Here is a 121,896-nt window from a genome sequence, read left to right as displayed (position 1 = left end):
CCCAAGCCTTGGTGGCTTCCAGGTGGTATTAGGCCTGTGGGTGTGCAGAGAGCAAGAGTTGAGGGTTAAGGGCCTCTGCCTAGATTTCAGAAGATATATGGAAATTCCTGGATGTCTGGGCAGAAGTCTGCTGCAGAGGTGGAACCCTTGTGGAGAATCTCTACTAGGGCAGGGCAGAGGGGAAACGTGGTGTTGGAGTTCCCAAACAGAGGCCCCACTGGGGCACTGCCTAGTGGAGCTGTGAGAAGAAAGCCACTGTCCTCCAGACCCCAGAGTGGAAGATCAACTGATGGCTTACACCATGTGCATGGAAAAGCAAAAGACACTCAATACCAGCTCATGAAGGCAGCTGGAGAAGGGGGTATATCCTGCAGAGCCACAGGGATGGAGCTGCCCAAGGCTGTGGGAGCCTTTCCCTTGCATCTTCGTGCCCTGGATGTTAGACATGGAGTCAAAGGAAATTATTTTAGAGTTTTAAGACATAACTACTGCCCTGCTGGGTTTCAGACTTGCATGGGACCTGTAGCCCCTTTATTGTGGCCAATTTCTCCCATTTGGAATAGAAGCATTTACCCAATGTCTGTACCCCCATTGTATTTAGGAAGTAACTAACTTGCTTTTGATTTTACAGTCTCATAGGTGGAAGTACTTGCCATGTCTCCAATGAGACTTTGGACTTGGACTTTTGAGTAAATGCTGGAGTGAATTAAGACTTTGTGGGACTGTTGGGAAGTCATGATTATGTTTTGAAATGTAAGAAGGACATGAGTTTTGGTAGGGGCTGGGGTGGTATGAATAGTTTGGCTCTATGTTCCTATTCAAAATCTTATGTTGAATTATTCCCAGTGTTAGGGGAGGGACCTTGTGGGAGATGATTGCATCATGGTGGTGGCTTCTAATGGTTTAACACCATCTCTCTAATGCTGTCTCATGATGGAGTTCTCATAAGATGTGGTTGTTTAAAAGTGTGTAGCATTTTCCCCTTTGTCCTTTTTCTGGCTGTCTTGTGAAGATATGCCTCTATCCCATTTGCCTTCCACCACGATTGTAAGTTTCCCAAGACCTTGGCCTCCTCAGCCATGCTTCCTGTAAAATCTGTGTTAGCTGTGAGTTGATTAAACTTCTTTATAAATTACTCACTATCCTGTATTTCTTTATAGCATTGTGAGAATGCTATAAAGAACTCGAATGCTATAAGGAACCCTAATACAACAGGGTTAAGAGAACTTCTGGAGAGCTGAACACATAGGGATTTCTAAAGGGTGGTGCACCTAGGGAGGTTATGGAAGCTCTACATCCCTTCTACCATACCTTGCCCTATGTGTCTCTTCATCTGTATCCTTTGTAATGTCCTTTGTAATTAATTGTTAAACATAAGTATTTCCTAAGTTCTGTGAGCTGCTCCAGCAAATTAATCGAACCCAAAGGGGAGGTCATGGGAACCCAGACTTGAATCTGGTTGATTGGAGGTTCCAGAGGCCCAGACTTGTGACTGGTGTCTGGTGGGGGAGAATGAGTCAGTGTTGTGGACTGAGCCCACAACCCACAGGTTCTGACACTATTCTCAGGTAGAAAGTGTCAGAATGAAATTGGAGAACAGGCATCTCGTTTCCACTGCTTGATGTGTGGAGAAAACTCCCCACACATTTGGTCACAGAAGTCTTCTTCTGTGTTGATTGCTGTGGTGGTATAACAGCTCAGGGAAAATTTAGTTTGAGTGAGTTTTTTCCAACATAGTGCTTCTTTTCATAAAGGCAGAAGGAAGCCATTGAAAACTTGAATCAGAGGGGAAAAACCAATTAGATTTGTACTTAAAAAAAAAAAAAAACTCCAGTTGCCATGTGTAGAATTTATAGTTATCAATTTGTGTGATTTTTAAATTAATACCATTGAAATGGTGTTCTATATTTATTGACATAGAAAATCATCCACTATTCAATGTTAAGTAAGAGAAGGGTTACAGAAGAGCATGTATGAGTTCATTTATGTGAAACTATTAAAACATGTATGCATATATAATACACAGAGATATTTGTAAAGAAGTGTTTGAATGTGTTGCTTAAATGTATACATGTTTTAAAATAATTAAATATGAGTCTTTTAAATTGCCCTCTAACACCCTGGCTTCTGAAGTAAGCAAAAAGAAACAAGCTCAAGCAATCACAGGCAAGGATTGCTCATTCTCAAACTTTGCCAATCAGAGACTGCCACTTTCTAACTAGAGATTTTAAGGCTGCTGTTCCACTTTAACCAATCAAGTATTTTGTTTATCTTGCTTCCATAAACACCTTAGAAAAGTTTTCTCCTTGCTGCCCTTCAGTGGAGCCCAGCTGCTTGCAGTTTGGCACTGCCCAATTTATGAATTGCTATCTACTCAATAAACTTTTTGATATTTTAAATATACCTAAGTATATCTTTAAACACATGTATATAGATATATGTGTTCTTAAAAGAGAAACTCTAGACAAACTGAATTTAACAGAGAGTAGCTGAGTTAAGAACAATTCACAAATTGGGCAGCCCCTTAACTTAGAATAGACTCAGAAAGACTGCCGCTGCAGTGTCGTCAGTGAGAATTTGTGGACAGAAAAAAAAAAGTGACAAGAAGAAGACAGAAGTGAGGTACAGAAACAGTTGGACTGGTTACAGCTCAGTGAGTGCCTTGTTTGAAAAGCTGGCCACCTTTGATTGGCTGAGGTTTTAGTCCATTCACACATCTATTTAGGTTGCAGTTCACTATCTATAGAGAAACTTTTAGGTCAAACTTACAAGGAGGCAGTTTTAGGCTAAACTGAATTTAACCATGTGTATTTGTATTTGTGTGTATGTATATTATGTATTATTTATGCACACACACACAGACACACACACCCCAAAACGTTAATAGTGGCTATTACTGGATGGTAGGACTTTGAATGAAATTTGCGTTCTTCTTTGCACATTTCTGAATGATTTTATTCTGTGTACAAATCATGTTACAGGAGTAAAAAATATATTTTCTATAAATGTTTACCTCTATTTAAATACTTTTTAAATGGCAGGAATATGTCGTTTTGTGACTTTCTAATGCCCTTTGACCTCTTACATAGTATTTAGGCTTACCTAAGCAGGCCAACTTTTCGGGTAAGAAAGTAGAATCAATTTGATAAAAACAAAAGTGCTTCTGAAGCTGTTTGTGATAAGACGGTAGTCTAATAGTTTAGGTCATGCTTAGCTTTACATCCTCTAAACTAAGGGTTGGGAAGAGGAACATTCTTTCTTGCCAGATCACTCATAAGTAAACCTGTGTACCCATCAAATCACTGAGGTATAAAGAAACAAGATGCCATCCCTCTATTACCCTGCTGGATATTATCATCTAATACAGAGGTCAGCAAGATTTTTCTGCAAAGGACCAGATAGTAAATATGTGTACTATTATGTGCCATACAGTCTCTGTCTTAAGTATTCAACTCTGTCTTTGTAGGACAAAAATAGCCATAAATTATATATTACACATTATGCAAGGTTGTGTTCTTAGAAAATTTTATTTACAAAAACAGTTTTGCTGACTGGATTTTGTCAGCAGGCCATAGTTTATCACACTTGAATTATAATCCATCAAAATGACTTTTTTAGAGTGTGGAATTTTAAGGTTCAGTCTCTGCATAAAAATCAACAACCAAGGGAGAGATTTGTGTACAACAGTATGAGGATCTCATGGACCCACTCCCTAGGGAAATGGGTTTAAATTAATTTTTGAAAGACTCAACTGTATATAGTTTCTGAAAATGGCTTTAAAGACATGTAGCAAATAAGAAACATTTACTCCAGAAAATCTGTAAAAATCTGGCAGAGCAAAGCCAAACACCAACATTGGCATTTGCAGCAAGAGAAAGTAAGGCATTTATTTCAGGACTCCAAGAAAGGAGAATCAGGTAGGATGCTTAAGACCAGAACTCCTCAATGGCTTACATGTAGGGGTTTTAAAGGCAAGGAGGCAGAGTTACAGGCAAAGCCATAACTCAATACATAGAGGCTATACATTGATTTGGTCTAAAGAGGTGGGGCATCTTGCAGCAAGGGGTCACACATTATTGGGAGATTTAAAGATTCTCTGATTTATGATGGGTTAAAGAAACAAAGGTTTGTCTAAAAACTTGGGATCAGCAGAAAGGAATGTTGTACTCCGGCTTGTGGGCATGACTCTCCAGGCTCCGCAAGAAGAAATTTAGAACAAAAAACAGTGCTCTGGGTTCAGTCTTCAGTTCTCCCTTATCTGAAGTCTATGTGCCAACAGATGGCATTTTCCATTTTGTGGGGGTCTAGGTTTCTGAAAACAATTCAGGAACATATGTTAAGATGCTATCTTTAGTTTCTATAGGAAAGCAAACATTTTGTGGCTCTAATTTCCTTCACTATTGTTTTAAGCTACGTTCTTGTTTATCAAGTTGCTCATTTACCACTCAAGGCTAGCTAGGTCCTTGGAATTTTCCTTGAAGGAACTCAAGATTTTCCTTTATTACCATGCTTGTGGGGGCTTGGAAGGCCCCTAAAAAGGGTCCTTGCTCCACTTCAGGTTCATTGATGATTTAAGTTGTAAACCAAAAATAAAATTTTAAGTCTCCCAACTAACTTTATGGACCTCCCTTTCAGCTAAGGGGATTCCAAAGAACAGGAAAAACTATTAATAGTTTAGGCCAAGATGGGAAGAGAGGGGAGTCAAACATGCTTCATTATGCCCTTTCCTTTTGGAGTTTAGACAGAATTGAACAGTGTTAGCATTAAAAATAGAGATCCTAAGACTGACAGAGCCGACTCTTGGTAGCAATGTGTTACCAACTCAAACCTGATTGTGGTATAACATCATATGACAGATAAGAGGCCCTAAAAGAATTAAAAGTATTTTACTCCAAAACGTATTTTTTGTTTGTTTGTTTGTTTGTTTTTTTCTTGCTCTGTCACCCAGGCTGGAGTGCAGTGGCACGATCTTGGCTCACTCTAACCTCTGCCTCCCAGGTTTAAGCAATTCTCATGCCTCAGTTTCCCAAGTAGCTGGAATTACAGGTGCATCCCACCACACGTGGCTAACATTTGTATTTTTAGTAGAGATGGGGTTTCACCATGTTGGCTGGGCTGGTCTCAAACTCCTGACCTCAAGTGATCTGCCCACCTCAGCCTCCCAAAGTGTTGGGATTACAGGCATGAGCCACCACACCTAGCCCCAAAATACGTTTCTTTGACATATTTTGGTATAGTCCTGCAAGTCTGCCTCATGTAGGGAAAACATACATTCTATAGAAAATCCCCTTCCCTTTCCAGGTATTTTCCTGATCTACAAGAGATTTAACTAGGAGTCTGAAAACCTTTAAGTCCCAATTAGAGACATTTACCACCTATTCTCTCTGAAGTCCAGTACCTGGAAGCATTATCTACATAACAAGAACCTTGGCTTCTATAACCTCCTTTATCTTAACCAAAAGCATTTCTTTCTGCTGACTTCAACTCTATAGCAAAGCTTAACTCTCTCAGCCAACTGTCAATAAAGAAACCTTCAAATCCACCCATCACCTCAAAGCCACCCCCATCCCTTGGAGATGTCCTGCCTTTATGGGCTGAACCAATGTATTCCTTACATATATTAATTTATGTTTTTGCCTATAACTTCTGCCTCCCTAAAATGTATAAAATCAAACTGTAACTCAGTCACCTTGGGCACATGTTCTTAGGACCTGAGGCAGTGTTATGACTCAGAATAAGCCTCATCAAATATTTTACAGAGTTTGACCTTCTCTGTCAACAAAGCAAAAGAAAACTGGAAGGTGATTAGTAGTTTCACTGGAGATATAAGGTAAACTGTAGGTCTGCTAGTTTGTTGGAGAGAACCGGAGGAAGAGGCAGCTATGGAGAGATCACCAGGGGTCAGAATAAATCTCAATAATTGACGACAGGAACTATTCCTTCAAGGGAGCCTCGTTAGATTGATTTGGTCTGTGGAACTATTTATGCCCTCAAGGCATTACTGAAAATAACAGAACACTAACTAGAAGTTACTAGAGCTTGATAGTTAAGTTGTGGTCAGGGAAAGACATAATCAAAAGTGACCTAACCACAAAAATTGTCATCTAAAAGTGACTCTGAGAGTACCACAAAGGCTTGATGAGCATCAGAGGCTTCACACTGGGGCTTGGGGGTTGTGGGGATGGATATAAATTCTGTTAAAACAATTCTGCTGGTCACTAAGCAAATAGCAATAACAAATATGGGCAGGGGGTGAGAACAGTACTACAGTTTATTATCTAAAATGTTGAGTTTTCAACAAAAAAATTATGAGACATGCAAAGACACAGAAAAGCATGACCCTTATAGCAGGAGAAAAAAAATTAGGCAACAGAAACTGCCCGTGAAAGTAACTAGATGTGAGATTTCAATAGTACCTATTATAAATATGTTCAAACAACTAAGGGAAATCATTGTTTAAAAAGTAACATGAGATGACCATGTCACATCAAACAGAGGTTACAAATAAAGAAATAGAAACAGGTCAAGTGCAGTGGCCCATGACTGTAATCTCCCAGCACTTGGGGAGGCTAAGGCAGGAGGATTGCCTGACCCCAGTAGTTTAAAACCAGCCTGGGCAACAAAGTGAGACCCCATCTCTACAAAAATTTTAAAAATTAGAGAGAAATGGTGGCATGCATCTGTAGTCCCAGCTACTCAGGAGGCTGAGGCAGGAGGATCACTTGAGCCAGTGAGGTCAAGGCTGCAGTGAGCTATGATCCCACCACTACATTCTAGCCTGGGTGACAGAGCAAGACTTTGTCTCAAGAGAAAAAAAAAATAGAAATAATAAAAAAGAACTCAATAAAAATAATGGAATTTTCAATAAAGTATAATGTACATGAAAAATTCATATAGGGGCTCAACAGTAGATTTCAAGTGGTAGAAGAAAGAATTTACAAACTCGAGCATAGATCAATAGATTCTACAATCCAAAAAATAGAAAGAAAAATAAACCAAGGAGAACGAACAGAGTCTCAGAGAAATGTGAAAAACATAGGGCAATGACATATGTATAATGGAGGTACTAGAAGGAGAAGAGAGAGAAAAAGGAGCAAAAAATATTCAAAGAAGCAGGGGCTGAAGCTGGGCGTGGTGGCTCACACCTGTAATCCCAGAACGTTGGGAGGGCGAGGTGAGCAGATCACTTGAGGCCAGGAGTTCAAGACCAGCCTGGTCAACCTGGTGAAACCCAATCTCTACTAAAAATACAAAAACTAACTGTGCATGGTGGCATGCATCTGTAATTCCAGATACTTGGGAGGCTGAGGCACAAGAGTCGCTTGAACCCAGGAGGCTGAGATTGCAGTGAGCCAAGATCACACCTATTATACTCCAGCCTGGGGAACAGAGTGAAAATGATTCAAAAAAAAGGAAAGGAAAGGAAGGGGAGGGGAAGGGAGGGGAGGGAGGAAGGGAAGGGAAGGGAAGGGAAGGGAAGGGAAGGGAAGGGAAGGGAAGGGAAGGGAAGGGAAGGGAAGGGAAGGGAAGGGAAAGAGAGAGAGAGAGAGAGACAGAGAGAGAGAGAGAGAAGGAGAAGAAAAGAAGAGAAAGAAAAGAAAAGGCCGAACACTGAACAAATTTTTTTATTGAAAAGCAATGTGGACAACCAGGAAGCTCAATAACTCTAAGCAGGAATAATGCAAAGAAATCCACAAAAAGACATATTGTGATAAAAATAGTGAAATCAAAGATCAAGAGACAATCTTCAAAATATCAAGAGAAAAATGACTTGTCACTTACAAGGGAAGCTTAGTGATATTAAGAGCTTACTTGTCAGCAGAAATAGTGAAAAACATAAGATAGCGGTATAACATATTCAAAGTACTCAAAAAACAAGGTCAACCACAAATCCTACACCCAGCAAAGCTGTCTTTCAAAAATGAAGGCAAAACAAAGACAGACCTTCCCCAAGAAACAAAACTGAAAATATTTCCTGTTGTCAGACTTGCTATATAAGAAAAAATAAAGGGAGTTCTTGAGGCTGGAATTAAGTTACCCAGAAAGTAATTGTCAGAAAATATTTGTAAAACATACCTCTCATAAGGTACTTGTATCTAGAATATATAAAGAACTATTATAACTCAATTAGTAAAATATTAATAACCTAATTTAAAGTGGGCAAAAGATCTGAATAGACACTTTTCCGAAGAAGATACGTAAATGACCAATGAGCACATGCAAAGATATTCAACATAATTATTCACCAGGGAAATTCACATCAAGACCAATGAGATACCACTTAATATGGACAAGATTGGCTTATGAGAATGGCCATTAATCAAAAAGTGACATAATAAAAGTTAACAAGGATGTGGAGAAATTAGAACCTTCATATACTGCTGGTGGGGATGCAGAATGATGTAGCCACTTTGAAAAACAGTCTGGCAGTACCTCAAAAATTAAACATAGAGTTGCCATATGGCATGCAATTCAACTGGTATGTATATATCCAACAAAAGTGAAAATGTGTCTTCACAAAAATGTGTATGGGTATGTTTCTAGCAGCATTATTCATAATAACCAAAGGTGAAAGCAACTCAAATGCCCATCAGTTGATGACTAGATGAACAAAACATGGTATGTCCTAACAATGGAATCTAATTCAGCCACAAAAAGAAATTCAATACCAGTATGTGCTACAAAATAGATGAACTTTGAAAACATTATACTAAATGAAAAAAGCCTGCCACAAATGGCCATCTATTATATGATTCCATTTATAAGAAATGCAGCACAAATATAGACCATTTCCTTTACTGCAGAAAGTTGTATTGGACAGTGCTGTTTTGCCTGTTAGTAAAGGAAAAGATGGTTATCTTTTAGGCTTAAATAGTTTCTAAAATTAAATCTTGTAAGAGCTGGCATCAAACCAGTAGATGTTAGATTCTTAGGCAAGAATGTAGGATGTAGATTTTTTGGTACAGATTAGAGACAGATCTGCATAATTCAAAAGTCAACTGAGGAAATGGATATGTTAGTGTTCTGTTGCTTCAGCGACATACTACTATACCTTTAATAGCTTAAAACAACACAGATTTGTTATCTTATTAGTTCTATAGGTTAGAAGTCCAGCCTAGGGCTCATTGGGCTACAATTTAAATATTGGGCTTCTTTGAGAAAATATCAAATGATAGATGTTCCTAGTGCTGCCAGAGGGCCCCCCTGCACCTGGGTGTCCTGGAAAGAGAAGCCTTGGCTTCCACGGAGGTTTCTGTGGCAGCATTTGGTCCAAGTTCAGAGCTTGTGAAGGAACTAAAGACAAGAGATGGCTTCCTATCACCAAGCTGTGCCACATGGATCAAGTCCGCAAAGGAAATCTTTCTGTTTTCCCTACCCATTCAGTACTCTGAGATCATGTACTTTTTCCTGGGAATATTCCTCAAAGTCAAGGTTTTAAAGATTAAACCCTTGCAAAAGCAGATTCATGCTGTCCAGCTGACCAGGAACAATGCATTTTTCGCCATCTTGGACTATAAGCAACATGTCATCTGGGTGTGAAGTGCTCCGAGGAAGTAGCCATTGCCATCAATAAGGCCGTCATCCTGGCCAAGCTCTCTGTAAGTCCCCATGCAGTGAAGCTACTGGAGGAACAAGATTGGCAAACCCCACATTGTCCCTTGAAAGGTAATAGGCAGCTGTAGCTCTCTGCTGGTACTCCTCACCCCGCCACCAATGAAGCTGCTAATAATGGCTGGCATCCTCAACTACTATGTTTTAGCCATGGGATTGCACTACCACGCTGGGCAACTTCACCAAAGCCACCTTTGTTGCCCTCTACAAGACCTATAGCTATCTCACTCCAATCTCGGGAAAGGCACTGTCTGCTTATCAAGAATTCATTGACCCACACCAGAGTGTCCATGCAGAGGATTCAGGCTCTGGCTGTGACCACCATGCTAATGTCTTTATACAAGAAGAATAAGGTGATTTAATCAAGCCATTAAAAATTGCTGGTAGTGCTTTATTTTTCTGGAGTATATAGGTTAAACAACAGTCCCTAAGATATCCAGATCCTAATCCTTGAGACCTTTGAATGTTACTTTGTATGATGAAAGGAACTTTGCAAATGTTACTAAGTTAAGGATCTTGAGATGGGAATATTATCCATAATAATCAGAGACAGGAGACAGTGTAGACTGTACTTCTGTAGTGTTTGGATTTTGGGACTTACATAGGGAATAGAAAGGAGCCAGAGAAAAATTCAGGGACAAGAGATTGGAGAGATTTGAAGATTTTTAAGGTGTACTCACTCATTTAGTATAATTGTTAATGAATTAACTCATTAATATTTAATAATTTGACAAATATTTAAGTGTTCACTATAGGCAAGTCAGTGGTATGTGCAAGAGATGCAGCCATACATGAGGTATTCACTCTGCCCTCAAGGAGTTTACTATCTGAGGAGAATGCGCCAGAGGAAACTGACTAGGGATAAGTAAGAGAACTGTCAGACAGCATGAATGATCTAGTTCAATTTATAGCGGCAGCAATCTGTGTGTAAGTGAGGCTGTTGTGCTGCAGAGTTCACCACCTGAATGGCAGGGCAAAGAAACATTGATTGAAGATTTGTTGGATTTTATGGGTTAAAAGGATAGGGAACTGAAAGTGCTGAAAAGATAAGAAACTGAGGGTTTTGGCTTAAGTGATCAATCATGTGACTCAAGCTACAAAAAAAGGGAAGAGAGGCCAGAAGGGAGTTAAAAAGATTGGGAGAAAATGTTGCCAAAAGGTTTTCTAGATGAAAGATCTCTTATGGTATGAGATCATGAGACAAGATGCAGTCAGAGATTGGGCTTTAGAGTTTAAGATTTCTGAGATCCCAAGTCTTTGCTATTGTGAATAGTGCTGCAATAAACATACGTGTGCATGTGTCTTTATAGCAGCATAATTTATAATCCTTTGGGTATATACCCAGTAATGGGATGGCTGGGTCATATGGTACATCTAGTTCTAGATCCTTGAGGAATCGCCATACTGTTTTCCATAATGGTTGAACTAGTTTACAATCCCACCAACAGTGTAAAAGTGTTCCTATTTCTCCACATCCTCTCTAGCACCTGTTGTTTTCTGACTTTTTAATGATGGCCATTCTAACTGGTGTGAGATGGTATCTCATTGTGGTTTTGATTTGCATTTCTCTGATGGCCAGTGATGATGAGCATTTTTTCATGTGTCTGTTGGCTGTATGAATGTCTTCTTTTGAGAAATGTCTGTTCATATCCTTTGCCCACTTTTTGATGGGGTTGTTTGTTTTTTTCTTGTAAATTTGTTTGAGTTCTTTGTAGGTTCTGGATATTAGCCCTTTGTCAGATGAGTAGATTACAAAAATGTTCTCCCATTCTGTAGGTTGCCTGTTCACTCTGATGGTAGTTTCTTTTGCTGTGCAGAAGCTCTTTAGTCCATCAGTGACAGATTGGATTAAGAAAATGTGGCACATATACACCATGGAATACTATGTGGCCACAAAAAAGGATGAGTTTGTGTCCTTTGTAGGGACATGGATGCAGCTGGAAACCATCATTCTTAGCAAACTATCACAAGAACAGAAAACCAAACACCGCATGTTCTCACTCATAGGTGGGAACTGAACAATGAGATCACTTGGACACAGGAAGGGGAACATCACACACCGGGGCCTATCATGGGGAGGGGGGAGGGGGGAGGGATGGCATTGGGAGTTATACCTGATGTAAATGACGAGTTGATGGGTGCAGCACACCAACATGGCACAAGTATACATATGTAACAAACCTGCACGTTATGCACATGTACCCTACAACTTAAAGTATAATAATAATAAATAAATTAAAAAAAAAAAAAAGATTTCTGAGATCCACAGCGTGGCTTGCTGGTTACAAGGACATTGGACTCTCTTAGGATTATGGCAGGATTTAGGGTGAAGATAAATAATTTAACCCCAAATTCACTGGCTTTACTGGATATGAGCAAGGGATCCAGAAGTATAGTCAGGGAGCTTGACCTCATAGCAGATGAAGCATGGATTAATAGGTGTTTGCTGGACCAAATTTCCGTCTAATTTTGAAAATATGAAGGTATCTTTTAATGTTGAACAGAAGTTCCAGGCAATAGAGTGAAAGGTGGGAGGAGGGTGGTTGTTGGAAAGAATCTTGGGAGAGGGAGTTCAGGATAGTAAGGAGACGATGGCGTGAAAGCAGATTGGAGATTGTAAAGTTTCCATTGTATGAAGACTGTAGGGCTAAGAAATATGCTTAGAATTGACAGGCTTCAAAGGATTTAACCTGGGCATAAGTTGTGTTTTGTTGTTGTTGTTGTTGAGACAAGGTCTCACTCTGTGTGTAGGTTAAGATGCAGTGGTAACATCTTAGCTCACTGCAGCCTCAAACTTCTGGGATCAAGCAATCCTACCACTTTACCTTCCCAAGTAGCTGGGACTACAGGCATGTGCCACCACACTGGCTAATTTTTTAATTTTCTGTTTTGACAAATTCTTGCTATGTTGCCCAGGCTGGTCTAGAACTCTAGGGCTCAAGCAATTGTCTCACCTCGTCTGGCCAAAATGCTGGGGTTACAGGCATGAGCCACCATGCCCATTCATAAATTGTTTTAAGCCAGAGACAATTATATTATTAAGGCCAATAAAGTAAAAGGAGGAAATTTTCTACCTTGAATACAAGAAAGTGTATTTAATTCATGCAGTTCTCTGGTTTTGTATTATATGACCTGCTTATTTTTATCAATTAATTGAAGATACAAACTAAACTTTATAAATGTTGTGCATGGTCAAACTACATTAATGCTGTCTTTAAATCTCCAAAGTTAATATAATCAACATTGTACAATGGAATGGAGAGAACTTTGACCTCAATAGATTAAGAATTTAGAAGGTAGGTGATGGATTTTTCTTGTTAATAGGCACAAAGCAGTGATCTTGGGCTTTAACTTTGTGCTAAATTAATGACCATTTCTTACTGATTTTACCTCTTAATAATATTTATTTTATCATGTCCCTCTTCCCCTCATATGCTGATACTATCCTTGTTTAGGCCATCATCCTCTCTCTCCTGGATTACTTTAAAAGTCTCCCCACTAGTCTCCCTCTCTCTAGATTTAAACCTACACGTTCATCTTCCTTACCACCAGTGTATCTTTCAGAAATCTAACCTTGTCATTATCCTACTGAAAACCATTCCAGTCTCTCCACTGTCTACAACTGAGACTACAAACTCTTTATCATGGCATCACATCGGCTCTATAATGTGTCCCCTCTCAACTTTTTCAGTTTAATTTTTTTTCCTTGCTGCCAGTAGATTCCCTTCTAATCAAATGCAGTATATCCTAGTTTTTTAAACAATTAAAAACTGGGATATACTGCATTTGATTAGATGGGAACTCATACTATGGGTGTACATATGGGTGACTTTTAATTTTTTTAATTAAAATTTAAAAAATTACTAGATATCCATTTAAATATATGTATGTTCTGTGCTTGACAAATTAGTTTCAGAGTAATTAATCTTAAATGAGTTGGCATTTAGACATGGCTATTCCACTATTGACAACTGGATTATTTTAGGAATTACATACAGTTATATTGGAGCTACAACCTTTGAATTTGTGCATAGAAATTGCTATGGATTAAGCTTCAGATGCTCAGTATAGGACACATTTTTTAACAGTTTTATTGAGATATTCACATACCATATAACTCATTCATTTAATGTATACATTTCAATGGTTTTTAGGATATTCACATATATCGCAACAATCACCACAATTTTATTTTTTTATTATTTTTAAATCTTCACACCCTCATGAGGCATCCGACATCACCACAATTTCAGAATATCTTAACCCTCCCCCCCAAAAAAACCCTATGTCCATTAGCTATCATCTTCATATACCCCATCTACCTTAACTCTGAGCAAGCATTAATCTACTGTCTGTCTCTATGGAATTTACATATCATGTGCATCTAATATAAATGGAATCATATGACATGGTCTCTTGTGTATGGCTTTTTCACATACCATAATGTATTTAATATTTAGATTCTAGCATGTATCAGTACTTCATTTGTATAACAGAAAAATATTATTTTATTCTATGGTTGTACCACATTTTGCTTCTCAATTCACTGACACTGAGGTTGTTTCCAGCTTTTGGCTATTATGAATAATACTGCTATGGACATTTGTGTAAAAATGTTTGTGTGGATATACATTTGAATATCTCTTCCGTATATAACTAGGAATGGAATTGCTGCATGTCAAGTGGAATTGCTGCATGTCAAGTGGTATCTCATTGTGGTTTCGATTTGCATTTCCCTAATGCCTGATGATGTTAAACATCGTTCCATGTGCAAATTGGCTATTTTAATTTTTTTCTGTGGAGAACTACTTATTCAAATCCTTTGCATATTTTTAATTGGATTATTAATATTTCTAGTATTTCATTGTAAGAATTCCTTGCATATTCTGGATACTAGTCTCTTGTCATATATATGTTTTGCAAATATTTTCTCACATTCTGCAAGTTGTCTTTTTACTTTTTTGATAGTGTCCTTTGAAGTACTGAAGTTCTTAATTTTTAGTGAGTTTAATATATCCATGTTTTCTTTTGTTGCTACTTTTTTTTTCCTTGGTGTCATATCTAGGAAACCACTTGTGCTATTATTTCTTCAAATATTCCTTTGACTTAGCTGCCACTTTGATTTCAGATTTCTTACTGCCAGAGCTGTGAGCAAATAAATTTCTGTTGTTTTTAAGAAACACGGTTTGTGTTTTTTTTTTTTTTCTTACAGCAGCCACAAGAAACTAACTCTGTTGGCCTCATCACATTCTCTTTCTCATTTTCCCCAAGGAAGAAATAGGTCATCTGACTGAGTGTGGCTCTAGGGAGTATCTTTTCATTCCCCTCCTCTAGCTGCCAGGGGCTGTCATCAATCCGTGGTATTCCTTGGTGCATCACTCTAATCGTTGCCTCCATCTTATATCTGTGTCTTCTCTTCTGTCTTCTCTAAAGATATTTGCCATTGGATTTAGGACTTACCTAGATAATCCAGGATGATCTTATTTCAAGATAATTAAATTAGTTCCATCTGCAAAGACCCTTTTCCTCTAAAAGGCCACATCCACAGGTTCTGGGGTTTAGGACATGGACATATCTTTTTGGAGGCCACCATTCAACCACTACAATTACTCTCATGGTGGTCTCTCCATGTGGAAACATGGGGGAAGGGAGAAAAGTTCTACTTTAACTTATGGTCATTGTAGCATTTATGAAACATAAAAGAAAATTAAAAAAATTGAAAGTCACCCATATGTGCACCCGTAGTATGAGTTTATTATTCATAATTAATATTCTCTCAAATTTTGGATTCATAAACCCAGATTAAAACTGACGCTTGGCCAGCACCATTGCTCACACCTGTAATCCCAACACTTTGGGAGGCTAAGGTATGTGGATCTCTTGAGCTCAGGAGTCCAAGACCAGCCTGGGCAACATGTCAAAACCCCATCTCTACAAAAAAATACAAAAATTAGCTGGGCATTGTGGCATGCACCTGTAGTCCCAACAACTCAGGAGTTGAGGTAGGGGGATCACTCGAACCTGGGAGGCGGAGCCAAGATCACACCAGTGCACTCCATCTTGGATGACAGAGTGAGACCCTGTCTCAACAAAAACAAAAATGAAAAGCAAAACTAAAGTGCTACTCTATGCAGTGTTATATTTATTTTTATTTAATAAGAAATTATGATCATCTTAATCTGTCAGTAGATATGGAGATAAAACATCATTTTTAATGCCTACAGTATATCCTGCTGCATAAATATATCAAAACTTACTGAATCAATCTCCTATGACAGATATCTGTGTTATTTCCAAATGTTCACAATTATGAACAAAATTGTGCTGAACCTCCTTGTTTTATTGAGTTTTACACCTTTCTCCAGTTGTTGTCTTAGGATAAATTACTGGATCAGTTATTTTTAAAGGCTTTAATACATAATGCCAGGTCATCCTTCAGTAGTTTGTATAAAAGTATATTCCTAACAACAGTGTATGAGAGTGAGTGTTTATGATTTTGGGTATTACCCATCTTTTAAATTGAGTATATTCTAATTAGAATTTTTGCAAATATATTCATGATATTTGTTTGTTGTGTCTCCTTTTGTACCATTTTTGTAACAAAGCTTGGTGTTTACCATAGAGGCCTAAAAATTAGAATCACACTCATAGCTAGAGAGAAAGACTTTATTAGGAGTCTGGCAAATTTGAGAGAGTCTAAACTTCAGGACTCCATGCTCCTTGGTAGTTTCAGTTTAACCACACAAGACTGGCTCAGCCTGATAGAGCCAGAAGAAATGTAGCAGAGTCTGAAGAGATTGAGCAAAGATAGCAAGGAAGAAGTTATGGGGGTAAGGGTGATTTTGTTTTGTTTCAGTATTTTACAGTTTATGTACACTTTGAACTAAATAAAATGCATTACCAAATATGAAGTTTCTATATTGGACCACGGCATTAACTAGGGAAAGAGAACATAAAGGAAAACAAGAAAAAGACTTCGAAGTATTGGAAACACACTCCACTAAAAAGTTTTTATCTTTTATTTTTATTTATTTATTTTTTGGGACAGAGTCTCTCCCTGTCACCCAGACAGGAGTGCAGTGGCACAATCTCGGTTCACTGAAACTGCCACCTCCTGGATTCAAGCAATTCTCCTACCTCAGCTTACTGAGCAGCTGTCACTACAGTCATGTGCCACCATCCCCAGCTAATTTTATTTTGTATTTTAGTAGAGAAGGGGTTTCACCATGTTATCCAGGCTGGTTCCGAAACCCTGACCTGCCTAGGCCTCCCAAAATGCTGGGATTACAGGCATGAGCCATTATACCTGGCCTAAAATGTCTTTAATAGCCTCATTTATGGAGAGGGAACAGATAAAGCTGTGGTTGTAATGAAAAAACTTTTTGAATATTTGACTCTAAGTTAGTTTATTTTAAAAAGGAACTCTTGATTCAAATGGCGATCCAAGATCACTTCGAAATTAAGAGCAAGATCTCTGAGACCCAAATTTCATGGCTAGAAAATGGATGACCTGATTACATAGACCCTAAGATATCTTTTATAAAAACCTGAGAACAGTGGACCTGAGAATAAAACACTTCTGCAGAGATAATCTGTAGGTCCAGTCAAAATATTTCAGCTGTGCCTTTGTCTATTGCCCAAATGTCCAGGAAATTCTTTTTTTTTTTTTTTTTTTTTTTTTTGAGACGGAATCTCACTCTGTCGCTCAGGCTGGAGCGCGCAGGATCTCAGCTGATTGCAAGCTCCACCTCCTGGGTTCACGCCATTCTCCTACCTCAGCCTCCTGAGTAGCTGGGACTACAGGCGCCCGCCACCACGCCCACCTAATTTTTTGTATTTTTAGTAGGGACGAGGTTTCACCGGGTTAGCCAGGATGGTCTCGATCTTCTGACCTCGCAATCCGCGCGCCTCGGCCTCCCAAAGTGCTGGGATTACAGGTGTGAGCCACCGCGACCGGCCAAGATAATTATTTTAAGTAGTTTAAGAATGGTAAATTACACATTTTCTAGGAGACTGAAAATTCCTGATCAAAGGTTAATTATTTTTTGAAAATTATTTTTTGAAAAGTTTAGTAAAAACTTCCGAAGCCTTCATTTAGTTCTACATCTTGTAGAAGATCCAGAAGGCATCAGGTGTAACCTTCTGCTCTTTTCTCTATCCATTACTAGCTCCCTACTTTCATTTTGAATTTCTCCCTATTTTTTCCCCCTTCGTGTATAGATATGCTAATTCTCCACTCTACCTTCCAGCACCTGCCCCTCCTCAACTACCACCTTCTCCACGCCTTATTGAGATAGCCTTCTCTCAACTTCTTGTTTATACTTAGATTCTTTTTCTCCTCACCTACAATTCCCTAACTATTGAATAATTGTCTTCTCCCACAGACCACATCATATCTCCTTGCCATCTAGCTTGTTGACAAGAGTGCATATGTGCCAGGCACTGTATGAGGACCAAGGACACAAAACACGTGATTCCTGTCCTCTATATTTAGGGTGAATCGACAGAAGAAGAAACTGGTATTACAAAGATCAGTTAGAAAGTCATTGTGGTCAATCACTTATAAATCACAATACACTTTTTTTCCCTATTTTTAGTATTTTTCTATTATATAAAAAACTACCTTCCATAAGAAATGGTAGGATGGAGATTTTTTCAAGATACAGTGTGTTAAACTGAAAAATGAATACACAGAGTTAACGATTTGTTTGACCAGAGGCAAGAAAGTAGTCACGGAAATGCAAAGTGAAGTTAGACTTGCTCACTGAATGCTTTGAAACTCCCAGTTGAGAGGATGAACTTATGCACAATTAGCGCCTTAAGGGAAGGGCTTGAGATGAAAGACAGTGAAAATAGTTTTGTGGCTGCAGAATTCAGTACCACTGGACGCAAGATGTCTAAAGAACTTTAAATGTGAACTCCAAGGGAGGTCAGAGATAAATTCGACTGTTAAATATCAGATTTAGAAAAGCAATATTCACCCACGTAGACTGGCAACTCCAGTAGTGTTTGGAGCTCCCCATCCAGATGTACTACAAACTCTTGGAGACTTGGATGTGTTACACAGGGGACCGGTGGGGTTTCCGTTTCGGACCAGGAGATTATAATCACTTTAAGAACCTCCTTACTACAAGGCCAAAAGTGACAAGCCCTCTCTCCAGACCCTCGCGTCCGCCCTCCAGACTGTGGTTCCCGCGCCGGATAGGGAAGCGGGAATGCGGACGACAATCCGCATCCTGCCAGCCAGACGTCACCAAGCTGTCTTCCAGGAGGCAGGAGGAGAGAGCCGACTTTCCATTGGGTCAGTCGAGGGGCACGGCTGGCTCCCTATTGGCTTACAGGAGGGGGCGAGAGAGAGGCGTGCCTCAACGTCACACCCGCCCCTAGTCTCCTTGCTGCTCAGGATTATGGGAGGGAAGGAAAGTCCAGGAAAAATGACCCGGAACGACCTTTGCCGGCCTGGGCCAGCCCTCTTCCGGAGCTGATGTCTCCTCCCACCAACCAGGAGAGTTCCGCCCTACGCCCCGCCAGTGCTGGAGGATCAGGTGATTGCGGGCAACACGGTCACGTGGCTGGGGCGCGCCCGCCGATTGTGGCCATGGCGGCCGCATTCTGTAGTGTGGTGAGACGAGTGGAAGAGCTCGGGGACCTGGCTCAGGCCCACATACAGCAACTTAGCGAAGCTGCCGGTGAAGATGGTGAGGGAGCGGAGGAGAGGGAGGCGGGCGGGGCAGACGGCGCTAAGGTACTGGCGCTCGATGGCTATGAGGGCTAGAGGCTGAGGCCTGTGTTCCCTTGGGTCCTAGGCCGCAAGTAGCCAACAGAGGTCTGTTGTTTCTGATCCTCGCTGCTCCATCGATTGCCCACTCCCCAGAACTCACATTGCCAAGACGTTGTCTTCGGAAACCGCATTTTTCAGAACTCATGGAAAATCTGTCCAGATCCGTGCTGATGTAAACTGTCTCGGTAGCAATTGGGAAAAGGGCAGAATCTAAATAAAATACAGAAGTTTAAATAAATGGCTAAGGTGAATGATAACACTCAAATTGGTAATGGTCGTTTGCATCCTGTAAAGATAAAAAGGCAGGTATAACAGTTCCACTTTTTCATTGCTGCGTTGTAAATTTGCATCTTACGTTTTGGAGTCTAAACATTCTGTAGAAGAGCTTTACATTGGTGTGTAGACTATTCTGCCTATACATCATGCCAGTTCTCACAAGGGCTCTGTTAAGTATTGGCATAATTGTTTTGGAAAGGTGTAAGCTGTTAGGAAAAACTGGGCTAGGGTATTACCTCAACCTTCTGAATTTAAGTCCAATTCTCTTCATTAGGTCTCACCTGCCTTTAGGTTCTACATTATTCCTTTTCGAGTTTGAGCTATTACTACAGATAGTTTTTAAAATTCTTATGGACTCACTCATATCATTGGACTCATAGGAAAACAGTGGTGGAACATTTTCTTAAGCGATTGAATAGTTGGTGAATTTCTTATTAAATAGGGTCTATGATGAAATGCCTTAGTTTCAGTGAATATTTTTTGCCGGATTATCTTTTCTCAGGAGTGTTTTGTTTTGTTTTGGTTTTAGAGACAGAGTCTCATTCTGTCGCCCAGGCTGGAGCCCCTCTAGTAGTGGGATAACAGGCGCACACCATCACGCCTGGCTAACTTTGGTGTATTTTGTAGAAACGGGGTTCATCATGTTGCCCAGGTTGGTCTTGAACTCCTGGGCTCAAGCATTCCACCCGCCTTGGCTTCCCAAAGTGCTGGGATTACGGGTGTGAGCCACTGTGCCCGTCCAGGAGTGTGTTCTTTAAAGACCTACTACAGACCATCCTGAAGCGGACTTATATTTTGGTCTGTGGATTCACATGAATAATTCTTGGGTAGTAGGAGCTATTAAGTTGAAAGTGTATCTAAGTTACCTGTAATTCCCAGATTCACTTGAACCAGTCCAAAGAGACCAAAGAGTGTTTTTTATTCACTTATCACTGAACCAAAAGCCATTCTCATTTCCCTTGGAAGAGTTCTTTAATCTGGAATGAATGAGAGCTGGAAATAAAAGTCATGTGCTATATATGGAATTCTTGTTTAGAAGCTTTATACTTCTGAAAATTTGCTAAAATAAAATGACAATGTTAGTGGTTCATATTATGAGCCATGGTCAGCATGGAAATCAGTTCAGCATGGAAATCAGTTCAATCTTAAAAATATTACAAGATTTATGAACTGTAATTAAAACAAAATTTCATGTACTTGAATTGAATTTGACATTTTTCCATGCAACAAGAATAATATACATTCAAAATTTGTTCTTTAATGTAACGACTATGTATTTATACTAGGGTATAGGGGTTTGATAATTTCCATTGTCTTCGTCAAATTAGATGAGATACAGCCAGATATTATTTCATCTAATAATGCATTTTTTAATTTCTAGCCAATTTTTGTTAATTTATTTCTCATTGTACAAGCACAATCTGTTTACTCTATGGAAGTATGTCATGAGGGAGTTTTTCCAGAGATTATATAAGAATCAGTTTCATCTTTTGCTTTGCCAGTCATTACTTTGACTAAATAGTTCTAGTAAAACTACATTTTATGGGCTTTTCCAAAATGTGAGCTATGCCACCACCACACCCCTGCCACAGTAATTATGTCATCAGTTTATGTGACATACTCTTTCAGCAATGGTTTAATGAGTTCGATGCAAATCTTTACATTGAAAATAATGCTGCAAGTTAAAAAACATATCAACACATTCTCTAAAGAAGCACCTAAGGAGTGTCATGTTCCATATAATTTCAGTTTATAGTAGGCTCTTTTTCTATGTTGTGTGGATATCACTTCTGGGCTAATGAGAGGTGGGAAGACAGTGCTAAGAAGCAGATTTCAACTCAAGTGAAAGTGGATCTTACAGCAATCAAAATCCAATCTCAGGCTTTACCTGAGAAGACTTAAGGCAGCAGTCACATGATTGCCAACAGACATAACCTGATGGTGCTTTTGCTGCAACAATGAACAGCTTATCTGTCCGTGTAACTCCTGAGGCTAGATCAGGTAGGCCTACACCAAGTGCTACACTATCTGTTCATTGGCCTGTGAAGAAGAAACAGATATATTTTAGAATATCAGAGTATATTTCAGAAGGGAAGCACAGAGAGGCAAACTCAGGGAGTTTAGTGTCTTGATAGTGGGTGTATCTAAATGTGACTACATGAAGTGCTGCAGAAGGGTGGATAGTACCTTGGAGTGGACACATAAGAAAAGGTGAAATCATAGAAGCAACAAAGGGATTATGACATTAGAGAAAGGGAAAAAAAATCAGGAGATGGTGAAGGTGGAGGGAGGGTGAGTTGTGATTAGAAGACTTATTAGAAGTGTTTAGTTCCTTTTCTTCCAAGTTTTGAGGAAATGAGGTAATTTGTTTCTAAGTTTTTAAGGAATTAAATACATAGATGTATTATATAATTTTAATCATAGTAGATATAAACAATTATAAAATTATAATTGCTCATAATGCTGGCATTTTATAAGGAATGCGATTTTGTCAATCATGGTTTTTTGCATGACATTTGCAACTACATTTATGAAATTGTAAGTTTTCAGTGGAAGCCCTTTCTGTAGATTTATGTATATTATTTGTATATTCCAGTAAGTTTTAAATTTAACTATTTTGAGTGCATTATTATCATAAAAGAAGCATAATGAGAATACAGACTGCATTTGAGAAATGGCAAGATTGACTCTAGAAAGTTTTCAGTATTTTGCTTTCTAGAATAAATTTTCATGATAAATTTACTTAATTAGGATTAGGCATTATGAGATATTTCATATTTTAGATATTATGAGCCATGGTCAGCATAGATATTATTACTATAATGCTGTTTCTCCATATGCCATAATATTATTTCATCTTGTCATTTCATCATTTCATCTTCATACATAATTTGTTTTTTGTTTAAATAACACTCTGAAACTATGTGATGTAATTCTCATGTTTTTATTTCTTATAGATCACTTTTTAATTCGGGCCTCTGCAGCATTAGAAAAATTGAAACTCCTATGTGGAGAAGAGAAAGAATGTTCAAATCCATCAAATCTTCTAGAACTTTACACACAGGTACTGAAAGAGATGTGGACTCTGGCATTTTATGAGGGCAGGTTGTTTATTTAGATGATTGACTCCAATTTTAGGTAAAATGAAATCAGTTTATTCCATATTTCAAGTGTTTAATTTTGTTCAAAAAACTATGAATAAAACACAAAAACTTGAAACTTTGAGGCAGTATGAAAAGAAGTAAAATTTATTAGATGTGTTAATTAGAAAAGTCAGGAAAAAAATCTTACAGATAATAGAATTGTTTTCCTTTAGAGATAATTGAACAGGACACTAGTTTGTGCACTGTCCAATCTCTTGAAAGTTTCAGAGGGAGCAGGGGGGGATATAAGGGCCCTGACTTTTTTTTTCCCCCTGAAATTTACCTTCCCTAGGATTCTCAATATTACTCTCCCTGCTAGTGTCATGCATATCTATGCGATTTTTCTGTTCACCCACTTGTTTTTTAACTTTCCTTTCCAAATCAGGCTGCTATGTGGACAATGCCTTTTTTTCTTGGTTTTCTGAAATGCTGCTGAGGCATGCTAACATCAAGAAATGTAATTTTATTACAGTAACTAACATTTATATAGCACTTTGTAGTTGATAGAGTGTTTTCATATGCCCTTTTTGGATTGCTAAGGGATAATAAAACTGAAGTGGTTACAGAAAGTACAGTAAACTTAGGCTTCCCAAGTGCCCATTTATAGCATTTAAATGCCTCGTGCTGTTCTTCCTGTTAGGAAGTTTCTAAAGATAGCTTCTGCCTTCAAACACCATGGCTGAGTAAGCCTAACAGCTACTCACAAACCACAGAGAACTGTTTAAGTTTGGCAGGTATTTTGCTTGGCTTTCTTTCCTTTCAGAAAACTCTGTGCTTGTCTGCATATGTTGTATGTCATCTCATTTTTTTCAAATGAGAGTGTTCCAAACATTTAACTTAGTTACTAGAATAAGGCAAAAGACCTAGACATACAGATTTCAATTTTCCAAATCCTCTTAAAACCTATTTATGGTTCTGAATCAACAGATCACCTTTCATATGATGATGAAATCATATATGATGATCTCTCCTTACTGGCTTAGGCCTTTCACACAATAACACTTACTGCTCCTGTTCACAGAAAGTAAAAGCACTAACTGGGTGCTAGGTAACATTTCTAGTACTTTACATATGTTAATTAATTTTATACTCCAACAAGGAACTTTGAAAAGTATTTTAGTCTGATTTATCATTTAGTCAATTAAGAAGCTGAAGCTCAAAAAAGATAAAACTGACTTGTCTTTGGTTAGTTAAGTGATTAGTGGTAGAACTGACACTAGAACCCAGTTTCCTTAGTCTTAGTTCAATAGATTGAAAAAGGAAAAAGGATTGAGGAGTTTTATATGCTTTAACAGCATCTCTAATATTTAGGAATACTGGGGGCTTAGTGTTTGAGTTGCATATGTTGATGGTATGTTTACTCTATTGGGTAGCAGGATACATATGCCCCTAATACTGGCTCTGTATTTGGGAAAACAAATAAATCCTTTGAAGGTTCAAAACTGGAAGTAGTGACCTTAACTTGATACAACAGGCATTTAGGAAAATTTCAGGGATTATATAAATAGCAGAATATAATAATTACGTTTTTCATAATTCTATATAATTAAATTCTGTAAATTAAAGCTCTATTTTTTTTGAGGGAAAGAAGGATTATCATTAATTCAGTACTTTAGTAAAATACCTATGAAGTTTTCTTTAAAATCTTTCTCAAATTATATTTACATCTAGACATTTTGCCTACTTCTCAAATTTACATATTGAGCTAGAAGATTTAAATGTGTAATAAAGCACCTATATGTGCAAGGTGAAACTGTAAGAATTGTTGTTTTTCAATTTTAAATCATTGATAAATGCCTTTCTTTTTTTTTTTTTTTTAGGCTATTTTGGACATGACATATTTTGAGGAGAACAAGCTAGTAGATGAAGATTTTCCTGAAGACTCTTCTTCACAGAAAGTAAAAGAGCTGATCAGTTTTCTTTCAGAACCAGAAATTTTAGTCAAGGAAAATAATATGCATCCAAAAGTAAGTTTTATGTTCCTGTTAATTATGATGGAATATTGCTGGTACTGTCCTGCTCTTTGGAGTCTATATTTTTTTTCTTCTTGATTGTATCTTTGTTTCTTAAATTAAGATTGGAAGAGGGAGATAAAAGAGCTTAACGCTTCAAACCAATGTTGCAACAAAAGTATCATATTTTACTAAATGTATTTCAGAATATTTGCATAATAGAATTTGTAATAGCAGTGCCTACTCATTTTTTTTTAACATAGATATTCCCATATCCACTCCGTTTACTTTTGCAGATGCTGTTTTCTTGAAGGTCACTATTAATCTAATTACCACATCTGTTGTCCTTATAGTCCTTAGTCTCTCGAACATTTACTCCCCTTCTTAACATTGATCACCCCCTCCCTCTGAGACCCTACCTGCCCCTTTTCCACTTCTTCATGTCTGAAATGTCTTCTCTTGCTAGCAACTGTCCTGCCTTCCATTCTAGAAGCACAGGTACTAGCCAAGGATGTCTCCTTCATCACTGATAGTCTCTATTCTGTCTTTACTTGACAACCTGTTCACAGGCTTTGTACTGTTATCTCTATTTGAATAATCCTATTATTTTTTATCTCTAGTCCTGGATACTCTTTCATGCAAATAATTTCTCATCTTTAACTGCCTGCTGTCTATCTACCTAGATATTTTTTTTCTCTGTTTATATATCAGGGGAGGCTGTGGAAACATTATCCCCAAATTTAAATGACAAACCGCTTTAAAATTTTTGATTTATTAGAATTATTTTTGGGTGTAAATTTTCATTATTTTATTCGAGTGATAGTAGAAATAGATATGATCTCACTTCAAGTAATGTATTTGTGAAAAGTTACCTTTTTAATGAAATGATGACTACTTCTGTTGCAAACCTGTTAGGATAATTTGCTAGTAAAAATGTGTTTTAAATTATTTTGTAAAACTACTTATAAATTGAAGTCGTTATTTTAATTTTCATGCATTAATAGGCTTGCATATTTATAATTGATTGAAACTAAGGCTTCCCTGTGTAAGTAGCTAAACAAAGGGCACATTTTGTGATGTGAGAATGTTTTCAATTGCTGAGTTTTTGAAATTTAACTTCAACTTTTACAGACATCCAGTTTCCCTTTTTAGCTATGTCTTTTTGTGTGTGTTTCAGCACTGCAATTTGCTTGGGGATGAGCTACTGGAATGTCTGTCTTGGAGACGAGGAGCCCTGCTGTATATGTATTGTCATTCTCTTACCAAAAGAAGAGAATGGCTCTTAAGAAAATCCAGTTTGCTTAAAAAGGTAAGAAGACATTCCCTACACATTTTTCATTGTTGACATTTATAGGTTTCAAAAAGCTGTCTATGTTGTACTACTAAGAGTAGTGGATCAAAGGGTCTTTGGTTTGTATTCTATATCTTTTATTTACTAGCTGTGTAATCATAAATAAATTGGGCTTGTTGTGAAGACTAAATCAGATAACATGTGAAAGCACTTTGTAATCTGTGAAGTTCTTTTTTTTAAGGATTTGTATTATTTTAAATATAAGATAAACTATATTACTTTCTAAACTTTTAAACAAATTTTGTCCTGAAAGAAACACTTGTGAGCCTGTCAGCAGATCACTTCTAAGGAACTCACATGACCCTGCTTCTAGAAAATGGTGGCCCTCTGATTCACTTGACCATTATGACTGAATCATTAAATCCAAAATATGAGTCTTGGTATTGTATCACTAAGGATTCTAACTTGGGTTAAATGTACACATAATTTAGGTGGGCTTGGAAATGGGAGGCCACACTTGCAGATATAAAAGTTTGATCATAATATTTCTAAATTATAAGTACATATGTGCTTTTAATACATTGTTGTTGAGCACATCTTTATTATCTTTATTCTTTTCTTCCTCTGATAACATCTTTAACAAATATATTACTGAAATGTGTTTCTGGTTAATGCATTCTTTTTTTTTTTAGTACTCTTTCTTACTACTAGAGCATTTCAAGGGGTATATTTATATTAGCAGAGTCTTGGGATAGTGGGTCTTTATACCATTGAAATAGAATAGGTGTAAGCTATGTCTATATATTAACCAATTTTCTCTTGAATGAAGAATGGAAAATATTAATATTTGAAGTTTATATATCTCTGCAGATAATACTTTCAATTCTTTGGCTCTGACTTTTATTTAGTACCTTCTTGATGGAATCAGTTACTTGCTACAGATGCTAAATTATCGATGTCCTATCCAGTTAAATGAAGGAGTTTCTTTCCAAGACCTAGACACAGCTAAATTACTGAGTGCAGGTAATGTGATCTCTCATTAAATTTTCTAAGTGATTTAAAGCTTCTTAAGATTTTAGGAAGTTTATTAGATTTCACTTTGATTTAAATAAATGTCAAGGTAGATTATAGACAAAAAAGTAATCGGTCATAAAAGGGCTTATACAAAATTCAAAGATAAAATCTTTTGATGTGATACAGAAAAATATTTCTAATCCCTTGTGTTAAGTAATTTTGGAAGTTATGTATTGTGTTCCTTCTGCTCATTTTGCATCCTCACACAGTTGTGTAATTAGTTTGTTTTCACACTGTTATAAAGATACTACCTGAGACTGGGTAATTTAAAACAAAAGAGGTTTAATTGACTTTCAGTTCCACTTGGCTGGGAAGGTGTCAGGAAACTTACAATCATGGTGGAAGGGGAAGCAGGCACGTCTTAAATGGCGGCAGGTGAGACAGAGCATGTGTGAGTGCAAGAAAAACTATTATTTATAAAACCATCAGATCTCATGAGAATTCACTCACTATCATGAGAACAGCATGAGAGAAACCACGTGAATGATCCAGTCCCCTCCCACCAGCTTCCTCCCTCAACACCTGGGGATTATAATTCAAGATGAGATTTGGGTGGGGACACAAAGCCAAACCATGTCAATCCTCAGTCAGCATTTTATCAGAACTAGATTTGGCTACTTGTAACTAACTGGAAGTAACTTTTAAACAAGGTAGATATTTAGTGATCTTTCACACAGGAAAGGTCCAGAGCTGGTACAGTGGCTCCATCTCATCATGTTCTTACCTTTTTCCTCCATTCATCTTTAAAACAAGACTCTCTCTTTATGGGGAGGCACTTTATTTAGAATATAATACTTTCCAGACTGTGCAGCATGCATCTCTGTTTAGGACATTGCTTTTATTCTCAGTATCCCCAGATGTTCCTGGAGCTCCTTCAGTCTCACCTGTGTTTCAGGCTACAGGCATAGCAAAAGGGAATTTCAGCCAAGTCTGTTCTGTTAGACCGTCCTTCTCAGAAGTTTCTTACAACCTCCATTTCACTGGCCAGAATTTAATCATATGACTTTACTTAGCTGTAAGGAAACCTGGAAAGTATAGTCCTTAACCTGATACATTGCCATCCCAAATAAAATTAAGGTTGTTTACTAAGAAAGGGGTATTGGGGAGAATGAATACTGGTTGGCAACTATACATTTCTGCCACAAGCATCTGTGTACTTGAAAATTCAAGGAACTGAATATAGAGCATCATCTGGGTTTTAGACTTGTGTGTGGGAAGAGAAGAACCATTTACTTTTACCATCTCCTTATAAATGGAAGAACTGAGGTCCAGGTAAACCCAGATGAATTGGTCAAGGTCAAATAGCTGCAAGTAACATTAGATCACATGTGTAAAATTTTTTACTTCATCTGAAGTTTTGATGGGAAAAAAATGAAATATGAAGAATAATTAGAATACCTCTTTGGAAATATTCTAGTATTTTAAGTATGTTTTAATTCTTTCTGTTTCTTTGTTAGCCTCTCCAGGATTGTTCCATTTGAAAGCATTTTATAGAAAAAAAAATGGTGATTTAAGTGACATGATGTCCAAAAATTATTACTTTCTGCTCATTTAGACAAATATTTCATTCTAAAACAACTTATTGTGAATACAAAAAGCTCCCTCAGTGGGCATGACATTTTGACAAACATGGGGTATTTGATGTATTTATGGCAAGTATATACTAGTTATTAGTTATTTCAGATAACTAGGAACCAATTAGAGGCATTGAAAATGCCTTGTTAAAAATTTCTATTTTCACACATAGACTGATTAAATTGAATTCTTAATGTGGGACACTTTAAAAGAAAAAGGTGGGGGTAGGCACTAAAGCTCATTTAGAACCAAAGGGAGTGGTACAAATCACCTGCTTTCCTAATTCTCCCATTTCTAGTTATAAAGTAAGACACTCTCATAGCCTGGAATTTTTTCTTCAGGAAGCAGGTAATATTGGTGGCATCTCTTTGTCATACTTTGAATTTACTAGCTCCTAGTTTCAGTTGCTTCTTCAACAAGGGAATTAAAAGGGTCAGATAGGGTAGCATTTTCCAGACAAAAAGAAACAGTATAGGCACCACAGCAGTTTTGCTACATACTGTCCTAAGTCCTCTTATGGTGCTGGCTTTTTGTTCTCATCTAAACAAGTTTGCGCTTGAACCCGGGAGATGGAGGTTGCAGTGAACTGAGATCTCGCCACTGCATTCCAGCCTGGGGGATAGAGTGAGACTCCGTCTCAAAAAACAAAAACAAAAACAAAACAAAAAAATGTAAGTTTGCCTCCTTTAGGAGGCCAAGGCAGGATGATCACTAGAGAAAAGCCAGGAGTTCAATACATAGTGAGACATCATCCATCATCTCTACAAAAACTAAAAAAAAAAAAAAAAATTATCCAGGCTTGGTGGCGCGTGACTGTAGTTCCAGCTACATGGCAGGCTGAGGTGAGAGAATCAGTTGAGCCCAGGAGTTTGAGGCTGCAGTGAGCCCTGATCGCACAGCTGCACTCTAGCCTGGGTAACAGAGTGAGACCTGGTCTGAGAAAAAAGAAAAAAAGGTTGCTTTGCCCAAATGTATCTGTCTGAACATGATTAGATTAGAAGCCGGGAAACCTACTTTCATAGGCTGAATTACTCCTAAGTCCCTTTTGGAGAGGCTCAAATTATTTTTTGTTAGTCGATATAAAATACAATTCTGAATAATTCTTAATATTTAGGGAGAAAAGTTCTATATGAGACATCAAATTTTCTGTGGCTAGATCTTGGTGATAATTTACCTAATTTTAGATAAAACTCAAAACTGTGTATGGTTTTTGTTACTTTTTCTAAGGTAAGATAATCATATTATTGTTTAGACATTATCTGTATATCATTAAATTTTATGCAGTAAGCCCTTGTGTCTCACCTCTGAGCCTCATTGTTCTGTGAAGTGGGGCCAGAGAATTTTAATCTTTGGACATGGCCTTATCAGATGAACGTGTTATAAAAATTCCCTTGTCAGAATAAACCTGGAATCACATGGGGGTAAATAAAAAAACTGTCCAACTTTTATACCCTTTGTTTACACCCTTAATACAACTGAGGACCCTCCCTCCCCTACAGATCAGAGCTGGTATCACAAAAGGTTGTATGAGTGGGAGGGAGGTGATGAAGAGAGGTTGGGTTAATGGGTACAAACATACAGTTAGAAAGAAGGAATAAGTTCTGAAGGCAAAAGTTTGAGAACCACTATTTATTGTATAGCCATTTGTATTAGTCCATTTTCACGTCGCTGATAAAGACATACCCAAGACTGGGAAGAAAAAAATAGGTTTAATGGACTCATGGTTCCACGTTGCTGGGAGGCCTCATAATCATGGTCGAAAGCAAAAGGCACTTCTTACATGGCGGTGACAAGAGAGAAGGAGAGACAAATGAAAGCGGAAACCCCTTATAAAACTATTAGATCTCTTGAGACTTATTCACTACCACAAGAACAGTATGGGGGAAACCACCCCCGTGATTCAGTTATCTCCCTCTGGGTCCCTCCCACAACACATGGGAATTATGAGGGTACAATTCAAGATGAGATTTGGATGGGGACACAGAGCCAAACCATATCACCATTCATTCAGCTATTCTGCTGAGCCTGTTGTTTCTCTTGCTACTATTTATAAGCAGAAATTGAGGTGAAGTGAAGGTGAATACTGCAGGAACAAATTTTGATACTTTAAAAAACTTGCAATAGATTCAACACAGAAACTACCACCGTTCTGAAAGCTGAATTTTTCATATCCAGTGCCATCATAGTCACTTTTGTTGTATCATATTAGGTGAACAACAGACATGATGCTCATTTATTTGAAGAAATCTTTTCTAATCACAGAAGCACATTAGAATACGTCATTTATTTTTTTCTTTAATGGCTTTTAAGAAGTTACATTTTTATTTCATATGTTCTTTAGGAAAATTCCATGAATTAAGTAGGGGATGCAAACTCCTTATTTTTCAGATTTAAAACCTGAGATTCAAAGAGCTTTGGTGACTTGCCCAAAGACACAAAGCCAGTAATTTATACCCAGATCTTTTTCATTCTAGGTTTATTTGTCTTTCTGCCAAATTAATACACTTTATGCACCATAAATGTTTAATTATATAATTGCCTACTGGAAAAACTACCCATAAGAAGAAAGAGTTCAACTTTTGATGAAAATTCTGCAGCATATTCTCTTTTTTTCTGGTAATACAAAGCATCTTGGAAATAACACCTTTAATAATTGTATGGACTCTCAGGCATGATTATGCATGATAATTTCTTAGACTTTTAGAGAAATATAGGATGTCTAGGATGCCTGACTTTAGCTATATGAATCATCCTAGAGCATACCCCAAAATAAAGGGTGTGTCCATGGATGGAATTCAGGGAGTTTATAAGTACTCTGAAATTGACTGCAGAATTTGGGGTGTATATTCTGGGAGAAGTTCTGTTCCTTAAATTAGATTCTTGGAGAAGTTCTAGAGTGGACCCCAAAAAGGTCAAAATCACTTACCTAAATGATTCTCTAAAAAAATTCTCTGGTACTCTGTTTTTCTTTTTGTAATGGGCCTCCTTTATCAGCAAAATAGATATAAACATGCTTATTAAATGAAGATTGTATTAGTCATATTTTGCTTTTGTGTTACTGTTAAAGTGAGAATAGAAAATGCTTAATGACAAAAGGAACTTTAATTCAAGTTTAGTTAATAACTAGGGTTTCTTTTTAAGCTTTTAATTCTAATCTGTCAACCTAAATGACTTTCCCAGGAATATTTAGTGACATTCATCTGCTGGCTATGATGTACAGTGGAGAAATGTGTTACTGGGGATCGAAGTATTGTGCTGATCAGCAACCAGAAAATCATGAAGTGGATACTAGTGTTTCTGGAGCAGGCTGCACTACACACAAGGAACCCTTGGATTTCCGAGAAGTAGGAGAAAAGATCTTGAAAAAGTATGTATCTGTGTGTGAAGGACCCCTGAAAGAACAAGAATGGAATACAACGAATGCAAAACAAATTTTAAACTTCTTTCATCATCGCTGTAACTAGAAAGTTCATCTAGTCCTTTTCAAATAGAAAAACAACAAAACCCATGAAATGGAAAAGAGAGTTCCAAAAAAGAAGACATGTTGATACTGAATATGAGAACATTACACTGCATAAAGATATCCAACTTGGGTTTCCTTCTTTAAACACCATCACCATCTTTTTCATTATATATTCTTAAACCTATGAAGGGATGATGATTTAATTTCTAAAGTGTTTTTCAAACTCACTTTAAAATACAGATGTTATGTCACTAATAATGAGTAGTAACCCAATTTAGCTTTACAAAGATTTTTTCTGTTACTTTAGTTTTTTTTATTGTGGTATATGTAACACAAGTTTACCATTTTTATCATCTTTAGATTATTTTGTATAATCTCCCTACCTTCTGAAATTTGCCATGAATCAGAAATTAAAGTCAAGTTATCTCACTGCTTTGAATACATAGTATGGATATAAATGTAGGCAAAATGAAAGATTATGACTAATATTCAGATTCCATTTTCAGTAAGGTAAATAATGAAAGATCTCACAAAGGAATCATTGTGTTTAATTATTTTGCCATGTATTACTAATTGTATTTAAAATTTCTACTTTAGGCATTTTATAAAAATTTAAAAATTATTTTTCTATTTTGTTTAAAAGAAAATGCATGGCTTTTCAAGTGAGTAATGAAGATAAAAATCAAGTTAGGTTAGTCTACCATTAGTTCATATGCTTTTATAGCACATCTTTTCATACCGTATTGAAATTTTAATGTTTTCTACTTTTAATAATAGGGGTGAGTGTTAAAGGCCAGAGAGCCTAACTTGATATCTTGCTCATGGTCTTTCTGTCTACCTCAACTCCTGTTGTCATCTTTGGATGATCTTTCTGATACCTTGCTGATATCTTGGACTTCTGCCCAGTGACTTTATCACATTCCAGCAGCTTACTCCCGTGCCACACTTTGAATGTCACCATCTTGAATTTCTCTTTCTGGTAAAATTTCAGTAACTGATAACTGCCCTCTTTTCAGTTTTTTCACTTCCTTATTTTATTGACTTTTCTCTCCTTTATGTTCGTTCCACATTCTTCAGTTCCTTCTTACCCCCATTTCTTGACTGTTCCCCTTCCTCCTAAACTATCAGCCCCTTTCAGGCTTTCTTCCCTATCTACCCTCAGCTTTATGGGACACTATATGAACTGATCTCACCAGTTATTCTTCTTCCTCTGGTCTTTTAGTCTAATCCTTCAGCAAGCCCCCAACCTCAGATTAATCCTATTTATTATCTACCTTTTCTGGGATGCTGAGTTCTTTGTGAAGGGTAGTCCTTCAAAGTAAAATCACTACAAGTATCTCGCTTCAGCCTTAGAAAAGCCCTCAATGTAAACCTTATGTTTGTTACTAGGGTGGCCTCTCTCCCATTTCCCGCTGTGGCTGAGCCAAACTTCATTACTTTCCTTAGGCCCTCTGCCCCTCCCCTAGCATATGACTCTTCCTCCTATTGAACAGAAAATTGGGACTATGAAGAGTTCAACTTGTATTTTCCAACTTCACTCATATTCCCCTGTTTTAGAGGAAAAGAGGTTGCCTGCTTCCTATCAAAGGCTACTCTGTGCTACACGTTGGTTTCATCTCTGCTGTCTCCCTCATTTCCCCACAAAGTGTTGTCTCACTTTCTGCCTACCTTTTAGGTATTGATCTTCACTAGATTTTCTCTCTCTCTCTTTTTTTACTTTACATATTTTATACAATGTCATTCATAACTATGGCTTCTTTTACCACCTGTAATATCAGACTGAGTCTCAAACATGTAACTTGTATCCTGTCTTCTCTCTTGCTCTCTAAACCTTGTTTCTAATTACCTATCAAATGTCTTCATTAGACATCCCACAGTAATTTTAAACTCAGTGTGTCCAAACATTAAGTCCTCATCTTTTATATAAAATCCTTTCTGCTTTCTAAGTTTTCTCTTTTTGGGATTTTCCACAGATCAGGGCAACACAGAATGGCTACCTTCCCAGCCATGTCTCTGTAGTCATCCTGTGTAATCATGTTCTAGTCCAGTGTTGCTCAAACAGTTAAAATCCAGGGTGCTTTTGGTAAACATACAAATTCTGATATAGAGCCTTTGTGGCAAAGGGAATCTCAATTCCTGCCCCAGCCCCCTTGCTTATCCTTACACAGCTAAGATTTTTATTTAACTTAACATTTTAGCAAGTTTTATTATGAAAATACCTTTGTGCTTTCTAAGTATAAAGATTTAAATTATTTTTAATATGGTTTTTAGAACCACAGACTATCCCTCTTTTTAGAGCATCCTGATCAATTGCAAGTACTTCCAGTGCTTCCCCAAATGTGCTTTGTGTTTTCAACCTCAGTAGCCTTGCACACATCATTACTTCTACATCCTTCTTTGTGACCAAGTGAATACCTACCTACCTCTTAGGATTCAGCTTCAGTGATTCTGTTTTCATAGGCTTTTTAAAGCCCTTTTCAGTCAAATTAGATGCTCCTTTGTTCTTGTCCTTTACTCTTCCCCTCCAGTGTTATCACACTGATCACACTGCTTTGTTATTATTTTCTTTATTGTTGGTAAGCTCCATATTTTAAAAATTTACCTGTATACATAGTGCTTAATGCATGGTAGGCCCTTAGTAATGCTTTTGAATTAATGAGGCATGATTCTAAATGCCAAAGTTTGCACAAAAGGGTTGTTGCTATTGGATTCCAAACTGCCATGCCCTCTATACCAGTGGCTGACAAGGCATATAGGGATATATGTCATCCTGAGAGGAGTAAAGTATTTAGATTCTGAACCTGAGGAAAGAGAACTTTCTCTTAAGAAGTTGTAAACTTCCATTTTACCTTCATGTCCCTTGTAGACCATTTTGTCTATCTGGTTGGTACAATTATGAGGGTAGTACTGGGTGCTTTTTATACAACTTTCCATCCCCCACACAGTTGGAGAATAATTTGTAGACCATAGCAGTTAAAATGCTTTTTACTCTGGCATATTATAAAAATAATGAACACATTTTATATATATGTTAAAGCCTGGTAAATCATTCACTTAGAATGAAGTAACCGCAAGGTACCAAATACCCCACATAAAGAAAGTACTACACTAAATTCACTCAACTATTGTATGCCTACCATATGCCAGATTTTATCCTAGACACTGAGAATATAGCTTTTTAAAACCCCCTGCTGTTTCAGAGCTTGTATTTTAGTGGAGGAAGTTAGACAAAACATTTTAAGAAATAAATGTATAGAGAGTGTCAAGTGATGAGTACCATCAAGAAGAAAAATGAGGGTAAGGGGCTAGTGTGATAGGGAGAGGGGTGGGATGCTATCATATTTAGGGGTGGTTGGGAACTGTCTACTGCTTCAGCATTCGTATCTTCAAATTTCCCTCCTTTGGTTATATACCTTACATATTCAGCACATTCATATAGAAGTTCTGATACTGAATTAAGGAATGGGTCACTACTTAAGACTTTATCATTTCAGCTACACATAAAAGGTTTCTCGCCACTGTGGATTTTGCTAATGGTTGAGTGATATCTGAAGGCCTTGTTGCGTTTTTTTACGCTTGGGGTTTCTCTTCAGTTTGAATTCTCCCGTGGTTACCAAAACTCTGTTAAAGGACTTTTCACAGTCCTTAAATTTGTATGGCTGTTTCCAAATATGATTTTTTTTTATGTTAACTGGACTTTCAGACTTTAGTTAAAGACCTGTGTGCTCTGCTGCATTTATAGGGTTTTGGGCTGCTGAGAATAATTGATGCTCATTAAGGTGCAAATCATGACTAAAGACTTTTCTTTCTTCTTTTTCATATAGTAGAGTGAGGTGAGGGTCATGGCTAAAACCCCACAATAACATTACATTCCTAGCTTTACAGTCTTGCTGTGAATTCTCTGGTATTCATTAAAGTGTGAGCTGTGTTAAAAGGCATTCTTAGATTCATTTTAACGGCATTTTAAAAAACTCACAGTTGGGTTAACATGCTGGTTTTAGATTGCTTGTCTCTTCTCTTTCTATCTTACAGGGTTCCTTTTCTAGCTTAAATAAGGGTACTCCATCTGCCATAGAATCCAGGATTCTGTAGTTTTTTAGTTTCACTTCCCTATATTCTTTTTTTTTTTTTTTTAATTTTTTAACAATGAGATGATACCATGTTACAGCAGTATTACATTAAGATACATTTAATATAACCACAATTAAAGTATGCATTGTGTATTTATGCTGGTGTTCTTTCATGTTTTTTATTTCTTCTAGTGAAAATTTCCAAGTAAACAGTTTTTGAGCATATACATTTTTTAAAAAATAAAACCATACACCCCTACTTGTTGCTTGTTTTCTTTTATATTTGGCTGTTGCATCAGAATTAAAACTTTCATCATCTCAGTTTACTATTTTAACTTCTGAATGTTATTTCTTCTGGTCCTAATAACTTTTAAAGATGGGGTAATATAGTGGTTAGGATTCTGAGCTCTGGAGCCAGAAGGCCTGAGTTTAATTGTAGCCCTGCCATTTATAATACTAGCTGTGTGACTCTCTCTATAAGTTATTTAATCTTCCTGTGCCGCCTTATTTTTAACGCAGTAGTAGTACCTACCTCAAGGGTATCGAAGATAAATAAGTTAATGTTGAGAGTGCTTTAGTTCAGTGCCTAGTACATAAGAGCACAAGAGAATTAGCTGTTACTACACTGTTTCCCTTAATGTCTAGTTCTGTATATAGGCATACCTCATTTAGCATGCTGACTCATTAGCCAGACAATTGAATGACAAACTTGTTGGCCAGGAAAGCACTGCTTTTTCCTTGGTTCAAGTCATGCCGGCCTTTCTAGGTGGGAAGCAGATTTCAGAAAAGAAATCAGGACTTGGATAGGCATCTCAAATGTTTTTTGTGGATATGACTGGAAGAAAACATCCAATTAATTTTCAAAACATTTTCAGCCCTCCCTCAAAATATATATAAAATCCACTGTATTGAGATGTACTAGTCATCTAAATATGTTATACATACCCTATTTAAAACTGAATTTTTCAATCAGCCTGATTGCCTTGACTTCTGATACCTTTTGGTCTAATTCTTAACTCACAGGTCAGAGGCATTCAATGAAATACTGGTTATTTAAATTTAAATACCATACTTAAAAATAGATTATTCTAAATCCTAATATAGCCACATGATTGAGTAGTATGTAGCTGTAAAAATCCATGAGGTATATTTCTGTGTAACTCTGCAGAGTGGTCTTATTAAGTAAAAAACAAAATGGAGAAGGTATATATATGTGTGTGTGTATATATATACATACACATATATATATATAATCATATTTAAGAAAGGGGATATAAAACTGTGAGTGTGTGTGTGTGTGTGTGTGTGTGGTTAAAAAAAAGAAACAATGGAAGGATAACCAAAACTTTAAAAAGTGGTTACTTATGGTGCTTATGGTGGAGGCAGGAGGAGAGAAACCAGATGGAAAGAACCAGGATGGAAGCTAGATTTCTCTGAATATATCTTGAATTTTCAACATTTGACTTTGGTACATATGTTATTCTAAAAGGAGGTTTAAGTAAAGTTAAGGAAAGCCCTACAAGTCCAAAGCAAAATCAAACAGATGACCTGCGTTGCATATCAAGTTGATGGCTTGAATACACAGGTATGTTTCAATTATCTTTAAAGCATAGTAATTTGTGTGTCCATTCTTAATGGGGTATATCCAAGGGCAAAAAGAAATGTGAAAAAATCTTAAACTCTTCAGTAATTAAATTGTTAATCATAACTATGTTAATATAATTAGAAATGAGGATTTTTAGTGTATGAGAAAAGAGACACACATACAAAATCAAAGAGTAAAAAACATCTATAATCCTAAATTTGAATGGGAAATAACACGAAGTTATGTTTTCTCTATATAGAAGACAGTAGGCCTGGAAACCATGTTCAAATACCATTCCCATCAAAATAAGCCAGGGTTTTCTGGAAATATAGCTAACTCTGGCTTGAGCAGGACAATCACATGACTGATGAGGGAAAATTTTTCTTTAATTCAGCTAACAAAAGAAATTATAAAACTAGAATACTAACATTTTATAACTTGTAAGCAAATAATATTCATTGATAAATGCTGTATCTTTGAGGTGAAAAACTTGCAAGAAATTTGAATGGATCAGTCCAGTGAAACCATTGATCGCTCCGAACATTAGAAAATAAGAATGACTTACAGCTTTCAGTCTCAGTATATAATACCATTTACGAATGTGTTAAAGACACTGTTGACATGCCATCAAGAGTGTCCAGGCCGGGTACAATGGATCACACCTGTAATCCTAGCGCTCTGGAAGGCCACAGCAGGAGGATCACTTGAACCTCGGAGGTCAAGACCAGCCTGGAAAACATGGTGAAACTCCGTCTCTACCAAGAAAAAAAAAAAAGAAGAAGAATATAGAAAAAAGAAAGTCCAGAGTGGTCCAGAAAGACCAACCTGGTTTCTTTAACAAATTTCAAGGGAAAATAAAGGAGGGGGAGTTGTACAATGAAACTTAAGCTTTAAGAGTATGTGTAATGTGTGGACCTTGTTGGGCTATGATTCAAACAAATCAAATGTGAAAAATTATTTTCAAAGCAGATGGGGAAGTTAAACACTGACTCGATATTTGGTGATTTTAATGAATTAAAATTGCTTAGGTACAGTGGTCTGTTTCTTAAAATGTGTTTTTTTAGGGACAGATACTGAGATATTTACAGGTGATAGGTCTGGGATTTGTTTCAAAAGAATCCAGAATTGGGGGTGTAGTATTAGGTGAATATAGCAATAGAGCAAGATTAACCAGGGGTTGGTCATTGAATCTTGGATAATGGGCACACAGGAGCATATTATTCACTCTTCTTTTATAAATGTTCAAAATTTTCCATAATAAAAATAAAAGTTTTTCTCATTCATTTAACAGATATTTTAATACTTCATACTTAAACTGATTTTTTTTCTTGCTCTAGTTCTAGTTTTTTGCTCTCAAAGTAAATCATGTCCTAGAAAGTGATGAGAAATGCCATATGGTTAATTTGTGGTCCTTGTCCGGATTGCCTCCCAGAAATGAGGCTGCAATTTTATTGGTTATTGGCCCCTACCAACGGCATGCAAATAATATAATGAAACTTAAACTTGTATGTTACAGAGCCTCACAGAACCTTACTTATCAGGCTTTTTTGGATTCTGTTTAGATCCTCAGAGATTTACTTTTTGAATGTATACATACCCAGTTCTATATAACAGATTAACTTGTAATATGTTCTCTTAAAGCACTTTTAAAGTAAGCCCAAAGTAAGTAGAATGGGCATCTGTTTTGAGAATTAAAAAACTCACTAGCGGGATTTCAACACCACCACATCTGGGTTCTCTTCTGGCCTTTTTTTGCCGCCCTTTTATGAGCTACATAGGTTAAGCAAATTTTAAATGTGCTTATATGTTTGCATAGTGGGTCCAGACTTCTCATTTTGGCAAAAGGTTCTTAATAATTGGCCTGCTGACCGCCTCTCTAGTCTGTTTTTGCTGATACTCAAAAAAATAAATGGTAACTTGTTGACTGAGGAAACCACACACACACACACACAAAACACCCCACACGTAGCATGGCAGTGCTGAAAAGGAAGCAAGTGGTTATTAAGTCCAAGATAGTGGCAGAGGGCTATAGAACAAGCGGAGTCGCCTAGGACCAGGCCTAGTGGAAATGATCCCGGAGAGAACATCTTGAATGAAGTCAGGAAGTCAGCGGGTCGGAGGTTGTACAGGGGCTCTGCGGTTGGAGTGGCTGAGGTTGAGGCCACAAGTTACTGAGGAAGTAACTGTTGACAGGAGCTTCGTACTCGACTCACAACCACGCACACTGGGCTTCCTCCCAATAACCTCCCTTGCCCCTGGGCCTAACCCTGTCCTGGAGGCGGACTCGCGGCAGAGGCGGGAGGCTGAACGCCCGAGGGCGACCGCGGCTGGCGCGGAGCTGCGCGGAAGGCTGACGCGCTGGCGTGGCTCTGCGACGCGTCACCCGCGCTGCGGGCAAGCCATGGCAGGAAGCGAGCCGCGCAGCGGAACTAGCTCGCCGCCGCCGCCCTTCAGCGACTGGGGCCGCCTGGAGGCGGCCATACTCAGCGGCTGGAAGACCTTCTGGCAGTCAGTGAGCAAGGAGAGGGTGGCGCGTACGGCCTCGCGGGAGGAGGTGGATGAGGCGGCCAGCACCCTGACGCGGCTGCCGGTGAGCGTCGGCCGCAGGCCGCGGAGGACAGTGGGGCCGGCCCGGCCGGAGGGACCTCCCCTGGAGCCCTGCGGGGCCTGAGGAACTCCCGCGCCCGGGCCTGGGTCTGGCTTCCTCCATGCAGCCATTCCTGGCAGTGTAGTCACCGAGAAGCTACAGTTGACCAGAAGCGTCTTGGCATTGAACCTGGTGCTCCGCAGGGGGCCTGAACATCTCAGGGAAGCAACTTCACGGGGCCCCTGGTGACCCTCCCGATCGTCCTCAGGTTTTCCACCCCCCAAAACAGGCACATGTGACTAGGACACCCTGAATGTCCGGTTACGAAATGAGACCGTTCCCAAGTTGCTGATTAGCTTGGGAAAAGCATTCCAGCCTCCGTGTTCCCAGCGTCTTTAATTCCGGATCATAGTACCAAAACACCTGGAGGGCCAAGGTTTTTACCCTCTCAAGAGGACATTGTGCCTGTGGCTGTTATTGTATATTTGAAGAAACAAAGCTGCCCCTCAGTTGAAAATAAATGACTTAAGTTACAAGTGCCTCAAGTTACATCAAGGCCACGAAAAATGATACACATAATTTATTGTTAAACTTTAGGGTAGATAGGTAAATGAGAACAAAAATTATTGAAAATCATTACAATTTTTTGTCTCATTTGGACTATTGACACCTCCCACCGACGTGTATATCAACATGAAAACTGCAGGTTTAGAATGCTTCCAAGTTTCTCCTCGCAGAGGTTTTTCATAACATTTTAATGGATTCTGTGCAGGAACTAAAATGACAAATTTACGGCCGGGCGCGGTGGCTCACGCCTGTAATCCCAGCACTTTGGGAGACCGAGGTGGGCGGATCACGAGGTCAGGAGCTCAAGACCATCCTGGCTAACACGGTGAAACCCCGTCTCTACTAAAAATATATAAAATTAGCCGGACTTGGTGGCAGGCGCCTGTAGTCCCAGCTACTCCGCAGGCTGAGGCAGGAGAATGGCGTGAACCCGGGAGGCGGAGCTTGCAGTGAGCTGGGATCTGGCCACTGCACTCCAGCCTGGGTGACAGAACGAGACTCCGTCTCAAAAAAAAAAAAAAAAAAAAAAGTACACTTTTTGATTTGGTCTGATGATAAAATGAGATAAAGGTTGATACAGGTTTTATTTTGAAAAACAAATTATTTCCTTAACTAATTTATGTAACGAACTGGTATATCCAAACATCTCTGAGGAAAAATTAAAGGAACTGGTGATTTTACTGGAAAGATAGCAAGACGGTTGGTTTTTCAGGAATGTTTCAATGTTTCAAAAATTAGTTTAACAAATACAAAACTAAAATGTTCAGTTATGATCTTTTGCTGATGGCAGGAAAATAATAGATTTAATTATTAATGGTAGATTTAGTTATTAAAAATACTCACTAGTCAGTTGACCTTTTATTTATTTGTTGATTGTGTGATTTATCACCCAAAAACTATTTTCTTCATTCCTTTTTCTTACCTGCTGCTTTCTTCTGTTTCAGATTGATGTACAGCTATATATTTTGTCCTTTCTTTCACCTCATGATCTGTGTCAGTTGGGAAGTACAAATCATTATTGGAATGAAACTGTAAGAGATCCAATTCTGTGGAGATACTTTTTGTTAAGGGATCTTCCTTCTTGGTCTTCTGTTGACTGGAAGTCTCTTCCAGATCTAGAAATCTTAAAAAAGCCTGTATCTGAAGTCACTGATGGTGCATTTTTTGACTACATGGCAGTGTAAGTATCTAGTTTTATGAATTAAAAAGAAGATATTAAATTTTACTGTATTACTAGTCAATATCCAATTTAGTCGTTACCCTGCTACTGATTTGTTGTGTGGATTTGCGGTCTAATTGTTCTCTTGTCAAAACTGGGAGTTAAATGACTTCCTTCATAGTACCCTTTCAGCTTTAATATTTTATTATTTCCCTGCGGTGCCTAACCAGTATTTGAATAATTATAAGTAGTATAGATGACAAGTAGTAAAAGACTTCTTAAAATTTTCATGATCTTTAGAACAATTGTCATTTTGTTAAATAAGTAAATACTTTTCTATATCCAGAAAAAAGATGATCAGAGATCCCTGTTGTTTAGTAGGGAAGAAGAAAACCATTCTAAAGGCTGTGAGAAATAAGATTACATTAACACCCAAAAGCACTGACATTTTTTAATATCATGTAAGTGAGATAATTAATGTTACTGAGCAACTGCAGTGTACTGGATTCTACGAGGGATTCTTTATGTATATTTTACTCATTTAATCCTCATGCAACAAGAAGGTGTTATCTTTGTATCACAGATGTGGAGTTGAGGTTCATGGAGGTTACGTGATTTGCCTAAAGTCATATAGTTTGTAAGGGACTATTCAGACTGGAACCCCATTATGCTACCTCAAAGATGTATAATGTCATTGGATCTGGATATAGCCTGTTTTACTGAGAAACTCAAACTTAATGCATTATTTTAAAATTTTAAAAATATTTATTCTTTAAAAATTGTTTTGTTGTGCTTGACTCAGTAGCAAAATACAGGATTTTTTTTTTTCAAATTTTAAGTTATTCAGAGCGTTTCCCTATTCTAATACAGATGCCATTATGTAGAGTGTTGTGAAACTATTTGATTCAAAGGTGTGTCATCTGTTATACATAATCTCAGCAAGTGCCACTGTATCTCACTTGCTAGGCAATACCTGTACAATGCCCCATAGCTAACCATTGCGTCAAGTGTATGTGAGGCTGTGGGAATTAGATTTTGCCCAGAGAATAGTAATAATAGTAACTACCATTTATGGTCATATAAATTACTTCTAATTTTTACAACCCTGAGTTATTTCTGTTGCTCAAATAATACAGATGAAGAAACTGAAATTCAGACTGTAAATGGCTCATATAACTAAAAGTGGTGAGGCTTGGTCAGGTCTATCCAGCTTCAAAACTGTTTTTTGTTTGTTTTTTCCCCTTCATGAGTTACAAGGTTTCAAATAAAATGATTTTGTTAGGTTATTGATTTTGTTAACCAGCTTGACTTATTTGAAGGATTTTAGGTTTTATTTTGATTTGGGTAACTTTTAATTTTTGATAAAATGCATAATTGGTACTTTAGAGATTTATAGCTATTTCAAGAAACGGAATTTTTTTACATGATTCTTAGTTTGCTAAGTTTGCTGCAAGGATCATTTGAGCCTCCCTCATTTAACTCTTACTAAACTGTTATATTTGAGGCTATTAATAGAAGTACCCAAGACATTTGAAATTTGGTTATATTGGTAGTGTTAGCAGTTTTTTTGGTTTGTTTGTTTGTTTGTTTTTTACCTCTAGGGATATTATGCTAGCTATCTGTGTGTAGGTTATCTTTAGTGCTGAGTTTCTCAATCTTGGCACTATTGACGTTTTGAGTCAAATAATTCTTTGTTCTGGGGCCTGCCCTATGCATTATAGGATTAATGTTTAGCAGCATCCTTGGCTTCTGCTCAATCCTTCTCCCCTCCCCAGTTGTGACAATACACATGTTGTTCAGACATTGCCAAATGTTCCAGGGGACAGGGGCAAACCTCCTCAGGTTGAGAACCTTTATGTAGTAAAATTTCACCATTCAAATGTTCCATGAGAGAATCTAAATTAAAGATTAGAAAGTAACCACTTCATGGGGGAAGAGTTTCTTAGCTTCTGGGCCACTCCCACCCCCATGGCACCTTGTGCTTTTCCCTGTCAGAGTGCTCCACATACGTATTATAAAGGTGTCTGTCTACCATTGTCCTCCTGGAGGATTGGGACTGTATAATCATTGTACCCCTTGTGTCTAGCAAGTACTGAATACATTATATATTTTTGAATGAATAACTGGCTAAGTGTTTTCTATGTTAATGTTCTAACTGTGACAATTTTATACAGCTATAGAATGTGCTGTCCATATACAAGAAGAGCTTCAAAATCCAGCCGTCCTATGTATGGAGCTGTCACTTCTTTTTTACACTCCCTGATCATTCAGAATGAACCACGATTTGCTATGTTTGGACCAGGTTTGGAAGAATTGAATACCTCTTTGGTGTTGAGCTTAATGTCTTCAGAGGAACTTTGCCCAACAGCTGGTTTGCCTCAGAGGCAGATTGATGGTAATTTTCATGTTAATCTACAGTTAATTCAAACACTTTGAGCTTGACATTCTTGTTAAAAAGAAAGAAATTGCTTTTAAATTAATTATTTGCTATAATGAAATACAGTACTTTGGTTGTTGGGAGCCCCACCAGGTTCCACTGGACTGACAGAATTAATTTACTTACTATAAGAAAGCTTCCTCTTAATTCCTCAAATTTGTACAATCCAGACTTTAAGATTATGTGAAAATAAATTATTTGTTGTCAAGATGTTGCATTTGTACAGTGGGATATCATATTTATCATATTTGAAAAAGCAGAAAATATTGAGCATCTGTGTGGAGAGTATTTTGATATGTATTGGAATTCAAAAGAGTTAAATCATCACCTTCCCTTCTTTCTATTAAAAAAAAAACAACAACAATGTATAAGTATTTGGCAAGGCAGGATAAATATAAGTATAAGTGATAATAAAATTTAGCCTTTGCTTTACTTATTTATTGAGAACTAGCCCCTATTAGTGAGATGATAGGGATGCAGAGATTTAGAACAATGTCTCTGTCTGCCTTCAAGACATGTGTAGGTGTAGGTGAGGACATAGACAAGTGTACAGATAATTAGAATATGATGTAATTAGTTCCTGGGTAGAAAGGTAAGGGTGAAAGAAGGCTCCATATTGAAGATGAGGTTTCATATGAGTCACTAGGGTGAGTAGTTGTAGGCCATCACAAAAAAACAGTAAAGGTGTTCCAGGCAGTGAGAACTACATTTTTTTTTTTTTTCTTTTTAAGACAGAATATCGCTCAGTCGCCCAGGCTGGAGTGCAGTGGCACAATATCGGCTCACTGCAAGCTCCGCCTCCTGGGTTTACGCCATTCTCCTGCCTCAGCCTCCCAAGTAGCTGGGACTACAGGCACCCGCCACTACGCCCTGCTAATGTTTTTGTATTTTTAGTAGAGACGGGGTTTCACCGTGTTAGCCAGGATGGTCTCGATCACCTGACCTCGTGATCCACCCATCTCTGCCTCCCAAAGTGCTGGGATTACAGGCGTGAGCCACCACGCCCGGCGGAGAACTACATTTCTAAAAGCACAAAGCTCTGGATGTGGAGGACACATTTGAAGTATCACTGTGTATCTAGAAAGAGTGGAGCTATGTGAAAAAACACGTATGTACCATGCTTAAGCATTTGGGAGCTGTTGGAGGATTTTAAGTAGAGGATTGAGATGATCAAGATTGCATTTTAGAAAGATTACTCAGGCTCTTGAGTGAAGAATTGATTAGAAGGGTCTAAAGATATGGAGACCCGTTAAGAAGCCACTGTCATATTGTGATTAAAATATGAAGAGGATCTGAACTCTAAGTCACTGTTAGTGAAGATGAGAGAAGAGAATGAATAGTAAGGATATAAATTTGACAGAATGAATGTATTAGCAGTAATAAGGACGGCTCCAGGTTTCTGACTTGAGTTTTGTGTTGGATGATAGAGGATTCACTAGGGTAAAAAGTCACTGGAGAAGTAAGAAAAATTTGGAAGAGAGCAGGTAACAGTAAGATCTGTATAGGGAGAATGACAGCTATTCTTTGGAATATGTTGACTTTGATAACTATGGAAGAGCCAAGTAGAGATACCTACTATAAGCAAATCTGCTAGAATGGAAGCTCCATGAAGATAAGAATCTTGTCCACTTTATTTTTAGCTGTATCTGTGGTGCCAGGCACATAGCAGGCACTCTGTATATTTGGTGAATGAGTGAATGACTTTATGGATTACTATATGCATCCAGCTCTGAAGAGCAAGTTCTGGGCTAGAAATCGAGATTTGGGAGTCATATGGAGTCCACATGGATGTGGAAGTTATTGAGGATGGAGAGGAAGATTGGAGACAGGTGCTGAAATGTTCAGTTTATGTTTGGGGGAAGTGATTATTAAATGGAGATTCATAAATAATAACAACAAAGAAGGAAAGAGTGCTACAGCTGAATGATGTGTTTCTCAAGTAGGATTTTTTTTTCAGAGGGTTGGTGAGTAACATGAATCCCACCTCTTTACCTTCAGTTGTGAGAAAATAAGCATCTTTGCTACTTCAGAGTTCACTGCAGGAGAAGCCTCACCTAGGAGTAGGCCAATTTCAAGTACGGCTATTAGGTCGAAGGAACACCTCAAGAAGAGGTTGAGGAAATGGGGAAGTTTGATGGTTATAAAATGGAGAAGTAATAAAATGGCACTCCCATTTTCTGTAGAGCAGCTGAAGTGATTGTTTTAAAATTTCAGCCTATGACTCACACTCAGCAAGATGAGAGAATATGGCGTTACATAATTGGCAAAGAAGGGCAGAACAGTATGGCGACTATATTGGACTGAAGTTAGACATGTTGAGAGGATAATCTCTGGGAGTACAGCTGGTGAAAACAAAGGTCAGAAACATGGTAGATTTTGATTCTGTGGTTTCTGTGAAACATGCACCAGACCTGGTGGCTGGAGGACTAGGATCACGTGAGCTGGGATGGTTGCAGTCCTAGTACTTAAGAGCCCTGTACCGTGTGTTGCCTAGAATGATGACATGAGATGGTATGGCATAGCTTATTTAAACAAATACATTAGTTATAATGCAGGAATTAAGAATATGAAAGGCTGGAGTTGTCTCTAATGAGGTTAGTAGGGGCCAGATATTAAGGTTTTATTTCTTCATCTGAAGAGCAATGGCTTTGTAGAGAAGACAGTTAATTAGATACCATTATTAAAAAATTCTTCCAACTGATGTCAGAGGAAAGGATAATAGGAGGCCAGAAGATATAGGAGACGGGTTAGAAGTGATTGCAGAGGCCCGGGTGAGTGATGATGACAGTGTGAACTCAAATGTGGTCGTGGGGATGCAGATAACTGAACAGATCTAAAAGAACATTTATATAACAGGATGAAGTAGAGCCATGGAAGCCCAGAAGGGTCTTTCGAGGAGGCAAAAGGGGAACCAGCCACTTAGTGTTAACACAGCCCAAGGAGGGAAGAGGTTAAGAAAGGACAAATAACAGTGACTAATGACTCAGATATAAAGCAGTAAGAAACTAATATGTAGCACTTGTGATTTACTAGTTAACCTACTAGGAGTTTTACATATATGATCTCATTTAATCTTCCCAGTAAACCTGAGAAGAATATATTAGTTCAACTTCTTTTTGGTGTCAAACTAAGGGATACAAATACATGGCTATAAGTGAGAAATTCAGAATTATAATCCAACTCTGTCGAATTCTAAATTTCAGTATCTTCAGTATTTTCTCAATTTACTAATATGCTGTTGGCAACTCCTCATTAATTTATATTATTTGAGACAAGGTCTCTGTTGCCCAGGCTGGAGTACAGTGGCATAATCATGGCTCACTGCAGCCTTGAACTCCCTGGCTCAAGTGATCCTCCTACCTCAGCCAACCAAGTACCTGGGAAACAGGCATGGGCCACCATGCCTGGCTAATTGTTTTGTATTTTTTGTAGAGATGAGGTTCTCACCATGTTGTCTAAGTTGATCTTGAACTCCTAGCCTCAAGTGATTCTTACACCTCAGCCTCCCAAATTGTTGGGATTACAGATGTGAGCCACTGTGCCTGGCTCCCCATCAATTTAAAAACAGCTTTTCAGAGGGGGAGAAAGACACTTAGTTGAATGTATACATGGATTATTAGACTAATGAGAAACATAAAAGAATGAAAATGAGTCTTAGTCTTGAGGATAAATAGCAGTAGCTGCGATGATGCAGCTGCTACTGATAAGATGATAAAGTTGTTGACGATAGTGATGATGATATAAGGACTGTTATAAGCCTAGCAGTTTTTTCTTTCTCTGTATTTTTATTGCCATGTGAATGAAAGTTACATACAGTATCTTTTCTTCAATGTAGACATTTTATTTTATTTCAAATCTATGCATAAGTTGTTATATAATTTTTTTCTTTGCTCTTTTTGCTTTCACTGGGTAATTTTCAGTGTGATCTTTTGCTATTTTTGTTAACGACTTGTTTTGGTAACTGTGATTTTCTTTCTTAGGTATTGGATCAGGAGTCAATTTTCAGTTGAACAACCAACATAAATTCAACATTCTAATCTTATATTCAACTACCAGGTAAGGCTACATACTTGGTGGCTTAACTGAAACATCAGAACTAGAACATTTCAGGTGAGTGGAGCCTGTTTAGTGTCTTTTTATAGTCTGTCTTTACAATTTTTTTTTCTAGAAAGGAAAGAGATAGAGCAAGGGAAGAGCATACAAGTGCAGTTAACAAGATATTCAGTCGACAGAATGAAGGTGATGATCAACAAGGAAGCCGGTACAGTGTGATTCCACAAATTCAAAAAGTATGTGAAGTTGTAGATGGGTTCATCTATGTTGCAAATGCTGAAGCTCATAAAAGTAAGCACTCATATATATATTTTTAAGCACATTGTTCTTTTCAAAGCAAATAGAAATTACCTTTTTAGTCTTTACGGTGGCTTCTTAAGAATATGATGGCTTATTTTATCAGTGTGATTTTCCGACCCTTACTATTAATAGTGGTGTGTATTAGGATCACCTGAGGAGCTTGTTAAACATGTTAACAAGCTGATTCCTACCCTGGGGAATTTTATTCTAGATATGGGTTGTGTGAATCAGATTTGGGCATCTGTTTTTTCCAAGCACCCAGGGAATTCTGATGCATTCCAAAGTTTGGTACTACAGCTATACAATATTTTTTTGTTGTATGCTTCTACAGTTTTTTGATACTGACATTTTGTCTGCTTCTGGCTTTATTCAAATAATCTATGCAAATAACGATGAAAAATTTTACCTTTGTTTTATCCAAATAGTAGAGAGATGTGATGGCAGGGTGTTAAGTAGATTAGTTGAGAACACTGTCCATATATTCTGAATAATTGTCATTCAGAATGCTATTTTTGTGTGAAATCAAAATATCATTGGGCCATGAGCTAGTATTATAATATCTTTCCCAAATCCTTTGTGAACAAGGTAGAATATAAATATATAATATACTGTGTATATATTATAGTTCTCTAATACACTGGTTTGAATTTCTATTGAATTTATTTTCCCTGTCATCTATTAGGCATGAACGCAGTTGCAATTACTTTCTGTTATTACAGGGGTATCTGTAAAAAGAAAACTTAGAAGCAAAATAAAAGACGAGTTCATTTAACAAATAGTTTTTTAGTTCCTACAGGCATGTTGCAGTTACAACTGGGAACGAAAACAGATACAGCCCATATTTTATCTAGTTTTCCAATCTGCTCCTATAAAACAAGCAGACAAAAAATAAATTTAAAAAAATTACAAGACACAAAGAGACTATACTCACTTACCAACTTTTTCCCACTGGCCTCTACTAGGTGCTCATGTAAAAGGTTAGTGGTAGGGCAGAAGACCTATGAGTACCCTCCTTAGTGGTACAGGCATGCATGTGTTGACCAGCCGGTGCTTGGAGACAGGTATATCCTCCTGCTTTCTATATCCTTTTCTCAATGAAGCCAAAGCTGTTTTCCACAGACAAAAGTTAACTGCTGCTATCTCAAGAGAGATAGAAACAAAAGCTGTCTTGGGGAGGAGCAGGATTTCCACTTGTACCAAGGATCTTGCACTGATACAAATTAAATGATTGCTGACTCTGGAGGAGAGGCAGGAAATTTGCAGTGGAGACCTTTCTACCAATGAAGGGCAGAATTCAGCAGTTACGCTGGAACACTGAGAAAGCCCATACCACTGAGGCTCTGGGGCACAGGGCCTCTAAGGCCTTAGGCTAGGATGAGAAAACTGAGAAATCTCCATGTCCCTACCAATTAAGAAGCAATAGCAGACTACTGCAGGGATGGGGGAAGGGTGTGGAGAGGCTCTCCTTGCCTCTTCCCTATAACCCCCATGGCAGTTACAAAGATAGGCTGAAAGCTGAGAACAAGTAGAAACTCTAAGAAACTCTGGCACTCCAGTGCTCTTACTGAGAACAAGATAGCAGCAGCATACTGCTGGAAGAATTTAAAGTCTGTGTGTTACAAAGTTAGCTATAGCAATAAAAGCCAAATCCAGCTCAACTAGACTAGTTTGATTCAGTCTACTGCATTAATACCCTAACCAAAGTATGATGCCTATTTTTAGGAGTAAATCCTGTTTACCTTAGTCTCTACTGCTCTTCTACATAAAACATCTAACATTAAATCTAAAAATTATGAGGCACACACAAAATCAAAATGAAATGACACATTGTCATGAGATAAGGCAGTCAGTTGAACCGGACCAGAGATGGTCTAGATGTTGGTATTCTCAGAAAGAGACATTAAACTAACTGTGATTAAGAAATCTAGGTCAGGTGCAGTGGCTCTGGGAGGCCAAGGCGGGCAGATCGCTTGAGCCCAGAAGTTCAAGACCAGCCTGGGCAACATGGCGAAATTTCACCTCTACCAAAAATACAGAAAATTAGCCAGGCATGGTGGCATGTACCTGTAGTCCCAACTACTTGGAAGGCTGAGGCGGGAGAATCACTTGAGCCTGGGAGGTGGAGGTTGCGTGAGCTGAGATCACACCACTGCACTCCAGCCTGGGTGACAGAGCGAGACCCTGCCCCTTGCCCACAAAAAAATGAGAGATTGCGAGAGACCTAGTGGAAAAGGTGGACAATATGTGTGAACAGATAGATTTTTCAGCAGAGAAAAGGAAGCTGCTTTGAAAAAGTTAAACAAGAATGCTAGATATGAAAATATGACAACAGATGAACAGTTCTTTCAGTGGGCATATTAGCAAAAGAAAGAATCATTGAAAGTGAAGATAAGTCACTCAGAATTATCCAAATTAAAACACAAAGAGAAAAAAAAAAGTAAGAGCAAGGAACAGAGTGAGAGTTGGGGGAATCTGTCCAGTGATCTAACTCAGGGGTCAGGAAACTTTCTTAAAGGGACAAATAGTAAATATTGTAGGCTTATGAGCCATACAGGTTTTTTGTTTGTTTGTTTGTTTGTTTTTTAACCATCACTTAGCTCTACTATTACGGTACAAAAGCAGCAAAGACAAAACGAAAGGACAGACTGTTTTGCAATAAAAATTTATTTAGAAAAATTGACCCACAGAATGTAGTAGGCTGACCCCTGATCTAACTTATCTGTAATTGGAGTCCCAAAACATGAAGGGAGAGAGAAAAGGGGAAAAGGAATTTTTGAACAGATAATGGCCAGAATTATCTCCAAGTTATGGAAAGACAACAAACCACAGATTGAAGATGCTCAGAGAGCACCAAGCATAAATATAAAGAAAAATACATCTAAGCACATCATAGTCAAACTGATAAAAATCAAAGATAAAGAGAACATCTTTAAGGCAGCCAGAGGAAATGAAAACATACATATAGAAGGCCAAGATGATAGTGACAACAAATTTCCTGACAGAATTGCTGCAGGATAGAAACTAATAAAGAGAAATCTTTATAGTACTACAAGGGGGAAAAAAACATCCTACATCTAGCAAAAATATTTTTTGAAAATAAAGGTAATGTTAAGATGTTTTCAGACAAACAAAAGTTCCATGTCTTAGTTCATTTGTGCCACTATAACAGAATATCCCAGACCTGTATATCAGTGCATTTCTGTTTTTAGATTATGGAGACATCTGAATGGTACTGTGATTTTTTTTTCCCTCTGGCGTCACCTAAATTCCTATTCTCCCAAGACTACTTAGTCTAATTTTATTACAGATCAATAAATGAATTTTTAAAGAACAGAAATTTATTTCTGACAGTTTTGGACACTAGGGAGTCCAAGATTAAGGCACCAGCATCTGGTGTCTGGTGAGTGCCTTTCTTGCTGATTTCTTATTTGGCAGAAGGTAGAAAGGGAAGCTGGAGACAACATCGCATTTTCACGTGACAGAAGAGGGAAAGACAGGGCTGCAAGCCGATTTTAATGGCAATATTAATCTACTCATGAGAGTAAAGCCCTTATGACCTAAACAACTCCCAAAGACACCCCTTCCCCCAATACTGTTGCCTTGGGGTTTAAATGTCCAACACATGAATTTTGAGAAACACATTTGAACATAGCACTGAGAAAATTGATTGTTAACAGATCTTCACTATAAGAAATCTTAAAGGAGCTCTTTAGGCAGAAGAATATATAACAGATGGAAATCTGCATCTACCGAAAAAGATGAAGACTCCTGGGATGGAAACAAAGAAGCTATATATACAAAAAAGTTTTTTTTTCTAATTTTAATTAAAAAAAACTAATAGTGTATTATACATGTATGACATTTTAAAGAAAAATATGTGATAATAGAACACATCATGGAAGAGAGAACATTGAAGTATATTATTTTGTAAGTTTCTTCTGTATGTGAAATCACATATTTAAAGGTAGACTTATAAATTAAAAATGTGTATTATAAACACTTGAACCAACTACTAAAAAATGTATAATGAAGTTGTAACTAAGCCAGTAGTGGATATAAAATGGAACCATTAAAAAACTCAGTCCAGGCCGGGCGCGGTGGCTCAAGCCTGTAATCCCAGCACTTTGGGAGGCCGAGACGGGCGGATCACGAGGTCAGGAGATCGAGACCATCCTGGCTAATATGGTGAAACCCTGTCTCTACTAAAAATACAAAAAACTAGCCGGGCGAGGTGGCGGGCGCCTGTAGTCCCAGCTACTCGGGAGGCTGAGGCAGGAGAATGGCGTAAACCCGGGAGGCGGAGCTTGCAGTGAGCTGAGATCCGGCCACTGCACTCCAGCCTGGGCAACAAAGCGAGACTCCGTCTCAAAAAAAAAAAAAAAAAAAAAAACCTCAGTCCAAAAGAAGGAAGGCAAAGAGAGAAGAGGGAATAAAGAACAGATGATTTAAATGCACCTTGTTATTAAGTACATTAAATATTTATTAATTTTCAATTGCTATTAACAAATTACCTCAAATTTAATGATTTAAAATAACTATATTTTTAGCTCACAGTTCTCTAGGTCAGAAGTCTGGTCATGGTAGTACTGAGTTCTCTGGACAGGGCCTCTTGGGCTGAAATTTGTGTATCATATTGTTGCATCCTTTTCTGGAGGCTCTGGGAAAGAATTTGCTTCTGAGATCATTCAGGTTATTAGCTGAATTCAGTTTCTTATTGTTGTAGGACTGACCTTCCTGTTTTCTTGCTAGCTGTCAGCTGGGGGCTGCTATCAGCTTCTAGAGGTCACTTATATTCCTTCCCATGTAACTCCCTCCATCTTCTAATCCAGCAGTGGAGAATCTCCCCTGTATTGAATCTTTCAACAAGAAGAGCCGCTTTTAAGGGCTCACCCGATTAGGTCAGGCTCAATGAGGATTACCTGTCTTTCTTAAAGTCAGCTGTGTCTCAAAGCCTAATCATGGGAGTGATGCCCCATCTTATTTGTAGGTTCTTCAGACACTAAAGGGGAAAGGGATTATGCAAGGGTTTGGAACATTGAGGTTATCTTAAAATTCTGCTTACCACAAAATGCAAGTGGTCCAAACACTCCAATAGAAGGTTGAGATTGTTGGTATTCATAAAAAAAGCTAAACTCAACTATATGCCTAAATTTTGAAAGTAAGCCCTTTGAATGAAAGGGTAGTGACATCTACAGAATTTGTGAAAGGAAATACCTGTATCAAGCATTTTTGCTTTTAGACTATGGAGACATCTGAAGAGTACTGTGGTTTTTTTCCCCTCAGTTTACGTTTGGATCCTGGTAAATTTTTGTTCCCTCGCTTTGTTAGTTTTTTATTTTATTATTTTCAAAACTATTAAAAGTAATGCAAATTAAGGGTTTTGACTTACATTCCTTAGGACATGAATGGCAAGATGAATTTTCTCATATTATGGCAATGACAGATCCAGCCTTTGGGTCTTCGGGAAGACCATTGTTGGTTTTATCTTGTATTTCTCAAGGGGATGTAAAAAGAATGCCCTGTTTTTATTTGGCTCATGAGCTGCATCTGAATCTTCTAAATCACCCATGGCTGGTAAGATCATTTATACTCTAGTGACAAAAATTTTATTTCACACTCTATTTTCTATTTTATTTTTTTTTAATTCAACTTCTTTAATGAAATAGCATTCTAAAATCAATTTTAATAGGTTAATCTATGGAAGCTATTTGATTGATGATAATAAATGTTAGCTGATCAATTGTTTCTTACTTGCCTCTTCTCTCACAGAAACAGTGAGATAACAATTGGGGATTTTTTTTCTTTTTTTTTTTGTTTGTTTTTTTGAGACAAGGTCTCACTTTGTTGCTCAAGCTGGAGTGCAGTGGCACAATCACAGCTCACTGCAGCCTCAACCTCTCGGGCTCAGGTGATCCCTCCACCTCAGCCTCCCAGGTAACTGGGACTACAGATGTGTGCCGGCAACCCAGATAATTTTTTGTATTTTTTGTAGAGATGGGGTTTCTCCATGTTGCCCAGGCTGATCTCAAACTCCTAAGCTCAAGCCATCTGCCTGCCTCGGCTTTCCAAAGTGCTGGGATTACAGGTGTGAGCCATCGTGCCGAGCCAGGTTGTTTTTTTTTAGATGCTACTATTATGTTTCTTAACATCAATGTATTATGCTTTATGGATCATCAAAGGTATATTCTCCATCTTATAGTTTATTGCTTTCTAAAAAATATTTTATTTATTTTTTTGAGACAGGGTCTTGCTCTGACCCAGGCTGGAGTGCAGTGGTGCAATTTTGGCTCACTCCAACCTCTGCCTCCTGGGTTCAAGTGATTCTTATGCCTCAGCCTCCCAAGTAGCTGGGATTACAGGCATGTGCCACCACACCCGGTTAATTTTTGTTTTTTAGTAGAGATGACGTTTCACCATGTTGGCCAGGCTGGTCTTGGACTCCTGGCTTCAAGTGATCTGCTCGCCTCGGCTTCCCAAAGTGCTGGGACTACAGGCATGAGCCACTGTGCCCAGCCCTAAAATATATTTTAATTATGGCATTCTTTCTTCAAACGAATCCTGACATGATAACCCCTGAGTAAAACAGATAAAGAAAAATTAAAGTTGGAAACGCTTTTGCGGAAAAAGTAAGAGGATTTTCTTTGTTCCCCTTCCATCTCTTCCCTGGAGCTCCAAAGACTCTTTGGAATGAAGTTTGAAAACCACTAATAAAGTTTCCCCTTCTGAATGGTGGCAATTTTAGCTTTACCATTAGGAGGAGTGGCAGTCTTAAAGACATATTTTTGTAACATGATGTCACATATATGACGAGCTGGGTCACTAAAACTGTTTTAGTTTTCAAAGTGGATCCTTTGGAGAATGTTTTTTCCCCTCATATATGGAAGCAAGTCATGGAAATGGTATTTCTTTCCATTTCCAAAGCTGAATTCCAAGGCAAATAAGCTTTATATTGGTAATAGTTAGAAGAGAAATGATCATATTTTTATCTAAGTGCTCTACAAAACAAAACTTGAGCAACTTATCCAAAGTTTATTGGGATTTTTAAAAGTTCTGTTCTCTTTTTAGTGTCTAGAAAAATGTTCCTCCTACTCATAAGATTTTGGACTTAGTTTTTTACTAACAACATTCTCTGTTATGTATTCATAGGTCCAGGACACAGAGGCTGAAACTCTAACTGGTTTTTTGAATGGCATTGAGTGGATTCTTGAAGAAGTAGAATCTAAGCGTGCAAGATGATTCTCCTTTCAGATCTTGGGAACTGAAACCGTTTGAAATTTATTACTAAGGTCATGATGTGAATATTTGCTCAGTTAACCTACCTTGTCCTGCCTTTTTGCAGATGGGCTTTAAATTGGACAGCTATAACTGCTGTGTTTTTGATATTATTTTTACTCTTTACCATAAATCAATTGCAAGAAAAGAGTTTCAATCCTAGTATTTAGCCCCAAAATGAACCTTTAAACTTTTTTTTTGGTAATTTTTATATTTTCTGTCTTTTAAAAAATATTAAATTCTAGAAAAAACACATTTGTGCCTCTCATTCCCTGAGTTTCTATTCTTTTGAGTACAAAGATTGCCTTAGTGAGAAATAGCAAATTTGCTAAACTTTCCATTCAGTCTTTTCAAGGGTTTATAAGTAGTTATCAGAAAAGACATTTTTATCTATTCTTAATAAATACACAGCTTAAAGACTTAAAAATATACTGGAATTGCATTTAATATTATAGCCATATAATCCCTGTTTTATTCTGAAACAGTAAAAAGCAAGCTTATATCATATTTAATACTGCTTTCATGAAAAATAACTTTTCCTGACAGTTCTTACTATTTTCAGATAACTTCACAAGCCCATAAGATACTAAAGCCAAACTCTATTCCATACTCAGAGTGAAAACTTCCCGGAGACTTGTATGCATCATATTACTTCCTTCCACAAATGGCTTATACTCAGCAGAAGAAACACCCTAATATCTCACTGGAACTCAGGAATTTTAAGATTATAGTAAAAGCCATAAATATCTATATACAGTTTATATAAGTTCCATATTTAAATGTATTTCTGTTTTGGACAGAAAGTTTGTAACATATATTATACATATAATTGTATTTATTCTCTTTTAGGTCAATGCTATTACTGTTTTGACCTTTTTGTTGAGGGGGCAGAATTTTGCCTAATGGACTATTGGGTTAGGAGACCTTTGAGAAAGACCTGTGTGAACATATGGTTTCACATTTGTCAGAATGTTTACTTAGATATTTGTAGTTTTACTATGATGAGGCATTATTAATATTTCTAATAATTAATAATCCAAAGTTATGATAGAAGAGTGATTTGATTTACTCAGTACCACATGGAAGCAGAACAATGTTCTTACATGAGCTATCTTTTCTTTAAATGGCATTTCAGTTCTATAATTAAGATATTATATCTGATGAATGGAAAAATGAAATAGTTTAGTATCAAATGCTAGGTCATTCACCAGATTTAAACTAGTACCTTATGCTCTTTTCTTCTTATAGCACACTCCAGCATTTATAATCTAGAATTTTGTTAAAGCAAGATACATTCATTTTTCTAGTTTTTAGTTTAATTTTCCACAGAGTCCCAATCAAATCTTTTTTTCCTCCTCTATACACTATGAAATTTGTCTCTCTTATATTAACTCATTTTATATGGTCTTTTCCTAGTCCTAATTATCTTTGGATAGGACTTGTCACATGTCTTGGGGTTCTTCCCACTCTGACTCTTTGTGGCATGAGATATAATTTATTTTATTTGATCCTTGATGACTTTGACAAGTACATGAGCCATTTGCATTTTAGGTGTTTTTCTCCATATAATTATGGGTAATAAAAGAGATTTTTTAAAATTACTAATTATGAGGATACTGTAAAATTTACAAAATCTTCAAATATTGAAGCTAAGGCTAAATGCTAGCCTTTATGACAGCTATGTCAGACAATGTGTATAATACTTTGTATACATAAACTTTAAATCTTAGAAAAACCTTATAAGCCCACTAGTATTATCCTCATTTTTTAGGTAAAGAAATTGAGACCCAGAGAAAAGCATTCTATTATAATTCAAGTCCATATCATGGTATACGTAGCAAAGAAGACATTAGACATGAAGTCCGAAAATCCTCTCATCCAAGTTAAAAAGACCTACAAGCTATTTTGATGTTTAATTAAAAAATTGATTTCCTGGACTCTACTATGGTTCATCATCAGTGCTATATTAGCATTATCCAGGGATGAAGCAAAGCAAAATTGTTATACATACAACCTCTGGAGTTGAGAATGACCTAACACAAATTTCTACTCTGCCAATTTTTATTGACATGGCCACAAGTAAGTTCCTTAAATTCTGAATCTCAATTTTCTCATGTACAAAATGAGAATAACAATACCTACCTTGAACATAAGTTTGGCTTTATCAAAAACTGATGTAAGCATCTGGACAAGTACTTCTCTGTGGGAAGGCCTCAACTTTAGCACTAACATTCTAAGAGTTTTTATGGGTTTTTCAATGTCACTCTCTGAAATGATTATCCTGACGTAAAACAACTATTTTATAGGTACGTTTAGATGGTCATATAAAAAGTAAGGGTCAGTGTTTAATCATCCAAACTCTATCACCGCTATTGAAAATTACTTGAAAACTGTGCCTCTATATAGTGTGTGAACTGCATGTGCATATTAGTAACTGTTGATGGATTGAATTTTGTTTCCCCAAATTCATATGTTGCAGTCCTAACTCCCAGTACACCTCAAAATGTGACTGTATTTGGAGATAAGGCCTTCAAAGAGAGAATTAAGGTTAAATGAGGTCATATAGGTGGCCCTAATCCCATAGAAGAGGAAGAGAGACAAAGGATGTTTACAGACAGACAAAAGACCACATGAGGACATAGTGAGAAGGTGGCCATCTACAAACCAAGGAGAAAAGCCTCAGGAGAAATCAAACCTGTTGACACTTTCCTTTTATTTATTTATTTATTTATTTATTTATTTATTTATTATTATAATACTTTAAGTTCTAGGGTACATATGCATAACGTGCAGGTTTGTTACATATGTATACTTGTGGAATGTTGGTGTGCTGCACCCATCAACTCGTCATTTACATCAGGTATAACTTTCATCTTAAACTTCTAGAGTCCAGAATTGTAAGAAAATAAATTTCTGTTGTTTTTTGTTACGATCTCAGGCTGTCCTTCTGTAGAAATCAAATGGAAGTTCTTATTTAACATATTGAAGCATCCAGTTCTACAACTGCAATTAAAATAAGCGTATATTAAAAGAATATTTGTTTTACTTATACCTAGAGAAAGTACAATTCTCCATATTATTGTCAAAATAATTTTTCTAAATCATGACATACGTGTAGTTCCTCTGTTGAGAAACTTTCAGTGGTTCACTATTACATCTAGGATAAGGCCTAATGTTTCTAGCCTGATAGCACTATAGAAAAGAGAAACTTTCTCAGCCCATTTGTTATTTTTAGAGACACAGGAAAACCTAGTGTTTGTGAAATTATGATTGTTTACCATCATGATGAACTACAATATCAAACATTACTCATAAATTATTCCTAAATAAATCAGATAAAAGAATGAGACTAGATAAATGTTAGAAGTTTTTTCCTTTTACCAAATATTCCATATTTAGCAGTCATAGGAAATGTGAAAATAATAAAGTTCAATTTTTAGTGCATGCCCACTATATGCCAGGTCTTGTGCAGTTTCAGGATAACTGAAACAAATAACAGCAATTTGGAGCCATTAGCACAAATTGCTTCTTCAGCAATTTGCTCTTTTAGCTAAGGTTAAGATTGTACTCATGCAGTATTTTGCAATGGTACATAAGCTGATAACTTAAAATGTAGTCCACAACCAAGTAGATACTTCACTTGACAGGAAACTAAAGAAGCAAGGGTCTTAACTTCAATTAGCAAAGTTTCTATTTGAAACATGTAAAATGATAGCAGAAGTGATGAGAGTCTGGGGGAGATCTAAGCTTTCTAGGAAGGACTTGACAAATTGTGTCAAGGGCCTTAGAGCTATTAAATGTTCTAGCCTAATAATTTTATTTCTAAGATCTCATCTTCAGGAAACTGTCATTAACATGCACAAAGCTACAACTAAAAATATAGTCAATGAAGCACAATTTCTAATTTACAGTAGCAACATTGTTTTAAAAAAGTGTAATAGACCAATATGATTAAGAAACTTTTACTACAACTACGTAAAGGAATACCATATGAGCTTTATGAAAGTGACTATTCTATTTTGTTCCTTGCTTAGTATATATCATTAAGAACAGTGGTTGGAACATAGTAGATGGTTGGTAAATATTTTTTAGAATGAATAATGAATAAATGGCTAAATGTGGACATTAAAAATAATGCTTTTAAATACTTAAATACATAAAATATTCACAATCTCTTAAAAAGCAGATTATAGAATTGTGTTTATAATGTGGCCACTGTCATGTCTATTCACCTGTTATTGTGTTCTCCAGATAAAAGGGCATAAATCACAGTTGAAAAAGGCATTTTCCTGTTGAGAATCAACATATTAAAACTTTTGTAGCTGCTTGAATAATATGCATCAGCAGAAATCCTTCAAATATGTCAACAGAAAAAGTAGGACACTCTGCTTTCTGAAAAGCACTTGCCTTGAGTAATTTTCCACTGCAGAAACGATCTATCTGATGACTTTTCAAGACCCCTAGTCAATTAGAAATAAGTAAGCAAGCTAAAACACTTTTACATGCCAAGTGATATCTAAAAATACTCCCCTTGGTTCAACTACCATTATGACAAACAACTTCACGTAGTTTTTGACTAGCTTTCTTTTACCAAAACACAAAAGAAGTCAAGCCTTCCGCCAAACATCCCCAAGGATTTCTATCCATAGCATTACAATTCAGAAATATTTGTTTTGATCACAAGGTTCAATAGAAGACCCCACACTGTCTCCTCTGCTCTCTTCGTTTACTCTCGAACATTGAAAGGCAAGGGTACAGCAGCATATGGCTTTCTTCAAGATTTCAAATATAGCCACAACAGACCCATAATTTCAATCCCTAAGTACTCAGAATCAGAAGTTTATAGGCAGCGTTGTTCACAAGTTTCCAAATAAAGGACCATTTATACTCTGATTTCTTCAGGAGACTTTGGATTCACTGCCTAAGCTCATATTATTGTATTGAATAAATAGGTGATACATAATATATTCCAACAGAACATAAAGAGCCCTAAAAAATTGAAATCTTATCGTATAAGACAAGGGATATTTCCTCCTTAGAGGAGGAAATGATACTAGGGCAGATGAAAGTATCTGGAATATTTGAGGTACAAAGGAAATGAAAAAAGATCATGATGTATGTTCTTAACTACCTTCATCAATTAAGAGAGAAAATCACCTACCTGTCAAAGATGAGGAGGCAGGACTGGGTTTAGGCTGAAGGAGGAAGGATTAAAATGAGGCATAGAACAGCTGTTGTGAGAAATACACCAGAATCCAAAGGAGATGAATAGATTGTTGTGTAGGAATGAAGAACCATTTGGATTTGAATAGCAGGAAGATGAGCAGGTTAGCATGGTTTAGAAATTTTTCAACTAATGTTCAGGAGTCCAGAAGTGGAAGCCAAGAGTGCATTTTGTGGAAGTTAATCAGGCTTAAGCTTTCACAAGAGGAGCCCAGAGGATTGTCAAGGAGGGAAAGACTGGGGAGTAGTGGGAAAATATCATCAGCCTGGTATAGGCTAGAAGTACATTCAAGCATTAATGGGAGGAGGCAGGAAATTGGGAGAACACGGATAGTAACTAAGCTGCCACTTCCATAAGATAAAATGAGAGAGGTAGTCGTATGTAGGTTGTGGTCAAAGTGAGAAAGCTTATAGTTTAAGTATGGGAGGATGAGAGTTCTGAGTGATGATAGTTTCTACAGTGTAACCATGGGAAGCTGACACTGATATGATCTGTACTTTCCTTGAGGCTCAAGAAGTAGGGATCAGATATCACAAGGGACCCTAACATAAGTGTTGACTCACCCAAGATGGTGATGGGGCAGAGAGAGGCGAGCTACTCAATTAAGTTGGTGCTATTCAATAAAACTCTCTACAACAATAAAAAGTTCTATAGCTGCAATGTCCAATCTGATTAGTCTCTAGCTATTAAGATTTTAAAAGTACTTAGTGCAACTGAGGAACTAAATTTTAAATTTTATTTAATTTTAAATGACCTTATTATTAGCCACATGTGGCTAGTGGCTACCGCAAGCTCCACCTCCTGGGTTCACGCCGTTCTTCTGCCTCAGCCTCTGGATTAGCTGGGACTACAGGCACCCGCCACCACGTCTGGCTATTTTTTTGTATTTTTAGTAGAGACGGGGTTTCACCGTGTTAGCCAGGATGGTCTCGATCTCCTGACCTCATGATCCACCCGCATCGACCTCCCAAAGTGCTGAGATTACAGGCGTGAGCCACCGTGCCCAGCTGCTAGTTGCTACTATCTTAGTGCAGCATCCAGGGAATATAATGTATTTCCTTTGTTTATCACAATCTATCTTATATTATTATTATACTACTTTACATATAATGAATGAATGTTACAGCAGTAGAATTTCCCCTCTCCTCCCTTTGGTGATACTGTTGTCATACAGTTTAATTCTTCATGTATTATAAACACTATGATATATTGTTTTGCTTTTATCAGTCAATAATCTTTAAAAGAAATTAAGACAAACAGTCTTTCATATATACTCTTTATTTTTGCCATTTTTAGCATTTTGTATTTTCTAAGTAGATACAATATTTTTTCTGATGTAATTTCCCTTCAGTAAGAAGAATGCTTCGTTTATATTCCTTTTAGTGCAGTTCTGCTGGTAACAAAATCTCTCTGTTTCTGAATGCCTCCAGAAAGCTTATCCACCACCATCAAGTCGGCTTCATCCCAGGGATGCAAGGCTGGTTCAACATAAGCAAATCAATAAATGTAATACATCATATAAACAGAAACAATGACAAAAACCACATGATTATCTCAATAGAGGCAGAAAAAGCCTTTGACAAAATTCAACAGCTCTTCATGCTAAAACTCTCAATAAACTAGGTATTGATGGAACATATCTCAAAATAATAAGAGCTATTTATGACAAACCCACAGCCAATATCATACTGAATGGGCAAAAACTGGAAAAATTCCCTTTGAAAACTGGCACAAGACAAGGATGCCCTCTCTCACCACTCCTATTCAACAGAGTAGTGGAAGTTCTGGCCAAGGCAATCAGGCAGGAGAAAGAAATAAAGGGTATTCAATTAGGAAAAGAGGAAGTCAAATTGTCTCCATTTGCAGATGACATGATTGCATATTTAGAAAACCTCAGCGTCTCAGCCCAAAATCTCCTTAAGCTGATAAGCAACTTCAGCAAAGTCTCAGGATACAAAATCAATGTGCAAAAATCACAAGCATTTCTATACACTAATAATAGGCAGAGAGCCAAATTATGAGTGAACTCCCATTCACAATTGCTACAAAGAGAATAAAGTACCTAGGAATGCAACTTACAAGGGATGTGAAGGACTTCTTCAAGGAAAACTACAAACCACAGCTCAAGGAAATAAAAGAGGACACAAACAAATGGAAAAACATTCCTTGCTCATGGATAGGAGGAATCAATATCACGAAAATGGCCATACTGCCCAAAGTAATGTATAGATTCAATGCTATCCCAATCAAGCTACCACTGACTTTCTTCACAGATTTGGAAAAAACTACTTTAAATTTCATATGGATGCCCTCTCTCCACTGGTAAAAGTGAGAGCCCATATAACCAAGACAATCCTAAGCAAAAAGAACAAAGCTGGAAGCATCATACTACCTGACTTCAAACTATACTACAAGTCTACAGTAACAAAAACAGTATGGTACTGGTATCAAAACAGATATATAGACCAATGGAACAGAACAGAGACCTCAGAAATAATGCCACATATCTACAACCATCTGATCTTTGACAAACCTGACAAAAACAAGCAATGGGAAAAGGATTCCCTATTTAATAAATGGTGTTGGGAAAACTGGCAAGCCATATGCAGAAAGCTGAAACTGGACCCCTTCCTTACACCTTATACAAAAATTAAGTCAAGATGGATTAAAGACTTAAACGTAAGACCTAAAACCATAAAAACCCTAGAAGAACACCTAGGCCATACCATTCAGGACATAGGCATGGGTAAAGACTTCATGATGAAAACACCAAAAGCAATAGCAACAAACGCCAAAATAGACAAATGGGATCTGATTAAACTAAAGAGCTTCTGCACAGGAAAAGAAACTATCATCAGAGTCAACAGGCAACCTACAGAATGGGCGAAAAATTTTGCAATCTATTAATCTGACAAAGGGCTAATATCCAGAATCTACAAAGAACTTTAACAAATTTATGATTAAAAAAATAACCCCATCAAAAAGTGGGCAAAGGATGTGATCAGACACTTCTCAGAAGAAGATATTTATGCAGCCAACAAACATATGAAAAAAAGCTCATCATCACTGGTCATTAGAGAAATGCAAATCAAAACCACAATGAGATACCATCTCACGCCAGCTAGAACGGCGATCATTACAAAGTCAGGAAACAACAGATGCTAGAGAGAATGTGGAGAAATAGGAATGCATTTACACTGTTGGTGGGAGTGTAAATTAGTTTAACCATTGTGGAAGACAGTGTGGCAATTTCTCAAGGATCTAGAACTAGAAACAACATGTGACCCAGCAATCCCATTACTGAGTATATACCCAAAGGATTATAAATCATTCTACTATAAAGACACATGCACATGTATGTTTATTGTGGCACTGTTCACAATAGCAAAGACTTGGAACCAACCTAAATGCTCATCAATGATAGAATAGATAAAGAAAATGTGCCACATATACACCATGGAATACTCTGCAGCCATAAAAAAGAATGAGTTCATGTTCTTTGCAGGGGCATGGATACAGCTGGAAACCATCATTCTCAGCAAACTAATGCAAGAACAGAAAACCAAACACCACATGTTCTCACTCATAAGTGGGAGTCGAGCAATGAGAACACATGGACACAGGGAGGGGAACATCACACACTGGGGCCTATTGCGGGGTAGGGGGCTAAGGGAGGGATAGCATTAGGAGAAATACCTAATGTAGATGACTGGTTGATGGGTGCAGCAAACCACTATGGCAAGTGTATACCTATGTAAGAAACCTGCACGTTCTGCACATGTACCCCAGAACTTAGAGTATAATGATAAAAATGTTGTAGAAAGAGAGAAACTGATGATTTTTTTTTCATCAACCTTATTTCCATCTTGCTTAAATGCCTGTGGAAGAATGGCTTTAACACTATTTAGCAGTTCTTCCTACCCATTCAGTGGCCTGAGTAGTAGGAGGACAAACCACCCTTCAGTGGCAGGCTGAGTGTTCCAGTGTTCAGTAGGTGGCTGCTGAATAGGCACAAAGCACAAATGCAACCTGCACACCTTCAGGCCAGTCTGCAACCTCACACTAAGTAGCAGTAAACTCAGGTGCTTAAGAAGTCTGTTCACGCTGAAATTCCTCCTTGGTTACAGCTTTTTCAGCAGCAACGTTCTCTTTCTTTACAATCTTTTCAGGAATTTTGTAGAAGTAGAGATCAGTCATAATCTCCCATGGGTGTTCACAGGAGATGGCGCCAAGCACATGCATAACTTCTTGGCCACCATCCACCACATCAGGTCCACCGAGTGAGCTGTTGTTGCATGGGATGGAAATGTCCACATAGCATGGAGGAAAACCCGTGTGACCTAGAGCAATGGTAGACAGGTTAGCATAACATGCCTCTATGAGAGGCTTGTGGTCAGCCCTGGAATCAGTAACCACCAGCAATGCAACTCCTGTAAGGCTGCCTGGATCTGGTTAATGAAGTTTCCAGGAGGAAGTGGTCATCGACAGGAATAGCTCCAATGGCAGCAGTAAACTTCAGCACAGCCTGGTGGCCAGTATTTCTGGAGGATATGACACTGACATCAGCAGGGTTTTCAATTGCAGCAATGACATGAGATGCCAGCAGAAGCCTCTAGGTCCTCTTCAGATTTATGATGCAGATGCTATCACTTTTTCTTTTGTAAAAGTGCTGTTCCATTTGGAAGTCAAGGATGGTGCCACCTGAGTGCATTCATACTACAAGAAATTTGAGGACATTTTCTGTCCTTCATTTTCAGGACATCAAGGGCTCTGAACATCGTGAAAATTTCCCTTTAAGTTCCCTTTACATCATGCCACAAATCTAGAACAAGTCCATGTGGATCTCTCCACAGTGCAAAGCTGTGGGAAGGTTTTAAACTGAAAATTTCATATATTTAATAAAGATAGGACAATTCACATGATATATTGATCTATTTCCTCTTGAGTAAGCATTTGTTGTTTGTGCCTTTCAAATAATGTGTCCATTTATAAAAACTGGCCAGTTTATATAATATATTGGCATGAAGTTGTAATACCCTTATTACCTTTTAAACAATAATATGACCCAGTGATTAATATATTTATAATTCAGTAGTCAGTACCATTCAGTTATTATATATGTGTAACCATCAACACAGTCAATTTGAGAACATTTACATCACCTCAAAAAGGAACTCTGTGCCTTTTAGCTGTAAATACCCTATCTTCCCATTTCCTGTCCACTCTCTCCTAGCCCTAGGCAACCACTAATATAGTTTCTGTCTCTATAGACTTACCCATTGTGGACATTTACTGTAAATGAAATCATAAAATATGTAGAATTTTATCTGTGTTTTAGTTTAAATATTTTCTGTTGGCCTCTCTTTGAGTTTACTATTCTTTTCTTCTTTGTCTAGTCTCCTTTTATACCTGTCAATTTTAAACAATTTTAGGTGTATTTTTGAGTTCTAAAATTTTCATTTTGTTATTTTTAGTTTCCCTTTTTCTGCTAAAGTTTTTCATCTCATTAGTCATTCTTTCATCTCTATTCTATCATTTTTTTCTTTTTTAATGTCATTTGTGTGTATTCTTTCATTGATTATTTTTTCAATTCATTTGGGGCTGTATTCTTCCTGTTTCTTTACATGTGCCCAATTGTTTAAATTATATATATGAAATTTTTAAAAAAGAATGATATATTCTGAACTAGAAAATATTTTTTAATAATATTCTCCTTTTTTGTCAGTTGCTGTGAGAGGCTGATTATTCAGATTCCACCATACATCCAACTCACTTGGAGCTGGACAATGTCTTTATTTCTAGTTCAAATCATACTATAGCTCTAATTTCCTTTTATACTCATCCCAAATAAGCTGTGCTGCTACCAAGGAGTTGATCTCTTTGATCTTAATAGTTCAAAAAGCATTTGGTTGCTTATGCAGTCACTTTCAGACCGTATGCAATTCTAGCAGAGCCCTGAAACCCAAGCATAGAATGAAACAGATATTTTCCTGCTTTTCAGGTTTGTCCTTTCTGTTTCTTACCAGAATTCCTGTGGGGGAGAATTGTTGGGCTAAATTTTTTTCATTGAAGTTCTTCCATTTGTAATCCACTGCAGCAGCCATATTATCATTAAAAGCTTCAGTAGTACAATTTTTTCATTCTAGCAAAGTCTCCCTGCTTATTCTGAAGACGTGAAATTCAACCCATCAATACCCAGAACAGGTAATTTGTCCCAAGAAAACAGTATAGGACTTTGATCACCAAGAAAAGTGTTTTTCTACTTAGAATTTAGTTTTATTTAGATCTGTTTGCATCTACTGCTATTTGGTGGTTTAAAGTATGAATTTTAGTCTATCCTATGGTTTACCTATTACCCTTTGATGGATTAAAGAAAAGTGTAAACTTCAGTTTATCCTGTGTTTTCTAGTTGCAGGAACAATCTTTTGTGACCTTCTACATTCTATCTGAAAGTAAACACTTGGTGGCTTTTACATTGTTTCTTAAATACCTTATAATCCCCCAGATTTGCTCATTTATTAAAACACTTCCTAGCATTATGTCTGTACACAGTGGCTGTACTAAACTTATTTAATTATTGATCATAATTATATATTGTGAAAAATTCTGTAGTGTCGTATTCTCCATGATTATCATCATAATTTCATTTTAATATATAATATGATGACATTTTGCTGTTTTTATTTTTGTGATGGAACTTCTTGACTTTTGGAATAAGCAAGTTTATGTAACATTTGAGATCTGACTCTTGCTACATCCTCAACAAATTAAATTTCCTATATTTTAATCTTCACATCCTAGCAGGTACTTATTGTTTTCTACACATTTGTATAAGAAGTTTGTAAACTATACTCTATTTGTAGAGTATACAAATAGAAAATTTGTATGATTGTAAGAATTATACAAATTTAGCCCAAAAATTCTCCCACACAGGAATTCTGGTAAGAAACAGAATGCACAAACATGAAAAGCAGGAAAACATCTCGATTTTGTTCTATGCTTGAGTTTCAGGGCCCTGGTAGACCTTAAAGCCAAAGTAGTTGGAGTTCAAATCTTAACTTTATCACTGGGTGATCTTAGGCAAGTTTCTTATTCTCCATGTGCCTAAGTTTCCTGAATTGTAAAATGAAGATAAACAGGAATTATACCTTATAGGGTTCTTAACAGGTTTAAATAAATAAATATTTTAAAGTACTTAGGATAGTGGCTGGTATTAAAAAAAAAAGTACTCTAAGCCTAGGCAATATAATGAGACTCCGTCTCTACAAAAAAATAAAAATTATCCAGGTGTAGTGGTATTTGCCTGTGGTCCTCACTACTTGGGAGGCTGAGGTGGAAGGATCTCTTGAGGCCAGGAGTTTAAGTTCATCCTGGGCAACATAGTGAGACTCTGTCTCTACCCACCCACCCCCAAACTAATTAATTAATTTAATGAAGCATTTTAAGAAATACTCTAAGAGAGTCTGTTTAATAAATAAGATGTTTTTGATCTTCAGAGCAATATCATTATCAAAATGAGTTTTTATTCTTAGTCTCATAAAAACCTCACAAGACAAGGATGCCCTCTCTCACTACTCCTGTTCAACACAATATTGGATGTCCTGGCCAGGGCAATCAGGCAATACAGAAATAAAAGGTATTCGAATAGGAAGGGAGGAAGTCAAATTATCTTTGTTTGCAGATGGCATGATTGTATATCTAGAAAACCCCATCATCTCAGCCCATAAGCTTCTTAAGCTGATAGGCAACTTCAGCAAAGTCTCAGGATACAAAATCAATGTGCAAAAATTGCTAGCATTCTTATACACCAACAACAGGCAAGCAGAGAACCAAATCATGAATGAACTCCCATTCACAATTGCTACAAAAAGAATAAAATACCTAAGAATACACCTAACAAGGGAAGTGAAGGACTTCTTCAAGGAGAACTACAAACCACTATTCAGAGAAATCAAAAAGGATACAAACAAGTGGAGAAACATTCTATGTTCATGGATAGGAAGAATCAATATCATGAAAATGGCCACACTGGCCAAAGTAATTTATAGATTCAATGCTATTCTCATTAAACCACCATTGACATTCTTCACAGAATTAGAAAAAACTTTTAAAATTCAAATGGAACCAAAAAAAGAGCCCAAAGGCTAAGTCAATCCTAAGTAAAAAGAACAAAACTGAGGGTATCATACTACCTGACTTCTAACTATACTACAAGGCTACAGTAACATAAACAGCATGACTTCAACCTATACTACAAAGCTACAGTAACCAAAACAGCATTGGTACATTAACAGACACATAGACCAATGGAACAGAGTAGAGAACTCAGAAATATGACTGAACGTATACAACCATCTGATCTTTGACAAACCTGACAAAAACAAGCATGGGGAAAGGATTCCCTAATTAATAAATGGTGCTGGAAAAACTGGCCAGCCATATGCAGGAAATTGAAACTGGACCCCTTCCTTACGCCATATACCAAAATGAACTCACTATGGATTAAAGACTTAAATATAAAACCCAAAACTATAAAAACCCCAGAATAAAATCTAAGCAATACCATTCAGGACATAGGCATGGGCAAAGATTTCATAATGAAGATGTCAGAAGCAATTGCAACAAAAATGAAAATTATCAAATGGGATCTAATTAAACTAAAGAGTTTCTAAACAGCCAAAGAAACAATCATCAGAGTGAACAGACAACCTATAGAATGGGAGAAAATTTTTGCAATCTATCCACCTGACAAAGGTCTGATATCCAAAATCTACAAGGAACTTAAATAAATTTATGAGAAAAAAAAACAAACAGCTCCATTAAAAAGCAGGCAAAAGATATGAACAGACACTTCTCAAAAGAAGACATACAAGTGACCAACAAACATGAAAAAAAGCTCAACATCACTGATCATTAGAGAAATGCAAATCAAAACCACAATGAGATACCATCTCATGCCAATTGGAATTGCTATTATTAAAAAGTCAAAAAACAAAAGATGCTGTGGAGAAAAGGGAACACTTTAACACTGTTGGTGAGAGTGTAATGTTCAACCATTGCAGAAGACAGTGTAGCGATTATCTCAAAGATCTAGAAGCAGAAATAGCATTTGACCCAGCAATTCCATTACTGGGTATATATCCAAAGGAATATAAATCATGCTGTTATAAAGATACATGCACGGGTTTGTTAGTGTAGCTCTATTTACAATAGCAAAGTCGTGGAATCAACCTACATGCCCATTAATGATAGACTGGCTAAAGAAAATGTGGAACATATACACCATGGAATACTATGTAGCCATAAAAAAGAATTAGATCATGTCCTTCATAGGGACATGGATGTAGTTGGAAGCCATTATCCTCAGCAAACTAAGGCAGGAACAGAAAACCAATCACCACAAGTTCTCACTTATTATTATATTTTATTTTGAGATGGAGTCTTGCTCTGTTGCCAGGCTAGAGTGCAGTGGCACAATCTTGGCTCACTGCAACCTCCGCCTACTGGGTTCAAGTGATTTCCCTGCCTCAGCCTCCCTAGTAGCTGGGACTACAGGCATGCACCACCATGCCCAGCTATTTTTTTTTTTTTTTAGTAGAGATGGGGTTTCACCATGTTGGCCAGGATGGACTCCATCTCCTGACCTCATGATATGCCACCTTGGCCTCCCAAAGTGCTGGGATTATAGACATGAGCCACCACACCTGGCCTTGTTCTCACTTTTAAGCGGGAGCTGATTGATGAGAACACATGACATGGGTCGGGGGAACACCACACATTGGGCATCTGTTGGGGGAAGGGAAAGCATCAGGAAGAATCGCTAATGGATGCTGGGCTTAATACCTGGGTGATGGGATGGTCTGTGCAGTAAACAACCATAGCACACATTTACCTATGTAGCAAACCTGCATATCCTGCGCCTGTACCCCTGAACCCAAAAGCAAAGTTGAAAAAAAAAAAAGAAAACGAAAATCTACTAGAGATATGAAGGTGGCAGTGCCAGGGAACCGGTGGTGGGAACCTCCTGACCAGACCAAGCAGCATGTAGGCCATGGTGGGACACCCGAGGGAGAATGCTACACAGATGAGGTTTATCAGAACCAGATCTTGTGGAACTACACTTCAAAGTGCGAGGAACCCACAAACTACACAGTATCACACGAATGCCCTCTGCAAGGGTGAAGGGCCTGGTAGGATGGAAGGATGGAGGCAAGGCCAGAGAGGAGAGATTCCTCTCTGGAAAAAAGAAGAGCCCTAGGGACTGTGGAATGAGGGGTGTGGGTACCAGTGAAGGTGAAAATGACTTCTCACACCCCACCTCCTTTCATAGACTTTGGGAGCGATGTCTTTGGAGAGGGCCTTGCCCATATCACATTAGATGTATTAAATATATTAAAATGCATCCACATCACTATGAAACATTTTCATTATAGAAATAAGAGGTTGAATAGCTTTTTCTAATTTTGCTTCTGAAATATAACTATTTTGCAGGAAAAAAATAGAAAACCACGATGTATTTATTTAAGAAGGGATATACAAATCTATCAGTATGTCTGATAAAGTCATTCAGGCGGACTATCAGGGATCTTACTTTTCGTAAAGATATAGTAAATTTTAATTAAAAATAGAAATTTGCCAGAATATTATTTAAGTTTTCTGCTTGCCATGAGTAGCTCTGTCAGTTTTACACAAAACTACATTGTAGGTCATCTTCTAAACTCTATCTTCTTCGTACTGCTTTTCTGTAACTTATTTAAGGACAATGCAAGAGTGAGAGAGAAAATAAGTTGTCTATTTGACTAATTTAATAAGCACAGTCCCACAATTTTGCTCTCTAAAATATTTTTTAAAATTTTATACCAATACATTTGCCAATAGTTACATTGTTCCTATGCTATTTATTTCTAGAAAATATATATTAACGATGGCAAAATGTCAGCGTTTTTTATTTGTTTTGTCTTGTTTTGATTTAAGAGAATGTAGAAACACAAAGGCCTAGCTCATTTGTCAAATGATGCCATAATTAATGAAGACTATTCTTAAATTCTGAAAAATATGGTAGTGCTATCTTTAGATTTCCAGAAGGTGGTACTATTGCTACATACAAGAAGACAGAATGTATGACCTGAAAAACAGTTATTTTAACTTATATATATATATTTTTTATCAGATTTGACTTTCAGTAGCATTTTCTAAAGTATATTCTAAAGCATAGGGACTTTCTTGAATACTAAATCAAAACATTAATTCTTAGTGAGTTAAACAAAGTTAAGACAGCTTACACAAGACTTCTTAGAATCTTTAATATGCTGATATGGAATGTGAATTGAAGATTTAGTGTGAGGCATTTCTCATAATTATTTTACCCTGGAATTCCCTTTTCACAGAATGTATTTAAGAATTTGTTTTTAATGGAATGAAGTTAAGGAAATCTTTTTAGAGGAATTCAAACCCAATAGAATATGTCATGAAAATCCACAGAATGGGAGAATTTTTTTGCAAATGATATCAGTAATAAGATAATTGTATCTAACTATATCAAGAACTATTATATATCACAAATAAAACACAAATAATCCAATTAAAAATGGGTAAATAATATGAACAAGCATTTCTTCAAAGAAGATATACAAATGGCCAATAAGCATGTAGAAAGATTCAACATCATTAGTCATTAAACAAAGCAAATCAAAACCACAACGAGATACCATTTTGCACCCACTGGAATGACTATAATAAATAGAAGATAGTAACACATGTTAGTAAAGATGTGCTGCTGGAAGTGTAATTGATGCAGTCACTTTGAAGAACAGTTTAGCAGTTCCTCAAAATGTTAAACATAGGGTTACCATATGACCCAGCAATTCCACTCCTAGCTATATACCTAAGAGAAATGAAAACATATATTCATATAAAAATTTGTATATGAATGTTCATAGCAGCATTATTCATAATAGCTAAAAAGGAAACAACCCACATTCCATCATCTGATAAATGGATAAATACAACTATTGTATATTTATTCACTGGAATATTATTTGGCAAAAAAAAAAAAAGACTACTGACATATGCTACAACATGGAAAACTCTTGAAAATATTATGCTAAGAAGCCAGTCACAAAGGACCACATACTATTTAGTTTTACATAGGAAATGTCCAGTACAGGCAAGTTTATAGGAATAGGAAGTAGATCATTGGTTGTCTAGGGTGTGGGTGGGTGGTAATAAGATTTCAAACACCTATCTAGACATTTGGATCTCTCCTTGAAGAGTTAAACTATGTATTTCTGAGTCTCAGTAGCCAATCCTGGGGCATGTGTGCTTTTCCCTTTTCCCTTTTGTGTGAAAACTATATATATATATATATATATATATATATGTATTATACTTTAAGTTCTGGGATACATGTAGAGAACTTGCAGGTTTGTTACATAGATATACACGTGCCATGGTGTTTTGCTGCACCCATCAACCCATCATCTACGTTAGATATATTTCTTCTAATGCTATCCCTCCCCCACCCCTACCCCCTTACAGGCCCTGGTGTGTGATGTTCCCCTCCCTGTGTCCCTATGTTTCATTGTTCAACTCCCACTTATAAGTGAGAACATGTGGTGTCTGGTTTTCCGTTCCTGTGTTATTTACTGAGAATGATGGTTTCCAGCTTCATCCATGTGCCTGCAAAGGACATGACCTCATCCTTTTTTATGGCTGCATAGTATTTCATTGTATATATGTGGCACATTTTCTTTATCCATTCTATCATTGATGAGCATTTGGGTTGGTTCCAAGTCTTTGCTATTGTGAATAGTGCCTCAATAAACATAAGCATGCATGTGTCTTTATAGTAGAATGATTCATATATTATTAAATTAGAAATCAATCTATTTACTAAAATAGGTAGAAAGTAGTCATTAGTAATAAGTTGATAGATTGTAACTGTGTAGACTAGTATTTTTGTTTTCTTGATCTTTGAATTAGAGTGAAGTATTAAGTACCTAATTGCTAGCAATATTTCTATTTCTTATTGTGCTTTCTGTAGCTTATGCTTTATTAAGATACTTTACTATTTAGTGAATATGTATTCAAAATTATCTTCCTTTTTTGAGTTGCAAGTTCCTTCCTTATGATTTCCACATATCAGTACTAATTGTGTCTTTTGAGACAACATAGAGTAAATCACATTTGTCTTCTATGTTCTAATAAAAGCTGATTCCAAGCCATATAATCTTTTCTTTGGAAGAATTATCCATAGATTTCTTTCTTTTTTTTTTTTTTTTTGAGACGGAGTCTCTCTGTGGCCCAGGCTGGAGTGCAGTGGCGCAATCTCGGCTCACTGCAAGCTCCGCCTCCCGGGTTTATGCCATTCTCCTGTCTCAGCCTCCCGAGGAGCTGGGACTACAGGCGCCCGCCACCTCGCCAGGCTAGTTTTTTGTACTTTTTAGTAGAGACGGGGTTTCACCGTGTTAGCCAGGATGGTCTCGATCTTCTGACCTCGTGATCCGCCCGTCTTGGCCTCCCAAAGATTCTTTAACCATTACTCATATGATGAAGCTTTGGGTTACTTCTTTCTCCACATCATTACTGTTTTTATCAAAGATGCTAACTCATCAGGTATGTTGTTTTCCGTAATATATTTACCAGCATAATCTAAGGACATTATTGCCATTGAAATAAGTTAAAAATAGCAATTCAAAAGTTCACTCTTAGAACAATTACTTTTCTTTGTCTGAATATAATGACTTACATTAAAAAAAAAGAAAAATTGAAGATGGTACAAAACATATTTTTATATTTTGCTTTCAACAAAGGACAATCATCAGTTGGCTTATCCACTAACAGCGAGTATTTGTTCTGACTGGAAAAACAGCTAATGTAGCTTAATGTTTCTAATCAAACATAGCAAATAATTGTAGAATAGCTTGAATGAATATGAAAGCTTAAACTCTCTTAATTTGAAGTCTAGTGCCACAAAATGAATGCTAATAGAACAAAATAGTACTTCTTTTCTTGTCCTCATTTATGTGGCAATAACAGGGTTATGCCTTTTCATATAATGAAGGAAGCAAACCCTAAGATGGCTAAAAACCTTCAACTTTGGGCGCAATATGCTTAGGGGGTTTAAGTAGGAAGATGATAGGAGAATGTGGGGAAATTGGGCAAGACAGTGGAAGTTGAGAAGGTAAAGTGAATATAAGGTTGATAAGAATGTGTCTTCTAACTTTGGTGGTGGCTATTGGTATAAAACAAAAATGGGACTTAATGAAGCTAAATGATGCATTTTCCTTATGTGACTTTCCCCACCCTCACTTCCATATGGTCTCATATTTTTATTGAAGAGCAAAGAAACCAACCTGTAGCTTTGGTACACAAAGATATAGAAACTTAAGCCCAGACAATAAAGTGAAAAGTTTAAAAGTCCACTAATTTACTAGTTTGAAGCCATGGGAACATTCAGTGACAAAAAATATATAAGTATCACTAGTACTTCCTTCACAAATGGGGTAATAATATAGAAACTCATTTATATTTGTGCATAATTTTCTAGTTTACCCATTTCCTATATTATCTCATTAAATCTTCAGAGCAACTGTATACACAACATGTGACTTGTCCATAGACACAAAGGTAGTGGCAGAGCCAGTGCTCAAACTGATGTATTCTATTGCTGCTGGAACACAGCACGTTAGGAAAATACAATTTAACACATCATTCACTTCAATATTCAAATACTTCTAGACCTCAGACTTATGGTTTTGTAGTAGTAAGGCAAGGCTAATTAAATATTTAAGTATGTGCAACACACACACACACTTACATATACGGCCATTCACACATACTCATATGTGTATGGATATGCACATTTCCATACCTATGCACACACAAACTGAATAAGTATTTCTTAACTATGTCGCTCCTACCAAAATATAAGCTTCCAGAGGGTAAGGATGTTAGTTTTTTTACTCATTGCTGTATCTCAAACACCTGAAGGAATTACTGGTACATAACAGGTGGTCAAGAAACATTTTTAAAATAAAAGCACCAGTGAGGTGTTAATAATTATGGTTATTTTGCAAATGATGTTTATGTATATTTTCTGTATTATTTAATAATAATCTTTCTTAGACAAAACTAAGTAGAGAGAGTAACATGTAGTTAGTGAGACAGGCATAGATAAAACCAGTGGTAGAAGCAAGTAAGCACTCAACATTCATGAGGCATAAAATATTCAAGACAGTTATGATGTTCTTAAATAGGCTATTCGTTGTTGACATTCATTCCGACCCCATGTGTCTTTGGCTAAAGCTGCTCAGGAGGTTATTAGCAAGCTAGTGGCTCATAATAACTTGCTCCTTCATGGAATATAGTCCGCATGTGTTGGCTCCAGGTACCTTCCATCTGCTTAGTCCTCTTTCTCACCTCCAACCCTAGTCCTTGTAACCACACTGTAAGCAGGAGAGGTTGATGTGTCAGAGAGTGAACCCAAGCAAGAGTAAGAGAAAAAGTGAACAAATGAACATTATGTAACACAGAACATGTATCATGCCACCCTTATCCTGCTTGAATTCCAGATTAGGTATATTAAACTACCACATTTCTTTCCTCTTGCTCTTGCAGTATTTTATTTTTTAATTGATTTAATGAACTGCAATTATCTTCTGTTCTAATTACCTCTGGGACAGCCTGCTTTGCATATGAATACTTAGAGACTGCCATACATCAAGTCATTTCCTACCACTGTGATGATTTATTTTAAATAAGTTGGAGAAAGATTAAGTTTAATTTCATGATGAAGTCACTTTATTTCACTTGTCTGTCAATTGGAATCACAGCTGGCAAGCCTAGATCATGCAGATGCCTTGTCTTACATGTTACATTTCATGTGTCAAAGTGAAGAAAAGTTTGAAATCTCTGAATAAGTAAACTAGCATTCTGGATTCAAAGTTATTAAATTCGAATCTGAAACATTTACTGACAGACCAGTTGGCCCTTCAAAGTGTTGAGATTAATTACAGAATATGGCTAAAAAGAAAATAAAGCATAGAATTTCAGAGTTGTAACACTCCATCAGGTTCTTCAATATAAAAGTCAAATATTTTTCAGTTCCTACAATTTTTTTTTGAATACTACAGAGGAAGAAATGCCTAAATTTACCACATAGTCTTCTCATTTGAATAAAAATATTTAAGGAAATATTTAAAACTTATTATTTTTACTTTGAAAGTAAATGGCAAACTTGAAATATTTTAAAGAGTAAAAGCTTTATGAGATGCTCCTATTAATATTTGTTTTTTATAGCAAGTGATATAAACAATAAAAATTCTATTAGGAATGTTATGCAATTCTCCTTTTTCTACTTCATTGTTATGCAATTTGAAATACGAATTTTCAATTAAGTTGCTTTGCCATCAGAGCTGTATAACCAGTCTCCTCAAAGCAGCACCCCTGACTATAGCACTGAATCATATAATCATAATGCATCATCTACAGCTGGCCAATCCCTCCATTCTGAATTTATAGTAAAATAACTTACAGCTATTTGAACACCAGCTAGTGATCTGGCTTCAAATTCGCAAACAGAAATATTTGTAAATTACTCGTGTTGCCTTTGTTACCTATTTTTTCAGTGTGCTTTTCAGGAAAACAAGATATTACTTTTTATTTAAATCTCTTCAAATTGTTGATTGTGACATACACGTTTGGCTGAAGTGAAGGGGGGATATCAAAAAGGGAGACGTCAGAAATTAATTACACTTGTTAATTAAATTCTTAACATTTTCTGCTGAAAGCTAAAACACAGACACTAGCTTAATATGAAACTGATAGAAAATGTGTGTTTCTGTTTCTTCACTTCTAGAGGAATTCTAGAGAAAGTAGGTAAGGCTACAGTATTTAGAAAAACTATAATTCAAAAATTTGCAAAATATTTGGCATCTAAAAGAGTTTTTAGTTGCTCTATGTCACTCCCTTTCCAGAGTAAAAGGTGATCACAGGGAATGCAGGAATGTCTGATCCTAAAGGAAAGTAGTGTCAGAGAAGAATTTTAAAAAGGGCTAAAGAAAGTAGGTAAATGGATGAGTACATTTGTACAGTCAATGTTCTTTCACACATCTCTAAGCTTCTGCTTATAGTTTTGCCTATTCACAAAGTTCATACTTTTTATTTATATTATATTCTAAATTTGATATCATATAGAATCTGGAATGATATTGGAACTGGTCTAAAAGGAAACATCAGGATTTCAATCATTATGTATAGATTACATAGATTTAGCATATTTTAAAAAGGAAGATACAAAGATTTCTGTTTCCAGTGAAGACGAAGGGTAAATTTGGAGGGATCAGATTTACCTTCCATATAAAAAACAAAAAACTGAACAATATTTATGAAATGATTTTCAGGACTTCAAACATCAAGTAATAAAAGATAGTGATTCCTTAAGAGATGTGAAACATGTGATGAGACCTGTGATTACCCCAGATTTTCTAGGTCGTAGCAAAAGGAGATAAAACCCAGACAAAGCCTGGCAGTCTCTCTAAAGTTGAGAAGATAAAACTAGGGGTCTGAGGAGGCCACAGGAGTTAGAGTTCATAGGGCAGAGTAGACAGAGTATCACAAAAGAGAGTGCTGCATAGAGAGTGAGTCAGTTCCGGAGATCTTCAGAGTCTCCCTTGAGTTTTCAGCTGACTGCTGATCAATGCATAAGTGGGAGAAAACTACCCAAGGATGAAGAAAGAACCACCAGAAATAATTAGAGGAAATAATACCTGGGGCTTACACATGGTGCCAACCAGCATGGGAAATTTCATAATTCATATAGAAAGTTCTCAGAAGTGGTTTGCCTCGGTAGTAGCAAAATCAACTCTAGACTCAATACTGCTCTGGTTCTTCCTAATGATACCTACAAGGAAGACCAGAATGGATGAAAGTTTTTCTAATTAACTTACTATCCCAGATCAAAGTTTAAGAATATTTATAGGATTATAAAAATATACAAGATTTAACAAGATAAAATTCATAGTGTGATTCATTCAGTTAAAAATCACTGTCATACAAAGAAAGATTATAATCTATAAGCAGGTGAAAACCTATCAATAATAAAAACCAATCCAGATGTAATACAGAAGTTATAATTATTAGACAAGGACTATAACTATACACCCTATGTTCAAGAAGCTGGAGTAAGGATTGGACACATTAAATAGAAACATAGAAGACAGCAAAATGGCCCAAATTGGGCTTCTGGACATATAAATTACAATGCTTGAAATGAAAAATACACTGGATGTGATTAATGACAGATTAGAGGCTGTAGAAAGAAGTGATTGTTGAACTTGAAGATGCAACAAATATATTTTATATCCAAAGAAACACAGAGAGAAAATGACTGAAAAAAATTAAAGAGCATTAGTGAGTGTTTGATATTTCTTATAGTGCAGGTGTGCTGGAGATGAAGTAAATTCTTTCAGTTTTCATCTGCTTCCAAAATGCCTTTATTTTGACTTCATTTTAACAGATTTTTTTGGCTGGATATAGATTTACAGACTAACAGTTTTCCCCCAGCAATTTAAAGATGATATTTCATTGTTTTGTTTCTTTCAATTTTTTTTTCTGATATGTCAGCTGTCAATGTTTTTCCTTGTATGGAATATTTCTTTCTTTCTTTCCTCCTCCTCCTCCTCCTCCTCCTCCTTCTTTCTTCTTCTTCTTCTTCTTCTTCTTCTTCTTCTTCTTCTTCTTCTTCTTCTTCTTCTTCTTCTTCTTCTTCTTCTTCTCTTCTTCTTCCCTCCCCCTCCCCCTCCTCCCCCTCCTCCTCCTCCTCCTCCTTCTTCTTTCTTCTTCTTCTTCTTCTTCCCCCCTCCCCCTCCCCCTCCCCTTCCCACTCCCCTCCCCCTCCCCCTCCCCCTCCTCCTCCTCCTCCTCCTCCTCCTCCTCCTCCTCCTCCTCCTCCTCCTCCTCCTCCTCCTCCTCCTCCTCCTCCTCCTTCTTCTTCTTCTTCTTCTTCTTCTTCTTCTTCTTCTTCTTCTTCTTCTTCTTCTTCTTCTTTTCTTTTCTTTTCTTTTTGAGACAGAGTCTCCACCCAGGCTGGATTGCAGTGGCAAGATCTCAGCCCACTGCAACCTTACCTCTCTGGTCCAAGTGATTCTCCTGTCTCAGCCTCCCAAGTTGCTGGGATTACAGGCGTGCACCACCACAAATGACTACTTTCTGTATTTTTAGTAGAGACTGGGTTTCACCATATTGGCCAGGCTGGTCTTCTCGAACTCCTGACCTCAGGTGATCTGCCTTCCTCAGCCTCCCAAAGTGCTGGGATTACAAGTGTAAGCCCCCCTGCCTGGCCTTTTCTTCTTTGATTTCAATATTTTCTAATGATTTTTATATTGTAGGGCTCTCACCATGACGTAGTGAGGTATGGTTTTCTTTGTATTTTACTATTACTAGATTTCATTAACTTCTAAGATCTGTGGTTGATGTCTTTCATCAGTTTTGGAATATTGCCATCCATTACTTCTTTCAATATTTTTTCTGGTCTGTTCTATTTTCTTGTTCTGGGACTCCAACTACACGTATGATAACTTACTTGATAATCTATAACAGTTTGGATGTCTTTACTCTTTTCCTTTATAGTTTTTTTCTATTTGTGTTTTAGTCTGAATTATTTATGTTTTCTACAAATTCATTGATTCCTTCCTCTGATTATTAGCATGCTGAATAATTATAATTATTTAATTATGATTATATTATAACAATATATTATACTTACATAATATGATTTCTATAATTATATAAGTATAATTATATTATAATTTATTAACTATATTAATAGGAATTATAATAATCCTTGCTCTGATTATTAGTATGCTGAATATTTACCATAATGATTCCATCAGCATAATTTTGTACTTATTATTTCATTTTTCATTTCTAGGATCTTCATCTGGTTCTTTTACATTGTTTTCAATTCTATGATAAAATTCCCTATGTGTACACCTTTTCTACTAGATCCTTTAACATATTTATCATATTTTAAAGTCCCTCTTTGATAATTTTAACACGAGGGCCATCTATGGGTTAAGATTTTTTTTAATTTTTAATTTTTAATTTTTAATTTTTTAAATTTTTTAAAATTTATTTATTATTATTATTATACTTTAAGTTCTAGGGTACATGTGCATAATGTGCAGGTTTGCTACATATGTATACTTGTGCCATGTTGCTGTGCTGCACCCATCAACTAGTCAGCACCCATCAACTCGTCATTTACATCAGGTATAACTCCCAATGCAATCCCTCCCCACTCCCCCCTCCCCATTATAGGCCCCAGTGTGTGATGTTCCCCTTCCCGAGTCCAAGTGATCTCATTGTTCAGTTCCCACCTATGAGTGAGAACATGCGGTGTTTGGTTTTCTGTTCTTGTGATCATTTGCTAAGAATGATGGTTTCCAGCTGCATCCATGTCCCTACAAAGGACACAAACTCATCCTTTTTTATGGCTGCATAGTATTCCATGGTGTATATGTGCCACATTTTCTTAATCCAGTCTGTCATTGATGGACATTTGGGTTGATTCCAAGTCTTTGCTATTGTGAATAGTGCCGCAATAAACATACGTGTGCATGTGTCTTTATAGCAGCATGATTTATAATCCTTTGGGTATATACCCAGTAATGGGATGGCTGGGTCATATGGTACATCTAGTTCTAGATCCTTGAGGAATCGCCATACTGTTTTCCATAATGGTTGAACTAGTTTACAATCCCACCAACGGTGTAAAAGTGTTCCTATTTCTCCACATCCTCTCCAGCACCTGTTGTTTCCTGACTTTTGAATGATTGCCATTCTAACTGGTGTGAGATGGTATCTCATTGTGGTTTTGATTTGCATTTCTCTGATGGCCAGTGATGATGAGCATTTTTTCATGTGTCTGTTGGCTGTATGAATGTCTTCTTTTGAGAAATGTCTGTTCATATCCTTTGCCCACTTTTTGATGGGGTTGTTTGTCTTTATGTTGTAAATTTGTTTGAGTTCTTTGTAGGTTCTGGATATTAGCCCTTTGTCAGATGAGTAGATTGCAAAAATTTTCTCCCATTCTGTAGGTTGCCTGTTCACTCTGATGGTAGTTTCTTTTGCTGTGCAGAAGCTCTTCAGTTTAATTAGATCCCATTTGTCAATTTTGGCTTTTGCTGCCATTGCTTTTGGTGTTTTAGACATGAAGTCTTTGCCCATGCCTATGTCCTGAATGGTACTACCTAGGTTTTCCTCTAGGGTTTTTATGGTATTATGTCTAACATTTAAGTCTCTAATCCATCTTGAATTAATTTTCGTATAAGGAGTAAGGAAAGGATCCAGTTTCAGCTTTCTACTTATGGCTAGCCAATTTTCTCAGCACCATTTATTAAATAGGGAATCCTCTCCCCATTTCTTGTTTCTCTCAGGTTTGTCAAAGATCAGATGGCTGTAGATGTGTGGGATTATTTCTGAGGACTCTGTTCTGTTCCATTGGTCTATATCTCTGTTTTGGTACCAGTACCATGCTGTTTTGGTTACTGTAGCCTTGTAGTATAGTTTGAAGTCAGGTAGCGTGATGCCTCCAGTTTTGTTCTTTTGACTTAGGATTGTCTTGGAGATGCGGGCTCTTTTTTGGTTCCATATGAACTTTAAAGCAGTTTTTTCCAATTCTGTGAAGAAACTCATTGGTAGCTTGATGGGGATGGCATTGAATCTGTAAATTACCTTGGGCAGTATGGCCATTTTCACAATATTGATTCTTCCTCTCCATGAGTATGGTATGTTCTTCCATTTGTTTGTGTCCTCTTTTATTTCACTGAGCAGTGGTTTGTAGTTCTCCTTGAAGAAGTCCTTTACATCCCTTGTAAGTTGGATTCCTAGGTATCTCATTCTCTTTGAACCAATTGTGAATGGAAGTTCATTCATGATTTGGCTCTCTGTTTGTCTGTTACTGGTGTATAAGAATGCTTGTGATTTTTGCACATTAATTTTGTATCCTGAGACTTTGCTGAAGTTGCTTATCAGCTTAAGGAGATTTTGGGCTGAGACAATGGGGTTTCTAAATAAACAATCATGTCATCTGCAAAGAGGGACAATTTGACTTCTTCTTTTCCTAACTGAATACCCTTGATTTCTTTCTCTTGCCTCATTGCCCTAGCCAGAACTTCCAACACTATGTTGAATAGGAGTGGTGAGAGAGGGCGTCCCTGTCTTGTGCCAGTTTTCAAAGGGAATTTTTCCAGTTTTTGCCCATTCAGTATGATATTGGCTGTGGGTTTGTCATAAATAGCTCTTTTTATTTTGAGGTACGTTCCATCAATACCGAATTTATTGAGCGTTTTTAGCGTGAAGGGCTGTTGAATTTTGTCAAAGGCCTTTTCTGCATCTATTGAGATAATCATGTGGTTCTTGTCTTTGGTTCTGTTTATAAGCTGGATTATGTTTTTTGATTTGTGAATGTTGAACCAGCCTTGCATCCCAGGGATGAAGCCCACTTGATCCTGGTGGATAAGCTTTTTGATGTGCTGCTGAATCTGGTTTGCCAGTATTTTATTGAGGATTTTTGCATTGATGTTCATCAGGGATATTGGTCTAAAATTCTCTTTTTTTGTTGTGTCTCTGCCAGGCTTTTGTATCAGGATGATGTTGGCCTCATAAAATGAGTTAGGGAGGATTCCCTCTTTTTCTATTGATTGGAATAGTTTCAGAAGGAATGGTACCAGCTCCTCCTTGTACCTCTGGTAGAATTCAGCTGTGAATCCATCTGGTCCTGGACTTTTTTTCGTTGGTAGGCTGTTAATTATTGCCTCAATTTCAGAGCCTGCTATTGGTCTATTCAGGGATTCAACTTCTTCCTGGTTTAGTCTTGGAAGAGTGTAAGTGTCCAGGAATCTATAGAACTCTCACCCCAAATCAACAGAATATACATTCTTCTCAGCACCACATCACACTTATTCCAAAACTGACCACATAATTGGAAGTAAAGCACTCCTCATCAAATGTACAAGAACTGAAATTATAACAAACTGTCTCTCAGACCACAGTGCAATCAAACTAGAACTCAGGACTCAGAAACTCAATCAAAACCGCTCAACTGCATGGAAACTGAACAACCTGCTCCTGAATGACTACTGGGTACATAACGAAATGAAGGCAGAAATAAAGATGTTCTTTGAAACCAATGAGAACAAAGATACAACATACCAGAATCTCTGGGACACATTTAAAGCAGTGTGTAGAGGGAAATTTATAGCACTAAATGCCCACAAGAGAAAACAGGAAAGATCTAAAATTGACACTCTAACATCACAATTAAAAGAACTAGAAAAGCAAGAGCGAACACATTCGAAAGCTAGCAGAAGGCAAGAAATAACTAAGATCAGAGAGAACTGAAGGAGATAGAGACACAAAAAACCCTCCAAAAAATCAATGAATCCAGGAGTTGGTTTTTTGAAAAGATCAACAAAATTGACAGACCGCTAGCAAGACTAATAAAGAAGAAAAGAGAGAAGAATCAAATAGATGCAATAAAAAATGATAAAGGGGATATCAGCACCGACCCCACAGAAATACAAACTACCATCAGAGAATACTATAAAGACCTCTACGTAAATAAACTAGAAAATATAGAAGAAATGGATAATTTCCTGAGTTAAGATTTGTTGACTTTTTCCTCTCTTGACAATGGGTCACATTTTCTTCTTTCTTCCATGCCTCATTTTTATGTTGGAAATTTGATATTGTATATAATAGAACAATACACTAAAGCAAATATATTTACACTCAGAAAAGGCCCATCATTTCTTTTTCAGACAACTAACATGGAGATATGAGTTAATCTACTCCATAATTTAGCTGGATCTGGGCTTGTTTCTTCTTAAAATTTTATGTACTTTTTAATCGATGAGTAAAATTATGTGTGTTTATGGGGCACAATAAGATGTTTTAATATATATATGCATTGTAGAATGGCTAAATCAAGCTATTTAACGTATACATTATCTCACATACTTATTTTTTATGTTAAGAATTCTTAAATTTAGTCTGTTAGCAATTTTTTTTTCTTTTTTTTTGAGATGGAGTCTCGCTCTGTCACCCAGGCTGGAGTGCAGCGGTGTGGTGCGATCTCGGCTCACTGCAAACTCTGCCTCTTGGGTTCACGCCAATCTCCTGCTTCAGCCTCCCGAGTACTGGGACTACAGGTGCCTGCCAACACGCCCGGCTAATTTTTTGTACTTTTAGTAGAGACGGGATTTCACCGTAGCCAGGATGGTCTCGATCTCCCGACCTCGAGATCCGCCCGCCTTGGCCTCCCAAAGTGCTTGGATTACAGGTGTGAGCCACCACGCCCAGCCAACAATTTTTATGTATAAAATAAGTTGTTATTAATTGCAGTAAACATGAGTACAATAGAGCTCTTGAACTCATTCCTCTTGTCTAACTGAAATTTTGTGTCCTTTGACCAACATCTCCCTAATCCCATCATCTTCTGGTAACCACCATTTTATTCTTTGTTTTTATAAATTTGACTTTTTTAGATTCCACATGTAAGTGAGATCATGCAGTATTTGTCTTTCTGTATTTGGCTTATTTCACTTAATATAATGTACTCCAGGTTCATCCACGTTATCACAAATAATAATATTTCCTTCTTTTAAAAGAATGGAATAATATTCCATTGTATATACATATAGAATTTTTAAAAATTCATTTGTCTGTTGATGGACACTTAGGATGATTTCACATCTTGGCTGTTGTAAATAATCCTGCAATAAATAAGGGAGTGCAAATATCTCTTGGACATACTGATTTCATATCCTTTGGATACAGATCCAGTAGCAGGATTCCTGGATCATATGGTAGTTCTATTTCTATATTTTTAAGGAAACTCCATACTATTTTTCATAATGACTGTGCTAATTTACATTCCAACCAACAACATACAAAACAACATCTTTTCTCTCCATCCTCACCTGCAATTGTTATGTTTTTTCTTTTTGATAGTAGCCATTCTAACAGGTGTGAGGTGATCCCTCACTGTGGTTCTATTTGCATTTCTCTGATTAGTGGTGTTGAGCATTTTTTTTATACACCCATTAGCCATCTGTATGTCTTCTTTTGAGAAATGTCAATTCAGTTTTTTTTGCTCAGTTTCAAGTCAGGTTATTTGTTTTCTTACTATTGAATTGTTCGAGTTTCTTATATCTTTTGGATATTAACTCCTTATGAGATCTATGGTGTTCAGATATTTTCTCCCATCCCATAGGTTGTCTCTTTACTCTGTTGACTTTCTTTCTTTGTTTTGCAAAAGTTTTTCACTTGGTGAAACTGGTGGAATTCTATTTATCTTCTTGTTGCCTGTGCTTTTGGGGCCATATTTTAAAAAGTCCTTGCCTAGATAGATGCCTGGGAGCTTTCGCTCCTTTTTTTTCCTGGTAGTGTTATAGTTTTTGGTATTACATTTGTCTTTAATCCATTTTAGATCAATTTTTGTTTATTTTTTTATTTTTTTACTTTTTTTTTTTTTGAGATGGAGTCTCGCTCTGTCACCCAGGCTGGAGTGCAGTGGCCGGATCTCAGCTCACTGCAAGCTCCGCCTCCTGGGTTTATGCCATTCTTCTGCCTCAGTCTCCCGAGTAGCTGGGACTACAGACGCCCGCCACCTCACCCGGCTAGTTTTTTGCATTTTTTAGTAGAGACAGGGTTTCACCGTCTTAGCCAGGATGATCTCGATCTCCTGACCTTGTGATCCGTCCATCTTGGCCTCCCAAAGTGCTGGGATTACAGGCTTGAGCCACCGTGCCTGGCCTAGATCAATTTTTGTATGTGCTTTGAGACGATGGTCTACTTTCATTTTTCTGCATGTGAAAATTCACTCTTTATTGAAGAAACTCTTCCCCATTGTGAGTTCTTGACATCTTTGCCAAAAATTGACAATAAATATGCGGATTTATTCCCTGGCTCTCTATTCTGCTTCATTGGTAAAGGTGTCTGTTTTTATGCCAGTACCATGCTGTTTTAATTACTATATTTCTGTAGTAGATTTTGAAATAAGGTAGTGTGATGCCTCCTGCTTTGTTCTTTTTGCTCAGTATTGCTTTGGCTATTCAGTCTTTTGTGGTTTCATATAAATTTTAGGATTTTTTTTTTCTATTTCTATGAAAAGTGTCATTGGAATTTGTATAGAGTTTTTTTTGAATCTGTAGATCCCTTTGGGTAGAATGGGCATTTAAAAAACATTAATTCTTCCAATCCATGAACATGCAATATCTTTTTATTTATTTGTGCATTGTTCAATTTTCTTCATTAGTGTTTTATAGTTTTCTGTGTACAGATCTTTCACCTTCACCTTCTTAGGTGAATATATCCCTAAGTATTTTATTTATTTGGTGGCTATAATTAATGGAATTGTTTTTTTGATTTTTTTATTTACAACTTTTTGTTAATGTATGGAAGCATTACTGATTTCTGTATGTTGATTTTCTATTCTGCAACTTTATTGAATTTATTAGTTTTAACAGTTTTTTTGGTGGAGTCTTTAGGGTTTTCTATATATAATGTAATCTATCAACAGAAATAATTTAACTTTTTTCTTTCTGACTTGGATGCCTTTATTTTTTTCTTTTGTCTAGCTTGTTTGGTGTATAAATTCTGGTACTATATGGAACAGAAGTGTCAATAATGAACATTCTTGCCTTATTTCTGATCTTAGAGGAAAAACTTTCAATTTTTCACCATTGAGTATGATATTAGCTGTGGGCATCTCATATATGGTCTTCATTGTGTTGAGGTACATTTCTTCTATATATCTCATTTGTTGGGAGTTTTATGATGACAGGATGTTGAATTCTGTTTGTGCCTCTTCTGCACTTATTGAGATGATCATATGGTTTTTGTCCTTTATTCTGTTAATGTGTAATATCACATTTATCGTTTGATCATGATGAATTATTCTGGTGTTGATGTTGTCTATTGCATGTTTCATTTCATTCATTGCGATGTTCAGCTTCAGAATTTCTGTTCGTTTTGTTTTACAGTTTCAATCTCTGATAGATTTTTCATTTTGGTCTTTCTTTTTTTTTTAAGTTTTATTGTATTATTTCTCTGTATTTTCTTGAAGTTTATGGAATTTCCTTAAAATAATAGTTTTGAATTATTTGTTAGACAAGTTTGAATATCTACATTTGGAGTTCATATATCTTCATTGGGGCAATTACTGAAAAATTGTGTTCTTTTGATGGTGTTATGTCTCCTTGGTTGTTTTGGTTCTTCTTGCCTTCTATCGATGTCTGCAGATTTGGTGGAGTATTTCCCTCTTCCCGACTTTATGTGCTATTTTTTCTGTGGAAAGATCTCTTCCTATAGGGGGATCTGAGGCCATTTCTGGGTGTGGTGCAGAGGTTTGTCGCCAATGAGATCAAAACTGTGTATTCACCTCAACACACCTGTCTGCTGAGGTCAATATTGATGAAGGCTACAGGCATCTTCAGCGGCCAATAGTGTGGATATCCATAGCAGCAGTGAAAGTCATTGCAGTGTTTGATGGTGATGGCTGCTAAGGTACTGCCAATCTTTTTTTTTTCTCTCAGTGGGGAAGTAGTGGCTGAAGAGATCCCTCTTGACACTGGGTCTACTTTGCAGTCCCACTCACGTTGGCAGTGGCACTGGTGTCTGATCATGGTGCTCATGGAGTAGCCATGAAGTTGAGGCCTGAAGCATGAGCATGCCTGGAGGGACTATGGTTCTGGGACCCAGAATGATAATGGCACAGGTATCTAAGGCTTCAGGGACCCCTGCTCCCCTGTGAGTAACAGCATGTGATGTGCGGGTGCTTGTGCAGCAGTCATAGAGTTAAGCAAGGGAGCACAGGCTTATGCAGCGTTAAAGTGGCTCTGAAGTCAAGGTAGAGACAAGATCTCTATGGTATCTAAGCCAGTACCTGGAATGAAACTATGGGCAGAAACAGTTTGACTCTGGGTCCCAGAGTGCTAACTAGCTCAATATCACTTATGGGCAGGGCACTTGTATGGTTGGGAGAGGTTTCAGCTTCTCGGGTGGTAGAGAAGTGTGTAGACACATCTCCCTTTCTGGGGATCCTGGACAAAAATAGCTGTTTGTTGCCTCTTTAGCAAAAGTAGCCAGTGTCCCCTATGGAGCAGACTGTTAGGAAACTCAATGGTTCCTGCCATGCAGCTGATAGCAACAACCTTTGTCTTTCTTATTTGTTCCTTGCTCTCTCCTGACATCTCAAGTATGCTAATTTCACCAGCAATCTTTTCTATGTGCATATTCCCAATATTTTTGCTCCACTCTGTTGCCACAGACTCTTTAGTGGGCCTTTCAAACTTCTCTGGGATGTTTTGGTTTGTGGCTAGCGGCCTGTATTTGTTACTTTGTAGGTGAATGAAGGCTGGTACCACCTACTCTGCCATTTTGATTGATGTTTTGATAAATGTATATGAAAGTTTCTTTAGTTAGATTTATTTTACCACAGGCTGCAAATAATTTGGGAACTAGATCTGTGCCTTCGTTTTAGCTAGATTTGGGACCTCAGCATCTGAAGAATTTGTTTCCATTTTTTTGTTTTGCCTTTAGTCTTTCTCAATCCCTGCTTGTCTGCATCTCAGAGGGATACTTATTACCTATCCTGCCTTAGTCTCCACCAAAATCAACCATTGCATCAGTGGGGGCCCTGAGTACCTAGAGAATTTCTTTCAGGATTTTGTGTTGCCTGAAGACTCCAGCAATCCCCCTACACTTGCATCTCATAGGAGAGTTTATCTTAGCTTTCCTGCTCTTCTCTTAGCAACAGGTCATCACAGTCTCTTACTCAGTGTAAAGCCCAGAGGGTTTATCTTCATTCTTATGCCTTGCCCTTAGATTTCATGAGGTCCTGCACACTGTGTCTCAGTGCAGCAAGTCTCTTCCAGTATTCCTGACCCTTTTCCACCAAAGGTAACTGCCTGCTACCTTGTACTGGGTGTGAAGTTCAAACACTTGAAGGTTTCTCTTAACATTCCTACCCCGGTCCAATATTTCTCATGAGTACTCTGTGAATGCCTCTGAAAAAGTGTTGGCAAGTGGCATACTGTCTGTCTGGGGACTCCAAATCATCATGCCATCCCACACTTGGTCAATAAAAATTCCTTAAACATTCATCAATTTTCTCATTTCCCATTTTTCTGACAGCTTTCTCCCTTTTCCACTGATTCACCAAAAATGACAGAAACTGTTAGATTTCTTCACTCCAAAGAGAGGTGTATAACTTTTTTGGATTTTAAGTCATTAGGTTTAATCCCTCATTCTTAGCACTCTGATAAATTTGTTTCAAACCGTGACTTTACATATTGTCTGGCTGGTTACTGTTGTTAGGATGGGAATGACATTTTCTTGTGACTTTTTACATTCTAAGCAGAAGGTAATACCTGATAGTTTACATATAAATGATAATTTTTCTCTTTCAACATATGTATACATATATATGTACTATATATACACACACTACATATAATATATATGCTATACATGTTGATTAAAAATATTTTTGAAATTATTCTTTTAGAATGTATTGGAGGTATTCATCTTTTCTTTTTTAATACCTTCGGTGGTAAGAAATCTTTCACTAATTCCAAAATTACATCTGCTCTAAAATTAGAGTGACATTCAAAACAAAGTTTATAAATAATGGTGGTGATTAATTATGTTTTTTGTACAGTTGACTCTTGAACAACAAGAGGGTTAGGGCTGATCCCCTACATTGTTAAAAATCTTTCCCAAAACTTAGCTACTAATAACCTACTTTGACTAGAAGTCTTACTGATAATGTAAAGTCAATTAACATGTATTTTGTATATGTATTTTGTTTTGTATTTTTATAATTAAAAAACTAGAGAAAATAAAATGTTATTAAGAAAATCACAAGAAAAGGAAAATATATTTACTATCCATTAAGTGGAAGTGAATCATCATAAAATTCTTCATCTTCATTGTCTTCATATTGAGTAGGCTAAGGAGGAACAGGAAGAGGAAGGGTTGGTCTTGAAGTCTTGGGGTAGCAGAGATGGAAGAAAGTCCATGTATAAGTGGACCTGTGCAGTTTAAACCTACATGGTTCACAGGTCAACTGTAATGAAATAATTGGGATGATTTTTTTAAAGGCTAGTCAAGTGAAGCAGTGGTTGTGGAAAAAGAACAAATAAATCTGTAACTGGTTGTGATCGGTTAGTTGTAAACACCATTGTACCCAGACCAGCCCGGATGATTTTTTATGCTTCTTCTAGATACCTTTTGAAGGCAATTCAAACTTGATTTTAAGTGATGGCAGCATCATTGGAATAAGGAAATTCTTCTGATGATGACTGTTTAATTATGAGTAGTAAATAAAAAGCAAATATCTAGAATGCTGTAATTGTAAAATATATTTTCATTGCTCATGTATACAGTCTTGAACATTTATTGTTAAAATTACTTTAAAATATTTCAGATTTTAGTCTTTCTTGTACTCTGAATAATCCAATGCCAATTGATAATATATGGTTTGCCATTTTATTGCTTTCTTTGTAAATGCAAAAAGAGGTTGATTTTTTTTAGTTTACTTGAAAGTATATCATAGGCATCTTCACCTTATTAACAACTTACAGTGATTTCTCTTTTTTTCATACCACAGCAGACAGATGTGTTTTAATAAAAAAGAAAAAAGAACCTTTAATCAGAAAGTCTGATTAAATTCAATATTAACTCAAACTCTTAAAAATATTTTGGAAAAGTCAACAGGATACATAACAGAAAAGCAGGCATCTGCTAAAACTTCTTTGGTGGAAAAGTAACTTGCATACTTATCCAAGCTGCTGAAATGATTATGAAAACGAGTTTTTTTTCTTTTTCCAAAAACAGATTTTAAGATACACCAAAGAAGCTATACAGATATTCCCTAACAATACAAAACTTTAGCAATGAAGTTAAACTATATAGCAAAAGCCAAGTATGACAATACACATGAATAATTTATAAAATAAGCCTTTAAATCCTAGAAAACTAAAGTGGGGAGATCTTACTGAATGGTAACATACATAAAATGAGGACTAAAAGCAGGGAACAATCCTTAACATTTTCCCAATGACTGACTAAACTTCAAAAAGACAGCTTAGGAAAATGATTAACATGCAGTTTTTATTTTTTTCCTAGCCAATTCAGTTCTACTTAGATAGATCTGGTTACCAGTCAATACATATATAGATTAGTTATTTTTTTTTCTACTTAGTTACTACCATTTTTTAATTTTTTATCTTTTCCCTAATTTTTCCTTTGGTTTGATGAGTTGAACTCAAAAGGTTTGCTACCTAAAATGATTATCAACGCTTATGGGAATAGCACTCGAGAAGTGCAATCCTAGAAAAGGCAAATTTTTAACAGAGGTGGCTTGACAAAGTTAAGCATTCATTCTCAATATAACAATGTCTCCCATGTTAGTCACATGGTTAATGGCTTGCTCTTGGCTAGATCACATGACCCTGCATGATACTGGAATGCTTCCTGGTGAGGTACTGCAGAGCTACATGCATATACACCCATGAAAGCTTTCAATAAATGCAAAGCATTATTTTAAACCATTTCAGTAGAATAAATAAAAACATATCGCATTTCTCTTGGCTTGCTTTTCTTCCTGAGCTGACTTGGAGTGCTGTTGGTGATACAGAAGTCACAACAGTTAGTTAGTGGCTACTCCAAGCTCTTTAGACTTCAGCACTTTCCGTTCTTCAAGCCTCAGCACTTTTCTTTGGCAGCAATTATGGTATTCTTCATTAGCATTGCCACTGTCATAGGGCCAACACCTCCAGAAACTGGAGTGATATAACTGGCTTTTTGCCTAACTCTTTTAAAATCCACATTTTCAACCAACTTAGGTTTAGCGTTACAGGATCTTGAACTGTATCTATTCCCACATCAATGACTATTGCTCCTTCCGTGGTCATATTTGCTGTGATCAGATTTGGAATGACTGCAACAGATATTACAATATCTGCAAGAATTGTATGTTTCCTCAACTGCTCTTTGGGGGTATATCAATGAGATATTACAACAGTGGGATCACCTCCGTGACGTTCATGCACCCCATCTGTGTGCAGTGACATTGCAATGGGCATTCCAAGATTTTTTGACCTTCCAGCCAAACCACATTCTTCCCTAGAGTTGGAATGCCAGTTTGCTTAATTATTTCCCACACACCGCACAGAGTAGCTGGTACATGGAATACTGGTCCAGATATATTCGCCCTACATTTATTACATGAAAGCCATCAACATGCTTATCTGGAAAAACAGCATTGCAGATCTTTCTCTCATCAATGTGCCCTGGAAGAGACAGGTGAAGAAGGAGGCCATCTACATTACCATCATTATTCAATTTATTGATTAAATTAAACAATTCTTCCTCTGAAATTGAAGCTGGTTTCACAATTGTCTCACTGTTGATTTCCACATCTGAAGCTGCCCTGGTTTTGTTGAGGATATAGGAGTGACTTGCAGGATTTTTGCTGACCAGAGTCAAGCATAGGCATGGCCATTTTTTGCCAGAGGCCAGCTACTCCTCCACCTCCTGCCACACTTTCTGCTTCATCCACCTGGCCAGTTTCCTGACAAAAGCTTCATTTAGTTGGCAATGGGTTCATCCTAAGAACCCCACTGCTTCATCCAAAGCTGACAGACCAAGAGTGAGTATATGAGGGCAAAGGCAACAATTTTTAGGTTGGCCAGCTGTTCAGTTGGTGCAAAAGCTTAGCTCATAAGAGCAGTGAGAGTTATTGGAACCAGTAAGAGCTCTTCCCTGAGGAAGTTCAAAGGAACTGCCACGAAGTGAAAAAGGCGAGGACAGAGGCGGCAGCACTGAGCAGGCTGGATCAGTGGGCGGCCAACGCTGACATGAGGAAAGTCACAGCCAGAGACCTGCGCCGGTGCCGGCGCTAGGCTGACACTGATTTTAAACTTTTTTGCCTTTGCGTCCCAGCCTAGTCAAAGTTCTGAAAGACATCCATTTTAAACTAAATTTCAACTAGTTATGAAATAATTAAACAAGTTTTAAAAAAATTTTGACTTGGTGCCCAAGTATTCGATTTTTATTTTCTGTTACATATCAAAATTTAAGAATATGTAATAATAGTGAATTATTAAAAAGTTACTACCCTCTTTGTAAAATTTTTTTTAATTGTTGAAAATGATTTCTTTTGAATTTCATTGACATCCTCTTGTTTTGAAAATTGCAGGATTTGTTGCACAAAGCCACAGTTCACGGTGTTCTTACATTTTATGATTTTATGAATGCCCATTCTGTTCCCAAGGAAACTTTCAGTTTTTATCTTCTAGATATTTTTAAAGCTTGTTATTTATATTGAAGGTTTTTTTAATCCATAAAGTTCCAATCCAACAAATGTATCATTTTTCTAAGTGTAAGCTCCTTTGCAAATGGTTTTGTTCCTGTCTTACATTAGGTACCCTTCTTTTTATATTCTACAGTTGTCATATATTTGTTGACATATGGTCAGATAGAGCAGCCAAGGGTTGGTGCCCCTTAGCAACATCCTGCAATCCTGTCTCCTTTATTAATACCTAAGCTTACTTTTTCCACTCACTTTTTCCTTGTCTTACTCTGAAACATATACATTTCCAGAAGAGTTCGTGAAAATATATTTGTAGTTGAATGAGTGCTTATAAAACAAACACTTGTGTAATCTAAGTCAAAAAGTAAAACTGGCAGCATTCCAAAACACATATCCAGTCTATTCATGCCGTTCTCCCTAATTACAGTTCTATCTCTCCACACTGGAAGTATCCCTATGTCTTAATCAATTTTGTGCTGATAGAACATCTCAGATGATAGCAGCATGATTTATAATCTTTTGGGTATATCCACAGTAATGGGATGGCTGGGTCATATGGTACATCTAGTTCTAGATCCTTGAGGAATCGCCACACTGTTTTCCACAAAGGTTGAACTAGTTTACAGTCCCACTAACAGTGTAAAAGTGTTCCTATTTCTCCACATCTTCTCCAGCACCTGTTGTTTCCTGATTTTTTAATGATTGCCATTCTAACTGATGTGCGATGATATCTCATTGTGGTTTTCATTTGCATTTCTCTGATGGCCAGTGATGATGAGCATTTTTTCATGTGTCTGTTGGCTGTATGAATGTCTTCTTTTGAGAAGTGCCTGTTCATACCTTTTGCCCACTTTTTGATGGGGTTGTTTGTTTTTTTCTTATATTGATTTAGATTTTTGTAGTTTCTGGATATTAGCCCTTTGTCAGATGAGTACATTGCAAAAATTTTCTCCCATTCTGTAGGTTGCCTGTTCACTCTGATGGTAGTTTCTTTTGCTGTGCAGAAGCTCTTTAGTTTAATTAGATCCCATTTGTCAATTTTGGCTTTTGTTGCCATTGCTTTTGGTGTTTTAGACATGAAGTCCTTGCCCATGCCTATGTCCTGAATGGTAGTACCTAGGTTTTCTTCTAGGGTTTTTATGGTTTTAGGTCTAACATTTAAGTCCCTAATCCATCTTGAATTAATTTTCATATAAGGATCCTGGAAAGGATCCAGTTTCAGCTTTCTACTTATGGCTAGCCAATTTTCCTAGCACCATTTATTAAATAGGGAATCCTTTCCTCATTTCTTGTTTTTGTCATGTTTGTCAAAGATCAGATGGCTGTAGATGTGTGGTATTATTTCTGAGGGCTCTGTTCTGTTCCATTGGTCTATATCTCTGTTTTGGTACCAGTACCATGCTGTTTTGGTTACTGTAGCCTTGTAGTATAGTTTGAAGTCAGGTAGCGTGATGCCTCCAGCTTTGTTCTTTTGGCTTAGGATTGTCTTGGCAATGTGGGGTCTTTTTTGGTTCCATATGAACTTTAAAGCAGTTTTTTCCAATTCTGTGAAGAAAGTCATTGGTAGCTTGATAGGGATGGCATTGTATCTATAAATTACCTTGGGCAGTAGTTCTTCCATTTGCTTGTGTCCTCTTTGATTTCACTGAGCAGTGGTTTGTAGTTCTCCTTGAAGAGGTCCTTTACATCCCTTGTAAGTTGGATTCCTAGGTATTTTATTCTCTTTGAAGCAATTGTGAATGGAAGTTCATTCCTGATTTGGCTCTCTGTTTGTCTGTTACTGGTGTATAAGAATGCTTGTGATTTTTGCACATTAATTTTGTATCCTGAGACTTTGCTGAAGTTGCTTATCAGCTTAAGGGGATTTTGGGCTGAGACAATGGGGTTTTCTAAATATACAATCATGTCATCTGCAAAGAGGGACAATTTGACTTCTTCTTTTCCTAACTGAATACCCTTGATTTCTTTCTCTTGCCTGATTGCCCTAGCCAGAACTTCCAACACTATGTTGAATAGGAGTGGTGAGAGAGGGCATCCCTGTCTTGTGCCAGTTTTCAAAGGGAATTTTTCCAGTTTTTGCCCATTCAGTATGATATTGGCTGTGGGTTTGTCATAAATAGCTCTTATGATTTTGAGATACATTCCATCAATACCGAATTTATGGAGAGTTTTTACCATGGAGGGCTGTTGAATTTTGTCAAAGGCCTTTTTCTGCATCTATTGAGATAATCATGTGGTTTTTGTCTTTGGTTCTGTTTATATGCTGGATTATGTTATTGATTTGCGTATGTTGAACCAGCCTTGCATCCCAGGGATGAAGCCCACTCGATCGTGGTGGATAAGCTTTTTGATGTGCTGCTGGATTCGTTTTGCCAGTGTTTTACTGAGGATTTTTGCATCGATGTTCATCAGGGATATTGGTCTAAAATTCTCTTTTTTTGTTTTATCTCTATCAGGCTTTAGTATCAGGATGATGTTGGCCTCATAAAATGAGTTGGGGAGGATTCCCTCTTTTTCTATTGATTGAAATAGTTTCAGAAGGAATGGTACCAACTCCTCCTTGTACCTCTGGTAGAATTCGGCTGTGAATCCATCTGGTCCTGGGCTTTTTTTGGTTGGTAAGCTATTAATCATTGCCTCAATTTCAGAACCTGCTATTGGTGTATTCAGGGATTCAACTTCTTCCTGTTTTAGTCTTGGGAGAGTGTAAGTGTCCAGGAAATTATCCATTTCTTCTAGATTTTCTAGTTTATTTGTGTAGAAGTGTTTATATTATTCTCTGATGGCACTTTGTATTTCTGTGGGGTCGATGGTGTTATCCCCCTTATCAAGTTTTATTGCATCTATTTGATTCTTCTCTCTTTTCTTCTTTATTTTTCTTGCTAGCAGTCTATCAATTTTGTTGATCTTTTCAAAAAAACAGCTCCTGGATTCATTGATTTTTGGAGGTTTTTTGTGTCTCTATCTCCTTCAGTTCTGCTCTGATCTTAGTTATTTCTTGCCTTCTGCTAGCTTTCGAATGTGTTTGCTCTTGCTTCTCTAGTTCTTTTAATTGTGATGTTAGAGTGTCAATTTTAGATCTTTCCTGCTTTCTCTTGTGGGCATTTAGTGCTATAAATTTCCCTCTACACACTGCTTTAAATGTGTCCCAGAGATTCTGGTATGTTGTATCTTTGTTCTCATTGGTTTCAAAGAACATCTTTATTTCTGCCTTCATTTCGTTATGTACCCAGTAGTCATTCAGGAGCAGGTTGTTCAGTTTCCATGTAGTTGAGCAGTTTTGATTGAGTTTCTTAGTCCTGAGTTCTAGTGTGATTGCACTGTGGTCTGAGAGACAGTTTGTTATAATTTCTGTTTTTGTACATTTGCTGAGGAGTGCTTTACTTCCAACTATGTGGTCAATTTTGGAATAAGTGTGATGTGATGCTGAGAAGAATGTATATTCTGTTGATTTGGGGTGGAGAGTTCTATAGATGTCTATTAGGTCTGCTTGGTGGAGAGCTGAGTTCAATTCCTGGATATCCTTGTTGACTTTCTGTCTCATTGGTCTAATGTTGACAGTGGAGTGTTGAAGTCTCCCATTATTATTGTATGGGAGTCTAATTCTCTTTCTAAGTCTCTAAGGACTTGCTTTAAGAATCTGGGTGCTCCTGTATTGGGTGCATATATATTTAGGATAGTTAGCTCTTCCTGATGAATTGATCCCTTTACCATTATGTAATGGCCTTCTTTGTCTCTTTTGATCTTTGATGGTTTAAAGTCTGTTTTATCAGAGACTAGGATTGCAACCCCTGCTTTTTTTGTTTTCCATTTGCTTGGTAGATCTTCCTGCATCCCTTTATTTTGAGCTTATGTGTGTCTCTGCATGTGAGATGAGTCTCCTGAATACAGCAAACTGATGGGTCTTGAGTCTTTATCCAATGTGTCAGTCTGTGTCTTTTAATTGGACCATTTAGTCCATTTACATTTAAGGTTAATATTTTTATGTGTGAACTTGATCCTGTCATTATGATATTAGCTGGTTAATTTGCTCACTAGTTCATGCAGTTTCTTCCTAGCATCGATGGACTTTACATTTTGACATGTTTTTGCAATGGTTGGTACCTGTTGTTCCTTTCCATGTTTAGTGCTTCCTTCACTATCTCCTGTAGGGCAGGCCTGGTGGTGACAAAATCTCTAAGCATTTGCTTGTCTGCAAAGGATTTATTTCTCTTTCACTTATGAAACTTAGTTTGGTTGGATATGAAACACTGGGTAGAAAATTCTTTCTTTAAGAATGTTGACTATTGGCCCTGGCTTGGAGAATTTCTGCCAAGAGATCTGCTGTTAGTGTGATGGGCTTCCCTTTGTGGGTAACCCAACCTTTCTCTCTGGCTGCCCTTAACATTTTTTCCTTCATTTCAACTTTGGTGAATCTGACAATTATGTGTCTTGGAGTTCCACTTCTCGAGGGGTATCTTTATGGCATTCTCTGTATTTCCTGAATTTGAATGTTGGCCTGCCTTACTAGGTTGGGGAAGTTCTCCTGGATGATATCCTGAAGAGTGTTTTCCAACTTGGTTCCATTTTCCCTGTAACTTTCAGGCATACCAATCTGATGTAGATTTGGTCTTTTCACATAATCTCATATTTGTTGGAATCTTTGTTCATTTCTTTTTACTCTTTTTTCTCTACACTTCTCTTCTCACTTCATTTCATTCATTTCATCTTCAATCTCTGATACCATTTCTTCCAGTTCATCGAGTCAGTTACTGAAGCTTGTGCATTTGTCACATAGTTCTTGTGTCATGGTTGTCATCTCTATCAGTTCTTTGAAGGTCTTCTCTGCATTGATTATTCTAGTTATCCATTCTTCCATTTTTTTTTCAAGGTTTTTAGTTTCTTTGCACTGGTTCCATAGTTCCTCCTTTAGCTCTGAGAAGTTTGATTGACTGAAGACTTCTTCTCTTGACTCATCAAAGTCATTCTCCATCCAGCTTTGTTTCATTGCTGACGATGAGCTGTATTCCTTTGGAGGGGGATATGCACTCTGATTTTTTGAATTTCAGCCTTTCTGCACTGCTTTTTCCCCATCTTTATGGTTTTATCTGCCTTTGGTCTTTGATGATGGTGATGTACTGATGGGGTTTTGGTGTGGGTGTCCTTTCTGTTTGTTAGTTTTCCTTCTGACAGTCAGGACCCTCAGCTGCAGGTCTGTTGGAGTTTGCTTGACATCCACTCCAGGCCCTGTTTGCTGTGGTATCAGCAGTGGAGCCTGCAGAAGATAGAATATTGCTGAACAGCGAGCGTTGCTGTCTGATTCTTGCTCTGGAAGCTTCGTCTCAGGGGTGTACCCAGCCGTGTGAGGTGTGAGATGTCGGTCTGCACCTAGTGGGGGATGTCTCCCGGTTAGGCTACTTAGGGGTCGGGGACCCACTTGAGCAGGCAGTCTGTCTGTTCTCAGATCTCAACCTCCGTGCTGGGAGATCCACTGCTCTCTTCAAAGCTGTCAGATGGGGGCATTTACCTCTGCCGAGGTTTCTGCTGCTTTTTGTTTAGCTATGACCTGTCCCCAGAGGAGGAGTCTACAGAGGCAGGCCAGCCTCCTTGAGCTGTGGTGGGCTCCACCCAATTCAAGCTTCCCAGGGGCTTTATTTACCTACCTACCTAAACCTCAGCAATGGTGGGCACCCCTCCCCCAGCCTGGCTGCTGCCTTGCAATTAGATCTCAGACTGCTGTGCTAGCAATAAGGGAGGCTCCGTGGGCGTGGGACCCTCTGGACCAAGTGTGGGATATAATCTCCTGGTTTGCTGTTTGCTAAGACCCTTGGTAAAGCGCTGTATTAGGGTGGGAGTTACCTGATTTTCCTGGTGTTGTGTGTCTCAATTTCCTTTGGCTAGGAAAAGGAATTCCCTTTCCCCTTGCACTTCCCAGGTGAGGTGATCCCTCACCCTGCTTCCGCTCTTACTAGTCAGGCTGCACCTGGGGACCAGCGCCAACTGTCCAACAGGACCCAGTGAGGTGAACCCGGTATCTCAGTTGAAAATGCAGAAATCACTCATCTTCTGTGTTGCTCATGCTGGGAGCTGGAGGCTGGAGCTGTTCCTATTTGGCCATCTTCTCTACTCATCTGGTTGAAGTTTTGAGTTGATACATAAAACATTATAATTTTTCTCATTTAAAATATTGAGAAATTGGTTCTCTATTAGCACTTGTAGATACCTAATTTACGGAGGTAGATTTCTGATTTTAAGTGGGATATCCTGAAATTGAAAAATGCTAAACCTAAAATGAAAATGCTGGGTCATAGATTCTGTATATCTTTACCTTGGCTAGATAATGGCAGATTGTTTTCCAAAGGGGTGGTACAAATATTTCCATCAAATGTGTATGAGAATTCCATTTATTATATCTTCACCTGTTAACCAATTTTCCTAATAATTGAGAAAAAATTCTGTATTACAGAAGAAAGCCAGTTATAAAATATGCAAGAAATTATAGAAAATATAATTTTACTGGCCCAAATGATATTATTAGATTAAGAGGACAATATTAATTGGTATCAAAATCATTAAGTAAATGATTGATGAGAAACTGGTCATTGGTTAATTGTTAAAAAAAAACCCTAATGGATTACTTTTTAATCTCAAGGAAAAATGCTTATCTGTATAGTGAAAGGGAAAAACAAAATAACTTAGTGTAAGAATTTATCATTCATAGTGCCACCAATGATGGTTAACCCGATACTATGTGACTTTGGATATGATACTACATGAAGTATACACCATCACTTTGAATTGTTATTGGAAAAAATAATATTAATGTATTAAGCTTCTAACATAATAAGCAATACAGAATATAGACTATAGGCAGGGGATACAGGATACAGGCTAACAAGTTCAATAATACCATAGCAAAGCAACTAGACAAATTCAGGAATATTCTACAGAATGTAATTGGCTTGGGGTTTTAAAAAGTTAGTATTATGAAAAAGAGATTGTAATCAATTGTAAGAAATTTAACAAATATAAAAGCCAGATGCAAGATTGGATCTTACATTTGATATTTGAATGGACAAATGAACTGCATGTAATATTTTTGGGTCAACTGGGGGAATTTTGAACATCGTCTCAGCAGTAGGTGAGATAAAATGTACTGAAAGAGAAAGTTACCAAAAAAACAAAACCAGATTGAGGAATGGTATGTACAATAAAATTTATATTGATGTAAAACTAGAAAGAGGTGTGTGTGTGTCTGTATAAAGACCTGGAAAGGTAAACATTAAGGTAATTTGCATTGGTGCCCACTGATGGTAATTAAATTGATTTAATTAAATTCAAAAATTTCCTATAGTGCACATGTGCTGCTTCTGTAACTGTACTTTTTAAAAGTACAAACAATATAATAAAAAGTCACCCAATTTAACTGATTACTTTTTGTTAACTGATTACTTTTTAATGGAGTGTATTTCCTGCTAAGAATTAAGATATAAAACAAAGATATTTTTGGCCTAATAATAATTCTATGCATGACTAGCATTTCATATGCTAGATAATCTTCCTGGAAATAATGATTGCCTTGATTGTTATTATAGAGACCACTCCATAGGTTCATAAATCATCTAGTGTCCTCATCTTCTTTCCTGATTATGTGCATTTTAGTATGAATCTTAAAATAGGTAAAGTATTTCTTTCTCTATTTTAGCATTTTACGGTTTTGGTTCTATCATTTTCTTCTCTGTTATATTATCTTTAGATTATTAAAGGAAGAAATAGATTGATTAAAATAAATTACAAAGAATTTATGTGCAGATGGCTGTCAATAATTGTGAACAGGTTTTTTACACTCCTACTTATTTCATTTTATAAATATGTATTTTCAAAAACATGCACATCTTTTTCCTACTCTCTTTTCAAAGGCTGAATCATAATTTCTCAGTTCTATACCCCAAAGTAATAAGAACCATTTATGACAAACCCACAGCTAATATCATACTAAACAGGCAAAATGTGGAAGCATTCCCCTTGAAAATGTGAACAAGACAAGGATGCCCACTCTCATCACTTCTATTCAGTATAGTATGGAAGTCCTAGCCAGAGCAATCAGGCAAGAAAAAGAAATGAAAGGCATCCAAATAGTAAGAGAGGAGGTAAAACTATTTCCCTTTACAGGTGATATAATTCTATACCTAAAAAACCCCATCCCATAGTCTCTGCCCAAAAGTTCTTAGAACTGACAAATAACATCGATAATGTTTCAAGATACAAAAATCAATGTATAAAAATTAGTAGCATTTCTATACAGAAGTAATGTCCAAACTGAGAGCCAAATCAAGAACATAATGCCATTCACAGTAGCCACAAAATAGATAAAGTACCTAGGAATATAGCTAACAAGGGAGGTGAAAGATCTCTACAATGAAAATTACCAAACACTGCTGAAAGAAATCAGAGATGATACAAATGGAAAATCAATATTGTTAAAATGACCATACTGTCCAAAACAATGTACAGGTTCAATGCTATTCTTATCAAACCACCAATGACATTTTTCACAATTAAAAACAACTATTCTAAAATTCATATGGAACCCAAAAATAAGCCTGAATAGCTAAAGCAATCATAAGCAGAAAGAAGAAAGACAGAGGCATCACATTATCCAACTTCAAACTATGCTACAAGACTACAGTAACCAAAACAGCATGGTACTGGTAAGAAAATAGACACACAAAATCAATGGAACAGGCTAGAAAACCCAGAAATAAAGTCATACACATACAATCATCTGATCCTCAACAAAACTGACAATAACAAGCAATGGGAAAAGGACTCCTTATTCCATAAATAGTGCTGGATACCTGGCTAGCCATAAATAGAAGATTGAAACTGGACCCCTTTCTTTCACTATATACAAAAATCAACTCAAAATGCATGAAAGACTTAAATGTAAGACCAAAAACTATAAAAACCCAAGAAGAAAACCTAGGAAATCTCATTCTGGTCATAGGCCTTGGCAAAGATTTCATGATGAAGACTCCAAAAGCAGTTGCAACAAAACCAAAAATTGACAAGTGGGACTTAATTAAACTAAAGAGTTACTGCACAGCAAAAGAAACTATCAACAAAGTAAACAGACAACCTACAAAATGGGAGCAAATATTTTTGAACTATACATCTGACAACGATCTAATATCTACTATTTATTAGGAACTTAAACAATAAGCAAAAACCAAACAACCTCATTGAAAAATGGGCAAAGGACATGAACAGACACTTCTCAAAAGACAACATACAAGCACCCAACATGCATATTTAAAACGTTCCTCCTTACTAATCATTACAGAAATGCAAATCAAAACCACAATGAGATATTATCTCACAATAATCAGAATGGCTATTATTAAAATAGGCTCATGCCTATAATCCCAGTACTTTGGAAGGCTGAGGTGAGAGGATTGCTTGAGCCCAGGGGTTTGAGACCAGTCTGGGCAACATGGTGAGACCCTGTTTCTACAAAAAAATAATAATAAAAAAAACTAGCCAGATATCATGGTGCATGTCTGTGGTCCCAGCTATTCAGGAGGCTGAGTGGGGAAGATTGCTTGAACCCATGAAGTTGAGGCTGCAGTGAGTTTTGTTCATGCAGCTGCACTCCAGCCTGGGTGAGAGAGTGAGATGCTGTCAATAAATAAATAAATAAATAAATAAATAAATAAATAAATAAAAAGTACAGATGTTGGTAAGATTTCAGAGAAAAGAGAACCCTTATACACTGTTGGTGGGAATATAAATTAATTCAACCATTGTGGAAAGCAGTTTGGCAGTTTCTCAAAGAACTTAAAACAAGATTATCTTTCGACCTAGCAATCCCATTACTTTTTACACATTCAATTTTTTGTTGCTATTGTAATTCTTTTTATTTTTACATATGCTATTCATACATAATGGGTTGATAATGGGTTAAAGCTAATATTTTTGCTTTAAATAGCTGATTATCTTTTAGGCCAATTAAAATATAGCAATTTCTGCCTGAAATATTTTCTTTAACATTTATGTAGTATATAAACCTGCTGGCAATGAATTCTGCTAGTTTTTGTTTATTTGAGAAAGTCTTTATTTTTCTATTTGAAACATATTATTACTAGGGATAGAATTCTGGGTTGAGAATTTTTCTTTTTCAGCACTTACAGTGCTAGACTAGGGTCTTCTGGCTTGTATCATCCTTCTAATTGTTATCTTACTTTCTCTGTATATATGTATCCTCCTTTTTCTTTTGATGTCTTCAACATTTCTTCTTTGTCTTCTGCTTTCAGCAGTTTGAAGATGGTATCCTTGGTCGGTGGTATGTATGTTTGTGTAATTATCTTTCCTGGTATTCTCTGAGCTTGTTGAAATAGTGGTTTGGTGTCTGTCATCAATTTTGGAGAATTCTTCACCCTTTTCCTTCAAGTATGTCTGTTGCCTTTTTCTCAAATTCTGTTTCTAGAATTTCAATTACATGTACGTTAGATGGTTTGATATTGTTCCACGGCTCCTGTATGCTCTCTTCTTCTTCTTTTTATTTTTTGTTGGGTTTTTTTGGATGTTTTTTTCCCAAGTATGGGAAAGAGAAAAATCTTTGTGTTTCAGTCTGAGTAATATCTGTCAATCTATCTTTAAGTTTACTAATTCTTTTGCTAGATTCCTCTAAGTCTACTGATGACTCGGTTGAAGGCACGCTTTGTCACTGTTATTGCGCTATATGTTTCTAATATTTCCATTTGATTCATTCTTGTGTTTCCATCCTTCTGCTGAAATTACCTGACTGATCCTGCATGTTGTTCATCTCCCTTAGAACTTTAAAACATATTAATCATATTTATTTTAAATTTCTTGTCATTTAGTTTCGACATCTGTGTCATATCTGAATCTGGTTCCTGGTGATTGATTTTTTTCTTGGTAGTGTGTGTATGTGTGTGTGTGTTTTATTTTCCTTACTTTTTGTATTCCTCATCATTTTTTGTTCAATACTAGTCATGTTATGTAGGAAAGAATGGTTTTTATTTCTAGAAATGGGTGTATCTTTTTTTTTCCTGCTAGGCCTTTAGTGTCAGGGATGAGTTAATCTATTTAGGAGGCAGGCTGAGTTTGAAGTTTGTTTCTGCTATGGCCCCAGTGCCATTCTGCAGTAGCTGCAGTTCCTATCTTCAGGCTAGCACCATAAAAGTTACTTTCTTAGGACTCTTGCCAGTCTTTTTCATGAGTGCTGGTGGGGTCTATGGAGAAAAGGTGAGAACTTTACCTTCATCTGCAGTCCCTAGGACTCTATGGTCTCTCACTAGCCCACACTCAGCTTCTATTAATTAATTAACGATTCTAGCTGAATTATTCTTATTCACATCTGGCTTCATCTGCCCCAGGGAAGCAAGTGCTTATATCTTATTTCTTCCTGCTGCAGTTGTCTTTCCATTGAATTCAGACTAATTAATTGATGTATGAGTTCAGCTCACTGATTTAAGAGTCATGAATTTGCAATTTGCCCAGCATATGTTGTTAGAATGAGCTCTCTCTAATCTACGGTAGAAGCCAGAGTTTATTAGACTCCATTGTTGCTTTGTTATACTGAAGCAAGAGATCTAAAGTAAGTTTGCGCGATAGAAAGAATATTATGTGTATTAAAAGGGGACTGGTTAACTATATTAGAATATATATGGTATATAGTTCTATTGCTAATCTTATTTTACAGAGGAGAAAATAAGGCTCAGAAGGACTAAAAATCGTACGGGAACCATTCATAGTAAGTAATAAGCTGGTACCTCACTATACTATATTACTTTTCTTATTATTAGCTTTTAAAAATTGTGGCAAAATATTCATAATATAAATTTTAACATCTTAACCATTTTTAAGTGTATAGTTTAGTAGTGTTATCTACATTCACATTTTATAAACTTTTTTGATCTGGACACTACAATTAAACTTAGTGTGTTAGGTTGTTTTTGCTTTGTTATAAAAGAATACCTGAAGCTGGGTAATTTACAAAGAAAAGAGATTTAAATGGCTCCTGGTTCTGTAGGCTGTATGAGAAGAACGGTGCCAGCATCTGCTTGGCTTCTAGCGAGGGCCGCAAGAAGCTTACAATCATGGTGGAAGGAGATGAAGATACAGCATGTCACATGGTGAGAGTGGGAGCAAGAAAGAGAGAGGGGAGCGATTCCATGCACTTTGAAGTAACCAGATATTACATGAACTACCAGAATGAGAACTCACTCATCACCAAGGGGACGGTGCTAAGCCATTCATGAAGGATTTGTTTCTATGATCCAAACATCTCCCACCAGGCCCCATGTCCAACTATGGGGATTACTTTTCAACTTGAGATTTGGGGGGGAAAATGTCCAAACTATATCATTCATCCCCTGACCCACTAAATCTCATGTCCTGCTCACATTTCAAAATAGAATCATGCCTTTGCGTTAGTCTCACATAGTCTTAATTTGTTCTAGACTTAACTTAAAAGTTCCAAAGTTCAAATCTAAAGTTTCATCTGAGGCTCAAGGCCAAGTTCCTTCCACTGATGAACCTATAAAATCAAATACAAGTTACTTTCTTCCAAGATACAATGGCATTATAAGCATTGGGTAAATATTTCCATTCCAAAAGGGAGAAATTGGCCAAAAAGAAAGGGGTAATAGGCCCCATGCAAGTCTGGAACCCAGCAGGGCAGACATTAAATCTTAAAGCTTCAAAATAATCTCCTTTGATCTCATGTACTGCATCCAGAGCACACTGATGCAAGGGGTGTGTTCCCAAGGCCCTGGGCAGCTCTGCTTCTGTGACTTAGCAGGGTGAAGCCCCTGTGGATGCTGTCATGAATTGGAGGTGTGTACCCGCAGGTTTTCCAGGCTCAGGATGCAGGCTGCCCATGACTAACATTCTGGAGTCTGAAGGGCAGTGGCCGCCTTCCCACAGTTCCAGTAGGCCAAGTCTCTATTGGGGTTTCAGCTCTACATGTCCTCCTCACAATGCCCTAGTAGAAATTCTCAGTGAGGGGTCCAGCCCTGTAACAGGGTTCTGTTTGGGCACATAGACTTTCTCATACATCCTGTGAAATCTATAAGAAAGCTGTCAAACCTCCTTCATGCCTGCATTCTGTGTGCCTGCCACTTAACACTATATGGAAGCTAGTAAATTCTGTGACTTGTGACCTTCAAAGCTGTGGCTCAAGCTGTACCTGGGCCCTGTTGAGCCAAGGCTGGAACTAGAGCTGCTGTGATGTGGGGAGTAGTGTTCTGAGACTGAGCAGGACAATGGGACCCTGGATCTGGCCCCCCAAACCATTCTTTCTTCCTAGGTCTATAAACCTGTGATGTGAGGGGCTGCCTTGAAGACTTCTGCAATGCCTTTGAAGTCTTTTTCCCATTGATCTTAGATATGAGCACTTGGCTCCCTTTTAGTCATACTAATATCTTCAGCAAGTGGTTCCTCCACAACCTGCTTGTATTCCTCTCCTGAAAATGCTTCTTTTTTCTCTGCCACATGGCTAGCTTGCAAATATTCCAGAGTTTTACACTCTGCTTCCCTTTTAAATATAAGATTCAACTTTAAGTCATTTGTTTGTTCCCATATCTGATTGCAGGCTGTTAGAAGCAGCCAGGCTAACTCTTGAACATTTTGCTGCTTAAAAATTTCTTCTGCCAGTTACTCTAAGTCATCACTCTTAAGTTCAAACTGCCACAGATCCTTAGAGCCTGGACACAAAGCAACCAAGATCTTTGCTAATGCGTGACAAGTGTGACCTTTGCTCGAGTTCCTAATAAATTTATCTTTTCCATCCGAGACCTCCTTAGCCTGGCCTTCACTGTCCATATTTCTCAAAAAACTCCTGACCTCAGGTGATCTGCCTACCTCAGCCTCCCAAAGTCCTGGGATTACAGGCATGAACCACCATGCCTGGTCGCTGTCCATATTTCTATCAGAATTTTGGTTACAACGATTTAATCAGTCTCTAAACTATTCCAAACTTTTCCTCATCTTCTTTTCTTCTTCAGTGCCCTCCAAACTCTTCCAACCTCTGCCCATTGCTCAGCTCCAAAGCTGCTTCCACATTTTCTGGTATCTTTATAGCAATGCCCCACTTCTGATACTAATTTTCAATATTAGTCCATTCTTGTGTCTCTATAAGGGAATACTTAAAACTGGGTCATTTATAAAGAAAATAGGCTTAATTAGCACACAGTTCTGCAGCCTGAATGAGAAACATCATGCCAGCATCTGCTCGGTTTCTGGTGAGGGCTTCAGGAAGCTTACTATCATGGCCTAAGATGATGGGAAGCCAGCATGTCACATGGTGAGAGTGGAAGCAAGATTGAGATGGGGAGATGCCATGCTCTTTTAAACAACCATATCTCTTTTGAACTATAAGAGCAAGAGCTCACTCATCACCACTTTGTAAAGGGGATGGCATAAAACCATTTATGAGGGATCTACCCCCATGAAAAAAACATCTTGCACCAGGTCACACCTCCAACATTGGAGATTATATTTCAACATGAGAATTGGAGGGAACAAGCATTCAAACTCTATTACTTAGAAAGTTATAAAAGTACTAAAAACTCAATAACGCATTGTTTAAAAAAGTGTGAAATGAAGAAAATATAGAAAGAAGAAAACAGAAAAGCATTTATAATCTCTAAACCCAGATAGAACCACATTAAACATTTTGGTAAGTGGGATTTTTAGGGTTCTTTCTAAATACTTAAGTTTGTATACATTTCTTAAGTAGTATTCTGAAAATAATTTTTGAACGACACTTTAACTTACTAAACTTCAACTGATATTGTATTAGATTGTGTTGGCTTTATTTAGTGGCCAGGTTTTTCTCATGTATAATCTGTAGTTACCTAACTTTCCCAAGTTTTTTTCTTTCAAAATAAAATAAATCTATATTTTTATTCATTAAAAAACCTTAACCTCAAATCTTTTACATTTATTTTTATTTGATTTAAATTTGTGGGCTTTGACCACGATTCCAAACTCCTGAGTTTACTTTTAATCTTCATTCCATCATACATCATGCTTCTATTCTCAGAACTTGGTGTTGAGGGCAAAGCCCTTTTGACACGTTCCATGAGAGCCTTAATTCTGTTGGGATAAAGGTATTAATCCTCTTAAGCAGGTGTCAGCAATTATTATTATTATTATTATTATTATTATTATTATTATTTTTGTAAAATGCTAGATGGTAAATTTTTTCAGCCTTGTAGACTGTATAGTCTTTTTATAGGCAATGCATAAATGAGCATTAATGTATTGCAATAAAACTTTATTTCAAAATGTTTAAGCAATGCCTGGATTTTGCCCTTATGTCTTAGTTTGTAGCCCACTACTCTCAAGGTAAGATTGGTTAATTGGTGTGAATCTGCATAATTGTATTGCTGTCCAGACAACCATAGGTCATAGAACTCTCTCAAGTTGTTGGATTAAAGTCTTCAGGCAGGATTGTGTTCTTCAGTACCCCAGAGGTCTTATTGCTTCTCATTATTAAAAGGTGACAATTTATCCACATTTCTTATGTCTCTGCCTTTATCACTTATTTCTACCCAGTGTTAATTATGTTGCTTGAAATAGCACAGCTATTAAATATTCTACTTGAGGAATCAAAACCTCGGTTTGTTTTTTCATTATACAGCACTAACTTTTAAATAAGGCACAATCATATCTACCACTGATTATGTTATTAAAATTCTCAAAACTATACCCCCTCATTAACTGTGTGTTAGCTAATGTTTAACAATCACCTCTCAGGAAAAGACAAACAAACCTTGATTTGTAGTGTTTGATGTTATCTGTGGTTTAACCACTCCAGACATGGCCAGTGTCAAACTAGCAACATGACATCACTCAATGTGGAGGTATGAAAAAATGAACACAGTGGCTTTCCTGAGCCAGAGGAAACTGGTGCCAGCATACCACTGTTAAGCTCAGCAGGTCCCCTGGCATGGCTAGGACGCGTCCTTGGTTTTTGGTTACTATTTATATTCCTAGAAACTACAACCTTAAATTCTGAGGCTTTCTATTATCCAGGAAGTCTGCAACAACAACGTGCTTCACCTTTCTGCTAAAGTGTATCCTCTCTTATTGCTAAAGACTTCAGGTACATTTAAAATGATCCTATGCCCTTCATAGACTTTCTTTCTGCTTTCAAAAATACCACCAGAGGCTTAATTATAACAATTTGTGTTAAGCCTACATGAATCAATCTAAAGACAAAACAAAACAAAGAGATGCATCAATCTATTTTGCAGTTAAAACTTGTTTGTAACAGCCAGGAGGAGGTCAGGCTGTCCTAACCTGGGGGCTTAGTGGAAACTTAATACAAGGATAGTCTTAAGATTCTTAAGAATATTTTAATTCCAGTCTTTTTAGGGAACGAAGAGACTGAGCCACTCATGGTAACGTTAAAGTAAAAAGCTTTGAGGGGTATGTGTTAAATAAAAAAATTACAGAATCTATTCGTCAAGACTTTTGACTGAGAACTAAAATACTAAGAGACAAGGAAGGTTCATAGAAAGTCTCCAGTATATATTCAGGATAACATTTGGAATAATGAATTTTAGTGAGCAAACACATAGGTTAATACTTTCTTGTGTTATCATTTCTCCATATTCCAGGATGAAATGAATAAAAAAGAATAGAAAGAATCTTGAAGTTAATTAATTTCTCATTTCTTACTCCCTTTTCTCTAATCTCCATATAGCACACTATCACCAATTTATCAACATTCTTCTAAAGGAGGAAATTGGAACATAAAAAAACATCCTTATGATAAATAAAAGCATACAGGCAGCAGTTGTAAATTATTTAAATTTTCTTAGGGATTGTGATTCCAAAATATTCCTTCGTAAACTATTATTGCTATTAATCACCTTTATAGCCAAAAAAGTATGTTTTATGATTTTTTTTCGTGCCAAATGTATGCATTCCTTTCTCTGTGAATTAAAGAGCATTTACTTAGATTTATCCAATAGCATCTTAAATATATGAGAACCATTTTAGGTTACACTTTAGATGATTTTTTTTTTCTTTTAACCCAAGTATTTTTTTCTGAGATAAAAAGAATATATGCTCATTATTAAAAATCTGAAAATATAGACAAGATTAATAAATAAAACTGATCAACTGTAACCCTAATACTTGTAGAGAACTACTGCTAACATTTCATAGTATGTCATTTAGACCTTTTCTATATACATAAATATTATTAAAAATTGGAAATACACTCTCTATACAGTTTCAAATACTAACATCCTCACTGGATATATATAAGAGCCTTTCCCTGTACTCTAAAATATTTCAATTCTGTAATTTTTATCTGCTGAGTCATAGTCTATCATATGGATACTTCATAACTTAATACTATATCATTACAATTCATCAATCCTGTATGTATAATTTAAAATCCGAATAGCTATGAAAAGTATCTTTGTAACTCATTTGGTGGGCACCTGAGCTGGTTTGATTTAATTTGGTGGCAAGATTCAACTGAACTTAGTTGAGGCTATTTATTAGTTAATTTATCCCAGTTAGAGGTGAGATATTTCACAACCAAAATATTAATAAAATTGATTATGAGGTATTGCCTGAAACCTGCAGGGGTTCAGTATATGCATTCTGAAATTATTTTTTTAAATGGTAAATTAAGAAAAAAGCCCTCCAATGATCCAAAATAGAAGATTATGGATTTTTTCGGTTTGGATTTTTTTCTTTTTATTGCTAATATTTCAGTGAACATTGATATGCAGAAATCTTTTGCATACTTTATATTATTTCCATAATGTATGCCCTACTGAATAAAAAGAAAATATGTGAACATTGTTAAGGCTATAGTTTTTCAATTATTTACCAGAAATCTTTACTACCAGCAGTGTATGAAACTGCTCAGCCTATGACATCCTCTCTTAGTTTAATAATTTAAAAATTTATTTATTTGGTAGTATCTTCTAATTTCATTGGTGTTTTAATTTGCATATATTTCATGAATAATGAGCTTAAAATTTCTTGATATTTTTATTACATATCTGTATCACTTCTGTTGGTAGTCAGTCCTTTGCTCATTTTTCTATTGGGTTGCTAACATTGAAAAAGTTTATTTATATAAATATTTATTTACAAAATCATATCGATCTGTATTGTTGATGCCAAATAGTCTAATCTGCCTACTAATTCTGTTTGTGATAATTGATGTAGTCAAATTTATTGATTTTGCAATTATGTTATTTTATTATTATTATACTTGAAGTTCTGGAGTACATGTGCAGTATGCACAGTTTTGTTACATAGGTATACACGTGCCATGGTGTTTGGCTGCACCAATCAACCCGTCATCTACATTAGGTATTTCTCCTAATGCTATCCTTTCCCTAGTCCCCCACCTCCCCAACAAGCTCTGGTGTGTGATGTTCCCCTCCCTGTGTCCATGTTCTCATTGTTCAACTCCCATTTATGAGTGAGAACATGTGGTGTTTAGTTTTCTGTTCTTGTGTTAGTTTGCTGAGAATGATGGTTTCCAGCTTCATCCATGTCCCTGCAAAGGACGTGAACTCATCCTTTTTTATGGCTGCATAGTATTCCATGGTGTATATGTGCCTCATTTTCTTTCTCCAGTCTATCATTGATGGGCATTTGGGCTGGTTACAAGTCTTTGCTATTGTGAATAGTGCTGCAATAAACATACATGTGCATGTGTCTTTATAGTAGAATGATTTATAATCTTGTATTTTACTTTTAAAGGAATGATACCTATATTATATAACATACTGTGTATTGTCTATATGATATAAATTAAATGAATGTGTAATTAATATCTTTTATATGCTAATTTTTGCCTACCAAATTTGCTAAAATGTGAAAGAGGGATTATTATGCACTTCTAATACTATCATTTCTGTCGACTTTAGCATTTTCTAATTTTCATATTTGCTATTACAGGAGAGCATTATTCAGTACAACAAGTTTTGTGATAGTCATCATTTTATTATAAATTGAAATGTTTTTCAACATAAAATGATTTTCCTTATATAACTTAATTATTTACCTGAATTTTTTCCTTGGTCTTTTTCTAAATGTCTTGGCCCATCATTTTTCTTTTAATGTATCTGTGCTATTTTGTTTAATTGTTTTTAGGCAAACTGATTTTATGTTGAATTTAAGCCATTGAAATTGCTATGTCTGCTCATTATATTTCTCTTTGATTCTTTTGTTAATAATTATTTGATACTTCTCCTTTTCAGTTTTTAAAAATATGTCATATGTTTCTCCAGTATTTGTGGAAGTAAATGCCCTATTTTAAAATTTTACTAGTGTTATATTTAAATTATATATATTTTAGTTTTTATTTAATTGTTAGACTCAATACTTAAATATTATCATTTGATTCCCCATGGTGTAAATCTCATTATTCGGCCACATTTTATTTCTCTTCTGTTTATCATAACTCTGCCTATCATCATTGCTAACATAATTTCATATGCTCTTCTCATAATACAGCCTATCAGGACAGAGATAGTGAATAAAATTGTCTAGTAAATTAAAAATAGTAAATCAGATAGTAAATAAATATAGTAACCCACATTGGATAATATGAGATTACTATTCATTTTAATTAGCAAAGTTTATCCATGGCATTTGTAATAGTTTCTAACAATCAGCTTCCTGTCAATTTTAGTTTTTAATGTTGCTATTATTTTATATTTTTGTGTTTTTATAAGCATTTTACTTGGAAAATGAAAAAAGAGAACTTAGTCAATCTTATAATGTTAGCTAAACACAAAGTAAAATCTTTCAAATTTACTTTTATGCAGCCTAAATAATTCACCTCCACTTCTTTAAATTAACTCTCTAGAGCTCAAAAAGTGATGTAAAATATGGCAAGTGTGAGAGGGGTAGCTCAGCTAGGGTTGTAGTTATTTGTGGTAGTTGGTCATGTGTTACATTACAGGGATATAAGGGCTCACTCTCTGACATCTCACTTATACTCTCAGGCTTTGTATCATCTTTCTTTCTGAAGGGGTGTCAGGAAATTTTCCTTTATGTCAGAAACAATTAGCTCCATACTTTTCTTCCCTTGTTTTCTCTGCTCTACAGAGCAACAGATCTCATTCCTCATTTGGCCAGGAGTGTATGAAAATAAGTAAAACCCAAGTTGCCAGATTGAAATGCAGGTAGGAGAACAATAAACGGCTCTTATTTATCTTAGTTTTCATCTTCTTACGTGTGAAATCTCTGCATTGAAAAATAAATTAACTCCGGGTGATTGCAATCACTTCATCTTTTTTGTCCAGCTTGCCTTTCTTTCTTCTTTTCTTTCTCTTTCTTACTTTCTCTTTCTTTCTTTCTCTTTCTTTCTTTCTTTCTTTCCTTCTTTCTTTCTTTTTCTTTCTTTCTTTTTCTTTTTTCTTTCTTTCTTTCTTTCTTTCTTTCTTTCTTTCTTTCTTTCTTTCTTTCTTTCTTTCTTTCTTTCTTTCTTTCCTTTCTTTCTTTCTTTCTTTCTTTCTTTCTTTCTTTCTTTCTTTCTTTCTCTCTTTCTCTCTCTTTCTTTCTTTCTCTCCTTCCTTCTTTCTTTTTCTTTTCTTTTCTTTTTTTTTTTGAGACTGAGTCTCACTGTGTTGTCCAGGCTGGAATACAGTGGTGCAATCTTGGCTCACTGCAGCTTTCACCTCCCAGGTTCAATTGATTCTCCTGCCTCAGCCTCCTGAGTAGCAGGGATTACCGGCATAAACCACCATGCCCTGTGAATTTTTGCATTTTTGGCAGAGATGGGGTTTTACCATATTGGCCAGGCTGGTCTTGAAATCCTGACCTCAAGTGATTCACCCACCTTGGCCTCCCAAAGTGCTGGGGTTACAGGTGTGAGCCAATCTTCCCAGCCCAGCGTTCCTTCTATGCATGAAAACTCCAGGGTTGATGTGGTTCTGTCTCTGTTGACACCCTGAGCTGTATGGAGGGACTTTTTATTCTCAAGTGTATTAGATATTTTTCCTTCTTGCTGTTAGTGCACAACTTTGCTGTTAGTGCACAGAGTTAGAACCTGATTCTCCCTAAGTTGTGTTCTCTTCAATAGAGAACTTCTAACTACCCTACTTCTCAATTTCTCATATCATGACAGATCCAACCTTCATTATTTCTTGCCTAGATTGGACAACAAAATCCTCTTTACAGATATCCTTGCATTCAGTCTCACACACTCTTTTCTAAGCTCTTCTCCAAACATCCAGCCTTGTGATTTTTCTATCACCAAATCAGAGTATACCATTATACTACTAAATATTCTAAATGCTTACCATTGCCTTCAAGGGGATGGTTTGGCCAAATGCATAATTCCCTTCACACTCTCATACTAAACCATCTCTTTATTAACTTATTCAACAGAGCCTAGAACATTATATCTGCTAAATGAATGTTTTTAGGCAATATGAGTAAATATTTGTGGATTTGCCAATGGTGAATATTGTGTTCAGGTGCAACATTGAAAGAAATAAGACTAGGAGGCACAGGTAAACAAAGTTAGTAATAGAAAAGCAGCAATATCAGAAAGTAGTTTCCAATTTACTTCCTGGAAGTTTTATAATTACTAAGGGATGGTTCCTATTTAAAATAAAGCTTAAAGAATGAAAAGAAAATGTTCAGGTTTGGTGAGGTAGTAGAAAGGAAGAACATAGGCTTAGTGTTAGAGGCTGTGCAGGAGAGAGGTGAAGTGTGCTTTTAAGGAAGTCAGCCTGCATTATAATTTTGACTTTTTCACTTACTAACTTGGGAGAATTACCTAACTTCTTTGAGATTTGGTTTCCTTGGCTAAATAGTTATTACTAGAATCTACCTTATAGGCTGAAAACTAACCCAGCTCATTTAAGAGCTTAACATCATAAGCTTTCAGTAAAATATAGCTATTAATTTTATTATTATTCTTAACCTCAAAAGAGAAAACTGTTAGCTTTTTGCTAACTTTGTAAAAGAGAGTTTAATGACGTAAGCCATTAGCTGTTCCTTAGTCTGCAGGAAAAGTTGAACTGTTAAAATAAAAATAGAGAGAATAAGTCATCTTACACTCATTGATTTCAAATTTTCTATTTAAAATTTCCGACTCTTGTCTTTTTTCCCTTAGGTTAGACATTTGACTCATAAAATACACTTCAAATTCAGAATTCACTTATGGTAGTAATAATCATTGAAACTGTAACTTAAAAAATAAGTTTATAAAGTATTGCATAAGGCTAGATGAGAGCAGTCCCCATCCTTGAAGTCGTTCAAAGAGAATTTAAAGGCAGGTTCCACCTACATTGTGACATAAGAGCCCTCATTTCACTTAAAATTGTTTTTCTGGTCCTACTATCTGTTTTCCTTCCTTCTAGGCCCCATTGTTTGGCCCCACTCAAAGAAAGATTTACCATCTTTTTGACTAAGAGAGAGGTAAAAAAAAAAAAAAAACCAAATCCAAACCCCACAACAACTATTGACTGTAAAATTGCTTTCACTTGGAGGCACAGGTGGAGCAGGTGGAGAAAAGATATAAAAACAAGGAAGAATTGAGTTATTTTCAGGGAATTTATTTGGTTTAAGGACACATCTAGCCTACTATTCACTTTCTTCCATTCTGAAACATAATTGAATTTCAATGAGCTTAAGGACAAAGAACAAAATGTGATGCTACCGTTTGTATTTATGTACTAAACACAGAGGGCGCTTCAAAAGATTGTTCCCTTTCTCCAAATCGTTTGGTATGTTTATGTGAACTTTTGAACTTTGCTCTTTCACTCAAGTGCTAACTTGAGGCAAGATAGCAAAAGACCCCAAATTATGATATTATTACCTCTCAGAAGGCATAACACCACAAAAATGCAAACATGTTCTAAATACAAGGATAAGGTTTGTGAATCCTTAAAAAACTTCTGTTGTTCCTTTTCTCATGCAAAAAGTAAGATAGGTTTTAGGTGGATAAAGCAACAGAATTCTAGAATTTATATAAATTGTTGTGATTTGTTTTTATTTTCATTGTTGTTGCCTTAATGTGGAAATGTTACAGTCATCCAGCTGTTTATAGAGAACAAAATGTCCTCTAGTTTAAATCCATCTAACTTTAATGCCTGAGTTCAGATTCATGCAAGTAAATGCCACATTCTGCCTAACAATAAAAAGATGAAACAAATAACGCACAGGAGTTTGTTTATGAACATGCTATAATCTAAGAATAAACAGTGTTTTTAGAAAAATCAGACCTTTAAGATTGCAATCTTAATGAGAGGCAATTAGACCTGGTTTTCTTAGAGATTATAACATCATGTTCATTTAGAAAGCTTTATCTTAAGTAAAATGGAAATAATAAATATTAATTTCATTGCAATATAATGCAACCATCTCTCTTCCAAACTTGACTTCTCAGTTTCTGGCCCTTCACAGATTTCTTTACCTACCAGTGTTGAACTGACCTCCCCTAACCTGGGAAGTTAAATAATTTTTCAAAGGATTTGATCAAATCTCTGTTCCTGCATGCCTGCATATACCCATCTTCAGTTGGGGTGTTCTCAAATTTCTAAGTTCAGTTTAGGCACTGAAATACCTTAGAAATGAAAAACCATAGAGAAGTATAATTGTAATAAGCTCCTTGTGAGGAATATTACTGTAGAGAAATGATCTTACACCTTCCCAACATTTATACAAGCCTGCGTGGCATCTCATTATCATGCCTTTTTGCAGCATGAGTGTATTGAAAAGTATGGTGTATGCTAAGAATATTCAAGTTTCAAATTAATTAATGAAATATTTGCTTGTGTGCTTTTTACCACCTTCCTGCAATTGAAAGTAATGGCAAAAATAAAAATTACTTTTTTACCAACCTGATAATAAGCTCATCAAAGGCATTCTTCATTTCTACTACAGTTTTTTTAATCTCTAGCATTTCATTTTGGTTCTTTCTTAGGATTTCCATCTCTCCCCATAGATTACTTGTCTGTTCTTGTATGCCATCCACTTTTTCCATTAGAACTTCACCATATTAATCATAGTGGTTTTAAATTCCTGATCGGATAATGCCAATGGCCCTGCCATACTGATTTTGGCTTTGATGCTTGCTCTGACTCTTCAGCTTGTGTTTTTTGCTTCTAGTATGTCTTGTAATTTTTACTTGACAGTCAGAAAGGATGTAATATGTAAAATGAACTGTTACACTCGGCTTTTAGTAATGTGGTGGTAAAATGTAGGGGGAGAGAAAAACGTTGTATAGACCTATGTTTAGGTCTTAGTCTTTTGGTGAGCCAGTATCTCTGGATTGTGAACTTCACATGTCCTTCTCATTCCCCAACCACCTTGTGTGGCATGGGATAGCTAAAGTGGGCTGGAGCTGGGTATTTTCCTTTCCCCGGGTCAGTTAGATTGTGGGAAATAGCAGCAGGTTAGGCTCTGGTTAAATAATTTCTACTGAGGGCAGATCTTGTTAGGAAGAAGGGAATGCTCTTCATCTTTTTTGAAGGGTATACTTAAAAATGATTCATTTTTCCTTTCCACTACTCAAAGTATGAGGATGTTTTTCTATGATATTCACTGTGAGAACACGGTAGAGCTCGAGGAGGTAGAACTCACAAAAGTGTTGGGGCCTTGATGACTGGGTCCCCTGGATGTTTTAAATTCTCATACTTGTCTGCATTGAGACTCCAGCAATTACTCATCAACTACAGTTTAGGTTTTCCTACCCTGGCACTGGTTTTCATGGAGGTTGCTGCTCATGAGTTTCTGATTTGATGAGCTCTGTGATTCTCTCTATTCTCCCGTCAGTCTTTCCAGTTGGGGTGTAGCAGTTTGCCCTATGATCTCACTTCTCTTAGGATCTAGTAAGAGTTGTTGACATTTTGGTTTATTCAGCTTTTACCTGTGTTCAGGACAGAGTGATGACTTTCAAGCTTCTTATATTGCTTCACCAAAACTCAGAAATGATTTTGATTTTAAAATATATTTATCCAAAAGACCATAAAAGATATAGAAGATCTGAAAACAAAATTATCAAGCTAACTTAACAAAGCTGTGGAAAGCACTTAACCACAAATAATAGAATTCACTTTCCTTCTAAGGCACATAAATTCTTAGCAAAATTTAGATCATAATGTAAGTTGAACAAATTTCAAATAATTGAAATCATTTGGGGCATAATTTCTGATCACAGTTGAATAAGTTCAATGTTTAAGGAAAAAAAGGCCACAATGATGTTAATAGTGAACACAATACCAGTGAACCTGATATATCCCTTTTACCCTAAAGAATTTTCAGTTTGCCTTAGCAGGGTAGCTTGTAAATTAATTAGATATTATCATTGATATACTTAATAAGAAATGATTATGAAAAAGTAGATTCAAATATCAGCAGTCAAGGGGTGACTAATTTCGTAAGTAAACATATATGTATAATTAATGTAATTAAGTTTACAGCGGCATTTTAAAGCCAAAATGACTGTTAATTCAGAACTTAGCATAGAACTTAGCAATCTAAATTATTTTATGATAAAAATAATAACTATATTCCTTTACGATCTTAGCAAGTTACTATAGAGAAAGATGAGAAAAAGCATTAAGTTGCAAAGTTATTAGTGTAATTTATTTTAAAACTCCATTTGTATACATTAAAATATATTTGTCTTGAAATATTATTGCAGATCCAATTGAACAGTTTGAAGATGAGTGTGTGCACCCAATTAAAAGATCAGCAGTAGTCAGGTGCTGTATATGCTTACTGTTATTTCTTTATTATATTTGTTGAATTGCTCAAGTCAAAGATGTCTACCATGTAATGATTTGCTAATTCAAGAAGTATCATCCCAAAACAGCTCCCCGCTGCCAACCCTATCATCTGCTCCTCATTCATCCTAGTTCAAACATTCCACCTTAGATTCAGACCAAAGATTACTAATTAAATGCTTATAATTAGGAAGCATATCTATTGGCTACCTGACTTCCGGGTCTATTTAGCAGTTTAAGATTTTGCAACAGTTTCGCCAAAACTAGGGGAGGGGAAATAGGGCAGGGACCGAATATATGCCTGGTGGATGCACATAGATTTTAGAGGGACCTAGTAGGTTCTGATAGTAATCTGTGAAGTAGGATTTAGACCTGGGGTGCATCTTGAGTCCTTCCCTTAATTTGTGCAGTAATACCATCATCATAAAGCTACATTCATAATTTTAATATATTACTAAATAATTTTACACCTCACACAGATAGTTTCTGATTTCAATGAATCTCATTTGATCTTTTGACTCATTCAATGACTGCATGTTTGAGATGCTATGTAACCCATGCACTAAAACTGAATGTTAAAACTTTGGAATACTGCCTGGTTTAGAATCCTAAGGAATTTAGACACATGCAATTCAGTAATTCACTCAAAAAACAGTTCGTTGTGGTGGGCAATCTATCAGATATTGAGCCTATACAGAATAAAGGATTCACAGTCATCGCTTTATGGAATTTACAGTCTATTGTGTATTCATGTGGTGGATGGGGGGACACATTCATCGAAGTTCAAACAATGTAATAGAACAACAGTGATGACTGCTATGAAAAAATATTGGTGGTGGGAATTTCAGAAAAGACTTCTCTGAGAAAAAAATGTTTGAGCTAAGTTCTAAAATGTAGGAGTTAACCAGGGAACTCCCTCAATGTCTGACTAATGCTCCAGGAATAATACCAATTCCCTAAAACTCTTATAATTGCAAATTTTAGTTATTATCATTTTGGACAGCATTGTAGATAGTTTTCTATTTTTTATCTAAGTTGGGTAATAATATTACTTTAATAGCATTTTTATTAGACCATGGAAAGAGAAGCAGAGAGGAAAAGTAAAGCAAAAATAAAAAAAAAATGTCTTAACAGCTACTATTTATTTTCTTGGCTTTGGACTTATTAATTTTAATATTAGGCCAGGCAACTTTGAACTTTTATGGAAGAAGTTCCTGCTCTTCACTACCAAAGAATATGCATTTTCTGCTCCCACTGCTGAGTAAAACTCCTTCCCTTTCGTAGTCTACATTTATATTGCCCTTTCTCATCCTCATTGTCATGAACGTTATTCTGCCACATCTTAAGGACAAAAGCC

General features: G+C 36.7%; 2 protein-coding genes and 2 pseudogenes across 4 annotated transcripts; 2 read left to right on the top strand and 2 right to left on the bottom strand.

The window, feature by feature from the left end:
• The first annotated feature begins 19,164 nt into the window (after positions 1 to 19,164).
• Positions 19,165 to 36,496, top strand: RIMOC1 (RAB7A interacting MON1-CCZ1 complex subunit 1). The gene is made up of 6 exons (XM_011750903.3): positions 19,165 to 19,310; positions 22,627 to 22,733; positions 24,633 to 24,779; positions 25,942 to 26,073; positions 26,964 to 27,078; positions 31,885 to 36,496. Exons 1-6 carry the CDS (start codon positions 19,211 to 19,213, stop codon positions 32,166 to 32,168), a joined length of 885 nt encoding a protein of 294 aa, XP_011749205.2. The 5' UTR covers positions 19,165 to 19,210; the 3' UTR covers positions 32,169 to 36,496.
• A 3,690-nt stretch (positions 36,497 to 40,186) lies between these two features.
• LOC105487454 (F-box protein 4) lies at positions 40,187 to 56,452 on the top strand. Of its 3 annotated transcripts, none has more exons than XM_011750904.2 (7): positions 40,192 to 40,412; positions 41,921 to 42,156; positions 44,310 to 44,530; positions 48,553 to 48,628; positions 48,741 to 48,916; positions 54,324 to 54,499; positions 56,072 to 56,452. In XM_011750904.2, exons 1-7 carry the CDS (start codon positions 40,224 to 40,226, stop codon positions 56,159 to 56,161), a joined length of 1,164 nt encoding a protein of 387 aa, XP_011749206.1. In that variant the 5' UTR covers positions 40,192 to 40,223; the 3' UTR covers positions 56,162 to 56,452. The 3 variants fall into 3 exon arrangements, with proteins under 3 accessions (XP_011749208.2, XP_011749206.1, XP_011749207.1); XM_011750905.3 differs by having other exon boundaries at positions 40,195 to 40,334; XM_011750906.2 differs by lacking the exon at positions 54,324 to 54,499 and having other exon boundaries at positions 40,187 to 40,412.
• An 8,869-nt stretch (positions 56,453 to 65,321) lies between these two features.
• On the bottom strand, positions 65,322 to 71,178 carry LOC139363964 (small ribosomal subunit protein uS2-like; annotated as a pseudogene).
• Positions 71,179 to 93,138: 21,960 nt separating this feature from the next.
• On the bottom strand, positions 93,139 to 99,391 carry LOC105487456 (bifunctional methylenetetrahydrofolate dehydrogenase/cyclohydrolase, mitochondrial-like; annotated as a pseudogene).
• Between the last annotated feature and the right edge of the window lie 22,505 nt (positions 99,392 to 121,896).

The sequence above is a fragment of the Macaca nemestrina genome, chromosome 6 (genome assembly GCF_043159975.1).
Source record: "Macaca nemestrina isolate mMacNem1 chromosome 6, mMacNem.hap1, whole genome shotgun sequence".
Taxonomy (NCBI): domain Eukaryota; kingdom Metazoa; phylum Chordata; class Mammalia; order Primates; family Cercopithecidae; genus Macaca; species Macaca nemestrina.
The sequence above is the reverse complement of the archived record's forward strand: the minus strand, read 5'-3'. Positions and strand labels throughout refer to the sequence as shown.

Coding starts and splice junctions, on each gene's coding strand:
- RIMOC1 (XM_011750903.3), top strand. CDS start 19,211: ATGGCGGCCGCATTCTGTAGTGTGGTGAGACGAGTGGAAGAGCTCGGG. Junction 22,734..24,632: donor TTCTAGAACTTTACACACAG/GTACTGAAAGAG, acceptor TTTTTTTTTTAG/GCTATTTTGGACATGACATA. Junction 26,074..26,963: donor AATCCAGTTTGCTTAAAAAG/GTAAGAAGACAT, acceptor ACTTTTATTTAG/TACCTTCTTGATGGAATCAG.
- LOC105487454 (XM_011750904.2), top strand. CDS start 40,224: ATGGCAGGAAGCGAGCCGCGCAGCGGAACTAGCTCGCCGCCGCCGCCC. Junction 44,531..48,552: donor GCCTCAGAGGCAGATTGATG/GTAATTTTCATG, acceptor TTTCTTTCTTAG/GTATTGGATCAGGAGTCAAT. Junction 48,629..48,740: donor ATCTTATATTCAACTACCAG/GTAAGGCTACAT, acceptor TTTTTTTTCTAG/AAAGGAAAGAGATAGAGCAA.